Source organism: Falco peregrinus, chromosome 7 (assembly GCF_023634155.1).
Source record: "Falco peregrinus isolate bFalPer1 chromosome 7, bFalPer1.pri, whole genome shotgun sequence".
In the NCBI taxonomy this organism is placed as follows: Eukaryota; Metazoa; Chordata; class Aves; order Falconiformes; family Falconidae; genus Falco; species Falco peregrinus.
This window is the reverse complement of record NC_073727.1, coordinates 63,835,569-63,947,651: the sequence shown is the minus strand read 5'-3', so window position 1 is coordinate 63,947,651 and position 112,083 is coordinate 63,835,569. Positions and strand designations below refer to the sequence as shown.

General features: G+C 39.3%; 1 protein-coding gene across 1 annotated transcript; it reads right to left on the bottom strand.

Annotated features, from left to right (window-relative positions):
- Positions 1-4,941: 4,941 nt before the first annotated feature.
- MBOAT2 (membrane bound O-acyltransferase domain containing 2) lies at positions 4,942-105,504 on the bottom strand. The gene is made up of 13 exons (XM_055810623.1): positions 105,286-105,504; positions 86,752-86,897; positions 83,117-83,194; positions 44,406-44,501; positions 40,728-40,783; positions 30,780-30,834; positions 29,759-29,942; positions 23,329-23,521; positions 20,246-20,349; positions 19,840-19,904; positions 14,903-15,035; positions 12,229-12,380; positions 4,942-11,656 (listed from the first exon to the last, which is right to left on the bottom strand). Exons 1-13 carry the CDS (start codon positions 105,355-105,357, stop codon positions 11,434-11,436), a joined length of 1,557 nt encoding a protein of 518 aa, XP_055666598.1. The 5' UTR covers positions 105,358-105,504; the 3' UTR covers positions 4,942-11,433.
- Positions 105,505-112,083: the final 6,579 nt, after the last annotated feature.

Genomic DNA, 112,083 nt, shown 5'->3' with positions numbered 1-112,083 from the left:
GGCGGCAGCGAGTCATCCGCGCCGCGGCGGGAAGGGCGGGAGCGGGCGGTGCCTGAGGGGGCTGCGCGGAGCCGGGCACCCCTCCCCGCAGCGGCGGCATCGCTCCGCAGAGCACCTGGCAGTGACCCGCAGGCTGCTTTCTGAAAGAAAACGGGGGAGAAATAAGGTTTTGTTAACGGCTGCCGCCTGACAGATGGGCCAACGAAAGCTGGTTCTCAAACCGAAGGTGAGGATGGCTGTGGTGAAGGGGAAAAAAAAAAGATACAAATAAAAGAAATAAATCTCACCTCACCCCAAACTTTGAGATCCACCAGCTTCTCCCAGACCTCTCCCGCAGCCCAGCTGCCCGGGCAGCTTCCCGGCTAGTTTCAATATTCACCTCATGGCCTGGGCTGGGCTGTATGTGGCCAGGGCATCACAGTGCCCATTCCAACATGTTTTGCAGTTCTTCAATCTGCACTTTCTGTGATAAAAATGCATCCAGTGACTGCTAAAGGTCACTTCCATCTTCAGCACAGTCCAAACCCATGACAATAGAATTCATTTGGATAACGGGATGACAGATAATGCTCTCTAATGACTGCAGCAATAAAGTCTCCAAAAGAGATCACTGAACCTAGCTTAAACCCAGGATGGCAAGAAACCAGCAAGGGGAAAGGAGCATAGCCCCCATCTGCCTGCTTATTTCGACCATTACCGATTCCCAAGGGTCAAAGCGTTAATTTAAAATCTTTACAAAACTGAGATCTTCCATCTCTCTAGAGGGCCGTGACTGTGAGCCTCTGAAAGAAACATCTGACAGTGCTTCCTGTATATTCCCAAATACTTAAAACCAGAAAGCACACTGCAAATGCTTTTGCCCACTTTAAGCCTGATTTCTCCTAAGAAATTCTTCACACCCAGATAGACTAAAGACAGAAGTCATTAATACAAAGCAAAAGAGCAAGCTATGAAAACCAAAAGCTAAATCCACTTAGATCTTGCACTGAAACACAGATTCAGCTGAAAAACTGGGACAAATGAAGGAGATAAAGCACATTCTTCTTACTTACATAATAGAAGTCCAATGTGAACAGATGGAGGATGAATGAACCCTCAGGCTGAAAAGTGCTCACTCTGTACCACCTGAATGTATGCATAAAGGCCAATGCACAAGGATGAGCGGTCCTAATGTTTCAAGCATTCATGTAATCTTATGTGCATAAAAGAAGTTAGTCTGATAAAACTACTTATTTTAGTCTCTTAAGATTTTATGGATTTTCAAATATTACTTTTTTAAAGTTTACATGAAAATGCGTACTAATCCCTCAATTAATGATCTCATCCGCCAAATCCTTATTCCAGTATTACAGCATTTCCACCCATCAGGTGTTAACTGTGTTCTCACACCACAGTATCTCCTTCCCTCCTACGTATGAAGGAATTGTACACACACTAGGCATACAGAAGCAGAGAAGGCAGACTTTTCTGTATGGTTCTTCTCTTTCTTCCCCTTTTGCTACACATCAGTCCAACTCCTGATATTCTTGCACTCTTCTATTTGTACCCTATGCACGCTTACACTAGGAACGCTTTCCCTCCAGTGATTAATTCACATAGACAATGAAATATGGTCCCACTGAAAAAAAACTGGAATCTAATAGCGTTAGGATTTCACACAAAGCAGTCCATTTCTCATCAAATACCTTTTGTTGTTAAGGCATATAATTAACAGTTGTCCCCAAAAACTTTTGTCATATCATTAATATTGTTTAAGTGACACTGAGGTCTGAGTAGAAATCTTCCAGTGTATAGAAATACTTGATTTTTATGATACTTTTTTAAAAGGTAATAGATTTTGATGTTTGTAAACTGCTGCAGCACAGCATATAATCTGACAAAAAATTTCTTCCAAGCAATTTTCTCTTTCCAGCTATTACATCTCCTATAGGATTTCACAGAATGGTTATGTTTGGAAGAGGCCTTTGGAGGCCCCTTCTTTGCAGCAAGGGCATGTTGATGGCTTATGTTCAGCATGGTGACCACCAGGACCCCAACATCCTTCTTTGCAAAGCTGCTTTCCAGCTGGGTGGCTACCAGCACATGCTGGTGCATGAGATTACCCCTCTCCAGTTGCAGGACTTTTCATTTCCCCTTGTTGAACTTCATGAGGTTCGTGTCAGCCCATTTCTCCAGCCCTCTGGGTAGCCTCATGACCTTCTGGTGTATTAACCACACCTCCCAGTTTGGTGTCACCAGCAAACTCGCTGAGTGTTTGCCCAGCCTCATCATCCAGACCATTAGTGAAGATGCTGAAGAGGATTGGATCCAGTAACAACACAGAATACACTGCTAGTTACTGGCCTCCAACTCATTTGTGCCACTGATCACCACCCTCTGGGCCTGGCCATTCAGCCGGTTTCCAATCCACTTTGCTGTCCGCTCATCCAGCCCATACATCAACAGGTTCTCAATGAGGATCTTACAGGTGGCAGTGTCAAAAGCCTTAATGAAGTCCAGGTACACAATACTCACTGCTCTCCCCCCTTGTCTACCAAGACAGTTGTTTCATCACAGAAATGTACTGAGTTGGTCAAGTATAACTTCCTCATGGTGAATCCATGCTGACTCTTTCCAATCACCTTCTTGTTCTTCAAGTGCCTGGAACCTGTTTCCAGGATTAGCTGATATTCAGTACTCCAAAAATCATGGATAAAGCTTAGCAACACTCACAAAAAACCCCCCACCAAACCAAAAACCCAAAATAAAAACACCACAACAAAACACCTAACCCAAAAAAACATTAAATGCATTTTCCAAGTAATTCTTAATCTTTTTGTTTAGCCTCCCTCATAATACATATACAATTTTTCATCTTCTGATTTTTAAACTGAAAATTTTAACAGACAGATTAAATAAACTTGCCTCAGGCACAAAACAGCCCCACTATTTCAGATTTCAATATCTACCCAATATAAATAAAAAATATTGCTGTGCTTTCATTTATTAATAAGCTTATTATTCTAATTACTGTAATACTTAAAACTGTTTTCTTTCCTTCCTCCCGTTTCTTCAACTTAAATTGATCAAAATCATGACCATGTAACAAGCATATTTTTGCTGTCTGACAAAAGCATTAATATAAGAAGAGGCTGTTATGGAGTCTAATACATGGACAGCCATGTTAATCATTGTGTAACAACCCAGATGGTAAAGTAGGCAATGGAGGGCAAACCAGGAGGATTTGACACAAAGACCACCGTATTTCAAAAAGGAAAGCTGGCATGGAATTCTTCCCCCATTAAATAAGTTGTTATTTTTCAATCAGGTAATTTAGGTACCCCATCAGGAAATCACTGGGAAAGACATTGCTTTACACACTTAATATAAAACAAAACACACTAATACAGCAGTGTTTTGTTTTATAGCTCATGTTTGATTTGTATGTAAATGTTTTTCTTATGACAGCAGAATAACTAGAATAAAAGTGTAAAGAGTCCTCTTACTGTCATAATTTATTTAGTTTGGAAAGATAATGAGTAACCTGCAGAGAAATAACTCTTTTGCTACTATATATAACCATCCTAGAAGATCTGTAAGATGTACTGGCAAATCTGGCTGAACATACAAGTCTCCAACTCTAATCCAGTAAGTAGGCTGAAGACATTTCCCTAGAACTACTTCTGTATTCTGTGCTGAAACATCCTGCATGTTATCGGGAGGTTACTCAGATGGAATTAAGTTAATTATAGGCATAGGAAAATATCTGCTGGTTCTGGGATGTTCTTAATCAGGATTCTTTCTGTTCAGTACCTTAAAAGAGCAGAGTTAAAAATTTCCATCATAAGAATAATCAGATTCTCCACCAAGTCTTAGCATCCTGAAGTAGCAGCAGAAATCTGTGGTTTACCTTAATCTGTTCAAATGAGTTTTTCACCAAATGCAGTAATAAAAGCTTAGTTCATGAAGATACTTTTCGTGCTCCTGACCAACTCCATTGTGAATGTGTATTGGAGAAGGCAATTTCCATGGCAGTTTCTAACTTCTGATTGAAATGACAAGTATCACAAGAACTTCCAAAATTATATCTGTAGTCCTTTGTGTTGAAATGGCATGTATTTTTATCTCACAATACAGCTTTCTAAAAAAGAATTCTAAATGCACAAGGCTTACAAATCATTACTACAGCAAGGCCTTTCAAGAGACCAACATACACATTCCAGTCCACTAAGGTGGGACTACTTGCAGAAATGAAGATATCTTCACAAGGTTTGTACTGAAGCAGAATTAATACCAGATCAAAAGAAGAAAAAATTATTCAGTGTAACACAGGAAGTGATGTAAACAGCCCTTGTTTAGTAGTGACATGTCATATCCCTTCTCTTTAACAAGCTAAACACACATGGTAAAGAGCCTGTAGGTAAGGACTCTTAACGTACAGTCACCAGCCAACAGGAACTGTCATAGTGGAGTCTCAGTAGTCAAGTTTCAAAAAGCAAAAAACAAAACAACAAACAAAAAACCAACCTGCATGTGTATGGTACACATTTAGTCCTGCTTCTTTGGAAGCATCAGTTACAGCAGCATCTTGTTCAAAACATTGATTTTTGTTTGTTAGTTAGGAGGTTTCCATTTCTTAAGCTAAAATTCCCTTCAGGAGTGCAAGTGAGGCAGCAATATGCTTTGAGATGGAGGGTTTAAAGTTGTGTAAGTACCCTTCCCAGGTAACAAAAGGCTAGACATGAAGTTCTGTTTACCAGCTCTATTGGAAAACAATTATATACATATATTTGTATATAAGCTCTATAAAACAAAAGATATAAAAGCAATTCTGAAGCAGAACACTCCAAAAAACAGTGTAAATGCACACATTGTAATATTTAGTTTTCTCAAAGGAGAAACTGCATTAAAATATTGTTCTTCAGCACTCATTAAAGATAGACACCATAAAGACTTTACAAGTTCACTTTTTTTAAACTACAGTTTAATCAGATTTAAAGACACAAATTAGAAAAAAAACATTTATAGGCAAGTTAAAAACACCTTTAAAACATAACAGCATGCTGCTTCTGCAGCACTGCTGAGACAAATTAGAAATAAGTAATTATTAAAATATCACAAACACAGTGTAACTAACAGTGGTATTTTAATTTTACCATACACCAACACTTAGTTTATGGATCTGTTGAAAAATAACACTTTTTAAAAAATATATATTTTGGAATAATAAAAATGAAATTCACTGACAATGCATTATAATCTGAACCTGGAAAGGCAAATTTAGGAATACTGTAGCTATCCACTTTTAGGGGTGCTTTCTCGCCTTAACATATGGGTAGTTGGAGGTGTAACTACTGCATTGAGGTAAAACTACTCCCTTGAATGTGTAACCAAGGCAGGAAAGAACAAAGTTCCATATTTTAAATTCTTAAATTGAGTAACTTATTACAACATCTTTGAATAATGCTATATCACCCATCTTAAACTATTATTCATTCAATAAATTTTGAATGTTCTCTTCTATCTGATCTAGAACACATCTGAGGTCTGGGATTTAAGAGTAACTACCTAATTACTAACGTATCATTTTGACACCTTTGTCACAGTAAGACACATCAGAAGATTCTTCATAGAAATAGTCAACACCACTGGACAAAAGAAGGTACAAAGAAAAGATGTAAAGAGAACTGATAAACACATAGAAAGGCAAAGTATGCATAGGCAAATACTCCTTAACTTATCGTGACAAAAGATTGTTGCACCTTTAACACGTAGTGTTGCACTATGCTGATTACCGGTCTCTAGGCACCCTGTTCCTCTATTTTTTGTTTCAGATAACATCCTCACAGCCTGGAAGCCTCATCTGACTAGAGCATGGACCACACCTATCTGTTCATATGACATATTGTAGTGAAACCTAAACGAAAATCCAGCTTGGGGTATTTCTCCCTCAGAGAACAAAAGGAAGGGAAGAGATTGTGCAGAGATCTCTCTTTTGCCAAGAGGTTTGTTTGGAATAAGGTGCTAGACTGAGTCACTATCAATACAAAGTTTCCTCCAAAAGTGACCCTAACTAGATTTCAATCATGTATCTGAAGTAAAATTTTGTATTTGTAGCCTGCAGCAGAATATCCTGCAAGGGTTGGTTTTGCAACAGAGTAAAAGAAGCCCTTCACTTTCCACTTAAAAGTATAACCAACAGATTCTGTTTTCACTTGAGGCAGCAGGAAGCTTAGCATCCTGAGAATGGAGCCCCAGCAGTCTTCAGCAGACGTAGTATACAACTGGAGGGCTCAACACCAGCCTCACGCCAACATTGATATGGCCTATTTGAAGTATATTTATGCACACTATATTTAACTACAGTTTGTCAATTCATAACGCTTCCACAATGTTTATATGGATATGCACATGGCTTTTAGAAAACCTAAAACATCTAAAACCAAACCCAGGCCTAAGTCAGTCACTGGACACACAGCTAATGCACAGATGATGAAGTGGCACAATTTGCTTTTGCACATTTGTATACGTAAAGTGAGCAAAATTATGCTTTAAACATGTAATTGGATGAAAATAGATACAGTTTGTGGTTAGGTTTTGTAAAAAACATACAAAAAGCTCAGCTCAAAACAAGTTTTTAAGGAATTAATCTTTTTCTTTTCCATTTAGTTTTCACCATAATAAGCAACTGTTGCAATATTCACAGTTCTAACCTTGCAGGGTGACTTCGGGGATGCCTGGATTTCATGGTGTTTGTAAAATGTCTAGGTTAAGAGAGCAAACACATCAAAAATGCAGGTAGATGTAGCACAGAACAGCTGTGGCCTGGGTCACAAGCAAGTAGATCCTCTGTCAAGCTCTGCATGGAGGGTTAAGCTCCCCCAGGAACTCTGTGGCAAAACCTCCCGGCCACTGACAGAACACCTTCTTACCATGGCTTCTTCACAGCCAGCTTTTCCGTCCTGACTATGAAGAAGATCAAGACTGACAGTGCAATCTAGCTTACTCTCATTAGATTACCAGATCTGTCTGGATATAAGCCCAATTCACTACAGTTTCTGCTTAGATACTTATTCAGCATAGCATTTAAATACTTAAATACTTAGAGCCAACTGATTTGGAAATCTGAAAATACTCCCACGTGCTGTGCAGAGTATTACTAGACCTAAATAAATACATAAAGGCTAATCATGTAGTGAAATGCTATGATGAAACAGTACAGAACCAACGTATATGTATTTTTATATGTAGAGTCTACATCATATTAAAATCTTTATTTCCATATCTGTTTTTCCTAACACTGATCGCTTTTCAGCATAAATGGCAATACTTCCAAATTTTCATTGAAAACAAAATACTATCAAATCTGATTTCAGAATTCAATGAGAATTACAAAGTGAAAAGACTTAAGGATAGAGGAAATGAAAGCCTAAATTACTGTAACTTGTGCTTTTAAATTTCTTTATCATTCAAGGCCAACTTACAAAGTTGAGCACGTGAAAGTTAACACATAAGCAATAGTGACACATTTGCAGGCAAACATGAGGACACATTTGACCATGTATTTAAGCAAATTGTCAACAATTTGTTAGCAAAGCTTCTGAGAGAAAAATCCAGACTCTGTTAAAATTACTTTTTATATGAATTTGACAGGAGGTGAGGATCTCATAACATTTCCTCTGCATCAGAGGATATTTTACCACTAACCAAATCAACACCATTAAAAGAGGCACAACCACCGAGCGTGCATCCTGTCATACAAACATAGCATTTATATGAATATTACTTATTCCCACAGGAGAAACAGAACAAGCTATTTAAGTGTAAAATTTTTATAATAAATAAAATACTATACTGGTAAAACTTATACCATGGGTCAGTGTAGAGCAGGGAAATAAACAAAGATCTCTTTGTAAAGTGTTGTCACTGAAGTATGATTTGTTATCAAGAGCATATGGAAATGCATGCCAATATTTTTGCATGGTAATGTATTTTAAAATGTCACCTATTACTGAAATCTTGTCGACATGTCAACTTAAGGAATGGTCGTAGAAGAGTAAGTTTCCCCGAATAAGAAGGGCATATCTGTAACTGTAAAGCTAACAAAGCCTTCCCGATTACAACAGTAGTAGGCACCACTGAAAGTATTATTTAAATACATAATATAGATCTCTTTCATTAATACAGAATCATAAAGGTTAAAAAAGGTTAAGCAAGCAAATAGTAACTATCAGGGTGACTACATTTACGAACTAACATTAACTCCTTAAGTGCCTGAACAAATTGTTCACAATAGGCAAATATCCGCAAAGCACCATAAAATCATTAACGATATGTTGTATTTACTTTTCATAGTGTGCTGATCTGCAACATAGAGAACACTTTTACCTTTTGGATATACATTAATTAGTAAGTGAAAGAATACTTAAAACCATGTTTCCTTCATGCCCAAAACATTTATAGGAATTTACTTTCTACTGTTTTTCTCCGCAAGAACAACAGTACATCACCACCATCCTTTCAAATTCAGTAATATAAAATGATGTGTGCAAAACCTACACATTATCTAAAGCATCGAGGCTGGCTGCTCTTGACTTTCTGACTGAATGGATAAAAAAGATCCAGTGTGATAGCAAGGCAGAAAACTAGTAAAACAGAAGGAAAACAAGAACAAAATCCCAGTTCGACTAAAATCAGAGCGCTGCCTTTAAAACAAAACACCTCTTTCCATAGTCCCTCAGAGAATTCATTTGCATGAAGAGCAGATTTTGGTTCAAAGTAGTTTCATACACAGAAATAACATTTTAAGGGTTAAATTCTAAGACTAAACTTACAAATAAATTCTGTGCAGAACTAATAAATTGTAATAATTTTCTTGTTGCAATTATTTAAGGGGTTCAAATCATGAAGAAAAAAGTAACTGTATTGCACACAGACACCAGTCATGTCCAGTCCTGAAACCCTTACCTTGCCACTTGTGCCCGACTAAAGCATGTCAATATTTTCTTAGCCGTTCTAGCTGCCCCATATACAAAAGTTCTGAACAAAACTGTACCTGTGAATTCACCCACCTTCAAGTACCAGTCTTCACTATCCTAAACCTGCTTATTTTCTGGGAGTGCTTGTAACTGTTTTCATACTTCATAACGAAGAATTAGTAAGCCTCTTATCGCACATATGGACACACATGCCAAAACAAGAGTGCCAGAACACTAATGGGAAAAATGGCACATTAGATCTTGTTCTGGCATTCAAAAGTGCTTGTTTGGATAGACTGCACCATCAAGATGAATTTCAGTTGAACAGCAACAAATTCTGAAAGAATTGACCCTAGTCCTACTTACCCACCCAGAAATATGCAATTCTAATTTATTTTATGTAAATATTCCTTTGAAAATAGGAAATTGAAAAAAATCTTTCCTGATTCTGTATCTAATAAGGATAATTAAACATAAAGAAATTAGTGTGCCCTTATAAACAACAGAGAAAAGACACAATGCCGTTTCAAAGAAGCATATGACAACCATGACCCCAGGTAAGGGGAAGTCTACTTGGGTAATCAAAGCACATATTTGGAACACAGATTATTTTATCTTAAAGATAATACAGCTGCCACTGAAACAACAAACATCCTGCTCACCTAACAGACTCATCCACTAATTTCACATTGAGTTCCCTCTAACTGTGCAGGTTAATTAGTGCTAACCTACATACATGGAAAAGGTATGTTATCTTCCTGGAGTTATCTTTTGGCAAGGAGCCAATGGCCAGACACAGAACCATCACAGCAAGGAAACAACCTGACCTGACTTGGGAGCTGGTTCTCTAGGAAGTAAGCCAGAAGTGCTGTGATTATTTTTGTACGGTAGTATTCTCAAAGCTGAGGCCCATCACTGCACTTCCAGTACCAAGAATTTTCACCCCACTAGTGCCAGATATTTGATGAAAAACCTAAGGTTCAAAATATTACGACCAAATTTTTCTCATTAATTTGTAGGTTATTAACAGGCTGCATTATTTTTCTCCAGTAGTATTTTGTGTCAGTTTTAAAGCTAAAAAAAACCCCATGTGGATAAACAGTTCGTGTTTACTTAAAAATTATATGAAAATACAGAATATAAGCAATTAAAATGTAGCCCTTTAATAGCAGTACTCTAGCAGGAACCATCATCACAATAAATGAACTGGAATAGATAAAACCACTGCATTATTCCCTTGACACACTTCCGTAACTCAGTAAGTCAGATACTCTGAAGGATTTCTTTCATTATGTTGCCCACAAATACAATGTGAACTTTGCACGTAAAATTCTCATTAAAAAGGTTTACCTCAAATTCATATACTTCTTTGGATAAAGGGCCATCAATTATCAAGCATATGGAAATCGGTTACGATAGTAATTTCATGTTTGACTACCTATGCACTAGAGCTCAAGGTAGTTTTACTATTTGATACTGAAAGCATCATCAACTAACTAGTGTATGCCTGAAAATTCAAAATACCTTTAAATTACTAAAAATATTTTTTTGTAAAAGTTTTATTCTAAAACAAGTATTTCTGGTATTTAAGCAGAAAATGCACTTTTGTGGAAATCCTGGTGCTTGCACATTGTCCTCTGTGTCTTCTGGCTGCCTTTCCTTCTCTAGCTGCAAAGACTAGTTGGCAGTGTTTTATTGGTTTTAAGTACTTTCTTTTACTTTAAACCTAGATTAGAGCTTTCAAGCCCTGGAAAAGGTGAACCTTCAGGTGTTTCATGTTTTTTTTTAATGCATTCAGAAGGGCTATGTGTAATTATACTCTTTATCAAAAGAAACCTAACTATAATTTGGCATCAGTAAAGTTTACAGTTCTGTACTGTACTGTACTAGTTTGAGTACTTTAAGAAAACCCTCCAAATACTGAGATGCTTATTGCAATTCCCTTTTACAGATTCAAAAACCTTCTAATCACTTTGCATTTTCTGGTTTTATCTTCTTTATAGCATATAGTATTATATATTTGAAATATGCTTTCCACATAAAAATCAAACTTGAAAATACCCACTTAGAAACAATATTTCAGTAAATAGAGGGTTTAAGGCAAGTCATTCATTTGGAAAACTTCCATTTGTTAATCCTAGATTGACACAATTTTATTCCATCCCATCAGTGCCTTGGGATACACAACGTACATTCAGCAAAGGGCACACATATGACCCTATGGACATACGCTGCAAGTCCTGAGTGCCCATTGAAATAATGGTAATATCTTCATATAAGGCGTGACCCACAGGGACATGGCATGGGAGGGGTTATTTTGTTTTGTTTCCAGTCTTGCTATTGTATGTGATTTTCCTAGGTAAATGCATTCTTTTCTTACTAAACATCTTTGCAAACAAATACAAACCCCTTTAAAAGGTGCTAAAAATGGGTTTCTGAAAACATACAAAATATATTCATCATAGTATTTCCTCAATCACTGTTTTAATGCTTGATATCTGCAGGTTATTTCTTGCTTCTGACTGAAACTATTATTTGTTGTGGAATAATTGTTCTTTTGCAAAAGATTTTCTTCTTCTAGTTTTTTGGACCACACAGGCTGGACGCTTTCATGTGTTTTACTTCCTTTTTGAGTTCTTTTCAATGGAAATACCAACAACACCAGGATGCTAGCAATATGGAGACAGAAATAGCAGGAGCTAAAAAAACAACAAACAAAAAAGTAAGTAAGACTCTGACCACTCTTACAGGATGCTTAAAGAATAAACTGTCAAAACGTACTTGCATACTTCGCAGGTAAGACAAGATAACATTAATATTTCCTTTAAAAAAAAGCAATAAGGGGGAAATCAGAAATGAAGTCTTCCCTCACAGTACTTAAATTTTGTAACAGAGATGTAAAGTGAATAGAAGTCTGCTTTCACATTTTTTTCCACAAGGTACTTTTGGGAGGTCATTATCTAGTCTTGCTATAGAAGAGTTCAAGTGCATATAGTAATCTCAAAGGTACCCTCTTGCTTTTGGTTTTGGTTGGTTGGGTTTTTTCCCTGCCCAGGGAATAAAAGTCTATTATGACAGGAAAATGACAGCATTTTATGGTTTCTCCTACACAACACAGACTATGTTCAAGCCCTAGAAGAGAAATACAGTTTGCTCAGCTAATAAATCAATCTTGTAGTTATCAGTAAAATAGCTTCAGAAATCTTATGCCACAGAATATTTCTATTCCGAGGTAAAGATAAGAAAAAGGAAACAGGCAGAATGTGCTTACCTGTAAAAGGTGAAAGAGGGTTTTACAGAGAGCAGTACAAACGGTACGACTGTGTAACTTATTGCCACTTGAGTTGCCATCCATGTTATAATATCATAACATAGTTTAACAGCAGGAGATTCAACAAAATAGTGTCTGATATTGTTTCTTATCTGAAAAAGTAGATAATAGTAAGTTATCTTAGGAATATACTTTGAGAGCTATCTTACTGTACGGTGAGCTTGCTGTAGTTCCACAAAATTCACAGGGTGAATTTACATGCTGCAGTTTGGTCAAGTATCTTTGAACTACTCAAAATGCCCATCAACTTCAACAGCAGTCAGTCAAAACTCCCTGCCTTTTAGGATCATGTGCTTCATCCAGCACAGGAATTTTAAGTATTTACGAATTTAAGCAGAATTTAACTAAATAAGTCCCCCACTAAATCCCACGCAGCTTTGGACTGCGAGTCTGAGTGAGGCAGACATTTTATTCTATCAAGCCATTCTTTAAATATAGTGTTGGAGTAAATGAAAGCCAGAATGCTTCTGTCGAAAGCTACTATACGGTAAGCTATATTCATATGCTTGCTAATAAGGTATATTTTAGGACAAGTAGAATATAAATCAGAATACACAAAGTATCAGTTCTAATGATATATTTCAGGAGTCTTAGTAACAACCAGTATCAAGTGGGACTACTATAAAATGACTCAATTTTCTATGCTGTTTTCTTTTGTTTGTGAAATTCTGTTCAAGCAATGGAATACCAAAGGTATTTAAAAAAAAAAGCCGAAACCCACACAGGTTTGGGTTCAGTTTTATTTAATTCTAAAATGGAAAAGACACCCATGGATCTCTGCCCTTCCATTGACTGAACTGTCATTCTTCCTCACACTCTTATTTGCTGACAAGCCAAGATGGCTCAATTCAGCCTTTGTGTGGCTTGCTATCGAAGTCAATTTCCAGACATCTGCACTGAGGTAGTCCTCTCTGAAAAGCTGCACACCAAGGTACAGTTCAGCTTCCTCAAAATTTAGTTTCTTTAGAAACTTTAGAACTCCTGGTTCTAAAGAACATATCCAAGGCTAATTTCATCCCTTACATTAAAAGCCTTCTTTACCGTTCTTTCTCCTTCTTACCCAAATTCCCCTGTAGATAACACATTCCCACTCAGCCTTTGTTTAGTTAAGCTAACAAGTAATTCTAGCCACACACCCTTCATCCTGCCATCATCCCCTAGTTTTCTCTTATAGTCACCATCAATGACTTGTTCGTAAGTTCTTTAAAACTTGGATGAAATTTCACGGAATTTCTTGTAGAGTTATCTAGTATTTTAGGACTCGAAGGACAACTTTTAGGATAAAGCTGTATTTGCTCCTAGTAAACACATGATTATGAGATATGTAAAGATTAAAGAGAGTAAAACGAGTTGCATACATGTTTAGGCGTGACAGGAGAAGAAAGTGTGGATCAGAGGTACCAAACTTTGCAGTTAAAGGCTAGTAAAGTATAATAATAAATATGAAGTATGTCTAACATATCTTACCAGTTAATATGAACTACGTGTTACTACAGGAACTCAAAATACTTTTATCTAATAGCCTATTGAATGCTACATATAAAATGTGAATACAGCGCAGCTTACTAGCGAAGGCCAGGACGCAGTGCAGTGAGCACTCCGATTCACTGGACTCACCTTACTACGGGAACACAACAACTTTTACCTGTGAACTGTCCCTGAACCTTGGCTTTTGTACCAGCCCCTGGCTGATAAAACATAAAAAGTTCACTGTGATAGAGTCTGGGAAGGAGAAGGCATCTATACCTATTGTAAAGAAAGGAGCCAATTCTGTCAAACAAGGACTATTCCCACATCTTTGTGAAGGAAGAGGAGGAGCATCTGTTTTATCACCATTAGTAATAATCTAAATCTGAAGTACCACCTTCCCCATGCTATTATAGCAACAAAGAGCAGTCTGCTTCACTTCTCATTCTGTTTCTTTCAGCAGTGAACTGGTCTGTTATGCTGCTCCGAGCCGACAAGTGATTTGCTCGTTCCTCTTTCCCATTCAGTAACTGATAAACCTGCCTCTGTTCTTACGCAGCTTTCTGAAACAGAACTGCGAGAGATTTCTTGGCAGATTTTCTGGTTCCATATGGTTCTGAACAGCAGCTGCAAAAGCTTATTAATGTGACAGCACTGCTGGCTGGCCAATTTTGAATAGCAACTGCACTAGAGATTTTTATCTGCTGGCTGCTGGGGAGCATTCTTCAGTCGCCATCTTTACAATAGTACCAGACAGAAATGAGGGAGGGGACAGACTCTAAACATATAGCACTGATCCCCAAATTTTAAGCTACTCATCATCAGTGATTTTTCATCATCGTTTTGAAGAAACTTTCTGATCTTAGATAACATCATCCTGTTCAGCATGGCATAGTAATACATGATCAGTTAATACAGAGGAAGAGCTTCCACAAAAGATGTGCTGCAATGATGTTATAGGCTGGGTACAGTCTTGCTTTCCACAGATCAACCCCTCCTTGTAATGAGAGCAATGGGAATGATTAATAACTGAAAAGTAAACACCACTACCAGACAGACCATGTATCAACTCTGAAGTGCACCTTTGGACTACAGAACATGATCAAATTTCTTTTACAAAACTTGAAGATAGTTGGTTGGTACTTACAGCTCGTGCTGCTAGTGTCATTAGTACTCCTGTTAAAAACGTTAAATAATATCCTGGGTAAACCCCATGCCAGATGGCAGAAAGGATGAAGGTCTGGATCGTTGGGCTGAAGGTGGCTCGCTCATAGCACACTCTAGCAAGTCAAAGACAATTCAAGATAAATAACATGAGACGAATCTCCAATCTTCCCTGTTACCATTTTTACTTTTAACAGTTTCATCTTCAACACATCATTTGCAATGCAATCGCAGTTTATTATTATTTAGTAATGTTGCCAGTACGACTTACATGAAATACTTCAAGCTACTCACACTCCGGAGATAACCCCTCAGCGGTAACCTCTGCTCAGTGCCATCACATATGCTAGTTATTTATAATAAATAATACACAAGCATCCCCAGACAGGTGTTGGTGTTAATAAAGGATCTTGAGCCATGCAAGAACATGTTTGAAAAGCTACACCGGAAGGCACAGATCACACCGTGAACTCTAGCAATGAGTCAGATACGTATGTTTCATAAAATAAAAGCAGCTTATAGAAGGGGAGAAGTAACAACTACCTTCAATTTTGAGCAATGAAGAGACTACAGTTGAAAATGTGTCTGTGTAGGGCAATTAGGTGAGCATGATGATGAAATTATAATTAATGACTCTAGGGAGGTGAGAATACTAAATAAGGAGAACACTGAACTATGATGCCATTTAAAAAATGAGACTCTGAATTATTAGGCAAGGTCCTACAATAAGGAATTCTAGAAGGAAGAAAGGAAAAAGGAATCCAAGAAAGGCAGTTGCTAGAAGACAACATTAAATGACACAACGACAAACCATCATGATGTGGAAGAATGAATGGAAACATGGTAAGGTCCTGATACGACTTCATCAAGAGTTCTTTAATGATCTGAAAACCAAAAAGCAATAGGAAATATGGGAACAGATAGACACTAACATGAAGCAAAAGTAAACAGCACAAGCATGCATGAACACAAATCTAAGGCTAACGTACAAAAATGAGTTTTAACTAAAAGAGGTCAGAGACACCAATATGCAAAAGGTTGTATAAACACATAGCAAGTAACAGACAGAGAATGCACATCTACTATTCAAAGCCGACAAGCCAATGATACAGAGGGCTGAAACATCCACTAGTAAAGTGACTACTCCACTACAACTTCCATATGTAGAAAAGACTGCCGAGACCAAACGATACATGTTAAAGAGCAGAAAGCAAAAACACAGGATCTGAATAGGGAAAGATCAAAAGCCTATTTTGCTAAGTAAGTTTACTCCAGTCAAATAGATGTGGCACCTTTTATCTTATGAGGTCTTCGGCACAGGATACCAGCACAACCCCCTCCCCTTCCCAAACAACGGCCTTTAAGATGAGAACACGGGGCTAAGTAGGGTGCAGGTGCATGCACGTATAATACACAAACCTATCTGAGGACATTTGCCAAAACCAGACCACCTTGAAGAGAAAAGCAACACTGGCCAGACTGAACAGTAACCACAGAATTTCAAAGACGCTTTTGAGACCTTTAAGAGAGAGAATCTGTCAGCCCAGAAAGTACAAAAACATTAAGACAATTTGTAACAAATCAGGAAGACATCCTGGAGCAAAACACTAGTCATCAAAAGTTGGTTTGACACTGCCTGAAGTTGCCCCACCAGCATCACGACCTCCGTCTCCACCAAGCCAGAGCGTCCTCCCTGGAGACGCCGAGTAGCCTGCACCCAGTGAGGGGACTGCCAGCACAGCACGGGGAGCAGCACCTCATGCCTATCTGCCGCACGCACCCGAATCATGGCACGCTTTCCTAACTGGCACGTGAGTCAGGGGGCTGACACAGAGACAGGGCCCCCACAGGCAGTGCACACAAGCAGGGGGCCACGCTTCCAGGAGGCGTGGGTTTGTATTCCCCGTGTCCTTAGGAGCGGAGGCACAGCTTGCATGTAACTGTGTGCATACATGTGCACTTTTTAAACTCCTTGGGATCAGTTACAGAAGAGTGTTTAGAAATGTTTATTAAACCAGAACACTAAATGTGTACAACACTATCTGCTCTAGTACTGATATTTATTCTAAATGTATATTTTGCTGACTGGTGGTTGATTATGTCTCATTAATAAACTGATAAACGGCTTAGATCTTTATTTGGTCTAAACAACTTCAAGCAAATTCTCCCCTTCAAAGCACTCAGGAGCTAGCAAAAATACATTAACCAACCAAGTTTTAGCTATATCAATGCAAGTCAGATAAGGTACGTGCTAGAAAAAAAATAATCAGGCTTTAATTTCAAAGAGTAAAAAGCAAGCTTAAACCCCTGCATGGAGTTCAAGAATAAATACTGTTGAAATACTTCACTTGACATTCTTAAAAGCAAGCCAAGGAAAGATGGTCATCACCACAGGCTGACAAAATCTATTCAAATACAGGTGGTGCAGGTTATCTTATCCATCATTTTCTCTAGAAGTAGGAAGATGCATCAACTGTTCAACAGGGTACTGCCTTCGGTCTGGTTCTATATTCCCAGTACTAGCTTGGGTGGTAGACTGAGAAGTATATTATTCCACCTTGCCTTCCCTTTCTTTTATGGGGTGGGAGGTGGGGTGGACAAGATCAGCATTGTTTTCTTGGCAGACAGAGCACTAGAATCCAAAACTATCCTGGCAGACTTGAATGACGTTCTGAAACCAACAAGGAGTCATCCAAAGTATAGAACATCTAATAAGAAAACTGGAAAATAGAAAGCAGTACCCGTTCCTGTAACATTACTGAAAAAGTGTAGCCAAGCATGAACCAACAGTATGAAACACTGAGCATGAATCAACAGTAGATTGCTGTTGCAAAAAAGACAGAGGTAATACTGTGATGTATTAGAAAGAGTGTTCTCTGAAGAAAATGGAGGTAATAAATCCACTCAAATCTTCAACTCTGCCTGTAACAAGCCAGGGAAAGACCTCGGAGGTCTTAGCAGAAGTACTACATCCACTGCAAGAAGACAGGAAGTTTGTAAATATGCCAGAAGAGAGCAGCAACAAGAAGCACAGAGGTTTTGCAAACCTGACCAAAGACAATTGGAATTAGATGCTTTCTTTGGGAAAAAAGAATGAACAGGCCAAGGGGGAACATAACAGCTTCACCAGTCAGGAAACATTATCATGATATATGTTGTTGATATATGCTACTATGTAAATCCCTATTTTAACTTGCAAGCTTGTAACAATAATACCTTTGAACTGCTGTATTTTGTGACATATGTTAAATGTTCCTTAAACTTCTTTGTGATTTGTAGCTCTGTTAATTCTACTTTTACAAGGAGTTTGTTTTTACACACAGTCAGGGTTTAAGTCTTGTAATCCGATGGTTTGGTTTCTCTTCAGAGAGTATCAGAAAAGAACAGAACAAATGCTGACGTCTGGTATTCCACGTGAGATTAACAGCTAAGATTTTAGATACTTCTATAAATGGCAAACAAGTGAGGTATTAAAAGTGCATGTTTAAAGTAATACATGAGCCTCTGTCTGAACCACTGTAGCATTCCAACTAGCCAAAAGATTGGTAATAAAATATATATTCTGTACCACTGTTTATGGTCCACATACATAACCATTAAAACAATCTTTTACTTGCAAGAAAGCATCCACCCTTCTCTCCCTTTCACTGTGGCAGAGTCAATATGGATTTACTCTGTCCTCAAAGAGTCTTCTATAACTGTCCTTAAAAATACTTGTTAACAGAGATGCTTCTAATTTTTTCCCCACATATTCTTTAATGTCACCCTCAGAAACTGATTTATATTTTTTTCTTTTAATTCTTAAGAGAAATGTTACTTTCCACTAAAAGGAATTTTCATTTAGAATCACTCCATTTAACAGATTTGAAAGTTTTTAGAAATACCACCTTTTCCTATGAAGTTTTAATACTGATAAAATTCTGTTCTCTAAATGAAAAAGCATTTTAAAATACGCAAATAGCTTATTTGCTTATTAAATGATACATTTCAATACCTGTAAGCATGCAATTCTTCCTTGCTGACTGTCCTAGCAATAGATTTTATTGCCTTTTCACCCACTTAGAATAAACACACAAAACTCAGTATCTGCTTTTAATTGGGTCAGAAAAATACTTAGGGAAGAAATTATGGAAGCGAATACACTATAAAGAAATCTGATGGAAGAAACATCCTATTTCCAGCCATCCAGAGTAAGAGATAAAGTCCTCTGAGTGACGCCACGATAGGAATCTCAGTTAAACTTGCAGCTACTGATAAAAGATCAAATAGACTAAGAGAAGGGACACACCATCCCATGCACAAGTCAAGAACGCTCCTTTTGCTTTGCAGTTACTACAAAGTAGTAGTAAATGCAGAATAACGTAGTTCACTGGGCACTATACCTGTTCCCCAGACAAGAAAAAAAGTGCATCAGAGGAATATTCATTTGCAATTTTTGTTGATAGCACATTGTAGGGTTTGCTACTTGCCATGCACTCATTAGGGAAAGAGAGCAGAAAGTTCTCTCACAGAATGTGTGGAAGTTCCTTTATCATTGTGTGGCTAAAAATAATGCAAAACTTCCCCAGGCCAAGATGTACATTTTGCCTGCTGCTCTCAGCAGCATGCACTTCTTCGAATGCTAAGGTGGGGGAAAGGGAAGGGATAAAAACAAATAAATAAATACAAGACACATCTCCACACATCAGTAGCTCTATGACCAGTGAAGAAAACCAGTTTCTATCATAACCTGAGGTTTACACTAAGAAAGAAGTTATAAATTCAGATGCTTTAATTCAAGTATTACAAGAAGAACATCCCATGCAGCTGCTAAACAACTCATGTTTTGTGGGGTTTAGCTTTAAATGTTAGATTACCTTCAAAGAAATACTTATGTAAGAAACTTCAGTGCAGAAAAGCTTTCCTTTAAGAAATAAATACCTTTTAAGCCAAAGAGCTGTTTGGATATTCCAATTATCAAGAAACATCTTGAAACTTGTGGAAAACTGTAAAGTAAAAACAAACCAGTTATTTTTATAATTGTAGTGTGTTATAAATTTTTTCAAAATTCTGACATAAATTATAAAAATACCCCAACTTTGTGATGAGTTGAATAAGGTATTTACTCAACTACATATAACCACAAAATATTTTGGCAGTCAACGGACAAGTAGAACTTATTCAAAACAGACTCTATTTTTCATCCTTTCCTAAGGGTGTGAACATGTCATTTCTGACTCAGAACACATTCACTATCTGGAGGAACTAAATGCGTAGGCAAAGTTACTGAAATTACTAGCAACTACCTACAAAGGATGTATTTTACTTGAAAGAGCCAGAAACAAACCTCTATCTGCTGGATTCTCAGATTTGATATTAGATCCCAACGCGTAACTCCATTTTTATCATAGCCTCTAAAACCAAACCCTGCTGCATTATTAATTGCATCTGCTGCAAGGAAACAAAAAGAAACAAATTAATTATAAACTGCCCATATTACAAATTGTGCATTGCACAACATGCTGTTCATTCAAAATATTTATCACATTGTAAAGGCTACACATTTTTTTTAAAAATATGGAGGATCACCGTATTAGACATGAACAAACAGAAGATAATCTAAGCAACACACTGGCTTTCAATTAAAAAACTCATACAAAAGGAAAAGAAGGAAAGGTAGCACTATCCACTTCACAGTACAGATGTCTCATACCACCTACTTAGACTTGCTTGAGAAATTTGACAGAAAAACAAACTCAATGAGAAGCATCAAGACTACAAAACAGTGGCTGGTTGTAACGATCTGAGATATCAGCTCGACACTCAGATGCGTGTCTTTGGGGTTGTCTTTACGCAGCAACAGTGATGTTTAAAGCATAAAGATGATATTGCACTGATTCACTTCAAGCAGGTGCACGTTCACAGCACCACGTACCAACCAGTGCAAACCTAACAGAAGAAAACAGTAATTTACTAAGTGATGGAGGGTTTGTCAGACTTCCACTAACGGCGCAAGGTTGCTGTTAACAATGCTTCTGAATGCTGAGTTTTTACAGAGCATGTCAAAGGTCGAATGGTTCAAAGCAAATGATGTTTTTCCCTAGGAGAAAAAGCTTCTACTGTCATCTGGACTATACAGGAAAATCAAAAGGGATCTCAGTCTGCATACCAACTGCCACCTTCAGTCATCACCTTTGCCTCAGCTTTGTTAGCTCCTCCACTGTACTTCTTAATTAGGATGGGCACGTACAAGGAAACGAGTTTTTTTCGCAGGTATTGTGCCTCTGTTGAGCCAGGTGCTTGGTTCCATGTGCCCAGTCATGGACCCATACCCGTGAGGCATGAACCCAATCACGTGTCCACTTACACGGGTAAGTAAGTGACCATGGGAAAAAGAATGCCAGCTCCTCTCCCAGTTCAGAGGGGTCCTGGGGAATTGGAAGGGAGGTAGGCAAAAAGCTCTGCAGAAGCAATACAGATCCACTCTTCTAGTTACAGGGCATGAGCCCTCTCATGAGTTAGTTCAGATTTCATCTAAAGCACTGTAATTAGACTGTCACTTTTTAAATCACAACTAGCAAGGCAAGAGAAATGGCTCAGTTTGTATTGCCATATTAACAAGAATTTACTTTATACATAGTGACATGTAAGAGAAATTAATCTTTTATGTTTTCCTTTCTTCTCAACAAGTTTTTCAAGGTATTAATCCAGTGTATTTGGAAAGTAAAAGAAACAATTGACTCAGACACACAAACAGTTCCTTTCCTGAAGTTCAGCTTCCCCAGTTACCTACCAGTCTGGAAGAAGAGTTTGCAGTATTACAGATACAGACTAATACATATTATTTTTATTTCCTCATAAAAAACATTTTTAAAAGCATCTTTGAAAGCAAAAAATTTTGCTGCCATACATCTGATATCACTGATATCAACTTCAAACATTAAGACAATGGTTTTATGCTCAATTAGAAACAGCTGGAGGTGAACGCTGTAATCTCTTGCTAGCTAGAGTACAAAGACTATAGCTACAGTAAGTACTCATTTTATTAACTAGCATTTGGTAAGTATTCCTTATAAGTAATTCATTTTTTTAACAGATTTTTTTTTCTTAAGTGTGAAGAATAGTAATGTACAACTCAAAAGCATAACATCTGGTAAAACTGTGAAGGCCCCTTCACGTTCTATGCATACCATTAGAAGTCATTCGGTAAAGTGGAAGGAAGGTGGTTAAAAAAAAAGAAAGCGCTATTTAGCAAACTAAAAGTACAGATTTGATAAAGGTTATTTTTTGTCAGCATTTTACTGAGGCTAGCTCTACACTACTAGCAAGTGCATAAGGAGAAATCCATCTTAAGTATCATAGTGGGAGAAAAAAACTCCACAAAGATTATTAGTTTTTCAGATGACTCCTACTCTTTACAGGCCATTATACTGGCACATAAGAGCACAATATTCAAAATTATTTCATTCCACAACAAGCCCCAGAATTACTATATCCAGACAAGCTGAAAGCACTTCATTCATTGACCAGGAATGAAATCAGCAGCTGTAAGTGAGTCATGCTGCTCTGCTACACTAAAGCTTTCTTTTATTGCATTGTTTCCCACAGATTCTCTCTCAAAAGAATTATGAAACAAATATGTTAAACTGGAGAGAAGGAAGAAGCTGATGAAATCTATTTTGTGAGCCACTTCCAAGATGTCAGCTTACATAAATACAGCATTTTGCTGTTTTATGTGTTGGGTTTTTTTCAAGTAGCAGGAAGTAAAAAGCAAAATGTTCTTTAAACTATATCAGCTGTCTTAAATCAGTGACTACAGGTGGTATCCCAGTCATTAGAACTTTTAGTAAACAAAGACTAAAACTGAAGTGTCACCCATGAAATTCTGACAATCCTACTGTGAATGCCATCTACTATTAACAAAATTTATGATATACTTGAATTTCAATATACTCATTTTTCCTTCATGCTTCAATAACATCAAGCAAATTACTGATAACTAACCAGAGAAAAAGGCTTAGAATAACTTCTCAGATATGCCAAAATCAAGGTATCAAAATAAATAACCAATTCAGGACTGTACATCAGACTAGATTTACTTCAACTTCTAAAAAACCAAGAAAGTCATTGCTCATTAAAATAGTATCGTTCTCAAAAAAACCTTGTGTTTCACTCAGATTTGTTCGGGAGACCATGATCTCATTTGCAAAACTGTCACAACACTGTGCTTAGATTCACCGAGCTTTGTTTCTCAAAAAGAGAGATGCTATTCAATATACTTTGACAATATCTCATAATACTTAGAAGTAATCACGTTTTCCTAGGGCCTCAAGAGGGCACTGTCACTTTTTAATACATGCTTAGCATGCAGCATCTCAAATGAAACTCAAAAAATTAAAAGAAAGTGTATCTATTAATAGATCTACTTACCTAAAGTCCATGCAAAATAATACTTGGGTCTGGCAGCCATAAGAGATACATATAGGTAGAAAAACCTTACAGGCCACGATGCTGTAGCTCTGAAGTTATCATCAATGTTGTATTCCACAGGCAAAGTTTTTGTAATAGTCATATGGAAGAGTAAGGACAGTCCACAGATTAAGAGTTTCTGTGCCACAGCTATCTGAAAAGTTTAAGATGGGAGACTTAGTAAGCTTCATTTTGTGTTAATCTTCTGGAAACAAAGGCAAGTTACAATCTTCCTTTCCCTAAACAGCTCTCTGTGCGTGTGTGTGTATATATGTACATATATGCGCCAGGTTTTCAGTAATATATACTACCAACTTTCAAATAGCTGCTAATATTTTATAGAGGCTCAAGGAATATTGTTACGCTGGTTAAGTTGTGAGCACCACTTCTGGCAACACAGCAAATTCAATCTGACTACAGTGAGCCTCTAAAAACCCTTTCAATAATGGGAGCACTTTTACAACATCAGGTGGTTTTTTTTCCTTATTTCATTGTCAAATTACTGAAGCAAGCAAGTTGTTAAGATATCATAACTCAAAGCATATTATCTAGGACAAGATGAGCACAATTATTGCAGAGATCCCAAAAACAGTGGCAAAGCTTCAGTTCATTTTCAGTAATCATTGGCATAATACAGGTGTTCAGTTGCTGCCCAACTCAGTGCATCAATCATCTCTGTTAGAATTCAGATATTGTAATAATCTAAACCAACTAAAATACTGAAATAATATATGACTTTTCAGCCAAAATACTCAGTTCTATACAGACCTGTTTTCCCTACTAGAGTGATCAAGCTATAAGGGGTCAAATAACACGCTCACAGACAAGTAAAAATACAATTGTTCAGGTAGGACCTGGACTCAAGATTTTCTCAAAATTCAGTTTTGCTATAACCACCACAATAAAAAGTATGTATTTTTAGGAAAACACTTCTAGGGTTCTACTACAAAACACACAGAGCAATAATGCATAACATTGACTAGTCGCTAGTCTTAAAAATCCATATCCCAAGGGCAGACACCACGTTTCTGAAGTAACATACTAACCAAGCACCGACAAAAGAGAAGTTTGAGAGCTAGTTCATTTAAATGTAATTGACAAGTTTTGATTGTAAATAATCTCAATATTTAAATTTAAACATTACAGTTTAAATTTGCATTACAATTCTACAGACACTAAACTTGGTAAAAAACCCCCAGATCTAGGAATTTTAGTTTGAAGCACCAGAACAAAAAGATAACCAGAAGCCTTTTTCTGTCCATCCTGCTGCCAGTATACCTGCCCAAACTTTTAAAGATAATGTCCTGCTTCAATTAGAGTGCAGCTTCAAATATTCAGTTCCCAAATAAAGAGTAACTCTGTTCCATGATACAGAATGGAACATTAAGTGTCCTACTGAAAACACAGATTTCTGCAAGCACACAGCACCGAAGATTCATCCAGTCACACAGATGTAAGAGGTGGTACAACGTGATAAAAAAATTAGACTTGGAAAAGCTGCAAAATGGTGAGGATAACTTTGGATATTGCATATTTCATGTGGCTCTTCTAAGAAGACCTTTCAGAGAGGATCAGAAACTGCAGCTAATTAAACAAACCAGCTGGATAATTCATGAAGCAACTACCTATTAACAGCTAGAGCTAGTGTTTAATTGTTTCTACTGCTTTCTAATAAACATTTTAGTATTTTACTCTATTACAAGAGTTCAAAGTAAAGGGCATTAATTTTCTAAAAGTGTTCCTTTGTTTTTCTAGCAATTATTAATCCATCTTTCTCCTTGCCAGAGCAGTGGGAAAGTTCAGTTGGCTTAACTTCTTCAGGAATTTAAACAGAAATGAATGTTCATACAATCAGTTGTTATTAAAACTGATGAATCTTTGATTTTCATATGCAATACCTGATATAAGCAGAAGTTAGATATTTGTAAATACCAAAAGGCATCACCCCAAAGTTCTGAAGACAGTTGCCAAGGATTTAATCCAAAGTCTAAGCCATAATTAAAAGTGACGTTCAATATAGCATGAGAAACAGTATTTACATGCTGGTAACATCAACACACGGCTTAAAATATAAGCATAAACATATAAAATGTATGTTTTCTATCTGAAGACATGTATAAAATCTCAAAATATATTTTGGCAGCTTATAAGTAATGTTATCTCTGTTTTAAGTCCTGCTCTTTGCCACCCTCTCTATCTACCAGTTTTTCTATTGGTAAATAGAAATCATTAATCTGCCTACTCAATCCAAAATATGCTTAGTACCTCCTTGAAGGTTTTTTACTAAATTGTGAAGGTGAAAGCCCTTCTCTTAAGGATAAGCATCAGAATTTCACGAAACTTATCTTAAAAAACGGCAAACTTATACAGAGCTCTACCACAGATTGTGCTTTAAAAAACAACTACTCTGCAGTTTTCAATTTGTAGTTGTAGAAAAAAATGCTGTTGGAAGAAGGTGTTTTAATTTATTTATTAAGCATTTAAATGACGTATTTCTAAAATTCTTCTTTAGCAGCAACATTTAAGTGTAGGGACAAGCATAACTACATCCAGAAACAGCATGACTTTTTTTCTTTCTTTCATTTTTTTAATTATACTACTCCCCTCAATAATTATTAATCCCAGAACTTCAATCAAGCATGCTGGTACCACTTACAGGAATCAGTATCAGAGATGTTTGTGTCCTTCGCAAACAGCGATGGAGATAATCTCCTCCCTGTACAAAGGCTGGGAGCTGCAGTTTGAGGACTGGTCTAAACAGAGTTTCTGAAGGACAACCCACACAGGCTGCAATACAAAGCAGCAGTCCTGCCCTGTCTCCTCACCTTGGCTGCAAATTTTTACTCTTTTTCCTTCTAGTGAGTCAGATTAGAGAAAAAAAAAAAAAATCAGTGAAAAACTAGACTTTTTTTTTTCGGGGTGGGGTGGGGTGGAGGAGTGGGTGGCAGTGGTGGGGTGTTCTTGTGGATTTTTTGTGTATTTGTTCTTTTTAATGACAACTTCTGTTTAGGCTGCATCAAATGATCTGAATCAGAACACAATGCAGTGCAATACAGGTTAGCACTGCCAGGATAAGCAGAGGACCCAGAACCCACAGCCAGGACCTTCCATATTCAGCAAGAGTTTATACTTTGGTGGCCTAAATAGATTATTAAACTACAGCCTGAGGCTTGTTTATAGCACTCAAGTTTTGTACACATCTACACAGAAATAAAAGTCCTCACCCGACACTAAAATAATCTGTAGTTCAATTACCTATAGAAATGCATTTGGTAAAACATTAATTCATTTCCAATTGCTTAATTAACTAGGTTGTTGATATAAGTTTCTTTGCCAAGGCGTAAACAGGTAATCTAGATTACACATTCACAGGAGGGTAGATCCGTTTTTACAAGGATGAAGTAACTAATTTAAAAGTTCGAAGTTTAATTTCTCTCACTCTTTAAAGTTTTCACCTTATCAAAATAACTTTCTGTTAAGGAATTAAAAGACCATAAGCTGCAGGATAACTTTGACCTCATATGAAACAGAATATACAATTTATTTCACAACAAAAAGGTAGAAAGGCCTGGCTCATTTTTGATAAACAAAAACTGGGCATACCTGTATAAAAATATCAAATACGGTCAACTCTGGGAAGCGAAAGCATACTTAAGCTAAAAGATAGTGCCAGGACAAAACCAAACATGCATAAATTACATGGGAATATAATTAGGTTGAAAGCTAGATACCTAATTAGAGAAAGGAGTTCAGGAGCAGCTTTCTAATTGAAGCAACAAAGGTAAAACACTCACTGAGCTCAGGAATTTCACAAATGTATTAGTGTATAAACATGTATAATATAAAAACATATAAAAAAAGTAGAAAAGTATTTTTAAAACTTATTTGAATGAACTTGTTCTTGGTTGATAAAGGACCAATAAGGAGCTCAATACAATATTGAACTATATTAAAGCATATTATTCGGGGGAGGTTAGCACCTCAAGTAAAAATTGTAGGTAATGAAGCAAGAACTTTATAACCTGTAGGAAGAGTCTGCATACTAAGCAAGAAAGCAGATTATCTGCTGACAGGAATCTTTTATTTTAAGGGTAGCCATAATAAAAAGAAACTTACAAAGACAGATATTAATTTCTGAGAGTTGACACCACTTTGAGCACCAACAATTGATAGCTTGCAAAAAGGCACAATAGGAAGGATATAAGAAGTAAGTTTTAATATGTTGACTTGATTCACTTAACATGCAATGAACACAGCAAAAATACTAAACCATGTTAACATCATGCAGTCAACACGCGGTATAGAGGAGGAGGCTGGCGTGAACTACTTCGGTTATGTAATTATATTTAACAAGAAATGAAACTTGCTGTAACTCAGCTGAAAGATTTTTTTTTTCATTTACTACATTAACATTTGCTGATCCCCATTACATTTTTTTTTAAAGTTACCTAACAATTTGTTCTTCTTGAAATAATAACATGAGAATCAAGGAACAAATTTAAAGTATTAATATGAAGTTAATGGTATTTAAAAATTCTTTTAGAACAAGACAATGACTATTTTAATTGATGCAGCAAATGCAGTAAAATTATATCATCCATATTTCTCCAAAAGCACACAATACTCGCTGGTGTTACAAAATGCAGCCAGATTTCTCTAACACCAGCTGGGAAATGAAGTATCAACAGCATAGACAGCTTCTCTTTATTTTTACGTCAAAAGCTAATGCAGCATAAATTGCAAAAAGTTTCAAGCATCTTAAGAGCAATTAATTTTAAGGAAAACTGCTTACCTGAAAGAAGAATCCATCATAGGTTTACATTTATTTCTACTGACTTTGTTCAGATTACTAGCAAGGTTATGTGGTAAAAAGCTAGGAAGTCCTACCAGGCAATCAGTAGATGCACGTCCAGAAGTACTGGTACTAACAGATTTGGTTAGTTCCATTTATTTGCAATAATTTTACTACATGTTTTTCCACAGAAACAGGATTTTGGTACATAGGATGTGATGCCTTTACTGAGCCAAAACAAAGAAGTGTCTGCAAGTTTGCTAATACAACACATCAATGCAAACTACAGACTATGAGGCACCAACCTATGCAAGGAGTTCTCCTGTGCCTTCTGCACTTCCTAGTGACCTGCTCCACAGCACACTTCTATGAGCTTAGGTGCTCTGTCAACATGTGGAGCAGTTTAAAGTGTTACCCTCTAGCCACTAGTTTACATTCCTGTGGTGCAAGTTACTACAACCACACAAGACAGGTAGAATGGAATGTGCAATGAGTCCTCAATCCCATTCGAAGGTTGCAGATGAAGTGGTTGCAGATGACACCACCAGTTGGGAAGTGCTCCCTGTTAGTCCACCTGTGGGGATGGTAACATCTAGATGGTAGGAGGAGACAAGCATCTACATGCGAGAATGCTTTCAACTGCTCCAGCAACAGTTGGTGGTCCACAGGATAAGCAGAGAACAGGTAATGGGCACTGGAATTAGTGAAAGCCATCTGTCTGAAGTGTTCCAACCAACTCCATGGCAACTCCGCTTTTTATGTGTGGTAATAATTACATTAGACACACACAATTTTGTAAGTCTGATATACTCCTATTTAAAAGGATATGAAAAGGGTGAAAAGATAATATTCAGTACCCTGACCATTAAAATAATTGGATTAAATTTTAAAAGTAACAAGCTTTGGGAACTTTTGATTTTAGTTCAGGCCAAGCAATCTCTCTTGTTAAGGTATGATCAACTGGATTTTCTTCTGTATGTATTTGGTCTCTTCCAATAAAAGAAAAAAAATGTTTTATGGGTTACAAGCCATAGCGTTACAGCTAGTACACCTTTTACTACACCTTCAGATCGAATTCCATCTTTAATACCTCTCTACATGAATGAAAGCAAGAAAAATCAAACTATAAGTGTTTTTCAACTTGTTACACATGAATGTTTTCTACTTGCTGCAAGAAAACATACAAAAACAACAGTAGAATTTGAGAATGTTCATGAAACCTTGCTGGAACTTTTAAGTCTCATCAGTCTTTTAACAACAAAGCACATACTTTGTCCTTATCAGGATGTGTTTAAGCATAGTAGTTGCTTCGAAGGAAACATGCATGAACTGTTTTAATTTAAAGATGGCTTTTTACCATATAAGCTTGGTAGGAAGCTCCAATTTAATCTGCTTTTATCCACAAGATCCAGACTGGAAACCATGGAGAAAACCTGCCTTAACAAAAATAAGCATTTAACTTTTTGAACAGGGAACTATACCGTTGATGAATGAACTCCAGATACAGCTCGGAAGTTATGCCTGTAAATGAACAGTGCAAACCAAGCTTTTCATGCAATGATACGTAAGCATCAGCACTGCAAGAGTCATACATCTTACATTTGGAGAAGGATCCGTTTGTTCATATTTTGTATCTTCCTTCCCATTTGCTTCAGACTGTTGCAGTTGGTATGATCTGCCTTCAATGAAAGTAATATAGTCTTTGTAAGAGCATAATGGGCCTGCCAGGATACCCATGAAATTACAGTTGTAACTTAAATACTCCAGTAGACTTGGCATGCGTCTGTAATTCAAAGACAAGCAACTTGTGAGATGGAATGTGTAGTTCTACAGAAGTTCCACAACAGGAAAAGTCATACTCCATGTTATTGCTTACTCTAGCCACAGTAAAAACCCACACGTAGAAATGCAGTTTGTGTGTCTTCAGTAACCTGTTTGAAACATTCTACACATAGAATTTCTTTCCAGTTCATAATGAGCATTTTCAGACAGATCTCCCTAACTCTGGTGACTCTCTCCTTGCCCAGTAGAGGTGTCTGACTTGAGACTGAGCTTGGGGAAGGAGAAGGAAGGGTGTTTCCCTAAGCATTTGTTCAACTGATTGCATTTTCTTTTTCCCTCCCCTCAATAACTGAATCAGTGAACAGAAGTTTGTGTTAACTGGCAATACTTTCAGTTAAGGAAAATGCCTCAAGTCAAGACTGTTTTGCCCAGGACAACATACTGTTTTCAAGTCTCTTGAATAAAGAAAGGAGAAAGGGTAAGTTAAATACTGAAAAACAGAATTAACAAAGTGTTCCTTCACCAGCTCCTTTAGATGTGTACTTGACATTAACTAGTCTCCTATCTGATATGGCATAGAATTTGCACAGACCGCACAGAACTTAGAATTTTTTTCTTAAATAAGTATAAAACCTGCTTCTAGTGATATTTTCCAGGAGAATAGATGTATTAATTAAGCTACAAATACAAAAAGTATGGATCTGTTTTACATGAGTTTGTAAACTCTCCATCTTGAATGTGACCTGTAGCAATTCCACAGAGCGTTAACAAATCACACAACCCATCAGCTTCTGAACCCCACTCCCAAAACTAGACTCAGAGATATCTGAAAGCCTACCTTACAGCCAAGCACCTCTGTGATGGAGTCAAATCTTCATTTTTCCGAAACATTCCTAGGGAAGAGGGCAGGAAAAAAGAAAAATAAAGAAAAGCAAAACCCATATACATTATTCAGCAGTTTCTTTACTCAGTAGAGCAAGCCTTATGCTGCAACGTAACTTCTTAAGCCCTCAAGTAATTCCAGAGGTATTATGTCACACAAAGTTTTGCTGGAGTTAGAACAAACAGTTCCTACTGTTGACAAAATTACAAACTCTCATATTCTCAGTTATATCCAACAGTGCCTAAACCTGAGATCACATGGATTTCAAGAACAATAAGATTTCAAAGTCTGCAGGTTTTAAAACCCTTTATTCCCAGTCCTGGAAATTGGACAAGCCCCAAGCCCCTTTTGACATTGCAGTAACCAGGGTCATTACACTAGCCATTGCACTTTTGATGTACAGTATAAACACAGTCCAAGATAGATTTAAGCAATTAAAGACTTAAGGCAGACCTCAAGAGCACCTTCATGCACCAAGTAAACATTGTAAACAAGGTCCAGTGAAGCAGGCACAACAGTAAAGGGTGCTCAAGTCTTTTTAACGAGCACTAACAAGAAGCCCTAAGCCCTGCTAGCAGAAGGAGGCAGGCCAAGTCTAAGTTCAGCAGCAAGACTGAATTTACCTCCTTGCCATTCACCTCACTTTCCAAAATGCTGGTGGCCCACACCTGAAAAATAGGCTTCAAAATTTGAACTCCCATTAAAAAAAACAAACAAAAAAACCAACAAAAAAACCCACACCGAAAAAAAAAAAGTAAAAAATGTGACCTTCAGCACTTGAAATTATTATAAAATACATTAATTCAGGGGCACAGAAGAAGCAAAGCTCCTTCCTTTATACCAGCCAGCACTGCTTGCCAAAATGACTGCTTCAGCTCCTTCTGCAGCCTGTCTACTAGTTCAGACGTTAGCACATACATCCATTCCCAGCTACTCACCCTGCAAGTTTTCTTTGCCATTGCAAGCACTAAACAAATTATTTTTATGAGCACAGCTTCCTAAACATTATGAAGTTTATGGAATCCCACTTCAATTATGTTCCACCCTAGGAGTGCCTAAACCTAACAGCCAATTTCTAACCAAGTTTGATCAACGAATATCATGGAAGAGTAGCAGTAATACAGATTTAAAATCCCAATGTGCTTTATGAAAACAGGTGATTCTATAGAAGATCCTCCCCCACTCACGGCAAAGCTGCCTTCAACCCCACCCCTTGACGCCAGTAAATCCACAGAGGGGGGGATCTCTTATATTTGATCCAAGCATAAGGAAAGATTTAACTGGAGCCAAGTTTTTTAGATATCAAAATCAGTCAGGCTTAGGACAAAAAAGATTGAGGGGTGGAAGGGGAAGTAAAACTTCATTTAATTCTATGACTTATGGAAATACTTGTTATCTAAAGAAAAGGTAACTCTGTTGTCTTCGTGTGACTCCAGGAACTGCGACCTATACATGTACGACTCTAAAACTGTACTTTGAGTTTTCAACAGAGGGGTTAGCAACTTGCCATTACCTCTCTTCCAACACGACCTGGAAAAATACCTTCCTCGGTCCTGATCCTTCACAGTGGAAAGTCAACCCTTTTTGTACCCACTCAAGGCAAGAAACAGAAGGGCAAAGCATCACCCCTACTAACTTCACGCAGGCACTTTCTCTTACCCATCATTAAGTTTTCACACCTTCTCCTTAGTGCTACAGCAAAGGTTTCTACACTGATAACTGTACAATAAAGTATGTGGGAGAAGCATTTTGAAAGGTCCTTTAACCTTTAAGGCCGTAAGATTACAGTTGTCAGGTAATAAATCTTTGAATTTAACACAAACTTAAACAGAAGTTTAACACAAAGACTCCTACAGGTAGAAGCAGATCATACAACATGACTAGTGTAGGGAAATAGCCCATACAGACCCTTCAGTCTCTCACAGCGTACACAATGCAAACTGACTGGAACAGGAGCCTCCTTCACTGTTTACATTCTGTATCAGTATTTTGCCCTTAAGTGAGAAAGAGGAAGCAGTCACCAAGTGTGTCCAAATGAACTTGCATAAAGCCTGACTCAACCACTAAATACAAGTAATTAGTCAAATGAAAGATTTCACATCATTTGTGTGATATGAAAAAGGAGGAAAAAACCTCAAACCTGAAATAGAAGAATCTAATCACTGAAATACGACCTATACTTTTGGAAGGGTGTGGTGAAAATTTATTAAATTGATTACTGCTTATGAAAAAGTCTTTGTCTTTAATTAGGGATTGTTTAACTTAGACAAGTGAGCTCAGGGAGCTCAAGGACAACTTTAATGAGCAGGTGGTGTTTGTCTCTAGTCCCCCAAACAAGCAAGATATGAGCAGGAACATCCAGACAATAAATATTATGTGCAGCTATGTCATGATGGTAACTCCACCACACTCAGGTATCTGGCCAACACGCCTGGTGTGTGTGAACCTTATGAACCATAAGATAGTGCATGCCTGCACTTAGCCTAAACATAAAAGTTTACATACGCTAGATGTGTAAATTATTTTTGTTTTTCACCGAGTATAATGATAGGCAAGCTCCAGGACTAGGTCAGAAGCCTCACCTACTGCACTGCGCAGGAATTTTCCCAGTTACCAAGAGACTTCTGGCACCGGCTGCAATGGGGCTTCCCAGCTGAAGCGTGGGCCTGGATGATGTTAATGTGGTAACTGGCGATGTATCCTTTTCTTAGTCTCCCTAACGCTTCACAGTGACGATTCCATGCTTCGCTCCTATTGCTCTTTTATCATATTGCGCGTAACAACTAGTACTGTTTCCTTTTATCATATTGCATGCTATTTTTTCCTTTATTATAGTGTAATATAATAAATGGCATTTATTCTTGTATTTGATTTGGAATTCATTTTTGCTTCGTATCCAGTCTATCAGCAAAACAGGTAAGGAAGAAAGAACTGACATATTTCAAATGAGTTCAAGTTGCATACATACATACATGAGAAGTCACTTCAGGCCTAAATAACCTGATGAGGAGTATACTTGCCGTCTCAAAAATACCACATACACGTAAGCCTCCATAATTTTTCATCCCCCTATCTCACTAAGATTTCCCTCCAGCCAGCAGCTTCTCTGAGGTCAGTTCAGTGGCTTTCCCTGTTTGGTTTTTTTTCTTTTTTAATGTCTTCTAGGTGCCTTGAAGGCCCATTTATCATCTTTGCATAGAATGAAAGAACAAGGAAACCACTGATCTCTGCCTGTCATACTCCTGAAAGGTTTCAGGAAACTACTGTTAACATTTTAAAATTCATAAAAAATACATATGGAAAAGGTGCTCTTACATTGATGCTTATCTAATAAGAGAGATGAATTAATATATATACATTCAGTATTTCTCAAACAGTGTATCTGCCCATGGGAACAGAGGCCTCATAAATCATAGCTGTTCCCTACACCTGCTACACATTGGAGATGAAGACACCTCATTTCAACAGCACGCCACCACTAGGGAACTCACAAAGTTTCACAACCTTTCTCTAGGGATTAGGAGAATTGTCTTCTCCTGTCCTAAAGCAGGAGAATACTGCAAGGGCTGCAGCTTCTAGTTGCTACTAAATCACACAGTGGTGATCAGAGAAAATGGGTTTTATCAAACCTCCGTTAAAGAGGTGAAATCATTTGGTCACTTGGCAACTGTAACCAAGTTTTCTCATCTGTGAAGTAGGAAATGCTCCTACGTTCCGTCCTTGGTAAAAGACCTTTGTAAATCATCAGCAAAAATATTTAACCCTCGTGGTCTAGATCATGAGGAAGTTCATCTTTTCATTCCTCCTCAAGAGAACACATCCTAATGGCAACAAAATCAACATCCTCAGGTACGTACAAATACCTAGCCACATAGGCTTTATTAAAGTATATTATGACTACTACCACGCTCTCACTACAGTAATCCAATGTTTACAATTGGATCATAGCACCACCCCAGCTTTGCGGTTAATCTGCTTGAACATACCCATCTTTGTATTTGCATGAAATCTGGCTACTCAGTAACTCATTAATAATGCTTAGATGCAAGATTATATTACATTAATAATACTTAAACATAAAGATCATATCACAGGCTCTGTTGTAATTACAGTAAATTTTAATTTCAAGTTCTGAAATGGATCACCAGCTGAGCCCAAATGCATGCTGTTATTAAAATATTTTAAGACTTGAAGAAGATCGACAGACAATAATGGTTTTTGTTGTTACTAGCACATTGGCAGCAGCAAAAGCAAACAGACACAAAGGCCAGCTGAGTAAAACCGCAAAGAAACTACAACAAGCAAGAAAAATCAGAAGTCTTGATATCCAGAGAGCTGTGAAAGCAAACATAGGCCCAGAACACCACCTGAAGACCTAGGAGGGGTGACATACAACATAATCCCTTTAAACACTCATGACATGTACTGTAACCAAAGTGAATTTGTAACTGATACTGAAACAATAACGACCATGCGGTCACTAACACAAGAGGGAGCACTTTTAAAATACATAAATAAATAAAAACACAGATCGAGAGACAATTGGAAAGACAGCATTAAAAGAAACTCCTAGACTTAAGAAGAAAGCATCAAGTTACCAAAAAAAAATACACACCCACACACTACCATACCATGGCAGTTTCCCTGATATAATTAAACAGACAAATTAGAAAACAACATACTTGGTTAAACAGCTAGAATTTTTTGCTGTAATACCTGCATTTATAAAGTGGAACTGGATCACGATAACCTACCAAAAATCCTTAAAAGTATTTAGTTCTACATACATAAGCATTTCTGTCTTGAGAGTTGTTCAGTTTTTTCTTGCTTATACTTTCACAACAGCAACATCCAAATACACTTTTTAAAAGACATAATGATAGCAATAATAAAAGACCTATCTGAAGTCAGAAAAGCACTTTGATAGTTTACAAGACCTTTATTTTCAAAAACATAACATTCTTTACTGACCGCCTCTCACTACAATAAAAAACTCCACTTAATCACAACAGTAAATGGTCCAAAACCACGGTATGCTCCTTTTTACCGTGGCGACACATTGTGACAATCAACAGTTCAGCCTGGTAATCCTGGTCTGGTTTTACAGTTATCTATTTAAAAAAAAATTGAAATATCTCATCTACGGTACAGAAATACATGCACAGTTCAATGTACTCCCACATTTCCACCCTTTAAGCCAGAGCAGACCAACACTGAAGTTATCTGCAAGCCTTTTGGAAAGATGTAGTGTCCTTCTGCTGAATATGGGAATTATTTTCCTTTGAGAAAAGGAAAAGGCAAAGAATCTAGTTAATTGAAAATGAAGAAGAAATGTTTATATCAACTAAATCAAGAAATATTATTCAATACTTCTGATACTATTACACTGTTCAAGCACAGCTAACAAAACCATTACTACTAACATAATAGCAGGTACTACAGTTTGGATGGGGCTGTTCATTAGCTCCAAACCAACAAGAAATTTACTTTATAAGGAAAAATAAGGCAAGCAAGTGTTGTCCGAAAAACCTCCCAACCGTATGGCATAGTACCACAATATCATGAGCCAGGCAGCAATTGATAATTAAGACCACAGCAACTAATACAGTGTTTGCACGTAAGTTTCTCCAACATCACTTCTGCTTCTTTTTCCTCATCTCCTTCCCATTTTTCATGTGCTTCATCTATCCATCGAAATAGCTCTCCTCTCAAGGGCCATATTGGACAGGGGCTATACTTTCATTATTTCTGCAGAGGAAAATAGGCTCTAATAGTCTATTCTGAAATCTTACAGCTTTATAATAGTACAACAGCAGTATGAGGAAAATAGCGTAAAATAATCCAGCCCTTGTCCTAATAGCCTGCTGTTGGATCAAACTAAAAGAGACTGAAAACACTGATGTAAGACTAGCCTTTAACTGTATTTCACCAATATATCATTCAAACTAAAAGGTGGAGGTAACAAAAATAAAAATATCAATCATTCAAGTTCCATATTCACTGTACTCTACCTCCTTTGAGTTCTCACAGTAAATGTAGTGCCTCACCAGATCAGCATCAATGTCTACTCTATTGCTTTTAAGGGAGAGTACCAAGACACACAGGAGGAAATAATAAGGGGGGGGGGGGGGGGGGGCAGAGTGGGGAAGCCAGCAGCATTCCACGAAAAGCACTTTTAAAAATTAGCAAGACAGAGCTAAAACCCAAGGCATAGGGGATGGGAGAAGGGTACACACAGGAACAAAGAGTTATTTTTTTGTAGTCAGAAAGGCTGTGAAATGAGCCCCTGGGAACCAAGAAGCAGCTAACGGAACAAGAAGAGTGTTATGGTTCTCGTTTCTTACCTGTATTCACACATTGTTATGGGCAAGTGCAACATAGTAATATAACAAAAATAATTTGGAAGAATTAGATTTCATGTTTAGTAGATTGGTATTACATTTAGAATATGACTTTTTTTCCTTCAAAGTTTTATGTATTATTTAATTTAAATCACAGCAGACAAATAAGATTGGAAGAAGCTGTGAGAATTTTTTTTTTCCCTTTTAAATATCAAATATCAAGTCTAATGTTCCCTAGCTTTGCTGGCTGCATCTCTTGGAGATTTAAAAATAAATACATTGAGAGCTCCAGAACTTTAATGGGTTATGAATATAAACAATTGAAGAGGCTCTTTAAGACTCATTAAGTACTATAATTAAAAACAAACTGACAAAGCGCATACAGATTAGCGAAGTTAGATTTGAATACAGGTCTTTCTTGTAGAGATCCCTCATCTCCTACAGAATTGCAGTAAAACAAGTAAGGCTCTCTACAGCTGAGTGGGTCATAAGCAAAAAAGGGAGACCACCACATGAACTCATTGCAAAGATACAGAGTTAATCAGTGACAGTATCTCTCTTCCTCTCCGCGGCTTAACTTTTAGCACCCTCTAACTACAATTGCAAAGGCTTCTCTACTTGCCACCCTCTAACTAGAAATTTCTTGTCCAAGTACAATCCTCCATTTTATAGCCCTTCTAAACTGCACCTGTAGAAAGCTCCTTGCTTCTAGAATAACTCCAATGCTCCCTTCCTTCTCCAAAATACGCTAGTTTTAAAGTTGATGGATAAAAGGTACTCCAGAATTAGCATCTAAAGTAAAAAAAAAATTTTCTCCCTTAACTCTGTAATTAGCCTGATTTTTGCATATTTTGCATATTATGCATAATTGCATAAATATCTTGTCATGAAGAATTAATATGGACACAAGCATTCTCCAAATCATGTAAAAACATTTCTGCCTTTAGAATATACATGTGTGATGCCAAAGATAATCCGCAACAAATACAAAGCAAATCTTAACATTCTGCCTACTCATTTTTGGCAGTGCTCAACTGAATAACAAGAAACTGTAAGAAGGCAACAACTATCAAGGGCTTAAGTTCAAAAAGTAAATCAGAGCACACCAAAGGCATACTCCAAATTCACTCAGGTGTAAATTTTTGATCCATGCAGCCTTGTAAAACGTCAGTATTATACCACAATCATATTAATCCTATGCAACTTGCATTGAATTTTCCTGCTTGAAAAAAAAAGCCCACAGTAAGTTATAGAAGTAGTTCTAGTTATAGAAGTAGTTGTTTTTTATTTATAGTATTCCATACTACTGTTCAACTTGGAACCAAACATACCCACTCAGCTAGACAGACTCTTTAATATGCAGCACGAGTGAGCAGCCTTTGTGATTACTTCCAGTTCTCTCCAGGACCTTCAAATACAACACAGAAACCAGCTAAACACAACAAACAGGCTGTCAGGAAAAGATCAAGTCCAGAAGACTTGCTTTTACTGCAAAACCAGTGTGACTACAACTAGAGTCTTGAAGCTTACCACAATCTTCCAATACACCAACACCCTTCTTTCAGCTGTTTATTTTCATTACCTCTCCTTGGATGTACTGGTAAAAACGAGGGGGGGGGGGGGGATAAAGTAATTGGTGTTTAATATAGCCAAGCTGATGTGACTGGAGACTCTGAATGCCTTTGCATAATGGTTTTCAATATTATCTCCTCCCCAGTCTGTCCCTCCCACTGGGGAGGATGGACCTTTGTACAGTGAAAAAAAGCCCACTGACAGAGGGCTAGTTTTCACTAATTTCTCATGATGGATCCCTTTTAAGTAGTCAATGGTTAAAAATCATTGCTTTAGTACAATCTCAGTTTCCCCTGTACATGTTTTCTTAACATTTCCTGACACCAGCCTAGCAGTTGCTCTCAAATTCACATTGGTCATGTCAGCTTTTTGAAGTCATCTTCACAGTATGCTCCCAGCAACAGTGATCATCCAACTCAAGTAAAATACTCTGCTAAATCACAAATGCAGCCAGAAAGAAAGTTTTCCAATATATTATCAGCTAATCCCGACAGGCTGACAGACTCTAGAGGATCTCTGATACGAGGTCAACAAGGAACAAAACTTCAGAATTGATACTCAGAATTCAGCGATACCTACAAGAAATTCAGACAGAAAATAAGCTGGGCTTATAAGGAAAATACAAATTATCTGAATTGATTTAAGTAGGAGAAAAATCTAGTTCAGTTTGTGATGAAAGTTAAGAACAGAGCTGACTAAATGAAACAGTTGTTTCAAGATTACCAGGAACAATCACATGCTTGTGCCATACCACAGCTCCAGTATTTGTGTATGATGTCAACAAATAGAAAATAGCTCTTTCCCCTAGCAAAGTAGTAGTAAGAGGAAGCTTTTATCTTTGATACTAGAATTATTACTTCCTTATAACACGCTGTTTCCTCTGACTTGTGTGTTCCGTACTCTAATTGATAACAGCTTACAAGACTAATACTTCTGAATATATTTTCTCTGGGAGTTAGATACCAACTTCTTTGACTAGATACACCCAGCATTATTTTCATTCACACAACAGTTCTTACAGAAAGGTGGTTTCCTGACTCTTTGTATTCATGGATGTTGTTGACTACAGGCTTCTCTAGACAGTGTAACTTCATGAGAATGCAAAAAACCAAAACACCAACAGCAGTAAAGCTAAGATGCTTATAAGACAAAACCATATTGAACTCCATACATAATGTTACTAAAGAAATTTCAGAAAAACAGGTGTCTTATCCAGGTGTCCAGGGCTACACTCCCAAATCTTCAACTGACAGCTGTAGCTCCAAGTGATTCAAGCTAACTGGCTAGGTTTATTGGACAATATTTTAAATCTTAAAATCAAACCTACTCCTTTACATTTAAAGGTAACTAAAAATCTAGATACACGATCCATGAAAAGCAACATTAGGATCAATTCTTGTCACAGCTAGGGCCCACTTATCTGATGGATAAATCTGACAAGAGAAAAGACAGAATCATAATTAAATAATCTCCCTGTTCACACTGGTATGTTAGCAATGTCATTATGACAATAAACGAAATGAAACCTGTACAAAGGTTTTATAAAAATCAGGGTATGTGGCACAAATTAGAAGGAGATTAACAGCGTTTTTTAAAAAAAGAGGTGCTCAACAACTGAAGTTACATGTACTTTTTCTACCAATCTTTCAGCAACTGTGATCTCTGAATTTGGAAATTATTTAGCTAACTCTTGGGATCAATACTCCAGCCCCCCAAAAATGTCAGTGGTCTTTAGTCACTGGCCTCAGAAGTGTCATTCATCTTCTATTAAGTAGTATCGTCTGCACAATGTGAGCATTTTCAGAGCTTTTGTAGTGTCTGAGCAACATTTCTTGGTACTTCCATTAGTAAGGATCAAAAGAAGCAGTTGAGACAAAAACACATTTTGCCCTAGAACACAAACTGGACTGAAGTAACTCGTAGACTCATGACTAACTTTCCTTAAGTTTCTTTTGTACGGAAAATTAAACACAGTTTAAAGAAATCTTACCATCATGAATCTCAAATGCCAAACTAGTGATCTTCTGTGTAATTATCATCATTGGACTGTTACAAAAAAGGAAGAAAGAATAATTTAGAAAAAAGTTCAGGATTTTCTTTCATATGCAAATAACATCAGGCAAAGTTTATACTAATAGTCCAAATTAGTTACTCGCAACTGGAAGATTTTCAATGCAAGGACAAAGCAATTAGTTTTTGGAGCTCAAACCATTACAGAGTTTTCAGTGCAAAAGAATTTAATCCTTAGACAAAGTATTTGATAACCCATGCCTTTTATTGCTGCCTTCGGTTCCATAAACATGGCCAAAGTGTTTCACATTTATTTTCTACAACATAGTTTATTTTTTTTTACAGTGGGAAGAGTGAAGAACAAAAGGGCAGTAACAGCAATTATATGCATTGTAAATTAAGGCAACAGTAAGCAAAAATAAAAAAATATACCAAAGTTGAACAGTACTATGCATGCAGACCACTTCCACTGTTTCTACTAACACCTGGTCCTATGCTTAATTTTTCCATCTAGAATTATTATTTGCTTCAAGTAAATATAGCTGGCAAAACAGAAACCCAGCGTAATTATGCTGGCTCCAACACAGTTTAGTTTGTTTTGAATTTTGTGCACTTGAGCAGATCCTAAACTGTCCAAGAGATATTTTCCCCTGCTAAGAAAGTCAGGTTTACACAAAGAAATTATTCCATCTTTGTAGCATCTAAGCGTTTTTTGACTGACATAAATCCCAGCACTGCTAACTGGGGGGAAGGAGAAAACAGAGAAGAGCATGAAGTAGGTTACCAGAACTTAGAAATTTAACTTGGAAATCAGATCTCATAAATGTATCATGGATTGTATTTACCTAGTATTCATCTAGTAATATCTGAGCTGGAGATAAACTCCCCCCCCCCCCCCAACAAAAACACTACAACAAAGTAATCATACTGTAGGATGGGCACAGAGTTTTATTCAAGTCTTTTGATTGCACTGGGCCTTTTTATGACACATTTAAGTTGGCACAGAAAACCAACCCAACAGTCATCAAGTCCTTCACTGACAGGGCTATGCCAGTATTTTGCCAAATGGCTCGGTCTGTCAAATTAATTTTTTTTAAGGTTAAGTTTACTTCAAAGCACACAGTATTTCCAGTCCTCAAAATGCAACCAGGGAAAAAGGTTTTTCTACTGTATAGCCGTGTGCCAAAATCCTGATATTGAAGCTAGAGTGACAGGCAAGGGTCAGCAAGGAAGAAACCTAAACAAGAACAGGCAGTCTGGGAAATCTCTCCTGTCTCTTTCTAGCATTTGACCTGCAGACCTGCCTGGTGCTGACAGAAATCCCCAACTGATTCTCATCATAATGGGTTTTTCTTGTGTAAGTGGGTATGTGACAGCATGGATCCTGCCTGGCGGAAGGACGGAGCCCAGGAGGAGCTCAGTCAGACATTTATTCTAGCAGATACATCTGTCATTACTATCAGAGCAGACCCTGCTATTTCTTTCCTTCTCAAGTGGCTATTTGGCTGAGTAGCAACAATCTAGAGACTAAAAGAGGAAGAGTCCTTCCTGGAACAGTGAGGCTGTGAACCAGGATTTTAAACGATCCCTTGTAGGTGCTGGCAGAAAGGCAAAGGAGGTGCTGGAAGGCTCACTGGCAGCTGGGATCTGTTAGTACTGAAGCCAGGACCACACAGCTCTCTACAAGCATTTGCACCTCCAGCATGAGGTCTCCTCAGCTTTCTCCACTGTCAGTACATTGATACCTTTTTTCAAAGTTTTTGCAGATTCTCTGGGCTTGGCCACCTCAGATAGGCATGGTATTCTAGGAGAAATATCTAGGTAAACAGACATTCAAAGCTTTTTTGTGGCTAACCCCTATATGAATCCATGCCAACATCTTTGGAAGAACTTGCTGGTACTGAGATTCAACAGCTAGTTAGGCAGCTTTTGTTATTTTCTTGAGCTTACTCTCTTCCCCTAGAACTTGAGAAAATTGACAGAAGATAGCCCAATTCTTTTTTCTGCTCCTGTTTTGGAAGTAACCTCTGTCTCATGACTCAAGGGAGCTGACAGAGTATACGCCAGACATTTAATATGATATGCATACATCAAACTGGTGCATGAAAGGATGGTTTAAATCAGGCAGCTCAAATGTACAGAGTTGGATCTAGGCTTCAATACAGTTCTATCCAGGGCACAGGTCTCCTAAGTCTTTGGACACGTTAAGACCTAGCAGGAATTTCTGAGCTAACACCAAACCAAGACAGTCACAAAGACAGCTGCTATCTGAAGGCAGTAGTTGCGTTTGAGCAATGGTGTTCTCAAGTTCTACTAACAGTTTGGAGAGCAGCAAACAACAAGTGCAATTACACTGCTTTCAGAGTCAGCTCAGAGCTTCGATCACTGCCAAGGTTGTACGCTTTGGCCCTACAGTGAACTGGAGGGGACAGCATTTGGGTTACAGGTCCACTTTTAATGGTGAAATCTAATTCAACATCAGTAAACCTAATTTTAAAGTGCCTTTATGCGTATGTCTGTGTTGCAAGCTCTCATTACAGCCAGTGGAGATCTAGTCAATGGAGTCGGGCATGCGGCAAGCGACCCAGTTCATATCAAGGTAGATACTTAGTGGTGGGTCAGCTGAAATGCTCTACTGTCCAGACCGATCAGATCTCTGCTGACTACACTTGAAACTTAGATATCTGGCTGAAGGCAGACACTTGGATGTAGGCATACATGTAGAAAGATGTTTCAGAAGGTAAGACCCAGCTAAAAATGACAGAAATTATGAACTTAACACTTATGAACCTGCAACACAACACAGGTAACACTAAACTACAAAGACCCACTGCCATTCATAGTATTCCTGAAAAGTATGTAATGCATTTTTTTTTTTAAATCAGACTAGCAAATGCTCCCCATCTCTCTTTTCCAAAATACACACTCTCCTTTAAATCTACAGCACATCACAGTAGCAAACTTCTTTATACAAAATGCTGTACTTCACTTCTCTGTGTCTGCAGTATAAAGAACAGTCACTAATATAGTTTATTTTTACTTTACCTATTTAATTCTGTTTTGCTGCTGTACAGCTCAAGTCAAATATAGGTTTAAGTTCATTATGTAAAATGAGAGCACATACAGACAAAACGTCTTGTGTCCAAGGGCTGCGTGATGACTACACCATACAGGTGCCTTTCTCCTTACCTTTCTCCTTCTGGAACACCTAACATAAAAGCAAAACAGAAAGAAGCTAAAAGCTAAATACCATAAAATATTCCGTTTTTCCTCACATAGTGGTATCAGACTGTGCCAGGCATGCAAATACATCAGATACAACTCAACTTTCATCATGTTATCACGTGTGGTAACATAAATTTTAGAGGAAGAAAGAGAAGTAAAAAAAATTTCCACAGCCACCAAATCCTTTATGCCCTTCAGACAGGCACAGAAAGCAACAGACAATGCATTTGTGGTTCTAACAAGACAACTGTTTCCAAAATTCTCAGTTTGCACAATTAAAGCATAGGTACATATATATTTCTATGTGTGCCAATACACACATACAGAGCTTTCTCCCAAAGTTCAGAAGATAGACACACTTAACCTGGACAAAGAACCATAATAGACAGCGTCCCTTAGGAAGATAAGATGGAAAGATTGATTTTCTCCTTACCCAGAAAAATCAGCAGAATACTGTCCATAATCAAAGATATAGACTCTAGTAATTTGGCACACAGTGAGGTATCCCAAAGCAAAAACAAAGCAATACCTGGAAGGAAAATGGGGAGAAAAAAAAAAGCTTTTTAATTAAAAACCATAAACATTTCTCCACTGAATAAACTACCTTAAGTAGAGTCTAGTCTCCAACTCTTTCTAGTGACTATTAGATAACCGGAATGTGCAACTCACCTCCATTCTGACTGGGGTTTTTTTGGCAGTATTTATTCTATGCAAGCACATAGAATTTTTTATTTTTTTTTTTAAAGTGTGCAGTACTAACTTACAAATTCTGTTGTCATTAGCCAAAACATTTATTCACATAAGTAAAGCATTTGATTTATAATTTCAACACCACTGTAAAAACTGGAAGTCCTATAAAGTGTAAATTAATCTGTTAAGCTTTTTTTTTTAGTTTAAGTTAATTTTTGTCTATATAAGTATAGAAGTTTAGCAAATTATACATCAGTTTCCACTGCATGTGCTTCTATACATTCAAAATTCAGCACCACAGATCCCACTACTGTTGTCTTCAAAGTAACTGGAAAAAGCAGTTACTTTGTAAATACACAGATTAAAACATGACTGTAAAAGGAACAGGATGCCTTTATGCCTCCTGTTAAAGCGGATCTTCAGCAAATGTAAGAAAAACACTGATAAGAACCACCTTACGTAAGTATTATACATTTAATTTCATGTATCATCTTTTCAGATCAGGGTTGGGATTACTCCTCCCGCCTTCTTAATATGTACAACAATTGAACAGTAAGAACTGATTTGCCAGTACACTGCACAAAATGTGCCAGATACTCTTTGCAGTCAAAAAGGATTGTGAATGCCAGCAGGAACTTTCTTTTAGGACTAATCTTTCAGGAATTCATGTATAAACTTCACAGTCTTGAAGATTTCCATATGATAACTTCAGAAACATTCATGGTAATGAAATCAAGTACCTGTTCCACGTTCACAAGACCAATACGCAACCCCTACAGCAGGCCATATTGCACATTCAAAGTCCAGTTAGAATGAAAATATTCATACATCAAACGGAAAATTATGACTACGACTGGGTTTAGGTGAAATAGTGAGGGACTCTATAGGAAGACTTTGGAACATGCTTTTACTTTCCTTTCCAAATAGACATTTTTGCAAAAAAGTTTTAACATAATAAATTCTAAAGTCTTAGAAATTATTCTTCAACCTAGAAGTTGTCACACAGGACACATGCAGTTTAACCTTTAATTAAAATTGTGTTAAAGATAAACAATTCAATATTTTAAAACACCTAGCTTCCAAATTACAGATTACTTTATATAATAGTAGCTACATTAAACCACACTTCTTGCTTTTTTGAAGAAAGGTTTAGGGTGCCTGTTTTAGCAATAGTTTACTTTCCATTTTGATAAATCTTAAAAATCCAGAAACAGTATTATATTGGGTGGGTAACTGGTACAAAAGTGTTTATAACAAGCATCCAACAAAATTACAGAATAATTTGATCTAATTATGAGCCAGTTATTTCAGCAAGTAAAACAATTCAACACAATTAAGTAGTATGTAGCGGACTGCAGATATCAGAAATATGATATAATGTAGAACTTTTTTTTTTAAATTTGGAATTAAAATTTTCCTAAGGTATTTTAAGAAAAACTAACCCACCCACACCAAAAAATCACCCAGGTTTCACACAAGTGAGTGTGAAACTGACTCATACTTTCTCATACTGAAATCAGTCCCAGTTCTTCCATTCACTAAAAATTCTGTAAGCTTTTCAGCTTTACCAGCCTCTTGATTTATATACTAAACAGCATCAGATTAAAAGTAACTTGTTATGTGTAGAGATACCTACACATACTCACCCACAGATACCATAAAAAAAAAGCCAAGAAAAAATTAAATATTGTAGGTTTAAAAGAATCTTAATTTTATCCCCACTGGCAAGATCAGGTATTTATAAACAACAGTCTATTCACAATATATTGCAATAGGTCTAGAACAAACAGAATTACAGAAGTAATGCTAACTACAGCTTTTATACCTTAAAATGCTATCCATAGCAGCAATATATACTTCGTCAGGACAAGAAACACAGTTTATACATTAGTGGATTAAGTGTACACACTCAGATGGAAGAAAACAGACACCAGTTTCTACCTTATACAGTTTAAGTCATGAAACATTTACACTGTTTTTAAACAGGGCTTTACAAAGACCTCCTTCTGCAAGCAGAAAAGCTATGCTGGCAAGTACAGCTAAAGAAAAACTAACAAATAACCCAAATGAAGAAAAGCACTGAGAATTCAGGAAACCTAAGGAATTTACATAGTCATTAGAATACAGTCCTGCAGCCTACTATGAACATGAAACCACAAATTCCCATTTCTTTCAAGAAACAGGTCATTATTCTTGATACCTTTTAAAGGGTTTGCATTCAAGTTCAAGATATATCCAGTGATTTTACTTCTTGCATATCTTCCACATGCTGCACTCAAGAGGTTTGGGATTTCCTCATGAGCACTTCCTCAGTTATTCTCCACGCATTCAAGTGATTCATAAAAATGACATTCCTCTTAAGATTAACTGCAGTGATAGTCAATCTTACACCAGTTCTACGTACATGAGGAAACTGAGAAAAAGATTACGTGGGTCTGAATACCAAACTGGGGAGATGCACAGTCAATTTCTGGGTGAATTTAGATTTTTTTAAAGATGACAGCTCTAGTACATTTCAGTCACACACAGATGCAAGTGCTCTGTACTTCTGCAAATCAAACACAGGTGTTCCATGAAAAGTGAAAGATTGTATTTATAGCTAATACAAGTAGCTTAAACCACTTTGTAGTGTCCTGCACTTAGGAACACAGACTGAGGCTGCAATGCTACCTGAATATTCCACAGTGAAACATGTAGAGCAGTTTAAAGGTTACATCACTTGCAGGTTCCTGTGGTTTAAGTGCCTTCCAACTTCTGTGAAAAGTCCAGTTAGAAAGAACAGCAACAGAAAGAGCACAATCCTTTCTTGCCTTTGTGTTTATGGAGCATATGGGTTTGGTATCTGCTGACCAAATTGTCAGCCACCTGGGACTTCCACATACCCTCTGAAATAGATGTTAGCCATCATAACTGACATGGTAGGATTTCTTGCAACATTCAGTTACTATCCACGCTGAAGTCACGGTGCAGAAACGGAAGGGGCAGGGGGAAGACGCTTAACAGTCTTGCTGAGATTCCAGATTCCATTTTACAATCTAAAACAAAAGCTGTCTTCCCACAGAGCAATGAAACTTGCTGCTACACTGCGTTCACCAAACACAACTATGAATTTTAACTCTCTCAGCTATGTCAGCTCCAAGTCACATACAGCTTGGAAGACAACAGTTTTTTAACTGATGAGGAAAACACAGGAACTTGCAACCCAAACAATGCTTTTCACCTTCCAAGTGCATCTCTGCACATTAGCCATGCCACATGACATCCCTTGTTGTTGAGAAATGTCATTTAACCGGGGAAAATACAGCAACATGTTCTCCCTAAAGGAGATTTAAAAGGTTTATGACAGCTTGCATCATTCCTGTTGTTTCTCCTGCAGGTTTGTGGTGTCATTTGCAGATTTGTAAAAATCCAGCTTTACTTCAAAAATTTTAAAACACATCTGAAAATGCTTTGAGAACTTTCTAAAGTACTCTTACTACATTTCCTACCCTCTTCAAAGACTCATTCACCAAAAACACCCCTTAGATCAGAAAAATTGAATAAGGTTTTGCAGAGCTCAACCACATGAAGTTTTACCCAACTACAATGAAATTAATCATAGGCTTTACCTGAATGCAACAGTTTTACCCAAGGCTAAATTTCCCTTCCTGTAGAAAAGTAGTTGGTCTTAAACAGGGGTCCTCAAACTATGGCCCGCGGGCTGGATACGGCCCCCCAGGGTCCTCAATCCGGCCCCCGGTATTTACAGACCCCCCCCCGCCGGGGGCTGGGGGGGGAAACCAAGCAGCCACAGATGACTGCCTGCCACTTCATCCATGCGCCAGCCCCCTGGTTAAAAAGTTTGAGGACCCCTGGTCTTAAAGGTCAATGTTACTCTATACCTGCTACTCTGAATAATGTTGTTGTGAGCAGAACGACAGAAGTCATTCACACGGGACATGAACAACTAGAAACAAGTCACAAAGTTGTTATTATTACAAATAAATTTAAGATAAACTGACCTGCCATGAATACTGTATTATATACAATAAAAAAAACAAAGACATTCATTTAGAATATGTTTATCTATCAACAGATGCACCAAAGTCAGATGTGTCTCAGAGACACTGCAGTACTGAAGTAGCAGAAAGCAGAACAGATTGTCTGATAAGGCTAACTTCTGATTTAAAGTTTAAAAACTAAAGAGATTCTAAGCAAATAGTGGATAACCTATTATACAGGAGGGCTTTTCTTATACAAGTCTGCCATATTATGCTTTAGTTCCTTATTATTTTAAACTTCCCAGAGCAGTAAAAATAATATTTAATATGTTCTATCCATAAAATTCTATCATTCCTTTAAAAAGAAGTATATCAACTAATCAAAAGTTTCCTGAAGGTATAGTCTAACATCTCATACATAAAATATAATGTATAACATGCTATACACATATATGTCATACTAATGTATGAATATAAACATTAAATAGATTATATTTATATAAATGCATATTATAATAATGCAATTATATGAATTATATTAAGATAATTACAAATAATGGTATAAAATTATCTTATATAATATATTGATATATTAGTATATTAATATATATAAATTAAAATATATTGAAAATACTAAGTCAGCATCCTCTCCAAGCAGTACTCTACAGAAGGGTGCTCATCAAAAGAACTTCTGTTTAATTTATTAAAAAAAAAAAATAAACGCAAACAACAGATTTTAGGGCTTTTTATCTGCATATGTAGTGATAGGACATAGGGTAATGGCTTTAAGCTGAAAGAGGGTACATTTAGGCTGGACATGAGGAAGAAATTCTTCACTGTGAGGGTGGTGAGATGTTGGCACAGGTTGCCCGGAGAAGCTGTGGCTGCCCCATCCCTGGAAGTGTCCAAGGCCAGGCTGGATGGGGCTCTGAGCAGCCTGGTCTGGTGGAAGGTGTCCCTGTCCATGGCAGGGGGTTGGAACTAGGTGATCTTCAAGATCCCTTCTAATTTAAACCTTTCTATGATTATAAGAACAACTGTAAGTTCATTCTAGAGCCTTGTATCCGCTGACAGGCAAGCCAGGCTGCACAGGGGCCCAGGCTAACCATAACATCAGCTGACTGTATTTTCATAATGAGAGGTGGGAGTTGCATTTTTGTTCATTTTACACTTGTGGGGGACTCCACATCTTAGTTATAAAATATCTGCTCAAGTACCCACCACACCTATCTCTGCACAAAATGTGGCAAAAATAGAACTGTGCCCTTGACAAAAGAACACTTTGGGAGGTGTGAGAACAGCTTCTGTTATTTTAGGCTCTTCCCATGCAGCGGAGGTCGACAGCACAGTATGCTATTGTGCTGGGAAAGAGTTAAATAAAACAATCAAACCCGGGGCACTTTTTCACCAGCTAGTTGGCACATACTGTGGATGTAGCCTTGAAATAAGGGTTTCCTATCCAGTCAAGATCCACTCCTTCCATTATGTTCGGATTTTTTTTTTTTAAAAATGTGTAATCATTCAGTTTCAAAAGGCAGACCTGTCCACCGTGTAACATTATACTGCTTTGAATAGCCTCTGTGTTTTCCCATGCCCTGTGCTGAAAGCTACTGTCTGGGCTTGCTTGTTTGTTTTTCCTACTGTTTCTGTCAACATAAAAAACAAACTAAAAAAATTATTAAAGTCTCTGGGGTCAAAACTGAATTCTTATCAAAATGCAGCTACAGTAATTGTTTAAATTCTAATGAGCATAGTTAGTTTTCATTGTTCACAGGAAGAAATTCAAGTCTATGCAGTTAGAAAGCCACACAAAGCCACTGGACACAAGGCTTCATGAGCTCAACTGCACCCAGAACCACCCGCAATGGTTTTGCTAGTTTTGTTTATTACACATTCTCTGCAAGCATTATCACTTGCCTAATGCATTTTGATGTTTTGCTACATAGTGGCAACATAATGGCCTCCTAAAGTGAATCCTGAACCAAGCCAAATTAAATTATTATTCCATTTGTAACTACAGGCCATATTCCAAATGCAACATTAATATATGACAAATACAACACAGGTATTCTTGTCAAAAATGCATACTAAAAAGGTTGGTAATTTCCACATACTCCCTAAGTTTACATTCTCTGACTTTCCAACCTCTCACCATGCTCCCTCCCAGTCTGTAATGTCTCAAGGATGAGATCAGTTTCAGGCTCTCCTACAAGGGAAAAACAATCGACAATGAAGCGGGTTAGGATGTGTTGGTGCTTTCATTTCTTCCCTGGGATGGAAGAAACATGTTGTGTGCTTCATTCTTCCCATAAATCTCCAAAGGAACATGGAACCAGGAAAGGTGAGAATAGAAAAACGGATTTGATCCCTTACCAAACTCAAAGCTGAGAGCTGAAGCTGACCCTGTCCAAAATCTTAACGTTAAGCTGGGATGAGACATGAGAGGTCACCTAAGTTCTCCCTCACTTTAAAAACCATAGTGTCATTTCAACCCCTATTTCTGCAATCTCTTGGAAGTGTAACAGCAAACAACGCAGATAAGAGAACCAGACCTGACCTTTATCTTTTCAAAAGTTGACAGTAGTTCATAGCACTTAAAAACATGCACAAATAAGAAAGCCTAACAGCTTCACAACACAAAATACGTAAAGGGAGAACTCCCTGATACTGGAATCAGCCTTACAAAGCCCAGATAAAGGAAGGAAATTCTTGACACATCTTCTGACAAAGATGAGTACTCATAACTAGAAATACAACGGCTGCTACGTTCCACAAACACTTCTATGCTGGCGCTGTGAATTTACATCTGTTCATCCATTTTTTCTATGCAATTTTCTATGTAATATTTCCACAGCTATACAATGTTTTAGCATCACAGCATGGAAGTGATTTTATCCTTCCCCTTTGATAAAGTAAGCTTCTTTCAAATGTCAGAAACATGTCCAGAACCTTTACTTTCATAAACCAGAAGCCCATAGAGCACATAGCCAGAAAATGGGTCTCCTTTTAGGAACTGGGCAGCAACACTTCGTATTTTTAAGGAAATAAAGATGTTACTATGTAACTTTGACAATAATAGGACTAGTGGAAGTACTATTTTGAAGTACAGCCCTACTAGTCATAATGGCTTAACAAGTGTAAACTAGAACCAAGTAACACAAAATATTCTGCAAGACTAAATCATTTTATTTCAGTGGACCATAAAGCTTTATACAAGAACTCACAGCCAGTAAAACAGAACAAGTTCTCTGCTGGCAAAAGCACAGTGAGGTCAATCATTAAACCTGCTACTGCTGTAAACTCGGTACTTGGCAAATTATCATCTTGGATAAAGATAAGAACTGTTTTGTTTTCATTCACCCACTCATCACCCTGCTTCTAGCTCCACGCCCCCCTCATACCCCATGCCCATCCCCATGTGCTGCAGCTGTTGCTCCTTCCCCACTGCAGAGCGGAAAGGATTCCCAGCTGTCTCAGCCCCGCAAGCTCTGCTGCAATCCCACATCCTTGCCTGGAGACACAACACCTGAGACAAAGGGCACAACTGCAACACCACCGGGGGAGAGGGGGAAGTTTTGCTCAGTCGTGAGGTGATGCCAGCTGGAATTTGTGTTCAGCCGGCCAGGAGACATTTTCTGCATGTGTTAAGGATGGCAGCAGCTGGGAAACATACCGCATATGATTTGCTGAGGTGGTTCTGCAGCCAGAATCAGCACACAGAGCAGCTAGCAGATTAATAAACAACCCAAATCCCTGCAAGATGGAGTACACAAAGTGGAAGGCCACAGGAATCAAATTTAATTACAGGAATGGAATATTTGAATGATTCCAGTATCAAAGGAAAGCCGGGAGTCTGTATTAACAACCTAACACAGCTGCATTTCCTTTTAACCCACCTCTCAAAACAAAACGCCCTCTTTTACAAAGGTACTTTATCAGAAAATGTGATGGTACTCTATTTCCCACCCTGTTTCTTGATTTGCCTTCAGGAAAGAGTCAAAACAGTTCTTTGATGTCAACTGCCAGCCCCACACCTGGCCTGACCTGCACCACCAGAGATGCAGCTCTATTCCTTCCCAAGCTCACCTACCCCAACACCATCTCACAATCAGACACACATCTCAAGCAGCACAATATCTGGAATAAACGCTTTTCTGAAAAATCCAGTTTACTTAAAATACAGCTTAAATGAAATGTCTGCTTTGCTCTGATGCTTAACGTTCCTTTAACCTAGAAAGACCTATCCCTTCAGATGACTTGTTTAATTTCTCCCCGATTTTCTATACACCCACCCCACCCACCCCCCCAAGATAAGTTAAAGCACCACAATCACACAACAATTTCATATCTTAAACATCACAGAACAGTCAGGGATGGAAAGGACTGTGGAGACCATCTAGTCCCACCCACCGCTAAAGCAGGTTCCCCTAGAGCAGGTTGCACAGAGGCACATCCAGGCGGGTTTTGGATGTCTCCAGAGAAGGAGACCCCACAGCCTCTCTGGGCAGCCTGTGCCAGGGCTCTGGCACCCTCCCAGTACAGAAGTTCTTCCTCATATTCAGGTGGAACTGCCTGTGTTGCAGTTTGTGCCCGTTGCCCCTTGTCCTGTCGCTGGGCACCACTGACAAGAGCCCGGCCCCATCCTCTTGGCACTCGCCCTTCAGACATCTGCAGGCATTGGTAAGGTCCCCTCTCAGTCTTCCCTTCTCCAGGCTGAACAGGCCCAGCTCTCTCAGCCTTCCCTCACAAGGGAGATGCTCCACTCCCCTCAGCATTCTCGTTGCCCTCCGCCGGGCCCTCTCCAGTAGTTCCCCGTCTCTCCTGAACTGGGGAGCCCAGCACTGGACACAGCACCCCAGATGCAGCCTCACTGGGGCAGAGCAGAGGGGACAATGACCTCCCTCGACCTGCTGGCCGTGCTCCTCCTAATGCACCCCAGGGTCCCACTGGCCTTGGCCACCAGGGCACACTGCTGGCCCATGGGCACCTTGCTGCCCACCAGCACTGCCAGGCCCTTCCCCGCAGAGCTGCCTCCCAGCAGGCCAGCCCCAGCCTGTACTGGTGCGGGGGGTTATTCCTGCCCAGGGGCAGGACCCTCCACTTGCCTTTGCTGAACTCCATGAGGTCCCTCTGCGCCCAGCTCCCCAGCCTGCCCAGGTCTCGCTGAATGGCAGCGCAGCCTGCTGGGGTCTCAGCCACTCCTCCCAGTGCTGTGTCACCAGCAAACGTGCTGAGGGGACACTGTCCCTTCACCCAGGGCACTGATGAATCAGTTGGACAGGACTGGACCCAGTACTGACCCCTGGGAACACCACGAGCCACAGGCCTCCAGCAGGACTCTGCACTGTTGATCACAACCCCCTGAGCTCTGCCACTCAGCCGGTTCTCAGCCCACCCCCCTGTCCACCCATCTCACCCACACTGCCTGAGCTTACCTGTGAGGGTGTTATGGGAGACAGCATTAAAAACCGTGATGAGGACAAGGTAGACAACATCGCCCACTCTCCCATCATTCCATCAGAGAAGGCTATTAGGTTGATCAGGCATGATTTCCCATTGATGAAACAATGCTGACTACTACTGATAATCTTTGTTCACATGCTTAAAAGAGGACATCGAGGATGAGCTGTTCCAACTCCTTTCCAGGGATGGAGGCTAGGGTGACCAGCCTGTCATTTCCTGTGCTATCCTCCTGGCCCTTCATGAAGACTGGAGAGACCACTGGCTTTCCTCTAGTCCTCAGGCACCTCTCCTGTCCACCATGACCTTTCAAAAATGACGGAGAGCAGCTTAGCAATCATGTGCCAGCTCCCTCAGCACTTGGGGATGCATCTCATTGCAGCCCATGGATTTCTGGGTGTCAGATTTGCTTAAATGACCTCTAACCCGATCCTCCTCAACCAAGGGCAAGTCTTCCTTTCTCCAGACTTCCTCTCTTGCCTCCACAGTCTGGGATTCCTGAGGGGTGAAACTGTGTTCAGTAAAGACTGAAGCAATGGGGACATTCAGTAACTCCACCTTCACTGTGTCCTTTGACACCAGGGCACCCACATCATTGAGCAACAGGCCCATATTTTCCCTAGCCATCCTTTTCCCACTTATGTACTTGAAGAAGCCCATCTTGTTGTCATTGACATCCCTCACCAGATTTAATTCCAAACAGACCATAGCCTTGTCACATTCCTGCATGTTCTGACAGCGTTCCTATATTCCCCGGCCCTTTTTCCACATCATTCATCTATGTAGGCCTCCAACCCTCTTTGCTTGATTCCTTACTCATAGGGATGCACCTATCTGAGCTTGCAGGAAGTGATGTTTCAGTACTAGCCAGCTCTCTTGGATGACACCCCCCCCCCCGCTTCCAGAGCCCTAACTCATGAGACTGCTCCAAGCAGGTCCCTGAGGAGGCCCCAAGTCAGCTCTCCTGAAGTCCAGGGTTGCAATTCTACTTATTGTGCTGCTGCTTCCATGCAGAATCCTGAACTTCACCAATCTCATAGTCACTGCAGTCAAGGCTGCCCCCAACCTTCACATCCCCAACCACTCCTTCTTTGTTTATGAGTACAAGGTCCAGGAGCACAATTCACCTCCTTGGCTCCTCCACCACCTGCATCAGAAAGTTATCATCAATGCTCTGCAGGAGCCTACTGGGTGGTGTACGCCTAGCTGTGCTGCCTTTCCAGCAGATATCTGGGTGGTTGAAGTCCCCCACGAGAACCAGGGCCTGTGACCATGAGGCTCCCTCCAGCTGTCTGTAGATGGCCACACTGACTTCCTCTTCCTGATCAGGTGGCCTGTAGTAAACACCCACAACTGTGTCACCCATGTGAATGTAACATCCACACGATGTATCAACTTCACCACTGTCACAGTATTCATCATGAATCTCTACATGTGATTCCGCAGGAGTATAAGTCAACTGTCTCCTCCTTCCAGCCAAGAGAAGAGAACCTGTGGATAGCTCCATTTTCTTTTCTCCATGAAGCCTGACATAGAAGTTGCCATGCTGTAATCAGGAGTAACCTATTTTCATGCAGATTTCTTTTCTCCCATGTGACAGAAACACTGCTGACCATTTCCAGGGGGGAATCTGAGATAATCCACAAAAACAGTGACATGCAATAGAAATGGCATGACATGAAACCAATTCTCAGCAAAAGTAAACTCTACTCATTATAGTTATTTGTGACATACAGTAGTCCTACTGCACGTAAGGAAATACTTCAGACTGATGGTGGGAAGAATCAGTACCTGTAGATTGCTGCATGCAAGTACACAAGTAATCCATTACAAAAGCAGCCTTGCATTTATTTTTGGAACATTCTTCCTTCTTCCAGTTAACAATAGGAAAACAAAAAAAAAAAGAAAATTAACTACTGAATGACAGTCCAAGTCATGGCACAAACACTCACGGGAGTGTCATACTTTAACCCTAGGCAAGCAATAATTATTCAAAGCTGTATTTATGATCTCTCAGCTAGGAAGTAATTCATACTACTGGTTAATTCTGTTTTGTACAAGCCAGAATATGACAAAATACAATGAGCTATTCTTTATGCAAGCTGAGACCAGTTTTTTTCTTGTCACAAACAGGGTGTCCAAGCAAACAAACTTCTTGCTCCCGAATCTTTTGTAACACTGACTTATCAAGGAACAAGATCTTTTGCTGCTAGCATGACTGCCTGAAGGCTGCAAGTTATATACAAGGAAGGTATCGGCAATCATTTTGCCAGCTCAAAACCAAAGCTTCCTTTGTGAAAATTTTCATTACTTAAATTCCTTTATCTACAGGTAACACAAAAGTCACAAGAGAAATCTAAAAAGACATTTATGAATTTTAAACCTGAACTACAAAAAGAGACTCAGAAAAGAGGTTGTCTTGATTTGTATTTTTCATGACTGGTGCTAGTCTGAATTAGGAAATATGTTCACATTATTTTTAATCATTATTCTAGACATTATGCAGTGAAAAACTCTGTATTAAGACACTAAAGGCCAAATACTACCACTTTGAAATAAGTCTGTTAAACTTAAAGCAACAGTCAAAAAAGTAATTTACATAATATAGTTTATACCTATTTGTAACATTATTTCCTGCTATGAACATATAGAAGCAGATCACTATTACTACGGCGGCAAAGGTCCCGCTGCACACTGGACAGCTGACCGTAACACCGCTCACCAGCCAGCACTGACAGGCAGAACCATCAGGAGAACGGAACACCAGCAACCTGGAAGACCCATCACAGACTCATCGTATGGTTACGAACAGGCGACTTAAACCAAGATCCACAAATGCAAGTGCTCCTACTTACACAGTTGTTCTTTAGGCTTTCAAATTCCCACTGTATAAAGCCACAGAACCTTAATGTTTAGGAGCTAAATTTACAGAGCTATTTCAGTCCCTCTGACTGCCACACCTGTAAAACACAGACAGTTACCTAGTTCACAAGAGCATTCTATAAGTGCGTGCTTTAAAGATTACGATTCACTGAACTGCTTTATGGTCACTGTTATAGGAACACCTAAATACTAAACTTTTCTACTCTCCAAAACAAATTTTTTTAGAAAGCGTCCAACATATGCATAAATTGTGTTCAAGCTAATTAAAATCCCTAATTTTCAGACAGAAGAGAACTTTAAATTTAATTCTAAGCATGTTACACTCTATAGTGTAACGCTTTGCGCTGGTTGTGTTTGGAATAGTTAATTTTCATCATAGTAGCTAGTATAGGGCTATGTTTTGGATTTGTGCTGAAAACAGTGTTGTTAACACAGGGATGTATTCATTACTGCTGAGCAGCCCTTGCACAGAGCCAAGGACTTGGCTGCTCCTCACACCACCCACCAGCAAGTAAGCTGGGGGCACACAAGGAGCTGGGAGGAGACACAGCTGGGACAGCTGATCCCACTGACCAACGGGATATTCCATACCGTATGATATCATGCTCAGCATATAAAGCTGGGGGAAGAAGAAAGGTAGTGGGGAGGGACAGGATAGGGCACAGTCGAAGTGATGGCATTTGTTTCCCCAAATAACCACTACACATGATGGAGCCCGGCTTTCCTGGTGATGGCTGAACACCTGCCTGCTGATGGGAAGTGATGAATCAATTCATTCCTTGTTTTGCTTTGCTTGCATGTGCGGCTTTTGCTTGACCTCTTGAAAACTCTTTATCTCAACCCTTGAGTTTTCTCACTTTTACCCTTCCGATTCTCTCCCCCGTCCCACTGTGGGGGGAGAAAGCAAGCAGCTGTGTGGGGCTTCGTTGCTGGCTGGGGTTAAACCATGACACCCTTCAAGCCTAAAAATAGCATGACTGCCACTCAGCCAGTTCAGCATACATCCAAAAGCCTCTACACTGCACTTGCCAGGAACGTCAAGACTTTGAAAAATCACATGTATTATAACAGTCAAGACAAACTAATCTGTAACACAAGCATCAGTGCACACACACTGATTATTCTGTGATGCCTGGCAGTGTCACTGCAGTTAAGCTTTATTCTGTGTTTTCATTATAAACCAAATTTGAAGAAAAATTTCGATTAAATGTGCATGTTCTGTTCTACATGCCTTAAAAAAACCAAAACAGTTTAACATGTTTGGGGTTCATGACACTTATTAGCAACTCAAGAATGTGAGTATAAGTGGACTGTATCTTTTTAGCAAGCAGAATTTTACACCGTTTTGGCCACTGAAATCCATAGGTATCTATATAGTCACAGATCGGAGTAATGGGAACTCCACCATGAGGGGTTTGAATCTGCTGTATTCCATTTGTGTGAAACAAAACATATTGTGCTTATATGCCTAATTTTTGCCTTAGTTATTTAATTATCAATTACGTTTCCAAAATGTGACCAGATCTCATTTCTTTATCTGAAGACCACCAGGTAACACTCCAGCCAGGGCTAAATCGAAATTGCTATTCAATACTCAGAGTCCTAGCTCTGCAACCGTTTATAATGTTCTTGTTCTACTAGTGATCACTCTCCTTCTACCTTTAGTTGTTGGAATAGTTGAGAAAGCAATTCTGTAAAGACAGTCTTAGACTGAAAACATACTGTTCAGGCCTTTCTGTAACTGAGAATAGAAAGTTTAAATGGGATTCATTTGAAGAAAACATCAAGATGGTACACTTTTCAAACTTCCGCTAGGTGTTAGAGACAAATATTTTTTGCTGTAACACTGTTTCACATAGTCTTACACCAGCACACACATTTAAAGTAGAGAAAGGTAAGAGGAAGAAAAGTAGTAACAGTCTTGTGAGAAGAGCAGAGAATTAAAACCAAGCAAACAGACTGCAAGACTTATATTTTGCTTTGGTGAGTTCAGCTGAATGCCAGAACCTTGTCATACTTCATCTTTGTAGATACAAAGATAACAAGAAGTTTAGAGTGAAAAGGGATGGGAAAAAAGAATCGACAAAAGTCATCAAGCAGTACCAACTGTAAATGACACCTACAAGAGGGAGCTTCAGTCTTGTCACAATTCGTAGTCAATTAATTACTTAATAGCTAAAGACAATAGTCTTAAAATTTTCAGTTGCTGGTTTATTGAAGTATTTTCAGTCTATATGAAGGCTCCACCATGCCTTCCTAAAGGCTCTATACGAAGGCTCTACCGCGTGGATCAGATATTTCTATTATAACTGAAAGCAGCACATAGGTTAGCCTTCAGCTACTAGTAAATTAAAACCAGTGACACAGCCAAAAAATAAACAGCATTCCCTCAAGTTATTTGTACCTTTGCCAGAGAAGGCGCTTTTAGGAGATCATAAACATATTAGCACACCTTTAGACTAAACTCATTATTGCCACTAGATACAGACGTACTACACCTCTGCAATGACTTAATTTCTCAAGTTACTTCAACAGCAAAGCAATAAAGCCTCTGAATGCAACAACGCAGAAAAAAGTAAGAATGTATGTCTCATTAAATCTGTGACTGCAAGAATAAAGGGACAAAGATTTTAATCCAAAGGAGTATTTATTTATCACTGCCCACGTCATACTGGACTGCTGCAAAAACCATGAGACCAGCTGTGCAAGGAAGAGGGAAGCCTCAGACTATCAGAACTGCTGTTAAGAAGCCCACAGCTTGGCATTTTGTTTTGTTAGCCTAAGGTATGTTTTATGGAGTGGTAATAAAATACATTACCTGTGGTCAATTTTAATTCAATGCGGACGATGATGCGTAGGGTAGGTTTTTGTTCTCAAGGTCCACTTTGACCTTTTATAGATCTACTCCTAACTGATGAGCAGCTTGAAGGAGAACAGCATACAATGGTGATGGTTATTCAGGCCCAACAGGATAAAGTCCTGAGTAACCTCATCTGACCCCACTGCTCATCCAGCTTTGAGTCGGAGGCGGGATCAGAGACCTCTTGAGGTCCCTTCCACGTGAAACCTCTCATTCTATGAGTTTATTCAATTTACATAACTGTTATTTTAATGGTTTATTTAAACATTAAATAATTAAACATAATCTTCTAAGATAAAATGGGGTAAAGAAAATAAGCAACTTTTTCTACTGAAGTTTGCCATTGAACAGTAACATAGCTGCATTCCAAGTATAAAATAGTACTGTCTAACAGCTTTTTGTCCTAAAACAAGTTAGTTGTCCTCAAATAATCAAAAATCTTCCTAGCACTTGTGAGAGAGGAGAGTTGCACGAGAAGAGTACCACAGGATGCCAGGTGAAACAGACCTAACTGAAAGGGCTTAGATACAGCGATCAATGCTGGAGCGCAACTGAGATGCTGCACCATGGGATAAACCAACAACAAGGATTCTTTTGAACATAGTTTACCAGTCACTACAGTTTGCTGTGAGAAGAAAACGTTTAAAAAAGTCTCCACCTGTGCATGCCCCAAACTACTTTGTGAAAGACAGACAGGAGTTATGCAAATCACCCAGAGTTAGCCACAGATTTAAAATTATGCTTCTGCATGCCCCCAACACACATGCATTACTAGAAGAAGAACTTAAAGCTTAAATTTGAAACAGAGGAATCTGAGAGCAAGTAGGGCAGACAGAACAAAAAGCACATCCCTACCTCTGTTCATTGTGTCCTTGGCAGACAGGCCTATACTTCCAGCCAGTTCTACTATTTTCTGCACAGTGGCAGATTCTGCTCAATTACCCCAGTCCTTCAGAAGCTCTTCCTGTCCCCTCCAATGCCTGGCCGCCTGCTTCTGGCCCCTCACCGAAGCCTCACAGCCAATAACGAGTCACAGGCATCCACAGCTCCCTCCACAACTCCCCTTTCGCAACACACTTCAGCAATTTCTCAGTGCCTTAATCCCTAAGCAAGTTCTCACAGGAAGATGGAATTTCCCCCTCCATACAAGAGATCCACTTACCCTTGTCTTAAAAGAAACGAGTCACGATGCATTTTGTCCACTGCAATTTATTTTGGTACTTCTTAGACAATTTTTCTTTTAGATAAAGGATCAAATCAATGACTCAACTCAGTATCCTTGTCAGGAGCAGATAAATCAGCAGCAGTTGCAAGAAAGACATAGCACAGTAGCTCAGACTAGAAAATACATAGTTAGAAGACAAACATTACTTTCATAGTGAAAGAGGTCCCTCAGGAGACATTAAAAAGGCAAAAACCAGGCAGGATAAGAAATAATGCCAGGAATATAGCTCAAAACCATTCAGACCAGAATCAATAAAAGTGATTAGGAGAATCAACTTTTACTGGAAAACCTTTTCTGAGTCTTGAAATCTGCAAAAATATCCAATCGATTTTGAAATACATTTAATTAAACAAGTTATTGGTTTAACCACGGAAAATACTACATCTGTGCTATACCAGAAGCTAGGTAAGATGAATTTCTAAATCTCCCTTTAAAAGCTTGACTCATGAAGGTTTTATCTTAATTCCTTATAGCTACAAACCATTTTAGATATTCATGTCTAGCATTTATAAACCTTCCAGAATCCTTTCTCTCTAGTAAGGATATTAAAGCCTTTCTTGGCATTTTCCTACCATCTTGGCTCCAGGAACATCCTATACATTTAAAATCACATTCCCACTATGAACTGAGATGGAAGCAAACCCTTGTGCCTTTTGGAAGTGGAATTTTAAACGCAATCTGCTTTTACATTCTTCATGAGACACGAGTCAACAAGCTGACTTTCCTATCCTGCTTATATACATCTCTAGTCACAGCCCAAACTAGATATATCATTAAAAGTAGGTACTTGCTTAGGGCAACAGATTGCCAGGAATAAAAACACTTATTTTTAGAAATGGCTATCCTTATTGGACAGAACAGTCATAACTCCTGCTTCTTTTATTTTCTGAGCAGCAATAGGACCATCAAATCCAAATTTCCATTCCAGGTCCCTTCCCAGTTTTCTCCCCACTGTCCTACAACAGAAGTGCCATCTTGCCTATGCAGCCCAACAGCTTTAGGCAAGTTCTGATCTTACGTCCCTTCTAGTTAACTTCCTTTTCAAGATAACCAACCCAAATGTTCTCCATTTCTCATCTGAGTTTTCCATGTCTCTTAGGTTTTTTTTACTAGCCTTCTCCAAATCCTCATTAACTGTCCAGTACTCCATGCTAAATAAAGTCCTTGACACTGGGCTCTGTATGACACCACATCCCCTTATCCATGTAAGGACACTTCTTCCCTGTTATTCTCCACTTCACATACCTTGCTTTATGAAGATTCTCCTAGAGGTTGTCCATGATATACAGATGCAATTCCTAATTTCAGGCCAACTATATTGGACAGTTAAACCACCTCAACTCAAGTACATACTGTTTCCTTTCTCAGTGTAAAACTAAGCTTGTCATTTTTTGTCCATTTATGGTCTTACATTACTTCTGAAATTTCTCAAAGTCTTCCTTTGTCTAAAGAAAACACTATTACCTGCAACTGTTTGCTGAATTAGGCAGTGTTGACAGCAGGCTGAGGGAGGCAACTCACCTCCTCTACCTCTGTACTGGCAAGTCCACACCTGGAGTGCATCCAGTTCTGGGCTCCTCAGCACAAGGTAGACATGGACATACTGGAGTGAGTCCAACAAAGGGCCACAAGGAGCATGAAGAGGCTGGAGTATCTCTCCTATGAGGAAAGGCAGAGAGAGCTGGGGCTGTTCAGCCTGGAGGGGAGAAGGCTCAGGGGGGTCTCGTCAATGTATATAAATACCTGGAGGGAGGGAGCCAGGCTCTCAGTGGTGCCCAGTGACTGGACCAGGGGCAGTGGGCACAAACTGAACGCAGAAGGTGCTGCCTGAACAGCAGGAAACACTCTTTAACTTCAGAGTCACTGAACACTGGGACAGGTTGCCCAGAGAGGTTGTGGAGTTTCTGTCCTTGCAGATACTCAAAGGCCACCTGTACATGGACCTGGGCAAAATGCTCCAGGTGGCCCTGCTTGAGCAGGGGTTTTGGAACAGATTACCTCCAGAGGTCCCTTCCAACCTCAAGCATTTTGTGGTTCTGATTTTTTTTAATGTCTTTTCCAGATCATTAATACGAATTCTCAGTTGCAGAGTTGCTAAACATTTACACAGAAAAAGTCTATTTCTATTAGCTTCCTATTAGCAGATGATACTTAATAGACAGCAGCCCTTTCCATCTCACAAACACTTAATGCTTAAAGACAATTCACAAGAAGCTGCTTTTGATCTATCTTTCCTTCTAACAGTCAAATACATTCAAAAACATGCAAATCAAACAGCCTCTAATTCATAAAGGCATTATTGCCACTTCCAGAAAACAAATTCAAAGATAAAATTCTGAGACAACGTGGAAAGGTTGATATGATATTAAGTTAAATGCAGCTTAACTAGTCATATTTAATAATTATCCACTGAGAAAAAATTATCATGGCTAAGATTTCCTTGAAACTGGAAAAACGCTACGTTGCCTTAGAACCTTATCTTTAAAGTAGAAAGGGGAATTTAGGAAATCTTAGGCCTGTAAACTTGGTATCAAATACTATAAAGGGTTTTGTTGTTTGTTCGGGGTTTTTTTTGGTGGTGTGGTTTTTTTTCTTGGGGGTGGTGGTGGTGAGGTGTTTAGACCCACTATGTATTTATAATCACCTAGAAGGTGAACAGTCCAACACAAAACTGAGTCAAAGGCTTGTCCAGAACAAGTACTACCAAAATAGCCCGTTTCTAGTGGCATGGTTAGAGGAATGCAACTAACCAACGTAGCCTGCCCTATGAACCACACCATGCACACACAAAGCCTAGTTACTGCTATGATCAAAACTACCCTATTAGCACAGCCAGTGTGAGGTACAGGTATGCTACTCTGTCCTAATCCTAATATTTGAGTTGCTGGAGAACACTTGCCAATATCCACATTGTACAAAAAGTTATTGATGAAACACCATCGAATTATAAGGATGTATCAGATATAGTTCTACTGACTCAAACATATCAAAACAGGAAACACGTATTTTGGTAGCAGCAAGTGCACTAATTAAATCTGCAGGTGGACATTAAATTATAAAAATTGCAAACACTTAGTCTACCAGAAAACCAAGTTACCTTGGGGAAAAAAAATAATAACGGAGAAAGGCTTAAAAGCATCAGATGGAGTTGAATTAAATTGTGCAAAACAATTCTGGCTGTAAATAATCAACCATACAAATCTGTAATGGAAACCAATTATTAGGTAGCATTAAAACAGAAAAGGATCTGTGGAAAGTCACAGGATTGAAAAGCAGACAAAATAACCTTTTTACTCTGCTTACTCTAAGGTACAAATACCTCAACCCATTTCAAAAAGGCCATCTCCAAATGACATAGAACAACTGGAAGAAGTCCAAAAGCAGTTATGCAAAAATGGAAAGAGGCCTTGAAAATATAATCTGAGGAGAGATTTTAATAGACTTGTTCAGGTTTACTGGACTGAAAGAAGACAACACAAACAGAAGACTGCTACAAATGGCCAGGGGATACACTTCCCTACATAAATGAAGGGGCTCAACTACCGAAGATTTAGGCTAAATGTAGGTTAATTTCTACAAGAATCTAACCACAAGCATAGTTAAGCACCTATACAGATTGCCTAACAAGACTGGAAACTTTGTGCATTTTAGATTTTTTTTTTATTATTATTCTAAAAGACCTCAGACTGCCTTTGATTAGAGGTCCAGATAAAATCTCAAATCCCTTTCAACCTTCTTTTCCAGAATTCTACTGCTGGGTTATGTTTCCGAAATAAATATTTTTTAGAAATGAGAAAAGGAATCTGCCTAAAAAATTGTGCAGTATGTAGATGAAGAGAAATCTGTATTTTAAGTATTTATAATATAGAGTCTGTTAAGACCTCAGATGCAATAGCAAAGAAAAACAGCTATGGGAGCCAGCCAGGATGCTGATGACCTGGCAAGACAAACTCCAGGATAGGAATTAATGAGGCACACCCACAGGAGGTTTTTTGTGTCGTAACATTTTAGTACTACTCAGATTTCTTTTAAATGTTTCCAGCCTTGTCAAACCAAGGTTATATTTCCTGCAAAGATTTCACATTTTGCATGATGTAGTCATTAACCTGCTTTTGAACACATATTCCACATGCTAAACATTATTTAATCAAGGAGTTCAGCTATGCTGTGAGGGTAGGCAGTCTTCAACTCTCTTATCTCCTGATTAATGCAAACAAATATTTTCCATTGAGAATGTGGCTTTAGCACCAGTAATTTCAGAAACATTTGTTTGGCAAGGGGGAGGTAACCCACAATTTTTTCTATCTTCTAATTTACAGATTGTTCAAATACTTTGTGTATCAGATTTCTTTGCAATAAGCCACAAAACACATCATTAAACGCAAAAGTAAAATGGAGGCAACATAGAAAATAGAATTGTGCTGAAGTTCACACACACACTTCTCTTCCTTCTACATGTATCTCTCATTTACTCTACATAATTTTCTCCTGGAAAAGCCAGATGTAACATTTCTTATTAATACCTTTGGGAAAGCAGGGACTGCAAAAAAGAGGACACGATCTCTGAAGAAATTCAGAAATAGGATTTCTATGCTTAGAATAAAGGGTTCTTTAATGTCCAAAAAAAGGGGAGAAAATACTAAGCAAGATGCAGATCTAGTAACAGACCTATGGTATTTGAAACAGCACCAGCCCAAATGAGTATATAAACTTCGTGGTCAAAGCAACACAGACAGCAATCCTCCATGATGTGAGTTATTCCTAAAACTTTCATTTAAAAAAACCCCAAATACACATATTTCCTCAGGAACAGATGTAAATAAGTTCTGGATTAAAAAACGGGAAGTTATATTCCATCAAAAGCTTTGCTCCTCTTCCTTGAGCAGTGATCTTGGACTCTGCAACAAAACTGCACCCACACATTGATTCTCACAATACATGCCCTGATCAGCACAACAGGAAGCAGGCAGAGAAGCATGGAGAAACATGAAGGCTTCTTCCTTTAAAAAGTTTCTTCCAGGAGTGTTTATCTTTTGACCTAAGTCTTACATTTTTCTCCTTTTCTGCAACTGGGAGAAGACACCGTAGGAAAAAACCTAATGCTGGTTCTGGTCTACTTCTGGTTACTCCTGCTGGTCTCATCATAGTCTACCTAGTCTGCCAAAGGGTATAAAAACCAAAACCAAAATAATACACTTAAATACAAAAGCTTTCCTTGTTTTTAAGAAAAAACAACAACAACCAGCCAACACTAAATTGAAAGTACTTGTAATATTCTTCAGCTCAGAAAAGGCTTTCAATTTCCAAGTGACATTTGAATAGTGACAAGTTATCAAAAATCAATCTTTTTCGAAAAGTCTAAGCTCATCTAAAAGGAAGGTTTATACCTGCTTCGTTTAAATGGTAACCTCCAGATTAGCTGGTCAGTAAACATTCTGCACCCTGCATTGTAGACAGCTTTGTGTCCCAGTGGAATACCTGGGAATAGGACAGCCAGATGTCTGAAATCATTTCTAGGTCACCAAGGAAGTCCAAAAATGCTCTCTTACTATCTAGAAATGTTTCCTATTGATTTGGTGCTCTATTTATGCAATCTTTGCAAATCACATTTCATTTTATTTATCTAGTTCAAGCAGCAGAGACATCTGAAGCTTCATGAATGATATAATACCTTTCATTACTGCCGCCAAATAATCTCCAAAATAGCCTATGACATTTAAAGGGTAAAGCTGTTAGGCTCCTTTTAGAAATTAAGTCACACCCTCCCCAAGGTTTAGCTGGAAAGCATGATGCAAATATTTTTTAAGAAAAAAAAAACAACAAAGCCACAAACTATATTTGTAGAAAAAAAAAGTAACAGCTACCAAAGTTCATATATAAACTAATTAAGCCAGACAACCTGCTCCCAACTCACTTTTTGTGTTGTACTTCCCTCTTCTTAGCTTTTGCTGTGCGGAACGATGTCAGCCTCTAAAGCAACAGTAAACATCCAAGGACTTGTGGGGGTTTGTTTTTTCTTGTTGTTGTTTAGTTTGGGATTTTTTTGGTTGGATTTTTGGAGGGGTGGGTTTTGGTTTTTTGCCTGGAGGTTTTTTTTAGGTTTTGTGGGTTTTTTTCCTTATAACTAAAACACCCTAGAACGGAAGATGGACCTCAAAATGATCTTTTAAAAGAACCCTAAAGGAAATGAGATTCTGGTACATGCTGTGATAGCATCATGTATTCGGGAGAGCAGCTAATCCCTTCAAAAAGAAGAACAAGAGCATTAAAATCATTTGGAAGTAGTTGGCTCTCTAACTTATACAGTCCAACACTTACTACCACAAAAGCTTGGAAAAGACATGCAACAGCATTCCTGCCTGAAGCTGAAAGGGCCTTCCTCTGCCCAAACATAGATCAGAGGTTGACCTACAGAACATGTTCGTAACAGACACAGATACAGAAAAACATGAGAACAAGGATGTAACAGTCAGATAAATATCAAGAGTTCAAATTCAAGAAAATCTAACATGCCACTCAAACTGGAGACCGTGGAAAGGCATGGTAGTTGACACACAAAAGGTCAAGGCACCATACAGGGTTCTACAGAAAGACAGGAGTGGCAGGCAGTAGGTGGAAAGAAAAAAGGAGTTGCATCAGTTCACAGGAATGCAACCATTAGCAGGTTCTCAGAATGGAAATTGATGGTCCAGCTAGTGAAAGGGAACATGTGTGTAGAAGAGGATGGTTAAATCCAGCCTGCAGGACAAAGCAAGTCTGCAAGAGATAGGTGAAGGTTTTGAAAGCACCACAAACTTAGGACAGTCAGTACTCTCTTCTCCACTCAGCATCCAGTTTTCATCACATGCAAAGGAAATTATCTCGAAGAAGGTCAAATTTGTGCCCAAGCTGATTGAACTAGTTGGCTCATTTCAAATGCACAATCATAGCATTAGCTTCCTTTTGCTAAGAAACTGAAGGGGGAAAAAAAAAAAAAAGAAGAAAAAAATCCCACCAAACCAACCACACAAAGACCATTACGCACTTCCATTTTTAAGAAAAAAAAAAAAAAGGGAACCAGAATGGGCTTTAACTGTGGAGGAATAATTAATCCCATTATTACTAAAACAAGGACTTGATCTTTGGAAATCTGCAAGTGTCTTAAGGTATCACTTTAGAATTAAGAAGTTAAAAAGCAAAATCAAACATACAATAAAAGAAACCACTAGGGCCCTCTGATACAGCAAACAGGTAAACAAATACTGTGGCTAGAAAGATTTGAACAAAATTAAGTTGGGATTGTTTTGAAGCTGGTAGACTAGTATCTTACCAGTTTTTCTTAAGGGAAAACACTCCAGTGTTTGTTTTCCAGACAAAAAGATCTTTCTACTTGGTTAACAGCCCACTCCAGACATTCTCCAGCAGTGTCCTTACCACAAAGATAACTAATGGTATCCTGGGCTGCATTAGGCAAAGTATTGCCAGCAGGTTGGGGAGGGTGACTCACATCCCCTTTACTCAGCACTGGTGAGGCCACACCTGGATTGCTGGGTACTGGAAGACCCAGCACTGGACAAGAGAGACACGGGCATACTGGAGAGAGACCAACAAAGGGCCACTAAGATAAGGGACTAGAGCACCCTTCTCATGGGAAAGGCTGAGAAAGCTGGGACAGTTCAGCCCGGAGAATACAAAGGCCCAGAGGCATCTCATAAATGGATAAAATGCCTGAAGGGAGGGTGCAAAGAGGATGGAGCCAGGCTCTCTGCAGTGGTGCCCAGTGACAGGTCCAGAGGCAATGGGCACAAACTAAACCACAGGAGGTGCTGTCCAAACAGCAAGAAACTTTTACTGTAAGAAAGACCAAGCACTGGCACAGATTCCCCAAGGATGTTATAGTCTCTCCCTCCTCAGAGATATTTGAAAGCCATCTGGACATGGTCCTGGACAACTGGCTCCAGGTGGCCCTGCCTGAGCAGGAGGGTGACTTCCAGAAGTTCTGTCCAACCTCAGCCATGCTCTGCTTCTGCAAAGACTTTTCAGCCTACTGCAATTAATAAATCAGATTTCAGGTAAATATCAGGAAACCAGAACTTGCTCCTGTACAAATCAAACCTAGAACCCCAAGGCCAAAACTTTGCCATTAGAAAATAAGATGCTGACAAAGCAGGCAAAGCAACCAGTTGCTGCAGGGGAAGGCTCACTGCTGAGCCTTTAATGAGAACTGTCTGGTTTATGTTGGGGCTACCATCCATTTTCTCTCTGCCGCCTCAGATCTCTTGGCATCTAAAGCATCCAGCAACCAGCATCCGTCTGGCACAAGTCCCACTCCGGAATCCATCAGGCTCTCTAAGAGATGTGGTACTCTGAACTTCTCTGGCAAACCTAACCAACATTTACATTTGCAAAAGATTCCCTTTAACAGAGAATCCTTAACTGACCACACTGATAGTTCAAGGATTGCCTGCTCAAGTTAGCCAACGACAAAGCCTGATTACTCAAAGATAAGAGACCAACAGGTCAGAACAGCAATAAATACACAAAGTCCATAATTCAAGTACTAATTATTCTGTTTGGGTTGTTTGGTCTCCTCTTTCCCATCCCATCTGCACTCAACCGCTGAATGAACCACAAGAACCTGTTAATCACTACCTACTACAATTCTTAAGCACACCTGCACACAGGGACACATGGCAAGAACTCTCACTGTCAAAGAGAGCAAAGGAAAGTGACCTATACAGGTCTGTGAGGTATCTGCTCAGTAACTTGATCAAATGCCATTTCAAACATATGTCATCACTGTTAATGTCTTGTGACATGGAAATGAGGCAGTGTATCCAGAACAAACCAGTGAGTCTGCCACAATGTTCCCGTCCATTTGCAAATGGTAAAGGAGAAAAAGAACTATTAAGACACAGAAACTATCTGCTGATTGCTCCCTTATTTTCTCATAGTAAGAATGAAAGTAAGGAAAGAAAATCCAATGTGCTTATGAAACACTGTAGAAATACACTATGGATAATCAGATAATGGTTTCATTTCACAATGAACACAAGTACACAGCAGGTCATGACCATTCTGATAAAAGACACTTTAAACAACTGGCTCCCAGTGCTGATCTGAAGAATAAGTTTCCAAGAAATATCTTAAATAATAGATGTTCCTTTCTCAGTTAACACCTATAGCAGAGGATTCAAAAGATTAAGAATTATTTCTTCATTGATTCTGCTCACAAACACAAGAAGGTGATGTTTCCGAGGAATGGATGTATCGGCCAACACTGGCATTATTTCTACCATTGCCCATTTTACCAATTTTAGAAAGCATCACTCGCTTCATAACCCAATGCATTATTTTTAGCTGCTAAGATATATGGAGTTTACTACTTCCAGCAAAAGGATCTCTTCCACCACAAGAATTGGACAGAGACTGCATCTGATTATTGTGTGTGTTTCAGATGATTTATGTTGCACTTTGTATCTCAAACCTCCTTCATAACAGCATGGCATTAAGAGCAGAAATCAGGTCATAGTCTTGAGGTATGTGCACTTCTACACACTTGCTTGAAATCTTTGAAAAATACACCAAGGAGTTGTATGAATAGGAAAGCATAGCTGGCACAACCAACTACCTGCTTCTAGGTGCCTTAGGCTCCTTTATTTAGACGCTTCTAGTGTTTATACAGATTGTGTCACACACACTAATTGCTCAAACATTAACTGTGGAAAAATGCCAGAGAAACTAACCAGCTTCCAAAGCCACATACTTTATATCAAACCAACATCAGAATAAAGCTTTACTTTAACCCACTTTTCAGAAGTCACCTATGAACCAAGTTTTGCTTTCACACCCTTTTGAAAGGTTTCAAAAACCATAGCTATTTCAGTTTAGAGATATCCTACCCAGATGTTACTTCACACATTTATATAAAACACAGCAAAATCTGTTATTCTGCTCTCCAGCACCTAGGAATGACGAAGATGCCATTGGCTTCTGACTGCAGCTCCAGTAGCAGCTCGGTAGCAAGGCCCTCCCATTGTTCTGGAAAGCTCCCTCAGGCCCAGTAATATAGCATACTGCATCATGTTCATACAGACCTATTCTAATAAATATATAAAAATAATATATAAAGTGGTAAGAAATTACCGCACGGACATTTCTTAAGAAATTGCAATCACACTGCTTACATAAATTTCTGAAGGAAACCTTCCAGTGAAACTAGTGCTGTCAGACAACTGAAAAACAATGTCCTCAAGACCACAGTCCTACATGAATGGCCTCTGCCTGCAGAAGGATGTGCCTACAGCATTTACTGGTCAGCTTTCCAGAGCACCATGGTCATGCAGAGCAAGAGCCAGATGAGCCTGGACTGTTTCATTACAATTTGAGACAGTGAATACTGCTGATCAAATGAGACCTACATCCATCTTGTAGCAAAAAAAAAAAAAAAAAAAAAAAAAAAGACAGAAGGGTGACACCACAGAATACATTAAACATGGTATCACAAACGCATACCATGGTGGGGGAAGCAGAAGAGGAACACCTAATGAGCTAAAAAGCCTAAGACTTCCTAAGGAGTTTCCAGGATATGGGATTAAAACATCACAGACACTCCTAGAAAGGGCAGAATACCAAGAAAAAGGAAGCCAGCTACATGACCATTGCCTAAAATTGTGCATTACTTGTATGTATTGTGCATTCCCACGTGATATGATCTATTAATAAAACAGATTATTTACTCCTGAAGTAACCATACGCTGAAATACCCAGAGCCTCCTTTTGCAAGCCTACCAACTTCACAGTTCCTGTTGTGCCTGTAATTAGTAATGACTCTGCAATCTGCTTAGCACTCTGCTATACTAAGTGGGTTTTATTTCATCCACTTGAAGATGAATGCCACGCTACATTGTCCAAGGTACTTGCATCTTCTTACCAGACTGAAACATTCTGCAAACCTGCTTCAGTACCATATAGCTAAAATTTCTCAGAAAACAGAACACCAACAGCTCCACTATGACTTAGGTCAGATTTAAGATCAGAATCAGGGAGTCATTTACAATCTTTTTTTATGTACCCACTTCTCTTTCAACAGAATTAGGTGTAATTTTTAAACAACAAAGTTTGAAATTTCACTGTCATAGAACAGTAAGCTTCCTAGCTAAACACTATGCCAATCAATACACAACAAAATAGGACTTCTTGCACGTAGCCCTCTTAAAACTTCCAGGCAATTCCTCCATACTGAAGAGAGTATATAGGTAAATGCCTTACATACCTTCTCATGGCATAGAAGAGAAGAATGGATTTCTTGTTTGAATACTGGAAACGCATTTGTCTTGAAACGCAATTGAAAAGTTAATTGCAAGTAAAACCAAACTCCAAGTATCAAATACACCCTCTGACATTTCTTTATTACTCAGCCTGGCTTCCACCTGTTTCTACTGACTTAAAGACACAGGAGTTATGTACTTTCTCTTGGCACAGTCTTTGCTTAGTGTGTTTTGTTACCCTCCTTTTATTATTGATACTATCTGTTATAAAAAACAATAGGAAGACAGACTACTACTACTACTTGTTACTTGGTCTCAATTGCAGTTGTTTTATTTCACTTGAAATTGAAGTGAGCCTAATAGATTTAAGTTAACAATGCTACTTCTGTGCAATTTCCTTGAAATTTGACAATACTGTGCAATTGTTGGGTGGGGGGAAAATAAAGAATGAAAAACGTTTTTGTAGGAAGTCCAGATCAGATCAGAAAACTAAGCTGTATGAAGTCTCCTCAAAAATTTTAAGCTATAATAGACATTGAAGCAAGACACCAAAAGGAAATGGCTAGCATGCTTACAACAGCTGGAACTATCCAGGATCATGTTCGTATTAAGGAAGACTTGGATTTCATAGAGCAACCCACTCGAGTTGATCCTACTTTGAACAGCAGGGCCTGGACTTGGAAATGCTTCCCTCAGCTATTCTATGATTCTGTGATCTCATCTTTGACTTCCAGTAAAGGCATTTGATCTACAAAAACAATCAGCTTTAAAAGCTGTATGAAACTTATTTACATGTTTAATTGAGACACTGGATTTTAACATGAAAAAGTTTGTACTTTTTTAGTATCAAAGCTTCTTACTTGCATCTGTCTTCCTCTAAAGGAAACAAAATACAGGTTTTTTGTGTTTTGTTGTGCATTGCTAACAAGGGTCATCATCTTTTACATCTGCAAACATCTTTTAGCTCCAGCCCAGACACTCTGCACACCACCACTTGCAGTTCTGCAGGCAAAACCGACTTGCGTAATTTACAGCCAACAGTTCCATTAAGGACAATGAAATGACTGTTTGCTGAGCTTGTCGTAATTACTCAAATGAAATTTGTCTTTAATACAAGATATTTTACCAAAGAATAAAAAACTATGCAGAAGCATGCACTTAGAGAAGAAGGTTGACTATAATACACAAAATCCTTGCATCTAACCTCTCCATCACAAACACCACTGGTTCAATTCAGTCAATGCCACACAACCAGAATTTTTAATCAACTCTTATTAGTGGCAGTCTTTACCAGGAGCTGAAGAACACAGCTTTCACTGAACTCTTCTAGGTACAATTTATTCTGCCACTTCATTTTGCAGAGAGCCTGATTTATTTGACATCAATAGTTTGCTGAGGTAATAAACCATGCAGCAATGATACCATGACTCAGAGCTCATTTGCTAGCAGTCAAGTTGCTTGGCAGCATGACAGGCAGAGTAATGTGCCTTGAAGAAGCACCTATATAGATGCTACAACCTTCAGATTACCAAATAGAGCCCAGAAAACATGACTACTCTCACTATCAATTTTCTTTTGCTTGATTGACTGTGCTCAGCTTCACTTTCAGCATAAATATTAAAAAAAATTGAGACCTATGCAAGCCAAAAAGCAATAGCTACTCAGTCCCAACAGATTTCTAACACACCCAGCCATTTTACCCCACTGCCTCCTTTCAAGAACATGTTCTCCTCTACAGAAACCAGTACACAGTGTAAAAAAACTACCTATAAATTTAAAGTTTAGGGAAGTAAGAGAACCCTCTTTCAGGTAAACATCAATACTCAATAATGTATAGCTACTTCTTTAAGTAGAAGTCCAGAAATTTTTTCACCTCAGTTTTCTCAAGTGTGATGATAAAAGGTTTTCTATGCCAACAATATTGTTAAAATTACTGATAAGAACTCTGTTCTTTCAATAACATCAGCAACCAAGCCAAAAATAAAACTGAAAATTAAAAAAAAAAAAAGGCGGGGGGGGGAAAGAGAGATAGGATTTAAAAAAAAAAAAAGTCTGATTCAGACTCTTCTCCCGGAAATAAAATGTTGCATTGTCAGCATATGCCCCCTTTGTAACCAAAGCAACTGAAATGGCTACAACACTTCAAAAATGCCTTATTTTGTACTGTTGTTTATTATCTTATTAACCTTCACAAAGCTGCAGTCACTATATGATTTCTGTCCTTCCCTCTTTCTCCCTACACATACATACATATATATATACACACACACACATATATGGGACACACACCAAAGATTCAAAGATTAAACAAATGTAAACCTTCAAAAATAAGGCAAAACTGACAGGCACTAAAAGTAAGAAAATTCTAGTTCTTTTCACTCCATTTCTGTAATTACAAAAGATATGATCAATAAAGGCCTTTCCGTTCACACATTCCAATCTTAAGAAGGATAATGTATCAAGTTATTTTTCAACTTACACTTCTATTGTGTTAAGTAATGCATTGAGTTCTACCCAAGCACAGACAGCAGTTAGCTACCAAAGCAGAAGAACTTTTAATACCTATTTAAAATAAATACTTTCAAAAGAAATTCATAAGGATTACTAGGAAATTCCTTCACAGCTGTTTACTTCAACAGGTGCTCACTTTTCAGGTCATCGAAGACAGCCATCCATTTGTTATTGCTAACCATCCATGGCTATTTTTGTAATGGTCAAATCTTCAGCATACAGAGAATCACTGCCTGGTGCAAGCCTGTTTCCATTCACACTTCTCAGAATACAAAAGAAAAGTCTGATCTTTAAGTAAGCATAAAAAAAATAATCAAACATATAACATATGCAGCCAGACCATACACTTTGTTATTAAAAAGTAGAAGAAAAAAAAAAACAAACCACTAACCATTTCAACAAGAGAGGTGAAGCATTCTTCTGCAGAAAGTCGTAACAGTATTTCTGGTAAGAAAAAAGTTTCCATGTAAAGGAAAACAGCAATCTTGCTTTCAGCACTATTAACTGACTTTTCTGTAATGCTTTGTCTGCTGAAATAGAAGTTCTCTGCATTTTCATATCCAATATGAATAATTTACTGTCTTGTAGTTCCTTGACAAGACCCCAATAAGGACCTTAACAGTACTTTGTTTCAGTTCCCCAAATCACTGCTATGGCTCTTCACATAAGACTCACTATTTTAAAATCATTCTTTAACCCTGGCTAACAGAATGAGACAACATTCTGCAATCTCACTGATACATTTGGACATAATAAAGAAAACAACCCAGATGATCTTTTTTATATAGTGAAGATTTGCATTAGCTATTTTAACTACACCAACACTCACGCTAAAACAGATACGTATGATGACCATCTGACCCTTCATAGAATCACTGAGGTTTGAAACGACAGTTGAGATCATCAAGTCCAACCATCAACCCAGGACTGTCAAGCCCACCACTAAACCATGTCCCTAAGCACCGCATCTACACATGCATTTTTTTTTTAAACACCTCCACAGATGGTGATTCCACCACCTCCATGGGAAGCCTATTCCAAAGCTTGACCACCCATTTGGTGAAGAAATTTTTCCTCATATCCGATCTAAACCTCCCCTGCCACAACTTGAGGCCTTTTCCCCTTGTCCTGTCCCTTGTCACTTGGGAGAAGTGACCGACCCCCACCTGCCCACAGCCTCCTTTCAGGCAGCTGTAGAGAGTGATAAGGTCCCCCCTGAGCCGCCTCCTCTCCAGGCTAAACACCCCAGCCCCTCAGCCGCTCCTCATCAGACTTGTGCTCCAGACCCTTCCCCAGCCCCGCTGCCTGTCTCTGGACACGCTCCAGCCCCTCCAAGTCCCCCTTGCAGTGAGGGGCCCAAAGCTGAACACAGGATTCCAGGTGCGGCCTCACCGGTGCCCAGTACAGGGGGACGGTCACTGCCCTGGTCCTGCTGGCCACACTGTGTCTGACACAAGCCAGGGTGCTGCTGGCCCTCCTGGCCACCCGGGCACACCGCTGGCTCACGTTCAGCCGGCCATCAACCAGCACCCCCAGGCCCTTTCCCACCAGGCACTTTCCAGCCGCTCTGCCCCAGCCTGTAGCGCTGCCTGGGGTTGTTGTGACCCAAGGGCAGGACCCGGCACTGAGCCTTGTTGAACCTCATACAACTGGCCTTGGCCCATCGGTCCCAGCTGTCCAGACCCCCCCCCCCCCGCCCCCGCAGAGCCTTCCTGCCCTCAAGCAGTCCAACACTCCCACCCAACGTGGTGTTGTCTGCAAACTTACTGAGGGTGCACTCAATCCCCTTGTCCAGATCATCAATAAAGACACTAAACAGGACTGGCCCCAACACTGAGCCCTGGGGAACAGCACTTGTGACCGGCCACCAGCTGGATGTAACTCCATCCACCACCACTCCTTGGGCCCAGCCACCCAGCCAGCTTGTAACCCAGTGCAGAGCACACCCGTCCAAGCCGTGAGCAGCCAGTTTCTGCAGGAGACGGTGCCAAAGTCCAGAGAGAGAACATCCACAGTCTTTCCCTCATCCAATAAATGGGTCATCTTGTTGTAGAAGGAGATTGGGATTGTCAAGCAGGACTGGGCTTTCATAAACGCACCCTGGCTGGGCCTGATCCCCCAGTTATCCTGCACATGCCACGTGATGGCACTGGGGATGATCTGCTCCATAACCTTCTCTGGCACCGAGATCAGGCTGACAGGCCTGTAAGCTCCCCAGATCCACCTTCCTGCCCTTCTTGTAGAAGGGCATCACACAGCTAACCTCCAGTCTTCTGGGACCTCTCCAGCTTGCCAGGACTGTTGATGGATGATGGACAGTGGCTTGGCCACCAGCTCCCTCAGTACCCTTGGGTGGATCCCATCCAGCCCCATAGACCTCTGCTTGTCCTTTCTTAGAAGGAACTCAAGAAGCGCAATCCCTTTACTTTGGAAAAAGACTTATCACTTCAAAATGGAAAACTGATTCTTTTTAGTTGATAAGTATTGAAATATGCCCCTAAATACAGCCATTCATTAGCTTTCATGTTTACTTCTAATAGGGAAGGATAAGATTTCTAGGCATGCTGTAAAAATTATACTGTTTATTAATACATATTTGATTCTAATCTATTAAAAAAGTGTTTTACTTGCTTTTTAATAAACTTTTTTATGATAAAATCAACAGGGTTGGGGTTTTTTTTGCATTTATTACAGATCTGGTAAGACAACAAAAACTGCTTGCAGTGACATCACAGGTTTTTTTTCAGATATGTTATTTAAGGCTTCAGAATAAGCAGATCTCATTTTCCTCCATCTTGCATTTACGCTTGGCTGACTGGTAAGAACATATTTTTCAGCTCTCAATTGGTTTCTTAATTTCAAATAAGTTTATCTTATTTGCACTAACTGTAGAAACAGAAATACAGAAAAATTGTGTTTGCATATGCAGAACATATGCTGTTTACAGCTACCAATACTTGAAAACCTGAATCCAAGTATTCTCAGTGCTATGCCCACTGTCCTTTGGCAGCTACCTATGTACCAGACATTTTTATTCACGTTACATAAATAAATTACAAATTTGTAACTGAGAGGTTATAGCAGATAGCTTACACTTGCCTGGATGGCCTCATGCCTTCAAAGATCCATAATTATATTGGCTGGCTTCCAGTCCTAGATTTACTAAAAAAAAAATGTTACTAGGAATTGATAGCATTTTTCTGTCAAACCCTTAACAATTGTTAGATATTGTTACTTTGGTCTGTTGATTTAATAATGACTCATTTTAGAAGCTGCATCGGATCCTCTTTTGCAGGTAAAAATATCTTCATCCAGATCATGCATGTTCTTCATAGACTAAGACACCTGTGATCATATTAAAAGCAGACGGCAATAAAAAAAGCCACAAACCAAAATAACAAGCTTACATTTACCTTGATCAAGGGCCTTTGGAAAAGACAAGTTTAAAAAAACCAGCCTAACTCATTTCAAAAAATAATTTCTGCTTATGAATGCTCTCAATTCTGAAGATACACAGATGCATATGAAAACCTGCCAGTAACTCACAGGATAAATAAGAATAGTGTGCTTAATCCATTTAGTATTTCACTGAAATGGTAACTTTTTAAAAATATCTAACTTAGATTGCTGTGAAAATTAAATTGTAAGCTAACTGGCAGTCAAACCTATCTATCAACAAGTCATGACATTCATCATTATTAACCCCCTGACTGACAAATTAGGTGCCTCAGTTGACATCCTGAGTGAATTAGTTCACTCCGATGAACAAAACCTTACTTGTCTCTTAAGTCAAGATTTCTAAAATCAAGCCATCAAGTCTCCTCCACCCCTCATTTACCAAATCTACTGCTTGTCAAACCCACAGCAAGGAATGAAGGAGAAAACGGGGGCAAGGCATTGCTCTGTCGATGCACCGGCTAGGAGGGTGAAGGGAACTTAATGAGGACTGACATTCCCAAATCTTAAGGAAATGGATGCACCAGGAAGCACTTCCACAGGGACCAGACCATTTACAACCGAAGTTTGTTTACTCAAGTATCTCTTTACATTACGTTCAAACCGCTCACATACATAAGCATAGGTACAGTACAAAGAATTGTACGTGCATCAAAACAAAAACAGAACCACAAAATGCTTGAGGTTGGAAGGGACCTCTGGAGGTAATCTGTTCCAAAACCCCTGCTCAAGCAGGGCCACCTGGAGCATTTTGCCCAGGTCCATGTACAGGTGGCCTTTGAGTATCTGCAAGGACAGAAACTCCACAACCTCTCTGGGCAACCTGTCCCAGTGTTCAGTGACTCTGAAGTTAAAGAGTGTTTCCTGCTGTTCAGGCAGCACCTTCTGTGTTCAGTTTGTGCCCACTGCCCCTGGTCCAGTCACTGGGCACCACTGAGAGCCTGGCTCCCTCCCTCCAGGTATTTATATACATTGACGAGACCCCCCTGAGCCTTCTCCCCTCCAGGCTGAACAGCCCCAGCTCTCTCTGCCTTTCCTCATAGGAGAGATGCTCCAGTCTCCTCCTCTTCTTTGTGGTGCTTGTGGCACACACACATCAGCTCATCATGTATTTACTGCTATTAGTTATCTCAGGTCTCTGGGTCCTCCATTAATTTACTTTTTGCAACTTAAATAAGCCCAAAAACATTTAAGTTATTTTTTTTCTTTTCTAAAGCTCGAAATAAGTTCCTTAAGCCTTAGCAGTTCAGCTCTAGACTTCTGGAACCACAGAAGTATCATCCTGCAACTTTAAGCATAACACAGAAGATACCAGACAGGAATAGTATGTCTATCTCTTCATATTACACTAGCACATTTAAGAAATTTAAGTAAACAGTTTAACAGGAATGACTTAAAATAAACAGATTTATTTTCTACACTGACACAGCTGGGACTTCTATATTGTCAGTGAAGTCACTGAGAAACTACTGTCTTCAGTGAGCCCTCGCTTCCTGTGAGTCTTACAGTTAACATTCCTTTCCCAACAGGCCGAGGGACATGATTTACCAAGAGTGAAATGAGCAATCAAGTCAAAAGAGGAGGAGTTACCTAGAAACCTTAAAACCTTGTCATCAAATCGCCTGTGCAAGTACTCCTTCCATAGTTTTTAGCTAGCAGAGGCCAAATGCTTCAAGGAAAAATCTTGTGGCGTTTTGGGTTTTGTCTTTTAAGAAGAGTAGCAATTTCGCAACTATAGAAGAAACATAAGAATTTCTAAGGAAAAAATAAATATTAGCACCACATCAGTTATGAAATACAAATTTATTGGAATTGAGAACTTAATTATGAAACTGAAAAATGTGTTTAAACAACTGAGCCATGAAAGCACCAAATGAATATTAAGATAGCTTATTAAAATAAAAGATGAGAGCTTTTGAACCATTCAGGAGAGCTAGTGTTATTACGCCATCTTCCCCTTACAGTACCATCATTTAAGTAAGACTGAAGTACAAAAATAATCAATTTTAGTTAAATCCAAGTCTCAGGTAACTCATTTTCTGCTAACTAACTTTATTCTAAAAGTTGCTAAAATATAAAACTAAAGTATCCTTCCTTTTTAATACGGTCAGTCCATCCCTACCACCCCCACCCCCCCCCCCCAGTTTTACTTTTTCCTTTTTCTCCCCTCATTTTTCTGTTGTTCAGGTAAAGCTTTCATCTTTAACATACCAGGTATTTTCAAGACCAAACTGGAAGCAATAGTTGTACAAGGTTCAGTTCCCGCAGGAAAATCACAAAGGTAGGAACCTTGTAAAGTAGAGCCTTTCAAGATCCAGTGGAAATACATTAATAAAGTAAAAGAGGTTTAGAAGAGTATCAGACTTGAAAGTCTGCCTTGGAAAATGTAGTTTATCAAAAATCTCTCCTTGGTTCAGATGGTAAGGAAAGCTAGTATACCCAACGCATAGCAGCTAAACTGATAGGCAGCCTAAGAACTTCAGTTGTTTGTCTTTTGTTTAAACAATTTTTAGAGAGGATACAGAGACAGTGGAACTATATTAGGGGGTACGGGAAGCAAGAAGAAGAGGGATAATGGTTTTCGCAATCCATACACTCATGAAATCTGCAAGACAGCAGAGTAGGGAGAAGAGAGAAACTTACTTCAGTGAACGCATTTAGATCATGGACAACAATACTTGGTACAATACAGAAGTGCTTTTCCAATACCAAAGTCACTTGAATGCATATTGGCATCACTTATAGGTATTTGATGTTCTATAGCCTCCAAGTTTATGAACAATTCAGGTGATTTCTAGCAAGGACTGCCAGCCAATGGGTCCCTCTACTACAAAATAAATCACAAAATTGGCTGTGCAAATACTCTGACTAGCTGTATATATACAACACACCAGTAGAACATTGACAGGGCCCTACTCCAACCCTGAGGCCTGGTGGTACCAGCAGCACCTTACTATATAGCACTTAACCTTGAACCTCCCCCAAGCTCCATGAGACACGTTTATAGCCCGAAGACAAACCTTTAGGTGGGGAGGGGAGTCATTTACATTAGTTTCTGTTCAGACTGCCAAACAGAAAGCTGCAAATAGCATTTCCATAGCAGAAAATTAAGAGCACATGGCACATTCCTTCAGTAAAAGGTACAGGCATACAGGGACACCAAGAGGCATCGCATCCCTTCTAGGATACCGTGGCAATGGAGGGAACAAACCTTGTATAATTTTGCCTGTATCGCCTATTAGAAATGGTTCCTGGAGTTTCCCATACAGCATCCGAACATTGTTCACAACTTGAAGAAACAAATTACTCCATTTGTAACGTTTTTTTGCCTCCATTCAAAGAGCTTTCTAGTTTTATCCAATGGTATGTTAACTCATACTGTGATAGAGCAACATAAGCCCAGTAATCAAATCTAGATTTTACCCTCCCAACTCTGCAGTAACTAAGAGGAACAGTAAGAATACGTACACAGTTGCGTATAGCACAGGAAACATTTCAGCAGATCAGGCCATGCAGTTAAACGAGCTGGTATGCAATTGGGAGGATCAGGAACCAGTAAGTTCCCTTGTTTCAATGCTGGAATGTTAAATACACACATGCCTACCTGCCTCTCACTATTAGGGAAGTAAACCACTGCTAGATTTCCTCTTATGAGAAACCTATGTAATTTGTTATAATCAAGACCCAAGTATTCCTGGCTGGTACCTCCCTTTGCAGCATTTCACAGCAGTAATGATTGCTTTTAAACTATTAAGCTACATAAGTTATAACTTACATCGTTACATGTCTAAAAGAGAAATTGGTATGAACAAGTTGCTTTAAAACAACTTCTAATCAAATAAACCATTAGAATATAAACCAGCCATCCAACCAAATGAAGTTCTCTCACATCTGTGTAGTTTAAATACATCAGGCGTTGTAGAAAATCCTGAAAATAAGACCCTAATATGGGATATTTCAAAGGACAATAAAATTATATTCAGTAACAGAGTACAAAGACGCAGAATGTTCTAACAGGCAGGATCATGAACTAAGGCCACCCTGCCTTTGCATTTTCTATGTAAAGCAATTTTCCTTTTTGGCTCTTTTACCAGCATCTTTCCTGACAGCCTCACATGCCTCAGGAACCTATTCAAGCAAGGATTTGCTATTTTACTAAATATTTATGCAGGAACTACACAGTGGGAACCTAATTTCGTTCTCTAGACTAGTGGAATAGTAAAACATACACATACAGTAATAAAATAAATGTCTTTCCTATTTTTAAGAATGATTGAAAAAGAGAAACAAGTGCCATTCTATATGGATTCAGATACTGCTAATGTAATCATACATCCAAGCAAACCCAAAATAATGTCCTATGTATGTAATTTTACGATAGCATTCTTAACTTCAGACAGCATTCACACTGCATTATTCTTACAAAACACCACCACAAATCTCACACAAATTTTGTTCCCTTCAGACATCTTCCTTCTAATAGCACTGGTTGTTGTCAAATTACATTTGTTTAGTTAACTCATTTGTGAGACACCTAGAATTATTTGTGATTAGGTAATGATGAAAAAATCAGAATGCTGAGAACACAAAAGAAGTCTCAGTGGGATACTACCAATTGTAACAAGCCTCAGATGTTCCAAAAAGCTGGCAAAAATACCCAAATAAGCAATTTTCTCTCCTGGAAATAAAACCATGGTTAGCAGAATTCAAATACTAAAATATTATGATACAACCAGAAGTATGGCATATGCGCACAGTTACAAAAAAAAATCTGAACAGTAGCATTCTTGTAAAAGCAAAAATAAATACAATTTTTGAATGGAAACTTACTTGTGCATATTTTCCACTCCTATAATGATCATGATATAGTAGGAAATTCCACTTTGTATAACAAAATGTAAGGCATACCTAGGAAAAAAATAATAGTAAACCCTCACAGAATTTTCATTAATGAAATAAGCTGCATGCATTTATTTATTTAATGTGAAATTAAAGCGGTTCAAATTTTAACTCCATCGCTGCTTCAAAAAAAACCTTTTTGTTCTATTTAGATTTTCTGCAGCCCTCCGTTTTGTTGAATTTCCCCCTTTAGCATAGCACAGGCAGCAGCGATGACCAAAACCTACAAACATACCTAGAATTTTCCAGCTCATACAGTAAAAGCTGAAAATCCTTAAAATACAAAGAATGTGTTTCATATTACTTCTACTTGACATTATTTCATGTGTAAATAACATCAATGTTTAGTGGTTCAATTTCCATACTCATCTTTTTACATGCTTGCAACAATAGGTATCTCAGATAAGGCCAACAGTATTTTGTATCAACAGTATCAGTATATGGGATGATTTCCCAGTCAACAGAAATGGTAACTCTGTCCAGTCAGTCTCTTTGCCCCGGGTCATCAATAACTGATAAAAGGGATGGTAATGATGATGGTCTCAAAAACACAGATAAAAAAACCCCTACACACCAACAACCCACAGATTTATTTCACAAAGGTGCTCTAGCCTCTTCTCCTTATTTGTTTTCCACAGCTTACCACCACAGCTACACCACCACCGTTATTTTGGGGGGTGTTTTGTTACTGAAGTTATACTTCAGCAATCTAGAAGAACACTGGTGGCAAACAATTGCCAGTGATTGGGGAAAAGCATCTGATCTTCAGTAAGCCATTTCTCTTTCACTCTGATACCTTACGTGCCTTAGTAGCATACTTAAACATGCTCAAGTGACATACTGATCTAGTTTTGGAATTTTCCCCATAAAAAGCAGTCACTATTCTCTTGTCTTGATACTGTTTTCTTTCAGCTTACCAGCAGCAATTTCCTAATTCCACTCCTCATCTATTCACAAAGAAATGTCTTCACTTTCAACAACAAGCCCAGTTCTAGGCAGCCTAAAATCCTGTGAAGTCTTCACATGATGAAGGAAAACAATTCACTTTTATATTAATTGACCTTGAAAATCTTGACTTTTTATAGAAGATCCAATCTGCATACACTCCCATGCTTCTCTACTAGCTAGTCTTACCCAAGATATGGCTACCTAAAATTCAAATGCACATTTAATATAAGCAATTGCCAATTAAAAAAATAATTCAGATTCTTTTCATATGAGCCACCTATTAGCAACACTGTATAGCAAAGACAGGCATTAGTGAAATGACAAAATTTAAGTTTAAAAAGTTTGCTTCTTAAACAGAGAAAGCAGCATAATAAGATATCAAAGCCCCCCAAAATGTGAGTTGATATGGAGTACCATATCAAGACTATAATCTCTGAAAAATATTTCTCTTTCAGAGTTAACAGTGGCAATATGATTGATCGTCAATTCAAAAATTAAAAGGGAGGCATTTAAATACAACATGAAGTAGTAAAGTTTAGCTACATGCAAAGGTTATTCTAGGCCTGTAATACTATTTGCTATTATCCCAAGGGAATTATCCCTTTTCTTCCTGTCCCACAACACCATCACAAGCACCAAAGGTAACTGAAAATCAGTACACCTGAAACTGAAAAGGACAACATAACTAATAAATACTCTTAAAAGGGTGCAGATTCCAAACTATTTCCCCCATTTAGGTTTGCATGAGATCACCTCCATATCTACATTTACTATATACACTGTATGGGAGAACACTAACAGTTTTCCTCTTGTATATACATATTACAATGCAATTGAAGAGTTGTTGAAGGTGTACTGTGGGACTGTAACCTGTATGTATACTTGATTCCTTAGGGAGGGGAACCAAACAAAACAAACCCCTCAAAAATCATGCTTGTATAACAAACACTTAGGCAACAGGAAAAAAGAGTTGGCACAAGTGCAACAGAATTACTAGCTTTTTAAAGAATGTGTACTTTTAACATCTCAAATTATGTTCTTACTTTTTGGCATTTTTAAAAAGCTTTTAGTTCTACAACTGTAAGAAAAAAAATCTTGCAATAAAAAAAAATCATTGCTAAAATAATTGCTTTAAGTATGATCCTAAGCATAGTAGAATACAGGTTTCTACTATGGCATAACATTTCTCTCCAATTACCTTTCCAGGGCATATTGCTAGTGAGAGGCTTCCACAGATCTTTATTTATGTCTGCTGGGGGTGGAGGTTGTTTCTATAGTCTCCCAAACTTCAGATATGAGTATATTGTTAACACTTTCTAATTACATGCTACAATTAATAATTTCTGTTTTCAAAGCAATGAATATGGAACGTGCTTCTAAAGCTTACACACACACAGTAGCATCTCCCATAGCATCCTCTTCATTTAGTGCTAAGACTCGAAGTCTTTGACATCAGATCTTTCTCTCAGAGCAGAATACTATGGCCAAAAGTTTAAGAAACACGTGGGAGTTATGGAATTATATATAAAGGTAAACTGTACCTGTAAATCCAAAGAAGAGAACTTACTGATTTTTCTTTTTCTAAATTTAAAAGTAATATGTATCAACTAATGTTGAAAAGCCTCTGCAACATGCTAATATAGAGGCTAAATCTGTGGTTTGGAATTCCTACATTTATCTATACATACTCTGTGTGTGCACAGACACACGGGTGCACACTGTGTGCATCTTCCCACCTGAACAACAGCTTGACTAAATCCCCCTAGTTCAGCAATACTCTACAACAATCAGTATAAAAAGTCTTCTATACACCTCAAGCTAAGCAAGCACTTTGTTTACCATGCAACAGAACAAAAACAGCACTTAATCTCAAGCCACCTTGGGAAGAAGAGTGCTACTTTGCAAGCTAATTCTGAAGGAAAAGAAAGTTTTTTCACCAAACCAAATGCATACCCTTTACTAGCCCTACTAACATTCTGACCTGCTACACTATGAAAAGATCAAAATGTAAAAACAGCAGTCACAGAAATTTTGTGTTTAAAAAAAGAAAAAAACCCACCCAAAAACCCAACCAACCAACAACCACAAACCCCACACACACCCCTTCAAAACATAAAAGAAAAAACCCACACACAAACTACTCTCAAATCAAGGTCAGCTCCTTTCCAGGTGTTTTATACTACTAGGAGCTTTGTAAGTACCATAGTTCTGGCCACTCTTCCCACAAAAATTCAGATTGCCGATATTCAGAAAAGATGCAGCAAGTTATCTCATGTAGTGAATATTTAAGAGAAATTACCTTAGTCATCACATCTGTGCTGCGCTTCCAGAATACTTCTCAAGCAAGTTTACAGAGAAACTGGTACAAGTTAAACTGCACCTGCTCCATCCTCCCAAAACCACAGGCAGACAGCATGTTTGTCAGTTGCTAGTTTGTAAATGGAAGATCTTTCAAAATTTGTGCAACATGAGAAAGTTTAAGCTAATTTCTGTACATTTGCCACAGCTAAAACCCACCAAATTAAGTAATAAGGTTCTTCATAACAAAACTCTGCTTCCCTCCAAACAAGAAATGAAAGTCTGTAAATCCCTGAAAAGTGAATTTAAGTGTAACTTACCATCCAAAACAAAAAAGTGCAAGATAAAGGCCCAAGAGGGTTGCAACAACATGTCTTATAAATGGGCTAGTTTTGCTTGAATGAAGGTATGTTCGAAACCAAATAGCCGCAAGCAAGGCAAACAGTTGGCACACTACAAAGTTGACCTGCATAAAAAAAGAAAAGAAAAAAAAGTCTCACACACTTGTGTATTAAAAATTAACACAAATATCCGCACATTATTACCAATTTGCAGAATCTTTGGCTCTGCCATGGCTCTTACCCCTGCATGTCAGCCTCAAAGAGCTGCTCCAGACAGCCCCACCCTTTTTGAAGTACAAACCAGTGCTCCCTGAACAACTAAGAAAAGATACAGGAAAACTGTAGAGGCAATGAATCAAGAAAAAAAAAAAAAATTCCTGTAAAATTTCTATATACCAAACCACATTATCACCCATGGAATCATTTCTACTCTCCCCATAATGCGAAGACCTGGGTTAGGGTTTTATTTGTTCTTTTTTCTAAGTGAGCGTGACTTGGAAGTTCCTATCAGCTACACGAATCACTGGCAGATCACTTCAGTGGCCTGTGCAGAAGCAGGGCTCAAAGTTTTTTTCGGTGGTATGTAATCAGATAAACAGCTTGGTTGCACACTGGGTTTTCTTGTACATTCAAGCAGGATAGTTTCAGAAATTCCTCCTCCCTTCAGGCCATTTATTCTAGAAGATAGAAAGTCTCTTGTATATGAAATATTTAAAGATGTTAGGGCACTGAAAGCACAAGTGGAATTAAAAAACCCAAACCAGTGAGTAAAAAGAATCCTTCTGACTGTGGCCTGAAAAAAAATTAACAGTAAGGGCAGAAATAATTTCCCCAAAACAGCAACTGCTACCAAACCAGCTTAATCTACAAAAAGCTAGATGAATTCCTGTATTTAGAAAAGAACATTTCCTACTCCATGGATTTCTTTTTTCTTCCATAGAGAACTGCCTAAAAATTTTCTGTATCTAACAGTAGCATTCCAAATCATCACAAGCAACAGCTTGGGGACCACTGCTTCAGGTCATAAGCACTTCCACACAAGAAACTTGCACGTACTGCATGCTTGACCAGTCCTTAGTACAACAGTGTTTTAGCCTGTTTGATGTCACTTAGCTGAAATACATACTTAATCTTAATACCACAGGGTACAATGACAATACTATTTTTATGTTCATGACAGCAGGCCCAATACTTATGTCTGCAGCAACACAGTGCACACCTCTAGTACTATTATTCAGCTAGGTCATTCCTTCAGGTGATAACAGGTAAGACTATGCAAACATGGGTCTATTTAAAGTAGAATCTAAATAACACCACCCACCTACAGAACTCTGATCTTTGTACAACGGCATAGATTCCCCATTTGCAAATCCCTTTTTCTGAACCACTCTAAAACCTTCCGTAATACCAAGTTACACAAGCGTTAAGTGCTAGCAGAGAAAGAGGCTCAGAGGGCAGGGCTCCTCTTTTTACCACAAGCAGTTCCCTAAACTAAACAGTCATGTACACTTTGCCATATATTCTCTTACTCCCACATTTCCATTATGCTTTTAACAGTATTTGAAAAATGCTAAATGAGATATTCTTTCAGGGCATAACTTGACCTATTTTCTCTCCTTTATAAGCAATGATGCAAATGAAACAGAGCGAGGTTTATAACTCAGGATGAGTCTATGGATTTAGTGGAAAAGTTTCATACAAAACAGTGAAGTTTAATGAACCACTGAAAGGGAACCGATAATGTTTTAAAAGAGAGCAAGCAAGAAAAATTAAAGCTAATTAACTATGAATTCAGTATCAACATTTGTTTGGGGTATTTATTACAGAAATTATGCTATGTGTACCACAGAGTATGTTTCTTTGGAACTTGCACCCCTAGCCAGACTACAAGGGGGAGGAAAACACAGAAGATTGGGACAGATACAAAGTGAAGCTGAGGTGAAAGGCAGATGGAAGAAATTGGCATGAATACCTGTCTGTAAGCGGACAGTTAGCATTGCTGGTTTTACTGAACATCCACACATCACTGCTGTGGCTGCATTACAGATTATTTACCAATTGGTGTCTCATGATGCCCTTTTTTTCCCCCAGATTACCCCTCAAAGCAAAGTAGCAAAACCTAGGGAAGATGAAAGTTATCACCAGGCTCCTACTATTACCATGGCAAAGGGTAGAAGTGCTTGGCATCTATGACCTGTGTCATCATCATCTCTATAGGAGCAGGCACAAGCAAAACAAGAAACCTTGAATTTCACAATTCAGGATAAACCCGGTAGGTTTAGGAATCCAGAAAAACCTTGTTCAGAACATGCAAAAAGAATCCAAGAAAGATGCCCCCCTCCTCACTCCCTACCTGCTGACTCCTTTCCTGGGCACTTGCTCTTGCTTTAGCTATTTACTCAAATGACCAAATCCATATCTGAAAAACAATTTCCCATTAAATTAAAAAAAAAACAACCCAAACAACCACAAAACACAACAAGCACAACAGAAAGCCTTCCCTAATAAGAGTATTTTGAGAACAGAAATAAAATGCAGGAGTTCATAACTTTAGACCAAGCCCACAAGCAAAACTTCCAGGGACATCAATTCATAGCGTTGGTGTTTTAAACACACAACTAAATGACTCCAGGAACAAGCGTGTTCCAAAAGCCTTCCTCACAAGTGACTAAAACTATCAGTGGGTATTTTTAAACTGCTCTTCCCAAAAAATGCACAAACATATGCAGATTCGGATACATAAAAGGTCTTTCCACAATGTTCACACACTACCCTGCATACCTTCTCTACTCTTGCCAATCCAATCCTTACACTTGCCTTACAGCACACCAAAATGCAGATTACAAAGCACCAACAGTTTTGCAGACCTGTTATCACATCGAATCCTCCCAAAGCTTTAAATACATACTTGTAAAACTAAACTGTGGAGCAGTTAAGATTTGAAAGCAATGCAACTTCAATTTAGCCTTTATACATACCTACTTCTGATAATATTCTTTCTGCTGCTTTATTCCATTCTTTCCAGCAGGATTTCCAATTCATTCAGCAAATGGACAATTGCCCATTTTTTGCCCCCAACCCATTAAATGCTTACCATCTGCATCCTACTCTGAACATAAAACCCTTATATTTCCCCATAGACATGTCTATGCAGATCTGTCCATCACATGGGGAGACTGCATACAACAAATGCGAACTCTGCAATAACTTTACACTTCAGTATTCCTATTCTAAAGGTGGGTGACTGGCACACAATGATGAGAACCCCAACGGCAAAATAAATGCCCACAAACTTTGGTTGCCCAGTTTCAAACACTCAGTGCCTAGTTTTCCAGTCAGTGCTTTCAACAGAACTTTAACTGGAGCTGTCCTTTGAAAATACAACTTCAGCTGCTATTCTGAATATCCAGCATGCCTATAAATCAAGTCCAAAGTATCTGAAAATGCAAGCAAAATTGAAAATCATCACTGCCACATATTTTCATAATATTGTTTCTTCAGATCACTAAATCTCTGGTTTACTGGTGATTTGTATTCCAAGTAAGGGAAGGAGCTCATACAGAACAATTTGTGACCACTACTGGGCTGTGTTAGTCACATAGGTAATCCTCATCTGAGGCTTCTTCTGACTTCTGACCATCTGCTATCACAGGCCATATTCGCTTGCTAAACATTTTGAATATCTGAATTCTTACATTTTTTACAAGAAATGGAAAACACAGTATTTCTACCACAAAGTCAAAGCTTATCCATTAAAAACACCTGTGGCTTTTAGTCCAGAGCACATGTTTCTACCACTTCAGCTATAGGAAATATGTACTCAGTTTCACAGGGAAATAAGATCAATCCCTTGTCAATACTATAAGGGGTAGAAAGAGAAACAGACTGTGGGCTGTCCTGGTTTCAGCTGGGATAGAGTTAATTTTCTTCTTAGTAGTTAGTACAGTGCTGTACTTTGGCTCTGATGTGAGAACAATGCCAATAGCACACTGATGGTTTTAGTTGTTGCTGGGTGATGTTTATACTAAATCGAGGACTCTTCAGTTCCTTGGGCTCTGCCAGCCAGAGGGCTGGAGGGGCACACAAAATTGGGAGGGGACACAGCCAGGACAGGTGACCTGAACTAGCTAAAGGGATATTCCGTACCATAGAATGTCATGCTGAGCGTACACAAGCTGGGGGAAGAAGGAGGAAGTGGGGGAACATCCGACATCATGGCGTTTGTCTTCCCAAGTAACCATTACGCGTAACGCAGCTCTGCTGTCCTGGGGATGGCCGAACACCTGCCTGCCCGTGGGGAGTGGTGAATGAATTCCTTGTTTCGCTTTGCTTGCATGCGCGGCTTTTGCTTTACTTATCAAATTGTTCTTATCTCAACCCTCAAGTTTTACATTCCTGTCCAATTCTCCTCCCCATCCTTCTGGATGAGGGGGAGTGAGCAAGCGGCTGCGTGGTGCTTGGTTGCTGGCCGGGTTTAAACCACAACAGGGCTCCTAAATTCTATCACATGCACTTCCAACTCCAGCAGCAAGACAATGCGTGTTGATGTACATGTTGATGTACAATGTAGATGGACAATCTGCACTGCATTTCGGTTCAAATCAGGATAAAGCTTCTGAAGCAAGCCTCCCAGTCGTCCTCACTGCACATGCTGGTGTGCATTGTACAGTGGTGCTCGAATATATAAACCTGATTTCTTTTAAGCTAAACTGAACTAAAAGATCTGCTCCAAAGGCAAGTGGACATTTAGCCTGTGGACTGACCTAAGCAAAAGCAGTACTTCCAAAATTACTATGACACCAATGTTGGATCCTCAATGCCAACCACTTCATTCCACAGAAACATTTCTCCTGCACTACTTCCTGAAGTACACAAAGCCAAAAATTAACATTCAGCCGTTACCTTATTACGCCTCCCATCTTTACTTGCATTGACCAGTATGGAGCTGACATACACTTCCACTGTACCCACACACAGACACGTGAAGAACTGAAGATACAAAACTTGCCATAAATAGAGCACAAAAACTATCTGACTTCCTAGAAGATAAATGGAACAGCTAGTCAGATAACAAGTGAGCAGGAACAAGGAAAAAGCTGGACATCATCTCAAAAGCTTCCACAAAAAACAGGTGCTTAACCAAGCAGTTATGTTGTTGGCAAATGTTATATACAGTAACTTCAACATCCAGGAATGGTATACTTGCATACCTTTTGAAAACTTACGTCGGGTTCTTAAAATATTGTGAGTATGGGCAAAATACAACTTCTAAACACCTCATGACTTGGTCGGATGTGAGCAGAACATCCACAAAGAACAAAGACAACACATTCCTAAAAGCTGCATGATTCATTCCTCAAGCCAAATTGTAACATGCCTCCTACAAGTTATAAAACCTGTTCTAATAAGCAGCTTCAGTTTTGTAGAAGAAATAAAAAAACCCTGAACCACTTAAAGCTGAGACACTGCATCAGAGAAAATTGTAATGCAGACACATAGAATAGCAAGTTTCACCCTCAATAGTTATAATTTAGCACATGTATAAGAAAATAAACATAATTTTTTACCTACTGAGGTACAAGTCATATCAATAGCTCAGCTTAGGAGAGTAGCATCTCAAAGTCCCCTACAGAGTGCAATGTGTAACAACGTTACGTGCAAATGTTGGAACTAGAGGAACTAGTCCAACCCCCCGCTAAAGCAGGTTCCCCTAGAGCAGGTTGCACAGAGGCACATCCAGGTGGGTTTTGGATGCCTCCAGAGAAGGAGACCCCACAGCCTCTCTGGGCAGCCTGTGCCAGGGCTCTGGCACCCTCCCAGTACAGAAGTTCTTCCTCATATTCAGGTGGAACTGCCTGTGTTGCAGTTTGTGCCCGTTGCCCCTTGTCCTGTCGCTGGGCACCACTGACAAGAGCCCGGCCCCATCCTCTTGGCACTCGCCCTTCAGACATCTGCAGGAATTGGTAAGGTCCCCTCTCAGTCTTCCCTTCTCCAGGCTGAACAGGCCCAGCTCTCTCAGCCTTCCCTCACAAGGGAGATGCTCCACTCCCCTCAGCATTCTCGTTGCCCTCCACCGGGCCCTCTCCAGTAGTTCCCTGTCCCTCTTGAACTGGGGAGCCCAGCACTGGACACAGCACCCCAGATGCAGCCTCACTGGGGCAGAGCAGAGGGGACAATGACCTCCCTCGACCTGCTGGCCGTGCTCCTCCTAATGCACCCCAGGGTCCCACTGGCCTTGGCCACCAGGGCACACTGCTGGCCCATGGGCACCTTGCTGCCCACCAGCACTGCCAGGCCCTTCCCCGCAGAGCTGCCTCCCAGCAGGCCAGCCCCAGCCTGTACTGGTGCGGGGGGTTATTCCTGCCCAGGGGCAGGACCCTACACTTGCCTTTGCTGAACTCCATGAGGTCCCTCTGCGCCCAGCTCCCCAGCCTGCCCAGGTCTCGCTGAATGGCAGCGCAGCCTGCTGGGGTCTCAGCCACTCCTCCCCGTGCTGTGTCACCAGCAAACGTGCTGAGGGGACACTCCGTCCCTTCACCCAGGGAACCGATGAATCAGTTGGACAGGACTGGACCCAGTACTGACCCCTGGGAACACCACGAGCCACAGGCCTCCAACTCTATCATTATTATACTATTAACTGCATTAAGCTATCTACATAACAAGTTTTCCATTTGCATTATTTGTGCAAAAGCTAACAGTTTCTGATAAAACTTTTGAAGACACTTATTCTAGTCTTTTAAAAATCTATATGTAATTCATGCCATGTGTTTGTAAAAACAAAGTTATTTCCTAGGAAAACAGTGTTTGAGGTTATCAATTCTTTACATAAATAAAAAAAAAAGTCACTGTATGCCACAGGGATTTTCATCAAGAGGAAATTTTGGCAAAACTTTTGATTTGAACAGCTAGAATTCTTCAACCTTCTGACAATAGGCAGCATCTTTAATAAACCATTGAAGAAATTTTTTAAGTCCACACTAAAAAGAAATATAGAAGAGATTATCTCTCCTATTAAACTAATTTTTAATACAATTTTTATCCACTAATTCAGACTTCAGGCTAAGATTCCTCTTCCCATCAGCTATATTTTAATATAAAAAACCAATCATTGCAGCCAAGCTGTCCAGAATCCTGCTACTTCACAGCACAGAAGGCACTGGCCTCATTCAGAAAAGCAGCCTAGGCAGCAAGGGAATTTTACTGATACAGAAAACTCCCAAGTGGATAGCACAAATTAATCGTACAGGCCCGCACAGCCTACAATCCAGTAAGCAGCAGCAATATTGGTTGTATATAGTTTTGCTTACTAGCTCTAGCAAGGCACTGAGAGGCAGTCGGAAGAATTAAGTACCTCAGAAGAGAAACAGTCATGTAGTGGTTGGAGCACCAAATAAGATTCAAGAATATTGCACATTGCCTCTCTTCTGCCAACGACCCACACAAACTCGTTCAGAAGTTACCTTACCTTTGTGCCGCTTTATTTTCTCATTTTTAACAAATCTTCTCTGACGAGAAGAAAAAAAAAAACAACTATTCAAACCTATAAACTACAATGAATGCCTGTGGCCTGGATAACACACCCTGGATGAATTAAAGCTGATGTGGCTTTTTTTGGTTGGTTAGGTTGTTTGGTTGGTTGTTTTTTTCTTTTCTTTTTTTCCCCCTTCATTTTGTGGCATTTTTTTAAGCTATTCTTTAAAAACAAGGCAGTTTAGTTCTTATAGCTGATGAAATACACTTTGGGAAAAGATTACCCAAACATAAGCAGAAGCACTGAAGCCTATGTGATCACATACAGAGCCTAAACCAACCATTTTAAGATGCAAGATGTTTCATAGGTAACAGTCAAGGACCTATGGAGGCAACGATCTTGCAGCCAAAGATTTAGGGTTTTCTCCCCATTTTGCCAGACTATGGTATGTTTCTTCCATGGAATTCAGTTTTTCTGAGCTGCATAATGTCAGCATTACTTGTCTCCCTGTCTATAGTCATTTTTTGTCCCCACTCTACCAGGGAAACAATATTACCACACATGCTTCCTGCTCCATCTCCACAGGGCTTGTGAGTAAGGTGCACTGAGCAGCACACCTATTCCCCCACCCTTAGACCTCTTTTCAACAACTATCATTAGTAGAGAGAAGAGACATTTTAAACAGATGTTTTAGCATATGATCTACACAAACACTTTGAAAAAAACGCTTGCAAGAGCTAGGAGATCAAGACAGAAGAATGTACATTTTGTTTAATAAGAAGCACTGATCTTCAAGTTAAGGCTTTGATTTTTTTCTGTATCTGTAGGGCTATTTTAGCAGTAACACTTTAAATACGAATTCCTCCAAGCATATTTGTTAACACATATTTGTCAAAAATTGCCAAACGTTATCACAATTAATGAAGCCTTGGTTGTGCCTTCCTTCTCAAACATCAGTATTTTCTTGTTCCTGCTGTGAGTTAGGTCAAAACAATTTTCCTTTTTCATCAAAACAGTCAGCTGCGTAATTAAAAACATCTACAAATGGTCACAAAAAGCTACTTATAACACAGGAGAGCTGATGTTTCTCCACAGCAACGAGACAGCAATACAGATGGATCTTATGTTCAATTTCTAACCTTCATCCAGTATAAAAAGATCAAACAGCTTGTACAATTATCTAATAATTATCAAGTGCCAAACCACTAAGAATTGAGGAGTAAGAATAACTATGATTTGAAACCAATGATTAATTTTCCATCTATTTCCTGAAAATCGCTGCACTGATACTAAAAGTAAAAAGAACAATTTCCACAGTAAAGCTGAAAAAAGCAATTCTATGACAAGAATCAAAATCAAAGTGTTCGGTAATTTTCTTCGATTTATTGGGAAATATCAGAAAGAGGAGTCCAGAAACACTGGCACAAGTATCTGATAAGAGTTGAAGAATACTTGAGAGTAATTCAGAGAATCTTTCTTCTCTGACAGGAAGAAAGAGGCATTCCTCGTTCAACTTAAAGATCATAAATGTTGTGGCAATGCTTTCAAATGCATTTTTGATTCAAATAATAACCAGCACCTTACCTGATGAAAACAGTAAATTAACAGGCCTGCTCTGAAGTCTCAACCTCACTTCATGGGTGAAATATGACAAAATGGAGAATATGGAGCAGTGGTTATTTTGGGGTAGTATCAGTATGGGAGATGTTAATGTTAAGGTAGTGTGTTCTTTATAGCAATGACTGCATTACTTGCATGTTTTACAGCACCTAGTGTGAAGGGACACTCGTTTTCATATGGGACTTCCAAACACAGCCACTCTAATAGCAGTCACTTCCTTGAAGTGCATACACTAAACATCTGTGTTAGTCAACTCTAACAACTGGCAAAAGCTTTTTAATGTTGCACAAATATACTTCAATTTCACATGAATTTACTGGCACCTGTAAAGACTTATTCATCAGATTATGAACACTTTCTTTCCAAGCTGATTTCAGGCCAAAACATCAAAAATTGTCATGACATACGTCAATAACAGTACTTCTATTTCCAGTATTAACTTCAAATTTCTAATTTCTAAGTCTTAAGTATGCTGGAGAGAGTGAAGAATATGATGCAGACACTAGTAATCTGGTTTGTGCAACAAATGAGCATCAAATCCAATAAGCTTTTTCAAACAGGGCATAGTAAATCATCACACTAAGAAAAACTGTACAACTAAAGATGTAAAATGAAACATTAACATACAAATTTTGTAGTGAAAACAACCAAACCTAATTCATTAAGGACAGGAAGGCATCAGCTGAAGTGTGTTCTCTCCAATAGGCTCTTAAGGATTCAGCATTACAGATAAAGAGCTGTCACAGGTAACACCTATTTATTCACAGGAATAGCCAAAGTCTAGGAAGCAAGTTTGGTTCAAAGGTGAAAATTGGACTAAGAATGCTGACTTGGGGGTTTTGCTTGTGTATTTTGTTTTGTTTTCTTCTTTCCTCAAAAAACAATAAGGACCTAAAAGACTTGCTTCTGTTAAGCAAAAACTGGTTTGTCCAGTTACGAGTCACAGAACTCAGACTACCAGAGAAGAAGGGTTTACAACATCAAAACACAACAGCCTGGCATTATGTTGGCAAAACACAGTTTCAAAGACCAACTCAGCTACTGTTTTCCAGAAGTGTGGTTTTTTGTCACACACTGATGGTGCACATGCACATAGCAATTAACCTCAAAATCTCTACTCTCCATCACATGAATATCAGCAACATAGAGGACACAGATGTTTTTGAACAAGTTTTTATTTTAATGCTCAGAGAACTACTACAGTGCCTGAAATTTCGTAAAAACTTTACAAGTTACTTTCCTAGCTGTTTAAAAATAAAGCAAAATAACTAACATCTATGGAAGTATCCTTCTCAAACACAACCAGAAACAGACACTTTTCCCATTAAGATCTACCTCAGTACTTCATATTCTGCTGATACATGAGAAACTGAAATCCAGCTTAAAATAAGCAACAAAACATAGGAAGTAACACTTTCTCATACATACAGCCTGCAGGAATCCAGTAACAGCAGCACTCATTTTAATTAGCAAATAAAACAAATATATCCATTTTTAAAATGGTCAGCATCTCAGTGTTCTCCATGGGATGGGCTGGGGGTGGAGTGGAGGATAAAAAAAGGAAAAGGACTTCACCACACACTCCCTTGAATGAGCCCAGTCAGTCTCTACTTCTCCACGTCTATTCTCCTGCTCTTCCCAATTCCAGAATCATCTGCATGAAATCAGCCACCTACAAAGCCTCTGAACACAACAGCAGTTCCGTAAACATTTGCAATACACAGCAACCCGCAGTACTAATGGGTACTACTTCAAGCTACTACAGCTTTTCAAATTAATTCAATGTTATTTTATAATATTTTAATAACCTTTAGAATTATGCTTCCATATTAAAATATTTTATCTAGCTTTTTACATTCAATCCCATTACAGATAATCATTTGTTAACATATTCTAAGGCTATACCCTTCTACACATCTCAGTCATCATTGGGCTTCTTATAGATTCCTGCAAATTCATGGTGGCCTCAACTTCTTTCTAGCTTTTCCACTGTGAAGAATAAAACCCCATTCATTATAGTCTGAAATGTCAACCCCCTTTGAGTGACATGCTTAGTCTTCAATTAATTAATTATATATATGTGAATGATTGACAGGAAACAGTAGAGTCAAGAGCATTACTCACCCAGAAGGCAGGTCATAAAGATTAAGAATGATTTATACAGGTAGCATTACAGTACAGAATATATCACCATAGTTGAACAACCAGTGTGCTCACAAGCCATGTTTCAGAGTAAGAGCACCTCTTTCTCCTTCAGCTTAGGCCACTTGGATTAGAAGTAAAAGGAACACCAAAATCACAACTACAGCAAGTGACACCAAAACAGCTTTTTCATCTTTGGTTATATTATTCCAGTATAAAAGGCAGAGCTGTGCATGTTTTCCTTTGCAGAAGATGGCTTAGCTGCTGAAAACATCACTTAAAACAAGCAGGCATAACTAGCATTTATCTAAATTTGCAGACCAACTGAAATTGCCAAACAGCTATGTTCACTTGCAGAAGTGCTAAAAGACTAATAATGATGAATTTAAAGTACTTTCCAAAGCAAAGAAAAAAAAATCAAATATTCATACTGAAAAATTTCATCAACATTCTTTGTAAACTAAATACTGTAAGGATGCCCACATTAAGCAAACAGGTTTTCACCTGTGTGCGTGTAAATTTTCTCACCTTCCAGGAGAAAATAAACCCCCAGTTTAGACTCCCTCATTCAAAGGCTTGGAAAACAGGAAAAAAAACCTGGGCAACTGTTATTCAGGAAAAGTGCAAGTTAGTCAAAATGATAAATGTAAAGACATACTGCAATCAAGGCTGCAAAGTATATATCACAGTGTTTCATTAGGTCAACGCAGGAACCAGGTAAGCAGGAGTTAAAGTCAACAAATATCAGTACTAATGAACGAAGACAACAAACATCAGTGCTAATGAATGATAAAGATGACTCACCTATCTCAGTTTTATCAGATTTCAGAACTGCTGTTTTAAGTCAGCATTGTACCCAAGGAAAAGCCCAGAAGGAAAAGATCTACATAGCTGTGGTACAACAGATTTACAGCAGTAACACTTCAAAAACAAACAAAAAGCAACACCGTGGTAACTGTCTACTAAGTAAATAAGCGACTCCTGTCACCTTCTCTATGCCTTCCTGTTTATTAGCCTGTTCTTTGGGCACTCCAGTATTTCTTTTCAACGACCCAGGACTGCAATATTTTGTAGCAATTTCTGAACCACATTTTGAATTCAGAATTGGCTTGTACTGTGGTGAACATAGGTCAGGAAGTGCTCACACTTAACCTACCTGAATGAATTGCTTAAGGACAGGAAAAATAGTATGACAAAACAAAGCAGGTGACTATAGGCTGTTCAGGTAGACACTTTATTTTAGATGTTTACTGTAGAAGCCTTGAGCTGTAATTACATTTGAGTTTTTCCACTGCTTCATGAAAACCTGGAGAAAATATACCCAGGATGAAATTGGCAAGAGTATATCAGAAGGAAAATTCACTGATGCCTCCCTAAAAATTGAAGTAGCTCTATACTTTACATCCTCAAAACAATATTCATGAACCTGAACTACAGAGGTATTTATTTCTTGTACTAAATCTTTCTACCACTTAATAAATGGCTTGTCTTTTCCAACACTGTAACTAGTGTCTGCTTTCTTTTCTTTTCCAACTGTTACAGCTTCCACTCCTTCCTTCAAGATAGTCACTTCTTGCCAATTTTTTTCTCCTATCCTAACAGTTTCAGCCTTCTCAACACATTGCACAGTAATTTCAACAAACAATATGCAAAGAGTTAAGTCAACACCTAAAAAGTAATACTAAAATCTGGGAAGGCATCACTGCAGAGCTTAGGACCCTTCTGATGACATATTACCCACCTTCCACTAGTTCAAAGGGAAGTTAAGAAACCAGTAAAAACTTTGCTAGTGAATCCAAACCATTCAAAACATCCAATCATTGAGAACAGCACATACAGAATGGAGAATGGGACTACTTTTTTCCAGCTTCTTTCACCCACTACAGTCTCCATCTATTGCCATGGGAGATCAGGCTTTGCCATCCACCCTTCATTCTTCTGACTGCTGCTAGCAGCAGCTAAGGAAAGCCCAAGGCAAAGTAGGGGCACAATTTTCCTACCCTACTCCTCCCTTATCTTCAGTGTTTGGATTTTAGATGCCCACCAATGCTACTTTTACTCACTTCTATTACTTGTAAGTTTCTGTGGTCACATCAGAAAAATCAAGTAAGGTGCTGCTCTGTGTTTCACAGCTGCATACAACAGTCTAAGAATCAACAGTGAAAGAGAATAAAACGTAGGACACTCTTCACTTTTTTTATAGTTTCATAATGCTTAAAACAAATATTAGGCCATCTAAATTCTGGACAGCTATACAGGACAAACTTTTTGATTTCCACTCCATGTTTAAACAAAAAGGTTTTTATCAGACTAAAACATTTCAGTCCTCAGGAGGCTAGGTAGGCTGCCTTGGCAGAAAACAAGGGCAATCAGTAAGAGCAAGAAGTAAGGGCAAAAAACATCAGTAATGCCCAAGCCTTTGTGAAATAACACAGATCTAACTAGGAGACACATCCAGATGTTCCCCGCAGGCAAATTGGGCACATTCTGCTGCTCAGTAGAATGATGTCCCACGCCACCTCCAAGCCTAGCCTTTTACCTGAACTTCAGCTGTGGCTCATCTTCAAAGCATCAAAATAAAGTAAAAAAAATTTGCAGATATATCTTGCCAATCACATACGTGTAAAAAATAAACACTTCATATGTATATACACAGAAAAAAACATCCTGCTCCCTCTCTTTGAAGGCAACAAGGTGAAACACAAAGGCTTTAATATACATCAATGATAACTGCTTTTAGGTGGAACTGAGTGTGTTAAGGGCATGTTGAAAGCACGTCGGGTAACCCTCTGCACAAGGAAGCATATGCAGAAAATTATGCAAAGACGTAGATGCAGCAAACTGGCCTGTGATCCTAAATTAAGGAAGCTCACATGGTTTATACAGTACACTGTTAGGAGGACTTGGGGTTTTATGCCTAATCTTATTTTAAAAAAGGTTGGTTTAAAGTCTTTGAAGGCTGACAGCAGTAGTGTAGAAAATTATATTTATTCTACACAAATGAACAAATTTATTCAAGTAAAAACTAAAATTAGACTGGGAAAAAAAACCAAGAAAAGCGTGGAAATCGCAAGGCTTTTTTTTGTTGTTGTTGAAAAAACACTGCTTAACTTTACATCCTCGATTTTAAGTGAAGCGCATAATTATAAGCATGACATTTTATTCAGTCCACACATCTTCACATAGATATGCTGTTAGCAGTTGAAGCCATACTCTTTCTTTTATTATCTAGAAGATAATCACCGAAGTTAGCTTAGTTGATCCAGTTGTTCAGACCACATTCCAGGATCTCAAGATCAATCTCTTAGACAAGCCATGCAGAAAGTTGACGCTCACACATTGTCATAGTCAATCTCCTGTCTCCCCTGCTCAGCTACTCCTCTACTATATTTGTCTGTTTCTATGGCAAATGAAGGGCAGTAATAACCCGTATAATTTTTGCCCATTTTCAGATAAAAATTTTGCTCCCTCTGGTGGAATCAGCAAAAGCAAAATTATTTTCTCAACTGACCTCACCCTGCAGACACCTAAAGCTGAGAAGCTCTGCTCTCCTAGAACCTTTCTCATGTCACAGCAGATTTAAAATATGTCCAATTTAATGAAAGATAAGCTGACACGTCATCAGGAGAAGTTATTTGTCAACAACCAGCCAGATAGTGCCAGAACTAGAAACAAACCAAGGTCCAACATGCCATTTGTCAGGCTTCACCTCAGAGAAAGAAGAAAGCAACATAAGTACAGGCAGGAAAAACAGAAGGCTAAGTGAGAGACACAACTATAATAAAATAATTCAAGTTACAACCTCAATGCATTACGCAACACATGATTCTCTAGCAGCCAGGTTTTTATGATAACCTTTCTGATACTTCTCTTCAGCTTGTCAGGGGGTGGGAAGGACATAACTACTTTCATTCCCTCTCTCCCTTAACAAAACAGAAGGAATACTGCAGTACATTAATATTCACTGATTCATTAAGGACCCAAGACAACACAGCTGTCAACAGGATGCCTTCTTTGCCAAGTAGGAAACTTAGGTTTAGGAAACTTAGTAGGTCTAAAAAGCCCAAAGATACTGTTCTTGTGAGGCTTTTCACTCCCAAGAAGTCTTTTTTTTTTTTTCCTATAGCAAAACACGAAAGAAAGGTGTGTAAGTTTGCATTCCCAGATCTACAGAGATAATTCTAGGTTCTTGTTCACACCAAACATCTTCCCTTGCACCAAACAACTGAAAATAACAATGGAAAAATTGGAACAAGAAGCCTGCCAAAAAAAACACTAGCTTTTCCAAGCAGCCATTTCAGTTAACTTGGTGCAAGACAAAAGAGTCAAAGGAAGGGTTAACATAGCAACAAGTTATGACATAATACCTTGTTGGGGGATATACACAGAAGCAGAAAACAAGTTCTTCTCCATTCCTATAGCTAACTAGTACTCTAGTACCAAGAAGAAAAGTCTAGCAACAGCAATCTGTTAGAGCAACAAAGCTTTTCTCTTGTAACACAGTTGGGCACAGAGGAGACTGTTCTTGCTTACAAGCATGTCAAATGGCTCTAGTGGGAGTGATCATCCTCCACTTTTTATACTGATCTCCACCTAGCCCATAACCAACGCCATTCTCAAACAAATCTGTGCCTCTAGTTCTACCAAGTCAAAAAAGTAATCAATTTCTCACACTCAGTCCACACACTGATATGGATCTGATTAGTTAGTTCAATCCTAGAGGTAGAACAGCTGCACCTTTAACTGAAATTTCTACTTCCATTCGTTGCCAAATAGGCAAGGTTCTTCCATCCATTTGTTTGAACACCCAGACAGTAGAGTAACATTGACACATGCTATGCAGATTTGTCCTCCGAGGTACATGCCTTTGCCTTCACCCAAAACTTTATAGCAGAATAATTAGATACCAATGGCTTAAACATAAATCATAATGACAACATTTTAGATAGAAAGATCAGTATCTACTTGTGGTCAAAACTGAAACACAGAAGTGGAGAAAAAGGTCCATCAGTCCTGAGTGCTGGTATTATTGTGGAGTGCCCTTTCCAAGTACCTGCTGTACTGGTATGATTGCAGTCACAGTACAGATTTGGAACAAGTAGTATAAACAGCCTCCTAATGAGAAAACCGTTATTCTTTTTTCAAAGCACTGCTATATTTTCATAGCTAGTATGTATACAGTATCACTGAATATTACACACAATCTTTGAGCACAGCGAAAGGTATCAGCACTTTTCCTTCTATGCCCTCATTTTCTTCTTTACTACCTTTGATTTGATTACACTGAACACATTTCACATTCTTTCTGTATTACAAACTTAGTATCAAGATAGACTCTTAAGCTGAGAGGTTACAAAAAAATTTAACTTTGCCTTTTTTTTTTTTTAATCAGCAGTAGACTCATTCTCCTCAGTGCAGCATAATTTGTAATTCTTCAATTCATACTCCAGTCATAATCAGTGCTCTTCATACACAGCTGGACTTATATTATGTACAGTCCCTGGTATGTAAAAACAAAGCATGTATGATTTTTAACTGCATATAACAAAACTTGTAAACTATGTGTTTAGCCATCCTCCATTGTGATCATCCCCAAAAGCTTCAACAGAGCTCAAATGGTATTTTATAACAACATCTTGGCTTTACAGGAGCATCTGTTGCAAAAACATTCAATACAGGGAAGTTTTCCAGGCTTTGATAAAAAGTAACTTTATTATCATCAACGCTTAAATTTGGTAGAAGCTGCATGATGTCACAAAGCAATTAAACTTGTGACTACTATTATGAATATTATGAATACGATGCCAGCATTATACCATAAAGAGATGGCTATCTCTTATTTGTTTTATAGTACCCTGCAGAGGCTACACGCTTTATGGAAATAAATACATGGCACCTGCCAAGAGCAGCTCACAGCCTGCATGTACGAGGCACCGAGCCATGTGGTGCCATTGATACCAGATGCAGGTATCATTGCAAGTTGCGTATAGGATCTGTTCCATCACAGCAAGCTCGGTTTTCAACCTGCCTGCTTTTTGTCAGTTTTCTAGAAGATACTTTTTTACGTGTATCCTTAACCAAAGGTTCCATTCAAACAAATGACTAGGGGAGTGAGTGGAGAAAAACAAAGAAAGAACATACAGTTCACAGCCACTTCCGAAACTCTTTCACTAGACAAGCTCCTTCTTCTGTATTTCACTTCCAGTTACTCTTCTCACTTGTTAGGTGTATTTTGTAAACCCAAAACATCAAAATCTGCCTCTACATAAGCACAGATCGTTTTCCTTATTGTGTTTCACTGGTGCATTAATGGAGACCTCTTAAGTATTTTTAAATAAGAATTCCCCCCACGAAATTTCCTGATGCTACAAAATTTATAGGAGGTGTAACTTCAGGTTACTTATGCCTTCATAAACACATAAGCATTTAGGGTTTAGGAGGTCTAGACCACTTCCCCCACGAACAATCTTGTCCAACTTCAGTCATTAAACTCTACGAACCTCAGTTTCCCGATCTTATTTTGTAACCTTCTTATGTTCCGTGCAGACGACACGATTAACCACCTTCAGGAATTTTTACATCGCTCGGACAAAAGACACCAGGGAAGCGCTCTGCCTACAAAGTACATACAATTCCCCACCGCACCGTGTGCGGCACACTCTGTTATTTAACGCCGCATTTAAAACTCCCCGGCAGGCGCATCCAGGCGCAGCACGCCGCTTTGCATCTGCAATTATTACCCAACCTTGGCAGCGCCGAGCCCACACCGGCCCCGTTCCCAGCTGCGGAGCCACAGCTGCCCGAACGGTGGATGCCAACAAGTTGGCCGGCCCGGCGGCGCCGGCAGCCCCCGCGGCCCGAGCCCGGCACGCCCGAAGGCGCGCACCGGCGGGGCGAGGCGGGCCGTGCCCGGGATGCGGCCGCGCTGCCGGGGCGGGCGGCGGCTGGCGCGAGGCGGGCGGCGGCGCGAGCGCACCTGCCCGCGGAGCGCGAGCGCGGCCGTAGCTCCCCGCCCCGGCGCCCCCCGGCGGGCCGCGCCCCGCTCTCCCCTCACCCGCGGGTCCGTGAGGGGAACCGCCGCCGCCGCCCCGCCGGGCGCTACCCACCCTCCCCCGGCACCCCGCCCGGCGGAGGCGGGGAGGATGGAGGGACCGCGGGGGGATGGGGCGGGGCGGGACAGCGCGGAGCGGAGCGGGGGCGCTCGCACGGCGCGGCGCCGCCCCTCCCCGGCGAGCCCCCGGGAGGCAGCGGCGGGGCAGGCGCCTCCCCATCCTCACCTGGTCGACGGGCAGCCGCACAGCGTTGCTGAGGGGCTGCAGCAGCGTGGAGCCCGTGGTGCTGGTGGCCATGGCGAGGGCGCCTCCCCCCGCGCCAGGAGAGCGGGCGACGAGGCCAGGGAACCGCTCCCCTCCCGGGCTCCCGCGGCGGCGGCAACAACGGTGGCGACGGCGCGAAAAGCCCCAGCCCCGCACGGCGCCGTGACAACAAGGGGCCGGCGCGGCCCCTCCGCTGACTGACGGGGCCAGCGGCCAACCGGCGCGCGGCGCCGCCGCGGAGTGACAGGCGGGCTCGCCCAATCCCCCGCCCCTCGGCGGGGTGGGCGGGACGAGGCGGCTCCCCTCCGGCGGCAGCCAGCGGCCGCGGCCCGGCGCGGGGGGCGGGAGAGGGAAGATGGTGTCCGGGCGGGCGGGGGTCGGTGAGGTAAATCGTGGGGCGGGGGACGGTTCGGGAAGGAAGGAAGAAAGGAAGGAAGGAAGGAGTGAGGTGGTGGCGGCGGCGGCGGCCGTGGCCGTCACCACCACCCACCCCCCCGCGCTGAGGGTGGGCAGAAGCTACGCGCAGCGCACAGGTACCGCGCAGGGCCCGGCGCGGCCTCGCCCTGCACCAGGCGAGGCTGAGGGGGCCGGGGCCCGGGCGCGCCTCTCCGGGGCGTGCGGAGCCCCTCGGCGCCGGGCGGATGGGGCACCTGAGGAGCGGGGGCACCTTCCCGCGCGGGTGGGAAGGCAGGGACAGCCGGGCAGGGGAGCCCCCCGGGGAAGCGGGGTGCTGGCAGCGCTGGCGGGGTCGATGCCGGGCGGTGGGTGGCCCAGGTGGCGGGTGGCCCAGGTGGCGGCTGTGGCGGTATCTGTCGCTGAGGGTAGCGCAATATCATGTGGGCACGGGTGTATGTTGAGGTGACGAAGAGATCGCCCCCCTGTTCTGCTCCTAACTATCTCCCCTCAGCCAGGACGGACGCAGAGGCAGCTCGGTAGCTGCACACACCACGGTGGATAAGTGATGGATATGCGCAGGGCATGAGGGTGGCCTCGCACTGTGAAGAAGTTGCAAAAAATGGGTAAAAAATCCTGTTCCTACTGCCACTGGTAGATTTTAGGAAGTCTGTCATGGCTATAAGCCACAGTTTTCAGTTTATTAATTAAATAATTAAAATAAATGTAGTTTATTAATGCATATATCAAATATACAATTAATTTAATAATTGTATTAACAAATACAATAGGCTTGTTTTCTAAACACAAAAACCTGAAATGGTACATGCGTAAGTACTTTTTCAGGACGTTCAGCCTGGCGGTGCTGAAAGAAAAAAAGAAAGAAGTGATAGGGTCATGCCAATAGTGACAACTTGGTATGCAGCACAACTCTTCCACCTGTCCAGGCAATGCCATCCAGTGTGAAACAGTGAAGTCTTGAGTGAAGGCTTTGCATTAGGGCGCGCAGCAAACTGCCAGATGAGCTTGTGCAGTAGGCTGCTTATCACATCATTCTGGATTAGTGCCCTACCTGCCTCTTTGACATTACGGCTTTCTGTAGTTTTTTCCTTACAAACTAACTAACCATAATTGTTCTAAACGATGTGGTAAAGGAGGCTCCAAAGGAGTATACTGCTCTTACCTATTAAACTGCTCAAGAATCCTGGGTCTCTTGAGAGAAAACTGTAGGTTATTCCTTGCACTTTATTAAACATTTTTAAATAATTATTGTATATTATACTTCTAAATCATGCTGTGATAAGTAATTTACCCTCAACAGAAATGTTTCACCACTTTAAGTATGTGAAAGGTGAAATGCCTCATCCAATATCACACTAAGAGTCTGAACCATGTCTGGAGTAGTGGTTAGGTATAGTGATTTACATAGCCATTTAAGTTCACAGTTAATGCTAATTGGTAGTAGCAGGAAAATGGAGGTAAGTGTAATTATCTGAAAACAGCCATTGTTTCTCTTACTGAATTACAGAGCACACTCTGTACTTATGCCTTAGCTTGTGGTAAGGTCTTTTGTCTGCATTTAAAGAGACTGGTTAATAGGTATAAATAAGTGTTTTTAATTAGATTTCTTCACTGCGTGACAGGCAATTACAATCGTGGTGGCATCACCAGCTTCAGAAGCAATAGCATGATGGTTTTGTAGTAAAGCAAAGAGAGCTGCTTTCAGACGGGGGGGAGGAAGAAAAAAACTTCCCAATTAGTTCTGAATCAATCCCTTAAATCTAAACCAGCAAATTGTATATACATATGAGTAACTTCTTAGGAGCGCAATGCCGCTGGGCTCAACACAGTCTGCATCACACTATACGTATGTATATAAAGACTAAGATCATTTTATCTGATTTTCTTTTAGTAAGGAGACATATACCTATGCACAAATCTTTGGAAATCTCAGCCTAAACGCTCTCCAGTGAAGCCACAAAAGAACTGCTTTAGAAAAGGCTGATAGCTAATTCTGAATCATAGTCTAGTCACAAGAAATTATTCTGGTGCACCTATATGAATCCATGGAGGTGGTGTTACTGAGACTTTCATGAAATATTCACTGCAAATAATTGACCTACTGAATGAACTTCTTACTTTCAATTAACAAAATGCCTGACAACAAGCTCATGATAGCACGGCCTAAATGTCACTTTGCTTTAAAACACATCCTTAATTTTCTGGTCTTTTTTATTTTTGTCAATGTTGTTGTTCTTGCAGTGCTCAGAAAATACAACAATATGCTTCTCTGCATGCCTTCTAGGATCTTAGGAGTTCACACTTAAAAGATACGTTTACCTATGCTGTAAGTTGCAATATCATTATAAATAGTTTGCACCTGTGGTATTAAGTTACATAATTACATCTTAAGTTTCCACTGGAGAAATGCAGTGTTTTAGGAAGCTGTTCTTGTCCTCTTATTTAGGAAGGTGTGTGTTGGGGAAGACAGTGTCAAAGAAATAGATCTTGAAAATTAATTAATAGTCCCTTTGTAGTGATGGGGGAAATTGGTTACATGAAAGAGCAAAAGGGGCTGTGCCCCAGAGTGTAAACTCTACATTCACAATTAGAAGTGAAGCATACAGATGCTGGTCAAGAAGAAAGCAACGGGAAAATAAGCAATTTCTGCCAGGGAAAAAGTAGCTTGTCTTTGATGTCTGCTGTAAAATGTATGGTAAGGGCTTTCATGGGCACTGCAGTAAAACTAGGTCTTCTGTTTTTCCTTTTTTTTTTTTTTTTTCCCCAAAGAAGATTTTCATTATATATGTTTTCAGAGAACTTCCTGCCTGTGTGAGAATACTGTGTTGTGTGTGGGAAGATGAAGCATTGCTGGCAACAGGTAGCATTCTGTGTCACATTGACACGGTAACAGTGCAATTTGTCCTGAAAGTTAAATGATACTGTGAAAAAGGAGGCTGGTGAGTGACACAAAGAAGCTAATGTACCCAGAGTAGTGAATCTATAACATTTCACTTTAGTGGGACAGTTTTCAGTAATCACTATTTACTTTCTTACTGTTTAAAATATTTACATGTAAGTGAACAAGAAGTGGTACTTCTGCAAGGAAAATCTTTCCACCAAAGGCTGTCGGTCAAAACGCAGGAGGACGTGTTGATTTAAATAATCCCTGGAGAGTGGCTTGGCATACCGTGAACTACTTCTGATGTTCTGCAATTAAGTTTTTATGGTCCCAGAAGTGCTCATAGTTCTTGGGTATAAAAATAATCACAAAGGCATCTCTCAGCCTTAAAGAGATTACTTAACCTGTCGGAATGATGTAACAAACACTAGAGGTTTCCTGTAAACTTAATTTGACTGATGATTTAAGATATTCAGGTGTTTACAATACCAGTCTTCCCATATGACATTCTACAATAGAGAACAGAAAGAGAAGAGCTGTGGCAGGGGACAGGAAGGGGCAGTGGGACAAAGTTACTAGATGCACCATTGTGTACAGTTCTTATTTCTCTATTTGTTTGATAAGGTCATTCTGGGGACACATTCACAGTCAGAAAATGGAAACGATTACTGAAACTCCCTTTAGCAAAACAGATGAAAAAATGGGTTTCTGTATTAGCTACAGAGAGGCGATCACTTTTCTACAGTAAAGTCTTACTTTAGCCTTACGTGTATCTGGCTTTGCTTAGCCTGACATATTTGAGACTTCATTCTGAAGAGAAGAATATTTCTGCAACAGCTGATCCCAGTCAAACTGAATTACTGTTCATAAAAAATCTACTATTGAAATTGTGGCATTTCTGTGTATCTTAGTCTCACCCTTCTCCAAAGCAGTCTTCTGCTATTCCTTCAAATATTCTGTTATAATAATAATATATATATTACATATATATGATATATATACATGTGAGCATAATAAGCCTCACATGCATCTGCTGTTTACGTGCATCTGCTGTTTCTGAACTACTCTAATCTTTAATTAGCCAGTTCTGCTATATTAGTAATTTAGTGCCCAGTGTGATTCCTGTTAATATTAGGAGGAATTCTTCATGAAGATACTGTTGCTTGCCAGCTCAAGTAACATTTGTTTGGCTCTCTACTGATGAGGAAAAGTATAAATACCTCTCTACAGTTTAGCTACAAGATAGCTAAAATCTCCCTTTGGCTCTTTTAACAGAACACTTTGGCTTTAGATTTTTGAGTTGTTTTGTTTTGGTCTTAGAGCTGCTCTGAGAGCAAGCAAGCTTTTCTGTTACTACGACAACAATCAGTTTCTGTCGTAAAACTGATTTGGACCAACTTTCTTTAAGTGCTTAAATTTTGTAAATTCTGTGATGGGAAAGTTGTTGGCGTCTCTCAAAAACATAGATTCATGTTCAGCTCAGACCATTGTGTTTTTCAGTTATAACACAAAGTCTGTTAACAGGCAGAGCTGCTAAAGAATGCACGAAAGCTCAATTTATTGTTCAGCTGTAAATATCAACTCTCAGGTACAGATCTTAGAAATGATAATTTCCCTGCTAAAGGAACTTCCTGCTTTCATGACAAGGACAAACCAGCTGACTTAACAAGAAGTTACTCTGGTAAATGAGTTGCCTTTTCAAAGCAAATTCTACTCTAAAATTCTTTATGGGGAAACAGTACAAAATGACAATGTACAGCGTTTGAAAGTGTAATAACTAGTGCCACATGCAGTTGGGGTATTGTGCTCTGGTGATTTAAAAGTTTGAGGAATAGAAGCCCTTTTTTCAGAGCTGAAATAAAAGCAATGAACTTCAAAGCTAAGTTATGAGTTTAGGAACAGTTGGTTTGAGATTAATTAGGTACTTATCAGACTGTGAGAAATACGGTGGATGGGAGAGGCTGGTGATAACTAAAACAGTAGGAAAGAACTGACAAGTCTACCTTTTTAATTGATTTAACTATATAAAAAAAGCACATTTGTATGAAACACATATGAATAGATGTGCATCATTTAGCTTCATTTCCTGTCATACTTTAACAGCAGGACATGGAAATAACTGCTTTTAACAAGTTTCTCAGGTTTCTGGGCTGTCTTTGTATTATGTCTCCTTGGCTGAAATGGGAGACCTGACTTTTCTCAATATCTGATGTTACAGGTTCTCAAACTGATCCTTGCCGCTTAGAGAGCTCAGTTCCCAAGGCGCCTCCCACTTGCCTTAGGTGACTGCAACAAGATAGGACTAAGGCTCTTCTTTATTTGGATTAATTGTTTCTGAAATAAGAATACACCTTATTCATCCCAGAGTTGCTTAAGAGTTGGTTTTAATGCCAAGATAAGCTTGCAGAGTAAAGTGAGTTTATTCTAAGAGCAAAGGTTGAACTGTAGGAGGGGGTGCAAAGTAAGTAACAGAAATGCAATTCAAAATTAAGTTTACCAAATAAAGTTTTCCTTTCAGTTGCTTCAGGTTCACAATTAACTTAAGGGAGAGAAAGGGAAGACTATGGAATTTTCTTTTTCTGTCTCCCAGGACTGGCTTGCCCTAAATAGCTTTCTCAGTCCATATAGTCATTGCTACTTAGCTTAGGATGATTCTCCTGTTCATATGAAGTATTGTGTTCAATCCTGATCATATTCCTATTAAGTAAGAAGTAGGAATCTTTCCGTGAGGGGTTTCTGGGTTTGGTCCTTGTGCGTTCATTTGAGCTTAAATTACCCTTCTGTTTTTGGAACATTTTGTAAGTATTTGTGATAAGATGTCTTTGGTGCCCATGCATCTTATTAGTTTTATTGTCTGCGATTAATTTTAAATTCTTTGTAAAAATTGCACATATCAACACCAGAAAGGATAGGGTTGGTTGTATGACACTTCATTCCTACCCCTTCCGTCATTCCCGCTATCCTCACACAGGTTTGAGGCTCCTGCTTTTAAAATTCCTCCCTTGCTACTTCTGACTCCAACAGTGTCAGTCAGCACAGCTTGAAGTACCTCCTCTTCGCCAGCCAGTAGGTCGTGCCAGACTGTTTTGTGGCCGAAACTGGTGGTGTGTGTCAGAGTCAGGGTGAGTGTCAGGTAATGAATAGAAAGTAGGTACTCGGGATGTTAGACCTGTCAGCCGCAGCCTGGAACAGCCCGGTGCAATTGAACTTGTCACTGGGTCAGAGCCCGAATGTTCCTGCAGCTGTTCCAGGACCCACCTGCTTCCCCAATGCCTTTTGCTTACTTTGTATGACAAGCGAGAACCTGTTGCCGTCTGTTTTAGTGGGTAAGCCTTCGCTTTTCAGAGCAGCAGAATAGGGGAAGCTTGGCTCAGCTCGGAGATCTGGAGACCTGAGAGGAAGTGGACATAGAGCCTCACACTGGTCAGCTACTGAGCATAATAATACTTAATTGAGATTTAATT

Coding starts and splice junctions, on each gene's coding strand:
- MBOAT2 (XM_055810623.1), bottom strand. CDS start 105,357: ATGGCCACCAGCACCACGGGCTCCACGCTGCTGCAGCCCCTCAGCAAC. Junction 86,898..105,285: donor TGCGGCTGCCCGTCGACCAG/GTGAGGATGGGG, acceptor TTTTTTATGCAG/GTCAACTTTGTAGTGTGCCA. Junction 44,502..83,116: donor GGAGTGGAAAATATGCACAA/GTAAGTTTCCAT, acceptor TTTTCCTTCCAG/GTATTGCTTTGTTTTTGCTT.